A 144,179-nucleotide genomic window follows, 5' to 3' on the forward strand; every position below is an offset into this window, starting at 1 on the left:
AGGTAAAAATTTTAAGAGTTGTCCAACCAGTTTTCAATAATCTCTTCTAAAATCTGGCATCTTGTGCTGACACACCTCTTTAGAAAATCACAGCTCTGAATATGGGTGACTCAGTTGAAACTTCTGATTTAATCATCTGTTAAATTTATTCATGACCAATCATTTGCCATTGAAATTGCCATTGTCATTTAAAAGCTGAAAATTGAATCATTTCCCCATGAATCTGTCAACTAAATCTTCTGTTAGGGTTTCTTTAATATAAATATTTTTTCATTTAGCTCTGCAATTTTAACTAGACTTTTTTTCTTTTGGCATGTGCTATAAGATGTGGGTTAAATTTTAGCACAGTTACATAATTATCAAAATATTATATTCATCACTTACAATGTTTATCCTTTTATTCTGAAAAACTTATTTTCATATATTGTTTTCTCATACATCATTTTCTCATACATCAGACCAATTTTTGGCCTCCTTTTTGAAAGAAAAATAAATCAACATTTATTATTTTTGCATAAAATTATGTTTATTACATAGTAAGGTTGGTACTGTCTTGCTGCTTTTCTTTTTGAGATTACTGCACATTGAATTCTGAATTATCATCACTGGATTGAGGTTTTGATTGGAGTTACTATTAATTATAGTAAACCATAATTAATGATGAGTAATTATAATAGGAATGGCAAATTAAAACAAACATTAGGGTTAGAGGTGTAACTCAGTGGTAGAATGATTGTCTAGCATGCACAAAACCTTGAGTTTAATCCTCAACACCACAAAACAAAGCAAAAAATGAATAGCACTTACAATAGACCCAAAATTGTTCTATGTGCTTTTCAAATATGAACACATGTAATTCTCAAAATAGTTACGGTAGATTCAATTATCAGCCCCAATTCTTCACCCCTTCCAATACTTACAGCTTTGATATGGCCCCATTCTTGTATTTCCTATTCCTTGACTTTGGGCTTGGTCATATGATGTGGATTAGCCAATCAAATGTCCTGGTATGTAGTACTTCCTTGGTTGGGTTTTCTTTTTTGTGCTTCAGTGTTGCCATTCCATGTATCTATTTCACTGATCCCAGGAGGACATGGGAAATATTTGGAGCAGATCTGACCCATTGCTCAGATTTATAAGAATAAATTATTGTTCTTTAAGCTGTCAAGTTTTAGGGTAATTTGTTAAACACTGCTAGTTGTCTATCACAAAGAAGGGGATATTATTATTTCTGTTTTGCAGACTGAAAATTGAGGAAAAGAGAGTTAAACGACTTACTAGCTAGCAAATCTGTGGTGTGGTTCCCAAATTTATGCCTTTATCCCTCTTAACAATATTTATTCCTTTGTTTTGAAAAAAACATGTTTATTTAAATACATCTATTTAATTGTTTCCATCTCCCACTATAAACACATTCTTTTAAAATAAAGACTCTACACATGTCTCATCTAACTTATTCTACCCTTTACATCATTTGGTGATCATCAACTGTTTTTCTTTTCAAGCCACTTGAAAAGAAATTCAATATTTCAATATTTCAACAAATATTTAATATTCAATATTTCAACACTTTAGAAGCTCTACCATTCTGAATTCACAGATAAGAAAAGAAAGCATTAGTAAGTCCCAGATAATTTACCCCTATAAACTGATACCTGCTCTGTGCTTTAAGGTGTTGGTCCTCATTGCAATCCTGGCTCTGTCAACCTCCCCCATCTCCTGGTGTTCTGCTTTTTTTGTTGTTGTTCTTGTACTGTATATCTGCTATCCTAATCTCTTATGATGCTTCTTTCTTGTTTGCTTCTCATCCCTTTGTACAGCCAACCTTTATTTCTCATGTACTTACTTGCATAGGGTAGTTGTGAAGATTTCTGAGATAATTCATATAAAACTCATTTAGCATAGTACTGGCACCATACGACTATTGAGTAATGCTCAATAAATGTTGCTTTCTTTGCAGCTATATTTCTCTCATTATTTCTTTTCTTTTTTTTTTTTTTTGGTACCAGGAATTGAACTTGGAACCTTGAGCTTGCAAGGCAGGCAGTGGAACCACTGAGCTAAATCCCCAATCCTCTCATTATTTCTTCTTACTCTCCTTGTAGTCCCCATTTCACCATCCTTATCCTTAAAGAGTTCTGTCTTGGACCTCTTCCTCATTCCTCATTCTCCACCTCACCCTGGAGAGTTCTACACAGCCCATCTAGATGCTGGTAAAATTTCTTATCCTTTTCCTGAGGTCCAGACTCACATATCTACCTCCTTACTGCAATTTCCTATTTGGGCCCAACTTCAACAGCAACAAACTAATTTTTTCCATCTATTCTCCAAACCTTCTAGTCTTTTCACAACTTCTACCATTATAAATGAAACTACTATACATTCAGTGGCCCAACCAGACACTAGATATAGTCATTTATTCCTTTCTCATTCTTATTCTCCAATTACCAATTCCTGTTGATTTTACAATTGAATCCCTTAAATATTCATATACCTTTTCACTACTTCCTGGAAGCCACATCTGTCACTTACTGATTATCCTTGACCCTAGATTCCACATCTGTTTAACCCCATTGAGACTAAACTCTAGCCTCCTTCAATCTCAAGAAGTCAGTATCTTCTGGCACTGTCCCATGCCTCTTGCAGAATACCAGGAATACTTGCCCAAAAAAAAATCACTATGGAGAAGCTAGATGCAGAAGTTGTTCTGCTGTTCTTTTCTTTGTATGTATCTGAACTTAGCAACTCCTGTACAGGCTGTTGCTTTTGACCCTCACCCACATAGGCCTTTAAGCCTCTCTTTTCTCTCTTGGACATGGTGACATGCTCATATTTTGACTTTACAAATATCTGAGGGGAACAGTGTGACAGTCACAATGTCTCACTAAGCCTGCCTTTAACAAACTCTCGACTTATTCATTTGTTTTCCAGCTATGTTTATCATATTGTATATAGTGAATGGCATCAACCCTATCCTTTAAGCAGTCCCACTGAATGTTTATTGATGCTTTAGATTTTAAAGCAATCACTTTTAAACTTCAATACATACAGAATCATCTGGAGAGTTTTTTGTAATATAAATATTCCTGGACTATGGATGTTTTGTGTGAGATCTTGAGTGGAGCTGGGACTTTCCTTAAAATAAAAATCCCTAAGGAATTCTGATGGGCAGTCAGGTTTAGAAATTGATTTTTCTAAACTGAAAGGTATAGAATTTTATTCACAGTTTAAGCAATGGAAACAGATTATATAGATTGTTAGATTTTCTCACTCTGTTTTTTGTTTAAAAGTTAGCTTTCAGATAAAGATGTTTGCTGAATGAAAGAAAGGTATTTTCTTTGACAGTTCAAATTTTCTGTTTCTAATGTCAAAAACTTACATTTTAGGTAACTCTATACATGAGTGAAAATGTAGTGTCACCTATATTATGCTTTTCTTTACAAATCATTACTGTTTGTACCCAAGAAACTTCCCCCAAAAGAGGAAGTTACTGAAACCTAACAGCTAAAACAAATCATCCTACTTGGTTTGATCCAGAAAGGTCATGTTGCTTACAATTATTTAATGGCCCAAGGTAGCAGAATATTTCCATGGCCTAGTAAAGGGTTTATTACATGAGATCCATGTCATAATGACCATAACAGAGCAAACATCCATTTTAGATGTGCATTAATTGAAACTTGGTAACATTTTTTTCATTTTTAAGTATTTAATGTACTTATAAACCAAGCAGTAATTAAGTGTAAAATCTTTTTAGTATCTGTAAATCCCTGAAAGGTTTTCTCATTTTCTCAAACCTACATTTATAAATCTGCTCTCTTTTTTAAACATCTAAGTACCTGTTTAGTTAAAAATAAATGCCAAGAGAAAAAAAAAGGGAACAGTATACCAGACAATATGTCTTACTAGTTAGTCTCCCTTAAAAATACTTTCAGGTATATAGTTTTTAAGATAAGGCAATTCTGTCCATGGGTACTGGAAAGCTATGAGAAATGTCATTTTTATAGTAAGATTTAACATAGATGTTTCAAAGAAATATGGTTGAACTATGCACTTTACTACTTGTCTATGATTTTCTCAGCTTTTCTATTTTCTGGTGGGGTCCTCATACACACTTTTTCATTCTACTCTCCACCACTAGGCAACCCTAGATTTGACCCTGGGGAAGGCTCAGTGTACCATGTGTTAATTTTTTTAGATCTTTGTTTTCTGATGGTAACCACTTGCCAAAATTACTCTATTCTTTCCTTTTCCATTATCCAACCAAACAAGGCTGCTTTGAATCCCTTATTCTTTTGGTCTTTCTCTTTCTCCTAATTAATTAATTGTTTTTAAGCTTTTCATGTATGCCCTCTGCAATCAGATAAAATAATAACACATAGTCCTTTTACCTCAAAGAATATATTGCTGTACAAATTTCAGACATAGGGAATTGTGTGATTCTAGGCTTTACACCCCCAACCCTCTCCTTAAAAATGCCCTGGGATTTCTTATTCTATATTTTCATTAGGTCTTGTTTTAATCAAAATACTTCCTTAGATTCAGTCCTCTCTGAGTAAAGTAACAACTCTTCAAACTTGGATGGACTGAAGCAGCCCATGTGTGGCATCTATCCCTATAAATCTATCTCAGAAATGACCTCACTGAAATATGGCATATTACGTCCCACTCATAGGGCTTCATCACTTCTAATGTCCCCAGAATCAAGTTTCAGATCTTTCTGCTTTTTCAAATTTCTTCCATATCTGATTTTACCCAAACTTCCTAACATTTTCCCCATACTCCTCCAATCCAAACATGTCTTCAGCCAGTCTTATTTTCTTTTGCCTGAAATGCCGATCTCTAACTTCTTCCCAAATGGTAATTATATTTTAAGGAGTAAACTTTACTCACCTCCCAATTAAGCCTCACTACAGTCCATGCCAATTTCATCTCTAGACAATTCTATTTTCCTTTTCTTTTTTTCCCTGAATCAAATATTTCCTTTAATTTTTATATAACCAAAAGAGAAGAACTTGTTTGTAATGTGAGTGATCTAAGCTCAAAGAAACCTAGGACAAGATTCTACAGAAGTAGCTGATACCTGCACACCAAAATGCTGATTTGTGTACTTCTAAATTAGAGGCACTTTAACTGAGACTTCACAAAGAGAGTAAAACTCTTGCCTAGTGTGCCTGAACTCCAATGCTATAATGAAAAATGCTAAAAGTGGCTCGATTGATCAGAATGTGTGTTTTCTACTCAAGCACCTCACTGGGCCCAAGCCTGACACCCTACCTCTCAGTACTCTTCAATTCCCAAATGCTCAGTGCTCTCATTATATATTTAGAAGTTTAAACTGACAAAATCTACAAACACTTCTTTTTTTTTGTATTAAATTCTTTTATTGGTACATTGCAGGTATACAACACAATTACATTTCTCATTGGGAATTGTACCTTTATATAATGCATCTTGGTTCTTATTTTTTCGCCATTCCTAGCCCTCCCTTCACGCCCTCCACCCTTCCCTACTTACAAAGACTTTATTTCCATTTTTTCCATTTCTCAGCATTTTTCCTTTCCCTTCTTTCCTTTCCCCTGCCCCTCCCACTACCCCTACCCCTTTGGACCTTTCTTTCCTATTTGACATTATTGATTATTCATTCTAATCATTGGTACATTTTAGGTATACAATATAATGACATTCATCATTGGAAATTTGCACCTTTACATAGTCTCTCCTGGTTCTTATTTTTCACCCTTGCCCAGCCCTCCCTTCAACCCCTCCAGTCGTCCCTATTTACAAAGATTTTGTTCCTATTTTTCCATTTTCTCATATTAATCCCATTCCCTTCTATCCTTTCCCTTAGCCCTCCCACTTCCTTCCCCTTTGCCCCTTTTCTTCCTATTTCACATTACCTATTATATATTTAGTCCTTATTTACACTTTCAGTTTCTCACAACAGAGAAACTATTTGGTATTTACACATCTGTGTCCTATTTATTTCACTTAAGAGTATCACCTCAATGTGCATCCACTTAACTATAAATGTCTCTAATTTCTCATTTTTTATGGTTGAGTAGTACTCCATTTTATAAAAAAAAAAATTTCTTTATCCAGTCTCCAGTTGATGGGCATTTGGGCTGTTTCCAAGTTTTACCTATTACAAACTGTGCTGCTGTGAACATGGGTGCACATATATCACTCTGGTATGATTCTTTTAATTCTTTGGGGGGAAATACCCAGCAGTGGAATAGTGGGGTCAAATGGGACTTCCAATCCTAGTTCTTTGAGGCATCTCCATACTGATTTCCACAGTGGTTGCACCAGTCTACACTACCACCAGCAGTGGAGCAGGGTTCCTCTTTCCCCACAGCCCTGCCAGCATTTGTTATTGGTTGATTTCATGATAGCAGCCATTCTTTCTGGAGTGAAGTGGAATCTCAGCATTGTTTTCATTTGCATCTCTCCAGTGACCAGTGATGTTGAACATTTTTTCATGTATTTATTTGCTATTTCTACTTCTTTGTCTGAGAAATGTCTGTTCATTTCAGATGCCCATTTTTGGACTGGGTCTTTAAATTTGGGAGGTCTGATCTTTTTAAGTTCTTTATAGATTTGAGATAGTAGACCTTTGTCTGAGGAAGAGCAGGTGAAGATTTTTTCCCACATTGTGGGTTGTCTCTTCACACTGCTGGTGGTTTCTCTTGCTGTGCAGAAGCCTTTTAATAAGAAGAGATCTGATTTGTTGATGGTTTGTGCTAGTTCACCGGCAACTGAGGTTTTGTTCATAAAATCTTTTCCTACACCAATGTCTTCAAGGGTTCTAACTAACCTCTGTTCCAACTGGTTCAGAGTTTCTATTTTAATATTTAGATCTTTAATCCATTTTGATTTGAGTTTAGTGCATGGTGAGAGATATAGGTCTAGTTTTAATCTTCGGCAACTTGAAGCCCAATCTTTTCAGAAGCATTTATTAAAGAGGCTATCTTTCCTCCAGTGAGGGTGTTTGGCTCCTTTGTCAAAGATGAGATGGCTGAGTGTGTCTGGCATTGTTTCTGCATCTTCTAATCTGTTCCACTGATCCTTAAGTCTGTTTCTTTGCCAGTACCATGCTGTTTTTATCACAGTAGCTTTGTAGTAGAGTTGCAGGTTGGGGATTGTGATACCCCCTGACATGTCTCTGTTACCTAGAATTGCTTTTGCTATTCTGAGTCCTTTCTTGGTCCAAATGAATTTTTGGATTGTCTTCTCGAGGTCTATGAAGTATGCTGCTGGGATCTCAATTGGAATTGCATTCAATCTATATAGCAGTTTTGGAAGTATGACCATTTTCACTCTATTGATCCTTCCTACCCAGGAGTAGGGGATGTCTGTCCATTTTCTGATATCATCTTCAATCTCTCTTTTCAGAGTGCCATAGTTTTCAGAGAAAAGGTCTTTGATTTCTTTCATTAGGATGATTACTAGGTATTTCAGTTTTGTGGATGCTATTGTGAAAGGAATTATTTGCCCTATTTCTCTCTCAGTGAGTCTATCATTCATGTAGAGGAAAGCTATTGATTTTTGTGTGTTGACCTTGTAACCAGCTGCTTGACTGAATTTGGTTATTAAGTCTAGAAGACTTTTGGTGGAGTTCTTGGGGTCTTCTATATAGAGTATCATGTCATCTGCAAATAATGACAATTTGACTTCATTTCCTATCTTTATTCTTTTTATTTCTTTCTCTTGTCTAATTGGCATGGCTAATGTTTCCAGAACTATATTGAACAAGAGTGGTGTTAGTGGATATCCTTGTCTTGTTCCTGATTTGAGTGTGAAGGATTTCAGTTTTTGACCATTTAGTATGATATTGGCTGTTGGTTTTTCATAGATGGTTTCTATCAGTTGGAGGTAGAAACCATTTAGTCCAATTTTTTGTAGGGTTTTTATCATAAATGCATGTTGGATTTTGTCAAATGCTTTTTCTGCATCTATGGAGATAATCATATGATTTTTGTCCTTGGCTCTATTGGTATAGTGTATTACATTGATTGATTTTCATATATTGAACCATCCCTGCATCCTTGGGATGAATCCCACTTGATCAGGGTGTATGGTCTTCTTGATGATCTTCTGCATTCTGTTTGCCAGTATCTTATTAAGGATTTTTGCATCTGTGTTCATTAGTGAGATTGGCCTATAGTTCTCTTTTTCAGTTGGGTCTTTCTCTGCTTTAGGGATCAAGGTGATGCTTGCTTCCAGGAATGAATTTGGGAGTATTGCTTCCCTTTCAATTTCATTGAAGAGTTTAAACAGTAGTGGCAGCAGTTCCTCTCTAAATGTCTTATAGAATTCAGCAGTGAAGCCATCAGGGCCTGGGCTTTTCTCAGTTGATAAGGTCTTAATTACATTTTCACTTTCACTGGTTGATATTGGGTTGTTCAGAATTTTTAGGTCTTCTTCATTCAACTTTGGTGATTCATATGTATCTAGGAATCTGTCCATTTCTTCTGTGTAGTCCATCTTATTGGCATATAGGTTCTGGAAGTAGGTATTGATGATCCTCTGGATTTCTGCTGGGTCTGTTGTCATTTCACCCTTTTCATTCCTAATTGCATGGATTTGGGCCTTTTCTTTCCTTTTTCTGACAAGGTTGGCTAAGGGTTTGTCAATTTTGTTTATTCTTTCAAAGAACCGACTCTTGGCTTCATAGATTTTTTGTATCATTCTCTTAGTCTCCATTTGCATTGATTTCTCCTCTGATTTTTATAATTTCCTCCCTTGTGTGAGCTTTGGGGTTGTCCTGCTCTTCTTTTTCTAGAAGCTTGAGGTTCAGCATCAGGTTGTTGAATTGGGCTCATTTTGTTTTCCTAACATGCGTATTCACTGCTATGAATTTCCCTCATAAGACTGCTTTCATTGTGTCCCATAGATTCCAATATGTTGTATTGTCATTGTCATTTAATTGAAGGAACTGTCTGATTTCTTCTTTAATTTCCTCTGTGACCCATTGGTTATTCAGAAGTGTGTTGTTCAATTTCCACGTGTTTATGAAATTTTTGGAGTTTCTTTTGCTATGGATCTCCAATTTCATCCCACTATGGTCTGATAATATAGAGGGGATAACTTCAATTCCTTTGCACTTACTTAAACATGTTCTATGTGTGAGTATGTGGTCTATTTTGGAGAATGACCCATGTGCAGCTGAGAAGAATGTGTATTCTGATTTTGTGGGGTGGAATACTCTGTAAACATCTGTTAAGTTCATTTGTTCAAGAGTTTGATTGAGTTCTAGCATTTCATTACTTATTTTTAGTCTAACTGATCTATCTATTTGTGACAGTGGGGTGTTGAGGTCCCCCACTACAATTGTATTAGTGCATATATGGCTTTTCATGTCCATTAGTATTTGTTTTATACAGTTGGGTGCACTAGTGTTTGGTGCATAGATATTTATGATTGTCATCTCTTCCTCTTGGATTCTTCCCTTTACAAGGATGTAGTGTCCTTCTTCCTCTCTCTTAATCAGTGCTGGTTTGAAATCTACTTGATCTGCAAAGAGGATAGCTACTCCTGCTTTTTTTCGGGTTCCTGTCACATGGAGTATTGTTTTCCACCCTTTAACTTTCAGTCTATGAGTTTCCTTTTGAATTAAGTGTGTTTCTTGTATGCAGCATATTGTTGGATTTTGCTTCTTGACCCATTCTGTCAGTCTATTTCTTTTGATTGGTGAATTGAGACCATTAACGTTGATGGTTATAACTGAAATGTATTGACTTGTCATTGCCATGACTTTTTCTTTTGGTTGGGTTCTACCCCTTTACATTTAATTTCTTGTCATGCCAGATGGGTTCATTCTGCTTTGCTTCCTGGGGTTGTGATGCTCAATGTCTGTTCCTAGGATATTGTGTAAAATTCTTTGGAGTGCTGGTTTGGTATTCACGAAGTTCCTAAGGTGCTCTTTGTCATGAAAGTATCTTATTTCTCCATCACTTTTGAAAGATAGTTTTGCAAGGTACATGAATCTTGGTTGGAGGGTGTTTTCTTCTAGGGGTTGGAATATGTCACTCCAAGCTCTTCTTGCCTTGATGGTTTGTGTTGAGAAGTCTGCTGTGATTCTGATGGGCTTTCCTTTGTATGTGATTTGTTTCTTTTCTCTGACTGCTTATAGAACTTTGTTCTTCTGTTGAGTTTCTGGAATCTTAACAATTATATGCCTATGTGTACATTTTTTTTGATCAAGGCTATTTGGAGTCCTATATGCCTCACTTATCTGTATGTCAATTTCTTTTCCCCTGCTTGGGAAGTTTTCTGCCATTATTTCTGTGAAGAGATTTTTTATGTCATCTGCACTCTCTCCTGTTTCTTCATTGAGCCCAATCAGTCTTATGTTATTCTTTTTTGCATCACCTAGCAGCTGCTGGATTGATTTCTCATGTTCCCTTATAATTTTGAAGCATTTTTTCTTTTCCTGGTCACTAATTGCAATCTTATCTTCTACATCTGAAATTCTGTCCTCACATTGGCTCATTCTGCTGTGTAGACTTTCAGTGGAGTTTTTCATGTCCTGGAAATCTATTTGCATCTGTTTTATGGATTCCATTTGTTTCTTATGTTGGGATTCCATCATGTTCCTGAGCTCCTCTCTAGATTTATTAATCATGTCTTGCACTAGGGGCACAATTTCTCCTGTTATCTGAGCAATTATTTCTGATTTCATTTTTTCCAGATCCCCTTTTGTTGCCAGTTCAGTGGGTCCAGGTGGTTGAGTATCCGAGTGTTCCATCTCATTTCCCTTTGGGGTTGCTGTAGGTGATCTGGAAGTCTGGTTTTGAGACTTATTTATGTGTTTTCTCATTTCAACTGGGGCAGGGGGCTGTTAGCACCTGCACAGATTACCTCCTCTGAGCTGGGAGAGGTGGGACAGGGGCCGGGAGCAGCAGTAGAGATGGTGACCCAAAAGCCCTTTCCTGCAGTCTCGGAGCAGCCGGAGGGATGGTGGCTGGGAAGCCCCTTCCTCTGTACCAGGAGCAGTGGGATGGTGGCTCAGAAGCCCCTCCCTCTGGGCCGGGAATGGTGGGAGAGATGGTGGTCTGGAAGCCCCTTCCTCTGGGCCAGGAGCAGAGGGACAGAAGGTGGGCCAAAGGCCCTTTCCTCTGGGCTGGGAGCAGCGGGAGGGATGGTGACCGGGAAGCCCCTTCCTCTGGACCAGGAGCAGTGGGACGATGGCTCAGAAGCCCCTACCTCTGGGCCGGGAGCAGCGGGACTCAGTACCTTGGTCTGGTGGTCTGGTGTCCTCTGGGTCTTTGTAGTGTGGAATCAGGTGGCTGCCTGTCTGCAGCAGGGTGATTCGGTGTCTTCCGAGTGACTCAGGACCTAGGTAGGGCATGCACAGACCTGCCTGTTTTCAGCAGGCTAATTCGGCGTGTGTTCCGCGCGACTGGGGACCTCGGTATGGTGTGGGCAGACCTGCCTGTCTGCAGCGGGGTGATGTGGCCTCCTCCACACTACTCACTACCTCGGTAGGGCGTGCACAGACCTGCCTCTCTGCAGCGGGCTGCTTAGGGGTCTTCCTCGCGACTCAGGACCTTGGTAGGGCGTGCACAGACCTGCCTGTCTGCAGCGGGCTGATTCCTACAAACATTTCTAAGTATGTCTAAAACTTACCAGGTCTCCCCCTATCAACCAGAATACTTAAAGGAAAGTCAGAGAACAGAATGGTTACATGTGTTAGCAATAGAAATCCTTCAGAGCACCATCATGTTTTCCAAAGTAAAGCTTCCAGTGCACAAAGTTTGCCTAGAAACTCAACAGGCACTTTAGCAACAAGAGAGAATTAAAAATAATGGTTCAATGATACCTTGATTTATTCAAGCCATTGAAAGAGTCTCAGATGTTACATGGCAGCTCATGGTAGGTGTTTGATAAATAACTTGAAAAATTTGAGAAGAATAGCATGTCTCAGTGAATCTGTAGAATTCTAGTAAAAACAGCCAGATTTTTCTCAATAAGCATCTCAAAAAGCATCTTTCAGATGCTTATATTAGATGGGGGGGAGAAGAGAGGAGTAAGGGAAGGAGGGAAAAGAAAGGAGGAAGGGAGGGAAAAAAATCAAAGGAGGGAGAAAAGAGAAAGGAGAGGGAGAGAGGAGAGAGAAAGAGAGAGAGAGAGAGAGGGGAGAGAGAGAGAGAGGAGAAAGAGGAGAAATGCAAGAAAGCAGGAAGGCAAGAAAGAAGACAAAAGACGAGGTTCTCCAAATTACTGGCTAGGAAGCTGCTGGGTTTTTTACTGCAGGAACGCAGGCCCACTCAGAGGTTCTTGAGGGCCAAGTGTGACTCTTCTCTTCGAGTTCTTGTCTTGGAGACTCCTTTGGGTAAGTTTGGAGAGAGGAAAGCAGGAGCGGGGGGGGGGTGTTAATACCTTCCCTTAGGAAGAAGCTAATGAGTTAGGCTGTAAAGGTCAGGTATTGGGAGAAGTGATTCAATTTTTAAAAAGTTGTGAGTGTTAAAAAAAATAGAGGGGTAGAAAAACAGGAAAAGGGAAGCCGGGCAGAAGAGGAAGAAGGTCAGAGTATACTGTGCAATTTCTCAATGCCCCTGCTCTTCCTCTCTCATTACCCTCATGAAGTGAGCAAAAGTTTCGGAATGGGCAAGAGGAAGACAGTTCGTCCCCAGACCCGAGACGACCCCGGGAGGGGGTTGGCGCCGCGTGGTCCCCCCTCAGTGTGGCGGCCCTCTGGCATCGCGTGGCCCACTGAGCGGTAGCGCTTCCCTCCCCGTCCAGTCTCCTCCCGGAAAAGCTAGGGGACGCTCTGATTCCTGAACCTGCCCCGAGCCCTGCCCTCTTCCTAGGCGGAAAGCACTGCGCTGTGATTCACGGGCGAGCACAGCGGGAGGAGGCGAAAAGCGCGGGAGTCGAGCTAAGTTAGCAGCAGACTCGCAGCTCCTGGGCGGGGCGCACGGACCCAAGAGCTCGGACCGACGACACCGGCCGGGCTGGGGATGCTGTGTCCCCAAGCGCTCCAGCTGCCTGGACTAGGAATCACCGCCGGGTTCAGCAGAAAAGGAGTGCTTAGCAGGGAGGGAGAGATTAGGAAGCACTTTTTGCTCACTTGGCCGCCTGAAGAGTATACGGGAGTTGGCGAACTTCTGGAAGACCCGGACACCGAGAGAGCCCTGGAAACGGAGGAGGTGATCCTACCGAGCACAACCCGCCGGCTCCAGCACTGAGCGCGCTGGGCCATCAAAGCTCCCCGCCCCCTGAGACTATAGATCCGTACTTTTGAGTGGAGCGACTAACTTTTTTGTGGGTGTCTAGAGTGGCTCTGGGGAGCGAGAAGGGCAAGTGAAATCAGACAGAGAGCCGCCTCTCTTAGTTTCCTGGTGGCCAGCTGTTAAAGCGTCACGTCTAGAAGGTGGCGGTCCTGGGACTTGGTGACGGCCCGGCCAGCTAGGCTTGCTTTCCCGGCAGCTCAGATCTTACTCCGGAGCCACTTCTCCGCGTGCATGTGCGCGCCGGCCTCGGCGCGGGGTGCGGGGCTCTGCGCTCCTGGCCTCAGCGGGGATCCGAGTGGATGGCCGCCTGGGGCTGCGCGGGGCCACCGCCTCCGCTGCCTGCGCAGGCCCGGGGCTGGCCTGGAAGAGTGGTAGCTATGGCTGCCCTGGCAGGATTCTGGGTCCTGAGCCTCATCGCCTATGGTTACCTGTCCTTCGGCCAGCGCTTAGAGAAGGAGGAGGGGTCTTGGCGAGCTCTAGCTTCGGAAAGACTGGAGCCCTCGCAGCCTCATCTCATCTTCATCCTAGCTGATGATCAGGGATTTAGAGACGTGGGCTACCACGGTTCTGAAATAAGGACGCCTACTCTGGACAAGCTCGCTGCCGAAGGAGTTAAACTGGAGAACTACTACGTCCAGCCCATTTGCACACCATCCAGGAGTCAGTTTATTACTGGAAAGTAAGTGTTGCTGCTTCTTAAATTTATGCCTTGAAGAAAACTTTTAATTTCAACCCAGCTTCTGTTTTAAGGGAGAAAAAAAATATGGGGAATGAATGAATGATGTATAGTGCTGGGTTATTAAAATGGAATCCCCTATTAATGACAATGTAGTCTCTACTCATCTCGTTTTGCTTTATACTCAGAGCCAACTGTTAGCTTCTGAATGAGGTCAGGCACTCATTCACCATCCGGAGAGCTCCAGAAGTCTCCTATTCCAAATCTATTCTGACTCCTGAACATATTCAGATTTGGTTTCAGTGGTTGCTTTTCTGCAACTCTTAGGTTGTTCTTAACTCTAGAATTGGATGATCAAAGCCCCGGTTCATCTCAAAGAGAAAGGAGCCACGAATACAGATGGAAAGTAATGTAAAATGTAAGCATTGTATGTAGGACACTGCTTGGGTCTTCGATGGGTAATTTTTTCTTACGGTATCATGGATGAGGGCAGACTTAATTAATGAGACAGTTTTCAAAATGCAGGAAAATTCAGTGGTAATGCTGGACAGACGTTAAGTCTTCATCTGAAGTTTACTGCTCCTCTCCTGTCTGGAAATGTTCTGAGCAACTGGCAAAACTCAGGTTATCTGGATGCTTAAGGGAAATTTTTTTTTAGTAGCGGGGATCGAACTTGGGTCCTTGTGCTTGCAAGGCAGGCTGCGGAACCACTGAGCTAAATCCCCGGCCCAAGGGAAATGTTTTTAATATTATCACCATTTTGCTAAGTAGTGGAATCTTCTAAGTTATTCACACATGTTCCTATTTTTGCACTATCCTATCAGAATATAGGCACTGTAACTGACCTTCAATGTCCAAATTTAGCCACTATTGGAGATAAAGCGGGAAAGCTGAAGTCAGGTTACTCCTAGACAGAGATAGAAGAGAAGTTTCAATCTGTGTGTTTTGTGATTTCAGTTGCAGTACAGGGAACTTTTGCTTCAGTGAAGTTGTTCTTGGATTTGGATCTCATGAGAGTAGCCAGTATCCTTTGGAAAAATAAAGACTACAGTATTTTGTAGGAATCTCTGTCTTGCTGAGACTTTTGCTTACAGCATAATTTCCACTGCTAGCAAACTGAAAATTTAGAGTCACTGCCAAAAAAGAAAAGAAAAAAAATCCCTTCCAGAAAGATCGGAAGAAGAGAGAGGTCTCACTATACCTGATCTTGAAGGTTAATTGTGGCACCTTAAAGTCAAGGGCATTTGATTATAAAAGAGCAAATTGTTGGCTGAAAAATCAAAAGCCCATCTGGTGGTCTGGAGGTCAAGTTCTTCATGCCTAATCTCAACCATGCTTTTTTTTTTTTTGGTACCGGGGATCGAACTCAAGTCCTTGAGTTTGCAAGGCAGGCAGCGTAACCACTGAGCTAAATCCCTGGCCCCAACCATGCTTATATTTGGCACATAAAACAAGTGTGTCATAAAGTCTCACTAGACCTCTTCAATTAATTTATAGAAATAAGATTTACATAGATAGCCAACTGTAGTTGAAAATTTGTAACTAAATTATATGAATTTATTTTTCACAGTACAATGTTCAAACAAATGTATTCACCAAACAGGAAAATTTAGTTCTTAAACATCTTGCACTGTTGAAATATCTAGGTTTTATCTTTTAATCTTTATGTTACTTAGTAAGATGAAACAAAACTAAGCTGGAAACAATTCCTAAGTTTTATCTTTGGTCAGAGGTTGATACTTCTGTACTTTCGATGCGATCAAACATTTAATGAGATTTCTTTTCATATTAAAATTTTCTACTCAGCGCAGCAAGTTGGATAACTGGGGGTTTTTTTGTTTTGTTTTTGTTTTTGGTACCAAGGATCCAACTTGGGACCTTGGTGCTTGCAAGGTAGACTGCGAAATCCCTGAGCTAAATCCCCAGCCCTGCATAACCGTTTCAGAGCCAAAAACTTCAACTAGCTACTGTGATTTGATTTAAATTTCTATTTGAATTAAACAGATGAAGGCATTTCACTTTTAGGCAAATTGGTAGAACTTTCCTTAAAATGAATACAGATGTAAGAAAGAAAGTGGTTATTGAAACCTAGTTCCAGGCTTAATATTAATTCTGTGGGGCCTGAAGAATATGGTTACTTATCCTCTCTCTGAGCACATGTCTAGGCTTTCTGGTTCCTCTAAAGTAAAAAAAGAAGCAATAAAATCCCAAATAGACTGAATTATTTTAAGTGGGAAAATAGGTTTCGTGAAGTAGATTATGTGAGAGGATTGAAATATCTTCACCCGACAAAATAAGAGTTTAGATGATTGAAGTTGAATTTACTTTTCATACTACTAACAAAACAATACTACCTTCATACTTTGCTGGAGTCAGATGTAAAAATTTATCTTTATTTTCTGCTACACAAATCTGTAGCACATCCCAGACTCCTTTAATCATTTAGTCTGGCACTATAGCATATTAGTCAGCCAGTCAATCAGCACTTGTGTGCAGACCCCTGTATGTACACTGAGGAGCAAATCAGGAGACAGCCCTATACCCAGATAGTAGTTCTGGGTATGCAAAAAGAATCACCAAAAATGCTAGTTAACATGCAGAGTTCTGTACCCAGCCAACTGATTCAGCTTCAGAACATCTGGGGTTGAGTCCAGAAATCACTAGTGATTTAATGAGCATGTTAGGTTATTTCGATGATAGTGCTACTAATAATAAATTAAGAGCATTAATACACATGCTGGCATCTGCTGAGCAGCCGCTGTGTTCTTGAATTATGTATTAGCATATATTATCTCATTGAATCCTTAGTTCAATTCTATGAGTTAATTGGTGGTGTTTCCCCTATTATATATTTTATATATATATAGATAGCGATGATTCTAAAAGGAGTAGTGATGCAGTGTTCCAGTCACTAGATTTTGAGAAACAGCACCCTTAGGTGTTCGGAGTTGACCTGGAGAGATAAAAAGGTTGATAGGGAAAGTACATGGTGTGATTGACAAATACAGTGAATGTTTAAATTTTTTAAAAATTAGTAGAATAAAAGACACATGGCCATTGGTCTCCCTCAAAATGCTCCTCCTCACTTCTAACACACTTATCCCACAATTTTCATCACTTTCTGAAGCAGTTCATGAAGTCTTTTTTTTTTTTTTTTTTTTTTTTTTTTTTTTGTGGTACCGGGCATCAAACTCAGGACCTTGCATTTTTGAGCCTGATGGCTGAACCACTGAGCTAAATACCCAGCCCTGATAATCTTCTTTCTTAAGTGTCTTTCTTTGTGCTCTCATGGCTGCCCTGATGTCCTGAATCCATTCAAAATGTTTACTTTTCATTGTCATTTTGACTTTGGGGAAGACATAGAAATCACATGGTACCCTGTGAATAAGGTGGATGAAGGCAAATTGTAATGTTCTTACTAGACTATTTTTCCATTGGATGGCAATGTGCAGTCCATTCACAATATATTTTTTAATTACACCTTGTAAAGACACTCAGGAAAGAGGCCTTCTAGAACTGCTTCAGAAAGTGGCAAGAACAATGAGATAAGTGTTTGAAGCAAAGGAAAATATTTTGAGGGGAATCAACAGCAATGTGTCTTTCACTGTAATCAGTTTTTAAAAATTTAAACACACACCTTATTTTGTGATCAGCCTTTAATTTATCTCAAGGTAATATTCTTACCTTTTTAAGTGTCCCAATAATGACATATATAAATGACAGCATTGAATTAAGAGGGCTTCAGAAAGAATGATAAGTTTTGCAAAATTTAAACATGCATTTATTGAAGACTTTAGGAAATATTGACAACCAGAACTGAATGGATATCTTTGACAATAACCTTGTGTTTTAACTATTCTGTTGTTCATTTATTCCACTTGGAAACCATGATGATCATCTTAATAAGTGCAAAGGTAACTTGCATAATGCATCTCTGTAATAAGATATTTGAGAAATTCATTTCACCTAAAACACCACCTAACTGCTCTCCCTTGCCAAGGATAAACTCTCCTGATTTCTAACACCTTAAATTAATTTTGCCTATTTTTGAACTTCATATGAATGAAATTACACTGAAGTTACTCTTTTATGTCTGTCTTCTTCCAACATTGTGTTTGTAAATTTTTCAATGTTGCTATTTGCAGATATAATTTGTTCGTTCTCATTATTGGATACTGTTTCTTTGTATAAATATACTATAATTTATTTATTCATTGCACTGTTGATGGACATTTGGGTAGTTCCCAATGTTGGGGTATTAGGAATAGTGCTGGCATAAACAGACTTGTCTGTGTTCCGGATGAATATGTGTATGCATTTCTCTTGACTATCCAGAAGGAAATAGAATTGAGGGATGGTAGGGATGTCTATGTTCAGTTTTTGCAGACACTACCCAACAATTCCCAGAGTGATTCTACCAGTTTATACTGTCACTAGCAATTGTGTGGAAAGTTCCATTTGCTGCACATCTTTGCCAACATTTGGTATTGTCTTTTTTTTTACTTTTCAGTGTTTATGATCATTATACACAGGCTTTACATTTCTCTGATAACTAATGAAGTTTAGTGTCTTCATATTTCTATTCACCATTTCAATATTCCCTCTTAAGCAGTAGTTATTCAGATCTTTTTCCTGTTTTCTCTTTAAATGATTGTTTTCTCTGTATGGACTTATGGTAATTATTTCAATACTCTACTCCTTTGCCAGATACTTGTATTCCAAATATCTTCTAATTTGTGATTGCTTTTTTATTTTTAATAGTGGTTATTTTGTTTTGTTTTTGGTGAATAGATTTTCATTTTATTATAATTCAATTTTCATTTTTTTCATTTTATGTCCTATTTAAGACATCTTTGTATAACTCAAGATCATGACAATATGATCTTTTCTCCCCAAAATTTTTATTATTTTCTTTTTTGCATTTAGATCTTCAATTTATCTGGAATTAATTTTTTAGTATAAATCAGAGTTTGATTTTTTTCCATTTGGCTTTTACTGTTCATTAAGAAAGCATTGCTGCACTACAGTGTCACTGTCTGAAGAATCTGATGAACATCTGTCCAGGTGTGATCTGTTTCTTGGGTCTATCCTGTTCCATTGTTTATCCATGAGTCAAGAGTACAGTCTCGTAGCTACTACACAGCTTTGTGACAAACATTGATATCTAGAATGGATATCCTCTTCCTTGTTCTTCAAAATTACTATGGCTGTTCTTTCCCAATTCATTCATTTTAATAGGAAAAAGAGAGAGGACAGATGTGCAGATGCAAATAGTTTAGAAGATCTGGTTTACAGGCTATGAAAAGTAGTTTTCTAAATTATCCTATTTTCCTAAATACTATAAGTAAAGTCATCTGCAGAGAATGAAGAGAGAGATAGATACAAAATATTATTCTAGGAGAGTGAGAAAGTGAATTGAGTAGAAAAATATGGTAAATGTACTGGACAGTAGTGAAAGTCCACTTGAGACTTGTGGTCTTAAATTCTAATGGAGACCAGTCATCTCTTTGCTTTGCTCCTGCCAAGCACAGTTGCTAGTGAGCAGGTGAAGCATAGCTCAAGAGATGGACCTAGTTGGGTTTGAGGGACTTCCCAAATGAATTGAGGGGTGGAGTATAGACTCTGAATGTAGCAAGGAAAAGAGGAAGACTATGGGGGGGTGTCAAAAAGGACTGGGGGGTTCAATGGATTGACTGTGTGGATTGGAGTAATGTGAGAAATTTTCTGTAAATTTGGAAAGCTGAAAACATGGATAATAATGATTGCAAAGTAAGTATATGCTTGCAAACAAAACATTGTAAGTAGAACAGTTTTGAAAATGAGAGAGGAATGAGCGTCAAGGTGAGATGGAGGAAATTATCTTTGGAAGCGAGGAAGGCAAGGTATTAGAAGGACATGGTGTTGGATGATCATTCACACAGATATCTAATTTTGAGAATTCTAAGAAAGTAGTTGTAAAGAGGATAGTGACCCAGTACTGGGATCAGCTATGAATGAGTGGTCAGGGAGGGGCATGGCATTGGTTAGAAGACTGTAACTGGAAAGCTAGTAAGTGTGTAGACTGTTGCCTCACTTATCAAAGGAGGTGAGCTTTTGAAAGGAGATAGGAGCCAAATTATCTATAAGTCCAGTGCCATCCCAGCTCCAGGGTCTGGTAATCAGAGTGTGGTTAAAAGAGCCCCTCCAAATTGAGAGTATGATAGGAACAACAAGCAATCAGCTAGAGCAAAAGATAGAAGGAAGGATGTCCAGGAAAGAGAGAAGGTGAACGGGAGACCTCAGTGTAACAGACTTCCAATAACAGGGATTACGGGAAAGGCTCAGGGTCTGAAGTTAGGACAGGGAGGAATTTAATAAGAATAGAGATTAGAATCACAGTGAGTGCCCATATAGATTGGAGTTACGGTAATGAATTTTAAAAAATAGGGCTAAAAGACATGTTGATTTTTTTTTTTTTACCAGAGACTCTTAGGAAACATTAAAATTTAGTTTTATATATAACCTCTTTCTGGAGGTTAACTGACCTAGTCCTCCTGACTGTCGATCACCAGCTACTGCACCAACACTGTGTATAGTTAGGCACACAGAAGCTTGAGCAGGGGCCTGATTTTGGCCCAAGAAGATGGCACCCAGGTAGGCCTTTTTGTGGCCTGCAGAGAGCTGCAAGGAAAGGGAACATGTCTTCTAGGAGTTTACTAAATATTGTTTTTGGATATAAATTTCTCAACTTATAATTTTGCCTGTGTTGGGCACCCTGAAAAAGTAACGTTTTCTTTCAGCCCCTCTCACAAGAAAAAGTCAGGTGAAGGTTAGGGGAAGAGGGTTTAGAGAGTTCATTTTGTAGGTGTGTAAGCACACACACACACACACACACAGATTTTCCCTCAGCTCATATTATAAAGTCAAAGTCAAGCATGCTTCTCCTTCCACACACTTCTTTTTTTTTTTTTTTGGTACCATGGATCAAACTCATGACCTTGCGCCTGCGAGACAGGTGCGGTGCCACTGACCTAAATCCCCGGCCCTCCATACACTTCTTTTATTCTAAGTTTAGTTTTAAGTAGCATTCTACACCCAGAAAGTACTCAGTATCAGTTGCTGAGTTCACTCATTACCTTCATAAATAAGTAATACTTAAACATTTAGAAAAATAAATGTGCAGAAGAAGTAGGAGTTTCCTTCAAACCTTACTTCAACTTTGGAAAATTAACATAACAAATGGACATGGTAGCTTTAAAAGCATGTACTGTGTTTCATAAAGAATGACTCAGTGGTCAATACTGCTCAATAGACATCTGCTTGTTCCTATTTGACCCTCTGGGTTTTCTGATAGTAGAATCATAGTCAAGTAAGCTATTAGCACACCCTGGTGATCAAAGTCCCCAATGTTAAATGAGTCTTTTTAAAAAGGGACCCTTTGAAGTGAAGCTCTGTTCAGGTAATACTGTAGAGTTTCCTGAATAGCTGTCCTCCAAAGTGGAAATGTATCCAGGTGCAGAGGGCTGAGAACATCTGGTTTTATCCAGTGACCTTTCTCAAATGGGTTTAGAGCTTTTAATGTGAGCTCAGGATGAAAGCTACTTTTATTTTAGTTTAGTTTCATTCCATTTTTTTTCCTATGGCAGTATTCTAGAATTAATCTTGATGTAATCTTTCCTCATTTTTACTTTAATGTAATTAGAGTTGTTAACATATTCTTTTATCACACTAGATATTAAATGTTCCCAACAGTGGCACCTTATTGGTGCATCTATTTCTCCTTTGTGCTCCCTTGCAAAAAGACTTTCTGCCTTTATTCTTTTACTCCCTCTCTTTCAATTCATCCAATACATTTGCATTATTGAAGCATGATTCTCATTATTTCACCACCCTTGGAAAACACCCTCCATTCTTCCCCATTGACTACAAAAGAATGGAAAAAGAAATTAGTTTTTACTGAGGACCTTCATATGCTACTTGCTTTTCAGACATCCTGTCATTTGATCTTCACATCCACCCTGAAGGTAAGACATTTTTTATTATTTTGAAAAATATTAACGAAATATTAACAAATGCCATCATTTTATGTATAGTGTATAAAAATTTTAGCAAGATTATATAAATTGGTAAAGATCACACAGCTTCTGTCCTGCAGCGTGGATCTTTGAACCTAAATTTCTGTAACTTCAACAAAGCCCTTACTGTTTTCATCAAAATCCATTATGTCTCCTATAAAGATTGTAAGCATCTTTATCTTGTCTTCAAACAAAGTTTACCCTCTTCCCTGCACAGTCTGTGCTGCAGAAACTCGAACAGTTCACAGTTTCGGCAGCATATCTCGACTCCTGCTTCTTTTCTCACAGTGTCCCCCCACTCCTTGGAATTCACACCTTTTCTCTCCTTGCCTAAATGCCAGCCACTCATAAGACGTAGCTAAAATACCACAGTCTCCATACAGCTTTCTCTGATTCTTTAACCAGAAGTAATTTATCTCAATGATGACCTTTCATAATTCTTTCTCTAACTACCTTATTAGGCATGATTTCTCACTTGTTCACAGCTCTCACTGAACTGTCTACCTCCTTCCCTGGTCCCCTGAGAAGTGAGACTCAGATTTATGATCACCATAAATCTTACAGCTTTCTACTAATCCAGTGCTTTCTACTAATAGGAACTAAATAAATGTGTGAAGAATGAATGGATGAATAAACGAATAATTGGTTATTTATTTCCTCAAGCAGGCAAGGTGATAGAGCAGAAGTGGCTTAGAATTTATAGTGAGGAAATATTAGTTACAGGGCTGATTTAACAAACAGATGAATGAGTGTGACCTTGAATAAGCCATTTAATCTTTCTGAGACATTGTTTTCATCTGTAGAATAAGAATAATGCTATTATTTACCTTTCCAATCTCAAAAGTTATCTCACTAATAGTTGAGATAACATGTGAAAATACTTAGAAAACTTTTACGTATTATAGAATTTTATTTTATTTTATTTTATTTTTTATTTATTTTATTTTTTATTTATTTTATTTTTTGGCACCGGGGATGGAACTTGGGACCTTGCTCTTGCGAGGCAGGCAGCAGCACCACTGAGCTAAATCCCCGGCCCTATATAATTTTAAATAAAAATCATTTTATGTTACAGCTATATCTCCATAATTTTTAATTAATAAAAATCTTAAAAGAATTATTTATTCTCTTGAAAAGCTTTTGGTGAGTTTAGTCATATCTTTTTTTTAAAGTCAGCATCAACAAAAAGGGTTAAAACTAAATCCTGTATGTTTTCATTTTAGTGTTTTTTATCTGCCAAGATGTCCCAAATGATTCTGTTAGTTCTAAGATGTCCAGGAAGATGATTAGAGGCAGTGATTTTTGGGTTTTGTACTTGCAGATTGGTCTAGTTATCTTTGGTTGTCATGCTTGGCAGAACCTGTTGGAACCCTGCAGAGCCTGGGACAAGTGAAATATTTAAACAGTGATATTCAAAGTATAATGCTAAATGAAAAGAATGGCAAACAAGGCAATGGGAAAGCCAGTGATTTTTTTCAAATTCTTCCAATCAATAATTTTAAAACCTTTTATTGAATAACATCAACATATCTCATTGCACTCTGGATGACAGCTCACCCCAGGTACACAAAAAATTTAGTTTTGAATTCATGCATTGCTCCAGACTTCATAAGAATAAGACTTTACATGCTGTATGATCACTATTTCAGTGACTTCTAAATGAAGATACAGTAGTGCCTACACCTGCATTCACACTGTCCGATGGGGCCTGAGTCAGATTTCGGCAACACAGTCCACATTTTGCCACTCCCTTGCTTATATTTTTTAGCAACTCCCATTTTCTACAGACCAAGGATTAACTCCTAAGGAGACCATAAGGTCCTGCAAACTCCCGTCTCTGATAAGCATCCCGTCAATCTTTCACACTTCCCCATTTACACTTTCTTAGATTATCACTGCTGAAGAATGTGTACTTTCCCACAGGGCTCAGTCCCTTTTCTGAAATGCCTTTCATTCTCTTCTTGGAAAACACTACTGCATCCTTTCACACCCTCCACCACTGTCATCCACTCTCCTATCCTTTTCAACTCCTTTTCTCACCCCATACCTGGCAGAATTAAGTGCATTTTGTGGTAGTGGTGTTCCCACAGCCTCTTCTGCACACCTCTTCCAATTTGCATAATATATTGTAATCATTTGCATACCACTTTACTTCTAATCCACAAATGTACAACAATACACAAAGTATAAACAGAGAGATAGTAGTCATTAAAAGCAAGGACCTTATATGATGTCAGCCATATAATTCTATGCTTTCAGGTTTGTCATGGGAAAATGGGGATGATAATTCTAGTACCTACCTTGTGCCATTTATTAAGAGGATTAAGTGGGATTGGGTACCAAAAGCACTTAAGACAGAATCTGCCATATAGAAACTCATGTAACCTAGATAATATTGGTTATCTAAAAAGGGTCAAATTTATACCATCCCACACATATAATGAATGTTTGTTGATGAGCAGATTCCTAAGAAATATTTATTCAGTCACCATGTTTAATCAAGCCAAAAACTCTGAATGACAAAATATTTAAAATATGGTAAGTGGTTTTTGATTGACATACATTCATTTAAAGGAATATTTTGATTTAAAAATTGTCAACTTTCATATCCCATTGCCTCTCAATTGAGATGTACTACCATATTTGATAGAATTAGGTAGACATAGATATTCATATTGGTGACAACCGTAATAAAAGTTCAAGTGTAACTTGAAGCTACCATATTCAGAGAAAGCAGTCCTGTTAAGTGGAGGTCATTTGAAAAACAGTGGGTATTGTACTGAATACCCTGGTGTAAACACCATTTCCCCACTCACAGTGAACCTTCTTTTATTTAGAGCCTGTGAGCTCCCTCACCCAATGAGAGAATGAGAATTTAATGGTATGCTACTTTCTGGTATGGTCCTCTCATTAAATGAGACTAGATTGGCAAAAATCAATGGAACATTGTTAAGCATGGAACAGATGAGCAATAGATTCAAGTTTTAGGTTTAACTGAATTCTTTGGGGATTTACTTTGAATAGAAAAGGAAAAATCCAAAGTTTCAGCTACTTCTATAATTTTTTCCAAAATAGGTATATGTAGTCTCCTTATCAGAAACTATGGTAACACTGACAAGCCTTTGGGCTTACCTTATATAGCTAGGCATTCCACACCTTTTCTTCACGTACAGTCCATGACAGCCAACATAAATGAGAATTACAGCCTGAAGAGATGATGCTTATCATTTTTTTCCCAATCCCTTAATTTTATAGCAACAATTGGGAGCCTTCTTTCACTAACAGAATCAATAATAAAATGTCTCTATCATATCCCAATACAAAATCTTTGAAAAACCTTGGCCTGGTGGCGAAACAAGCTAGAAAATAATCCCCAGGTCATTGTCCCCTTGCTGAGGAGATACACCGATATGCTTTCTCAATACTTGATTGTCCTCAAGTCTGGTGGAGAAGGTAAAGGAACTGGAAAGAGACTGGAAACTAACTGGTTCCTGTGTGTGTTGGGGGAGGGAGGACTGCCATTATCCCATGCACAGGGCCAAACAGGCTTGGTTGGCTTTGGTTTGGCAATCTTCAGTACCCAAGAAGGTCCATCCAGCAGGTGGATACAGTCGTAAAAACTTGAGTGGCAACTAGTACTTGAAATTATATTCATGACCACAAATCTAAAATAGGCACTCAGAAATGCTCAACAATATTTTTACCTCCTTTTATTACATGTTACATTCTTTAGAAGTATTTTCATTTTTTTCTCAACTCTTCAGACGCCAGTATCCTCTCATCAGCTCATCTTACTTCAGAATTCCATTGAAAGATCAAAAAACTTATCTCTTGGCTTTACCAACCTACCAGCTGTGTTTCTTCCTTCCTTCTCCTGGAAGGCATTGAAGTACGTGCATTAATGAAAGACCCAGCCTCCCTAAGCTCCTTCTTCTGTCTTCTCGGAAATGATTTTCACAATTTTTTACTTTCTCTCTCCTTTGTTATTGATTTCTGGTCTCTACTAAATAATTTCTGGGAGCATATAAGTGATTTTAAATTTCTTCTATCTAAAAACAAGCCAAAAGAAAATGAGCACCATAGTTGACCCAGTTTCTCTGCTCTCCTACCTAGCAAAAGTTCTAAAGTTATCTGTACTTGCTAACTCCATTCTAATTATTAATGTATACCATAGTAATCTTTACTGTAAACTTGATAGTATACCTCTATACTATATTAATCAATTTCTACAATAAGTAAATCTAAACAGTGGTTTTAATAAATCTAGAATTTATTGGTTGTATATTAGAAGATAATGCCATAATCCTGAATCAGAAGGAATCAAGAATTTTTAAATTGTTTATTCAGTCTTTAAAAATTATCTTCAGAGTTAAACATTTATTCTAGTCTTTGAACACAGTAGGTTTTTACAAAGGGTAAGGCCATATTAAATGTATTTGAATTGAACAACTCAGACTCATCAAATTAAATTGTAATTTGGTATAGATATTTTAACAAATTTGAAAATATAAACTGAAACCCTTGAAATAGATATTTTACTTTGATGGCTGTGTGGTTGTCTTTGTAACTCTATAAAACCTAATTTAATTGTACATTTTTCTAGCTAAAGGGTGTAAAGATAGTACTTAAGTGCAAAGAAATATATTTTATGTGTATTACTTTGTAACATATATCCTCCATTGAACATATCTATATCTGAATCTCTATGTAGTTCTAAGCCTTGGAAGTCTGGAGTCATTCTTATTATCCATATTTTATACATGAAGAAATCAAACCTAGAGAAATCTGGTATGTTGGCCAATGCACCATAGTAAGCCATGAAGCTAGGATTCCAATTTCAACATTTATTTTCCACTACATTACTGAAATAGTTGACAGGATGGGTTTGGTAAAGCCGAACAACTTACTTTTAGAGTAGAAATCAATATAAATGTTATTCAAGCAAACAATGGGTATAGTTATTCTAGAAAACCAGATATTCATTTTCAAACTGGCTTTACTATACAATTTTGGGAAGTTGAAATAAGTTCTTGTTCTTTTATGTACAAATTAATTATGACAATAATAGTGTACCTTTCAGAATTGCTGAGATTTTTAAACCATTAATCAAAATACACTTTCTCAGAGTGAAAAACTAAATGCCTTGTTATTATCATAATGTCTTAAATATGCAATGAATATTGGTTTTATAAAATATTTAAATGAGAATTTAAATTCTATCTTGGTGACTATATTTTTAAGTAACAGTTATCAATTTCTTATAAAATATTTATTCTGACATTGAAAAATTTCAATTTTTTTCCATATATATTACTGATATTAATAACTTTTTAAGTATTAACAATTAGACATTTAGAACTATAATCAGGACATAATAATCACAGAGAACTCATTAAAATATTGTTGTTCCCACCCTAGAACTTTTATTGCAGAAGGTCTGTGAGGCCTTAGATTCTGCATTTGTAGTAGGTTCCATGGTGATGCTGGAGCTGCTGATCTGAGGCTCACACTGCCTAACTCTGAACTAGAGATCTGGTCTCCGATGTCCATTGCTGTTTATTACGATGTTTGTTTAACACCTATGATATGCACATACTTGTTTAAGTACTGTCCAAGTAGCAAGTCAATGGCTCATGTGTTTCCCTCAAATACTGCCATTTAAAGCTTGTTTCAGGTCTCATAGATGCATCTCTCAGAAGGGACCTGGTCTCCATTAAAGTGCTTCTGCTCTCTCATAATAAGAATGATAAAAAGAGTCCAATTTTAAAAAGAGTCCAGTTGGTTCAAGGACAAAGAACAATGGAAGTTTTGAGAACTAAATCATAAAATTAAAGGAACTTGGGATGTAAACATTTGGCATATTTCTCCTTTGAGCCTTTCTATCACAATGCCAACTTGAGTTAAAGAGTCTTGTTTGAATCCGGAAGCTATGACTTTGATCTAGTTTTCAATTTTGGGTTACATACATTTGTATAATAATTTTATTAAGTGCTATCACCATCTAAGTTAGCTCAGGAGTTCCTGGCCATCAATTGGGTCAATTGGATCAATGTTCTAAGATTTGCTAAAATTGTTCAATGATTTGTTTTCAAGAATAGAACATTTTGGATCTCTTTTCTTCTCTGACATAATTCTGAATGATTCCAGATGTCAAAAGAACAAACAAAAACATATGTAATTAAGAATAGAATTTTTGAGGGCAATATTAATATTATGACATTTAATCCTTACCACAGTGTCACCTATGACACTGGTGAATATTATTATTTCTCAGTTTTATAAAGGAGATTCCCAAGATTAAATGTTTATCCTTACAAATTTTATAAGAAAACTATACAATGACTAATTCTAAGTCTTCATGAAATTTTCCATTTTCAGTTAATGGTGTCTGAAATTATGGCTCTTGATTTAATTGATCTTGAGTTTATTTCCCTAAAATTCATTCATTCATTCATTCATTCAATATTGAGCACCTTCTCTTACCAGGTACTAACTTAGGTACTAGGGAACATATTAGTTGACAAACCCTACAGAAATTCCTGTTCTGCTATTTATATTCCAGTGCAAAGAGACATAAATAAGTGAAATATATGCTCCATGAAGGATATTAAGGCAGGAGAGGAAATTGAGAGTCACGGGTGGAGAGGGCAATAGTATGGAGGTTAGGAAAGGCTCACCAATAAATGAAGAGAGAGGTGAAACAGTAAATCCATAGCCTTGTGACAGGAGCACCTCTGGTTTATTCTGGCACCATGAAGAGGGCAGCCCTTCTAGGCTGGACCAGAGAGAAGGCAAGGAGAGTAAGAGGAAGTGGAGTCAAAGTAGTTACAGAAGCCAGATCTGTTGTGTGATCCTGTCCACAGCAAGGACTTTTCTTCTCAATGAGATGTGACCCACTGGGGGGCTTATCTCACAGAGGTGATGTGAGCTAACTTAAGTTGTAACATAATTACTGTAGTAGCTATGTCAAGGATGATCATAGAGGTAAAGGGTTGCAGCAGGAAGACTTATTAAAGAGACCCTTGTGAGAGACAGCAGGATATGCAGAGAGGGATGGAAGGGGCGAATTCTGAATGCATGCCACAGATACACCCCACAAGAGTGTGTGATGGACTCTCAATGAGATGGGAAGAAAAAGTGACATGGAGGACATTTCAATGTCATCCATTCAACTATTAGCAAAAAAAAAAAAGTAATTGCTCAAGCATTATGACTGGTCACAAGTTTGATGATTACAATTTGTACTTCGAAGCTCACCAATAAATAATAGCCTTTGGTCTTCCCTCTCCTTAACCTGACTCTCTTGTTTTATAGTTTAAGGGATTGTAGTTATAGCTATATTTTTTTCTTTAGCATAGTAAATGGGCTGCAGTAGTTTAGTCTATGTTTGATTTCTGACTCAGCCGCTTACTAAAAATTCAAAAGAAGACACTGGGAGAGTGGGCACAAGATGCTTGTCTGGTCCCAAGGCTGTTCCAGGGTCCCATTAACTGGGTGACTTTGCCATTCTCATCGCTTTTCCACTTGAAGTTCACAGTCACAAAAGCTGGCACATTATTAGCACATCTCAGATGTGCATCATCCACCACATGCTCAGATGGTTGGGAAGAAAAGGAAACCAATGAAGAGATCTGATGTACCTACAGGAAATTCCAATTCCATTAAAATGCAAATGCTGCTACTTCAGACTGTTGACTGTATTAAATGTCAAAATGTTCACATACACACACACAAACAATTTCTGCTTTTGTCATGGATTCAGAATCCACATGGTAGTTACTGGTTGGCTATGTATCTGAATGATGATTCAGAACTATGATTTTTAGAGATTTACATCTGGTGTGGTGTTTTAAAATGAGGCATACCCTTTTGTTTCTCATTTGAAAATGGCTAAAATGTATTATTTGCTTTATTTTTAGAAAATAGTCTCTCTCTTTTTAAACTTTTCCACATGGTGATCTCTCCTTGGTTCAGCTGATGAACGCCCTCCACCCCCAGTAAGTTGTATTACTCCCATCTTCGGGTGTGGTTTTTTGGGCCACAGAGTTAACAGCTGAGCAGACACTGAGAAAATTTTCATTGAGATAAGTATTTGCTGCAATTTGCACTTTAGTTACCACAGGCAGTTTGGAAATCAAGATGCCCAACCTTGCCTGGTATGCCATGTTATCCGAAATATTCTCTTTCTTAGATTTTAAGGACAAACACTGTAAAAAGTTTCACTTCAATGCCAAAGAACATTTTCCATTACCCCACCACCACCACCACCACCACCAGGGATTGAACTTGGGACCTTGTCCTTGTGAGACAGGCATGGTGCCACTGAACTAAAATCTCCAGTCCTTCCATTACTTTCTTAAAGAATGCTGAGTCTAAGCAATCTTACACATTTCAAATCCCTCTATTTATTTGTTTGTTTGTGTTAGTGGGGATTGAACTCTGAGCCTTTGCACTGAGTTACAATCCCAGCCCATTTTTAAATTTTGAGACAAGGCCTCACTAAATTACTAAATTGCCTGGGCTGGGCTTGAACTGGTGCCCCTCTGGCCTCCCAGAGTCCTGGAGTTAAAGGCATGCACACCATACCTGGCTTTCTCTCTGTGAAATTTTAAAAATTTAGCTTTTGTAGACAGGATTTACTAATCTTAAATTCCTTGACTTCAAATAGTTGTGTGAAACTTTGTGCAAACTTGACATAGAAATGTTATTTCACTTCCCTGGGCTGGAGCCTTCTCCATGCCTGAGCAGCCCTGTGTCAGGCTCCCTGCAGCCTACACAGAGCCACACAGGGGTCCCCCCCACCGCCCACCCCACGGTATTTATTTTTTACCTACAGGAGCTGGCAGGTTCACGCATGTTTGCCTGCCATTGGTAAACAGTCTTATTTCCTTGTTGGACTTGAAACTTCTTCTATGATTTACAAATTCATTTTCACTGTGGAACTTTTCTCTCAACAGACTTCTTTCACAGAAAAGCGTGGTACATAACACAGATGAAACCAGAGCCACTGGAAAAAGTTCCCAGTTCCACCCACTTCCTTCCAGGAGGCACAGGGCACCTCTGCCCAAGCTCCTGGGCTGCTGCCTCATCATCTGAAATGCTCAGGCTTTAATCCATTCTGAGGATTCTTACCCGCCCATCAAGGAAGATAAGTTGCTGACTTAATGTCGCAAATGAGTGCCATGTTGATAATGTCATTGTGCTCAAAAAATAAGCATCATCTCAAAAAATGTAACATAGTGACTCAGCAACCACAGGAGGAAAAAAAACTCCCACTCTTAAACACATCTTTCAGAAGAAAATGCCTTGACTATTCTTTTACAAAGCATGGATTTCATTCCAGTCCATATACTTGAATCAAGTACAGCTATTAAGATGGTGCAGTTCAGTAATAATTTTAGGACATTATTATACCATCATGGAGGCGAAACATCCAAACCAAGGTACAGGGAGGTATGTGGGAAATAATAGTGAACCAGCAATTTCTGAAAGGTACAGAAGATTTTGCAGATAATGTCAGACTTTCAAGTATTTCTCTTGTCATCAAATACCATTTCAGTAACCCAATAAAGAGAAAAGAGTCCAAGGAAACTATTATTCAATAGTTAAGTATATATAATACATAAGGATATTACAGAACAGATGTAAAGAACTACCATTAAAATTTGTTCTCCATTCATGTATATTTTGTGAAATGCTTACAGCAATTCATTCTCAATGCCTCACTTTTTACTATTCCATTATTGCTTCATTATTATGTTATAATTGTCTCATCATTTCTCTAACTCTACAACACAGAAATTAGCATGAAGTGATTGGATTTGAGAAGAAACAAAAAATACTGATAAAAATAAGAATGGAAAAGAGACAAAAATTGAAGAGACAAGAATAGAAGGAACATGACTTACTGTCCCCATGAACATAGGCTTCAAATAGAGGAGAAACTAGGAAACTTAAAGAAAAAATCCTGTTTGTCTGGCTGGTAGATCACAGTAACATTAATCAAAATGGGCACTAACCAAAATACAAGGTAGGAAATATTCTGACTTTCACCCATGCATATTTTCATGCCATCTTTCACAAGCCAAATGCCTGTGATGGTATCCCATGGTGCAAACATTTTGACAAAACAAGTAATCATCCCATGTTCACTCTAATTGTCAACTGTCTTTAAAAATCATACTAAATTAACATAAAATAAAACTACCTGTGAAATTTTTGTTTAAATGCTACACATGATCATTGTAATATCTTTATATTAAAAAATCTTGGAATTGAGGCTCTCCTAATAACTGTAAATTAAAAAATAAACTCATGAAAACCATGAAGTACTATTTCTCTCTTCCCCCCACCCCTCCTAACAGCTAAAAATTCTGTTCCTTGCCAGTGGAAAATTGTTCACAGGTCTACATAGGTCCCTGAGGTTCAAATAGGGAAGTGCTCAAAGTCCTTTATTAGTTTATTATGACTCATGTTTGGCCAGATGACTCAATATTAGGGAATTTGAGTCCCTAAGTTGTAATGAGTCTGTGCATTTGAAACATTAAACAGAAGATTTTTGAAAGGAAATGTCATGCATATTTAGAGGCAGAGCTGCTAATGAGGCAGAACACTAGTCCAAGAGGAACACAATTTTTTTCCCTTCACATGAGGTTTATGTTCTGTGTGAGCCATTCAGGAAAGTATCCACAGCAACAAGAGGCACACTATCTAATTTCACAACACTGGGCAAAAAAGAAATGTTCTCTTTAGATAGTTCTAGTTATTGAAATTTTTTATTGTGTTTTAAATTTCAATTTAAGGAGAAAGATCATTTTGATCACCCTACTCATAAAACACAAGTAGCTTTGATTCTAGAGAATTACAGAAAGGGCTGTGGTACATCCTTATAATGCCAGTACTGTGGGAGGCTGTAGAAGAGGATTACAAATTCAAACCACCCCAGGCAATTTAGCAACTTGGTGAGATTATGTCTCAAAATTATTATATGTCTCAAAATTTTATATAAATAAAGGGCTGAAGAGGCTGTAGCTCAGTAGGAAGGGAGGGAGGGTGGGAGGAATGAAGGAAGGGAGAGGAAGAGGGAAGAAGAAAAAGAAGCAAGGAAAATGGGAAGAAAGTTCAGTGGTGGAATAAAAATGGTGAGAAGAGGTGTACTTTGTAGGAGGGGTTTGATCTTGAAACAAAAGAGAAATTCTGTAGTAAATTAGAAAGCAGTCCATTCAAAGACAGGGTATTTTTAAGATAGACATGCTTGAAGGTATGGATGAAGGCAAGGTAGAACATGTAAAGTAAATACTGGAAAATAAAAGATGAAAGAATTGAAAAAACCCTCTTCTCAGCCTAGTTGAAATATATGTATTCTTGAAGCGCCAGATCGATACTATGTCCTACTCCAGATCCTTGTGCCTTAAACACTGTTATACACACATTTGTATATAGGTAACCGCTAAGGACAAAATATGAAAGCTACTATCCATAGAGAAAAAAAGTAGGCAATCCATGATGTAAGAACCTGGTTCTTATCAAGGCTAAGGGTTTAAAGATCTTCTGTGATTATAACATATGTATGATATGAGGAACGCAATACAAATAAAAAATAGGGGCCTGGAGACTTAGCTCAGTGGGAAAGTCCTTGCCTAGCATCCTTGAGGCCCTGGGCTCAATCCCCAGCACTAAAAAACAAAATTGAAAAATAATGTAGTCCTTAATTTTTGTACAAGCAGGTAAACATTAGACCACATCCTGTCTTTAGTCATGACATTGATGACAGTGTGCTGCTGGTATTGCACATAATCTCTTAATCCTAATTTTTTTATACCTCATTCATCAAATAGGCTTGATTTTCATAATGCAACACTTTATGAACAAGAACATTAATAAGGTGGCTGATCCTTCTTTTTTATCGTTAGTTTTACTCAATTCAAGTTGCACCAGCAGGACTGGTCTTCAGCTTTCTTTTCCATTGTATGTTTGGAAAGAAGCAATCAGAAGAAATAGTCTCTGTCCAGGCAGTAGCAACAGCTGGATTGCATCTCTAATTAGATTCCAGGCAAATTTGGGCTGCATTTATAATTTTCCATATGCTAGCTTACAGTTTCTTTTTAAAAAGTTCCCCAAAACACCATGCAAATTTAAAAAGATTTGCCACACTTGTATGTGTCATTCAATATGAAATTTTTTTTTCTTGAGCATCTCAGCATGGAACATAGAACAGTAATCACAAAGACTTAGAAGATGTCATCCAGCCAGGATGTCCTAAGTCTGTGTGCTCATCCTTTTTGTCACTTATTCATAAAAGTTTCAAGACTGCATTATATCATTAAGTTAAGAGAGGTATTCAGCCTTATAGGTGAAATTCTAGCTCACTTTCAGGTTTTTTTCTCATATAAGCAATTTGTAGTCTTTGTTGCAAGTTAGTTACTTTTTTAAAAAACAAAACACAAAAGAAGCAAATCACTGTGCTTAACATACAAATGAATCAGTCCCTTGGAATCTGAAAGCACACATTGCACACTTGTGGTTGTGCTCTTGTGCTCATAGACCTGGAGTTGGTGAATTGTGTTCTTCAGTGTTCCATCTTAAATTGGTTGGTTTAAGGTTTCCCTACTCAGTGAAACTAAAGTCTGCATACATTGAAGAAGAACAACTCTAAAGACCCATTGAGATTTTCAAGTATACGCTTATTCTACAATTTGTACATTTTATTTTCCAATAAAACTTATTGTTTATTAGCTTCTCAAATAGGAAGAAATTGCTTGTTTTGTTCATTTTTTTCAAGGAAGTTTTCTGAAATTAACTTTTTAAAAAGGAATATCCCCTAATGTTTAAGGCTGTTAATAGACATAGTTAAATAAAATAGTGACAATATCTTTAGAAGTGTTGAATATACAGGAACTCACCATCCCAAGGCATCCAACATCACAGTGAAAACCTTGCTTGATTGGTTTTAATTTGCCATGTAATGCATCCCCTTACCCAAACCTAGCCTCCTGAAGACATTTCATGTTATCAATCCTCAAAGTTATTAAAGATAACTATTCTAAAGTACAATCCATCCTCCAATTTATAACAGCACATATAATTCTGTAGGTTCATCCTGCCACTATAGTTGTGAAATGGCCCATCGCTACCAATCTCTTCTTTCCACCATGTTTCTCCATTAAGTCACTGGGATTTTCTTTCCAACTTATATATCCTATCTGTTGGAGCCAACAGAGTTACAACATCTTGTCTTGGCATAAAAGACCCTTTAAACCAGCATCTTGCTGTCTTTACATAGTCCTTTTGATATAAGGGGAAGAGATGTAACTCCCAAACCTACTAGATATCTGAAACATGAGTTTGTGTTTTCCAAAATCAAAGAATGAATTCTAGGAACAACGGAGGTTAAGAGTAGGAAAAATTTACTGAGAGAAAGAAAGCTTCTGCCTGAGAAAGATAGAAGGAGGACCGGAAAGTGGGTTCCCCACCCACCCCACTTTTCAAAGATGTTTCATACAGCAAAGCCATGTGGTGAGGCGGTTACAAAGTGGGACAAAACTGTAAGACCCAATGGAAATTTATGAGGTGGGACAAAACGATGACCAACCAATAAGATTACAATTACTGTCACCCAGGTAATAATGATTAAATGGGGGTCAAATGGGAAAACAGATCACATACAAGGAATTTCCCATTTAGAATATCAGTCACTGCTATCTATCCCCAGGGGAAGTCACGACACCTCTTTTTATAATGCTAACCAGTGAATGAGGCTCAATTTTTCTCCATGTTGGCTCCTGGAGGGCTGGTGCCTTAAGGGAGGCCCTAACTGCCAACAAGATATCTAATTAACTTACCTATCTACCACACTTTCCCATCACTCTATCAACTGCCCCATAATCTACTTGCAGTGACAATACTATCATTTCAGAAAGTTATCACTTTCTTATATGCCTCTATGCCTCTGCAGGCTGTTACTGTTCAAGTGCAACTTACTCATTTCCCCTCATCCCAGATTTGTCCTTCACAATTCACATCAAATGTTATTTCCTCACTTTTTCCTGCAGACCAATTTCTTCTTTTCAATTTACACATTTTATTACATGCCAGTACAGTAACACTTAATACTATATTCTCCACTGAGCTTGGAGATCTTCCATGGTCCTTATAAACTTAAATTTATACTAGGATCTGGCTCTATATGGTATAAAGAAAGAAGTCAGTAAATGTTAATTAAGTTAGTGTGTGGTCCTACTTATGTTTTCAATATTTCTTTGTATTTTTTCTTTTAATGTCTTAGACTCCTGTCTTTCTGTCAAATTATTAATAATAAACTCTTTATGTCCTAAGAAAACTGTACTTTAAATACACTCTGTAAAACAAGCTGTGTTATGTACATGTACCTACTCCCCAAGACGAATGTAAATTTCATGTACTGCAAACATATACTAATAAAATAAAAAAATTTTAAAAATACTTTGTAAAAAGGGGAGGCTTCTTTATTTTTATGACTTATTTGAATCCTAATCTGTTTTAAGTGTATGTTTTCATAAGGTAGTTTTTAATGTCACTTGCTTTCAGAATCACTGAAACTATTCTCCCCGGTATTTCATATTTTTAGACAAAGAAACTACAGAAGATATTTTAATGCTTTTCAGTTTGGGCCTATAACTCAATATGTGTTCAACTCCAGTGCTTGTTTGAAAAATTACTATATTTCAATATGTCTATTAAATTGTCCCATCTGCTACTCATCCAAAGCTGGGTTGTAGGTATAGTTTAAATTGTATCTTTTTTCAGCTAATTAAAGAGTAATCTAAATCAAGCCATTTGAAAATATAATGATAAAAAGAGAGAGAAAAAGAGAAATTACCATCAGATTGGAAGCCCAGCAACTACCATTTGAGTATAGTTGGCATGGAAACATAAACATACACTGTGATGTTTTCCACGTTTTATACCCACTTGCACTTAAACATTAATACAGTCTCATGGAAAAAACAGTTATGTTTCTGTCTTCAATCAAATCTTTTCATGTCATCAAAACATTTTGTCCTTAGTGAATAAGGCACATTAATTTTATTTATTATAAATGAAAAGAATTTTTATTTTCCATATTTCTTTAACATTAGTTTTCTGATTAAAATTAGAGTACAGTGAGCAGAGATTGAATTTTCTTCTTATAAGTAAGTTGGTATGTTGTTATCCTAGAACAATTAAGGAATGAGTTTTATTTCCTTCTGCCGCTTGTTGATGTTCAGCTGGAGTTAGATGAGAGCTAGATGATCCTCAATAGGTAATTTTCATCTTAAAAAAATAATTAAAAGACAGTTCCAGAGCATATGCAATTTAAATTATTCTAAACCACATAACCAGGAAATTTTTCCTTCATGACCAACTTTAAGTTCCAGTCAAGTTGCTTCTGCCCCGCCTCCTGCTCAATGGGATTAGTCCTTACCATAAACTGTCTTTTTCATACCTCAACTCATTCTTCAGCCTTTATTTCCTTCACCTTTTGTTTTGTTGACCTTTTTTTTCTTTTTTATCATGATTGGATTATAAGTAAGAGCTCCTAAGGGAAATAAATATCATTAAAGCACTATAGTTTCATAAGCTGTACTACAGGTTAGAGTTATAATTTATACATAACAAATACATTTTTTTTTTTTGGTACCGGGGATCAAACTTGGGAACTTGCATTTTCGAGGCAGACGCCGGAACCACTGAGCTAAATCCCCAGCCCAACACAACAAATACATTTTTGTTACGCAAAAAGGAAGATCATGACAACAGCTAATTCTCTAACTTGTAAAATAAATACAATGAAATAATAGATAAAATAGGATAGAATAGGCCAACCTCTTTCATTTTCCCTTAGAGAAATGGTTTTACAAGAAATTTTTTCACTTTAAGAAAAATATACATCAATGAAGATAAATAGATGGTTATCATTTCAATTCCTGATATTTGGACCTTTGTAAGCTATAAAATGTATCTTTTATCTAAGTTTTTGTATCTAAGTTTTATATAGAGAGAGAAATATTTTTTTTTTGGAACCAGGGATTGAACTCGGGTCCTTGTGCTTGGGGGGCAGGCGGTGGCACCACTGAGCTAAATGCCTGGCCCCTCTAAGTTTTGTATTAATTAAAATATGTTACAATGTCAAGAGGTAGTAATATGAAGAAAAATAAAGCAACTTAAGGAACAAAGGACTGCAAGGAATTGCTGTTTTCTAAAGATCCCTTGAGGAAAGTATCTATGAGGAGGAAGACTGGAGGCCTGAATGAAGTGAAGAATGCAGTAGGCCAAAATGAGTCCAGGCTGACACAGCACTGGAGCAAAGGTCCTGGGATTGGAGCTGGCTTGGCATATTTGGGAAATGGCCCTGTGGAGGGAATGGGCAGAGTGCGGCAGAAAAGGAGAACGGAGAGGCCAAACACAGCTAGTCTGCAAGCCCCGATAAGGTCTTTGAAACTCCTCGCTGCAAAGGGATGAGATGCCACTGAAGAGTTTGTGGTAGAACAAATTTATGTTCTGAAATGGTTTTTCTACATCTTAGTACTTCAGTCAAATTTTATGAGGCAGAGGGTTACGGTCTCATAGAGCAAAGAAAAATGTGTCTTCCCAGATAAAGGAGAATTTTCTTTCTTTACACATGGCCACTTAATATGAGGACTGAAGAGAAGAGTCATTTTATTTTTACTGCTGGGCAATATCACAATCTACAAAAATGATACTTGCTAATTGTATTCTTTTTTTCTATTAAAAACAATCTAAGTTGTCATTCTGCAATGCTTGAAAAATAAAACTCTTAATTTAGATATTCAAAACTTTATAAACTATTCCCATTTAACTAAATATTTCTATGTTTTTCCCAGAGCAAAAGTGAACATACTTTCTTTAAATTTTGAAATAATTGCCTTTAACATTTTTTGGAATATTTTCACTATAGAAAGATTTCAGACCTTTAAAAAAATAGTGTGAGCCCAAGTGTGTTCAACGTAAGAACATGTTAACTATCTTAGAGATTGCCTTGTCTAAGACAAAGACACTAGTTTTCCCTCATTTTAATGAATATGCATTCTTTTTCTTTAGTTCAGAAACACTGAGCACTGGGTCAGCACCTTTGGGAAAGGTGCCCAAGGTGAGTGTGATTTGAAAGGGTTTTTTTAATACATTATATTGTTTGTATCTCAATTGCCCATTTGTGTAGGGCACAAGTCAGTAACCATGGGGTTCTGGGGGAGGGAGGTCTCTTTCTTCTGATAGCCACAGTCTACCCAAACTATAAGCTTCTGCACATGGGAAAAAAAGAATATATTTTTGATCACAAGTAGAACCAAACAAAAGTGTTTGAATGGATTTCAATAGCATATTCAAGGGTTCGGTATCCATAGTAGAAATGACTTAGAAATATTATCTTCATAAAATATTAGATCATAACTCCTGTTGCTGGAAGATACCAAAGAGCAAAATTTTCTACAAATTACACTAAAAGATAAAATCATAACAATATTGTTTCTACAATGTAGACTGTGTTTAAACATTTTTGAACAGTTAGCACAATGTAATAGAAATAACACTAGATTGGGAATTAGAAAACCTCATTTGGAGTTGAAATGTATGGCTTAAAACATTGTTTTTTGCTAGGTGATCTTCACTAAAGCCCTTTACTTTCCTAAGCCTCAGTTTCCTGAGCTATAAATGAGGATTGCAATAGCTATGAAGGCTAAACAAAGCAACATGTAGACCGGAAAGCACTTTACAGATGTTAGTCATTAAAATTTGCATGGTATTTACTGAGTTCTACTCTTGTGAATTTGGTTCCTGGAAATACCAGGCTGACTGTATCTTAGCAGTTTCTTTTTGTGATAAAAGTCACAGCTCAGTCTTGCAGGGTGACATAAAACCTGGGCTTCTGATTCTTTTTCCCTCTAATATGCTATTTAATTAGACAGTCATTTAGATTACCAGGAATATATGTAGATTTAGGACCTAAACAAAGTTGATTAATTGACTTAGAGCTTAATATATAAGTAACAACCAGGCTGGCCATTTCTTCTGACAGCTTTTACTTAAAGCTTGGGGGAGGGGAAGTTAAGTGTTCCAAACCTTCAGTAACTGCTCGGGGAATTTCTCAAACTAAATTTATTCACTGCTCTTGGGCCTGGTGAAACTCTGAGAAGTGACTTTGCTTTATTCCTGACAATGAGTGTCTGACTTTTAAATCTATCCTCCCATTATCTCCTACCTATAGTAAAAGTACCTTGATCCCCTTTTCCTCAGGTTTTTTCGATAATTAATTTTATCCATCTGGCATGGGTTTGGAAACAGATGCCATACACTCACAGATGCTAAAGAAAACATTCAAAGAAATGAGAAGGAAAGAAAAAGAACATAGGTCTGTTTACAAGAAGAAAGGTTAGACTAATATAACACAAGACAGCTAAGTGCATAGACAGCAAAAAGAAAAGCATTTTTCTATTAGAAAAAATTGAAAACAATTTCTGAGCTGTTCCAGACCTCCAGCTGCCAGGGATATAAATGCTGGGTGTCCATGAACATTTTAGGAAGAGCCCCACATTAAGAAAGTATGGCTATATTTTCATCATTAGGATCTTGGTGGACAGTATGAGCTGGATTCATCCATCCTGTTGCTATGAGAAAAATTCCTACCTTGGGTAATACTTGTAACAACTGTGGAAATCTTTATCCCTAGGACAATGGGTGCAGTGAGAATTAAGGGAGATAGACATGGGCTTTTCAAGTACATTTCTATGTTTAATCTAGAATGCAATAAAGGAAGAAATTTTAGTTTTTTAAAACACCTAGATATTTTGTTTGAGGTAAAATTTGAAACAATTTATCTTTTTACAACTATTTAAAAATCCTTGTCATCATAAAAATGAAAACATAAGTAAATAATGTGAATTATATGTTTCATAAGCCTGAAATTTTTTCTTTCTTACTTCCTGAAAATGATGTGGTTTTGGGGATGACAGAAAGCTGTTAAGGAAATAGTACCTATTAATTTCAAGGAAAAACTTGTATTAATTGCAAGGAATCTTTTATTTATATACACTGGGAAGCAGACAACCAAATAAGAGGGGAACTATCTTTAATATATAATGAGATGTCAGTGATTAGGATACCAGACGAAGTCCCTTCAGAAAACTTAAAATAGATTTTGGTGGGAATATATTATTGTAATTTCCTCTTTGCTGAGAAAGATATTAGAAAGCTAGAACAATAAAACAATAAAGAACCATACTCATTATATAGTCCCATAGCTTGTTCTAAAATGCTTCCAGTCTCATTAAAAATATTATTGTTTTGAATCTGAATTCTGAAATAATTTTATTTAAACATATGTTGGGCATCTTTTACATCAATGATCTTATAGTAGCTTGAGCTACTTTTCAATTTATCCTCTTTTATTCCGAGTACTTCATGTTCACTTGTAAGTTATTTAAGATTCAGCATTATTTAAATCTTTTTATTAGACTGCCACTGATCAGTTCATCCTGAAATTTAGCTTTACAGATACTGAAATTGAAAACCTTTTTTGTACACCTTTAAGCATTTCCTCCCTTAACTACTATGTATGTATACATTTCCACTAGGTCAATATAGTGCCACATTTATGTCTGCAATATTTGGGCCAAGAGGTGCAGGTTCTATTTGAAAGTCAAATTGTTACTGAGAATTTTCAATATGCTGTTTGTATTAAATTCATAGCACTAAAAAATGGCATATATTATGTTTTCAAAGTATATATTTACCCCAAGACTAAAGAAAATAGAACATAGAGTATTTGCATCATCCATAAAAACAGAATCAACTTCAAACTGTGAAAGACTGAAGAAACATCTGAGTGGCATAAAGAAGCCTAAACTAGGTAGGAAGATGTATCTACCCTCCAGAGCTCCTAAGGAAGGAGGCCAGGTCTTTGGAGCACATTGCCACAAGCCTCTTACCATGCTCCCTTCTTGGAGTTCTGTTTATTGAATTAGGATACTCTGCTGCTTTTCAGTGGGGAGAATACATACTTTGCGGCTAAACTGACCTCTTCCTAGATCCTGCTTCTTAAATTCCTTAGACCTTGTAGATGGTATACAGCTTCCTGTTTGTGACAGGGGAAGTGTCACTTTACAAAGGCTGTTCCAAAAATGGGAGATATTGTTGCTTCATTGCTTGACACGTGGTAGACAATACATTATAGCTATTACTGTGGATTTTTATTATTATAAACTTATCTTTGAATACAGACTTCAACCAAGACTCCAGATCTAAGTCCGTTGTCTGGCACTGATATCAAATTTCCTAAAACTATTCTGTCCTTGCTGTCACTCAACTGAGTGTTGATTCACTGATCATCCCCCAGTTTTATCCTGGTGTTTTTTGGTGGTACCAGGGATCCCACTCAGGACCTTAGACTTGTGAGGCAGGTCCAGCACCACTGAGCTAAATCCCCTACTCCTATCCCGGTTCTTATGTGAAATGTACTGAACGTGGAATTTGGAGGTAAGCATAAGAGATTTACCTTTCTTACTCAGGGTGGCACTCTCTAGCCCATAGAGAATGGTCCTACTGGCCCTTCCAACCAGGTTGCTCAGTCCTGAACCTATTTCTTAGCCCTCTGTTCCTCTGTTGCCCTCTAGTGACTGTTTTCAGCACCATGTCTCCCAGGGTTTGTCCTTGTACAGAAGCCTTGGTTACGTGGGTTCAGATTGTGAGAACTGTTAGTTGAATTGAGAATCCAGGGTGAATTCAATCACATATTGTATTTTAATAGTAATACATGTGTGAAAATATTTAAAGTGGTCATTCAAAACTCATGAAAAACAAGGATATCAGAATACTGAAAATAATGTAGTATCTCAATGACAAAAAAAAGTCAGGATGTAGCTCAGTAGTAGAGCACTTGCCAAGTATATACAAGGCCCTGAGTTTGATTTCTGGAATCACAGAAGAAAAAGGTCTGGATTTTAGAAAGAAAATCAATCAATAGATTGATTATGGGGCCTTCATTTTAAAAATTCTATCACTAGTCAATTTATATTATTGAGTAAGTTGCTACAGGAATGAGTGCTCATTAGATTCTGCCTTGGATTATTTGAGAAGAAATCAAGTCAGAAAAATATCATTTAAATTTGTTCTAGCATACTGACATCAGAAAAAGTTAAGCATATAATCTATCTCAGTTTCAACAAGGCTTATAGAAATCCTTTAAATTTAAAATAGTAGACTGAATGGTACATTAGAAGTTGAATGTGCCATTCAATGTGAGCTGAGTATTAAGTGAAGGTTAAGTTAAGGGCAGATATCCAGTAATGATTTAGATGGCTTCGCTCTGCTCCTTCAAATTCTTTAACTCCTGATTTAGATACTTACCAAAATTAATAGGGGAGTAATAGCTACAGGTTGTATGAGGAAAGCAGGTATCTTCTAAAACTTTAAATAGTAGGAGGAGAGAACACATCAAGAAGTGGGAAATTCTTTTTATAGGTTCATCAAATAACTGTTCTTCTATAAGATGCAGGAAACCTGGCTTAAGAACAGCTTAGATGGAGAGAAAGATATTGAGGTTTTATCTGTCTTCAAGCTCACCATATGCTGTGCTCCCAAATGAGCTAATACAGGTCTTAATGAAGTGTGAGCTTCACATCAGGGAAGGCAACAGTCCCTCTTAACTTTGCACCATGGAGACCACATCTGGAGTATATGTTCAGTTCAAAGTACCAGAGTTTAAGAGGACACTGATAAAGTCTGTACCAAGGAGGAAATCTGGCAATTTCCCAGCATGAGGATTGGCTGAACTCATATGCACAGTGATTGTCTTCACGTATTTGAAGAAAACTGTAATATGGAAGTGATTCTGCATATATTAAAATTCCAGATGAGTCCAGCCCAGGTGAATCCAAATAAGAATCTTTCATTAGTAAATACTTCAGAAATCAAATGAGCTGTCTGGGTGAGCTGCCACATTCCCACTCTGGAAGCATTCTAGAACAGGCTGTAGGAGTAAAAAAGAGCAGTAACTCTTTGTCACTTTACTGCTCTGGGTTTCTAATGTTTTTCTCACAAATCTGTAACTCTTAATGATTCCGGTTCCTTTCCTTCTTTTACATTTCTTTTTCAAGTATGAAGAAGAAAACATCAATTACTTTTCCTCCCAATCTTAATTTTAATTTTGTTCAAATTTGGCCTTGTTTAATGCCATGAGAACTGCAAGATACCACGGCCACACCAGGATGCCAGTGCTTCACTGGATGCAGATATATTTGCAAATAGGATAGTGTTTCAGAGCAGGCTCCAGAGAAAATCCCCTCTTTCCTCTCCTGATTATGGTCTAATCAGGGAAGTGTAGCCTCTTGATGTGCAAGCCTTCATCACTGGTGCCTAGAAAAATGAAGAGAACAGTCACTTTAGCATAAGCATAAAAAATCGATGTGAAATATTTTGATGTTCATATTACAAAACCAAATAGAATTTACATATCTTGAGAATTTGCATGTCTTTTGAGCAAAATTAGTATCTTCCTTCTTTCCCCTTCTACATTCCCTGTTCCTTGTGGTCCCCCCATTCCAAACGGGTCTCTCTTTCTCTCCTAGCCACTGGATAATATTTCTCAGAGGAGTGACTCCCTGGGTTTCTCTGGAGCTGTTTCCTTATTACCAAACCAAACTGACTGCCAGTTCTGATTGCTGGCTTCCTCTTCCTGCATCTGCTGTACTAGGAGAGATATTTCCCTTCCACAGATGGCCATAAAGCTGTGGTGAGGGTGCAGAGGGAGGTAGGTATCTGGGAAGAAACATGAAAGGAATTGGGGAGGGGAAAGAGAAATTTCCTTTCTTCTCTGGGACAGATCTCCTTCAGGGCAGCACCCAACATCTGAAATCACTTCAAAGGCAGGGAAACTGATCTTTTAGGGACAACTTTCTCCTTTCAGACAGCTCAATATTATTAGTGCTAGGTAATAACTACATTCTATTCAAACTTTCTTCTATTTCCTGAAAACCATCTAGTTTGTACCTGGGTAGCATACATGTCTGTGGTCTCTTAAAGAGTCTGGCCTTCCAACTCTTTTCAGATTAGAAGTAGGGGAAGTCTAGAGGAATGAAAATTTCCATTCCTTTCATATTTCCCCCTCTAAAGAATTTCTTTTAAAAATAAAGTGAAAGAGATGCTAGGGACCATAGCAAAAACCTACTTCGCAGAAGTGAGGTATAAAGAGCTAATAAAATGTAATTTCAAAGGAAACTTATCAGGAATGAGATCATCAGTTCTGTTTCTTTATGTTATTTCTTCATATTTAAAATGATGCTAATATGTCTAGCCCATGGTGAAATTATGAGAGGAAAAGAAGATGGAAGTCAAGACCTCAGCACAGAAAATCCCTCATAACATTCTGCTATTAATGTGATTCCTGTTTAAGTTGGAACTTGAGGGAGCCATCAGTAAATTCCCATGGAATGACAGAAGCCCACGAAATACCAGACTCAGTTCAAGGTGTGCAGCCACGGCAGGCTCTTGTGTGTGTCACCTCACATTTTAACCATATGCCTTTTTTTGTTCTTTAATGAAAATCAAACATAATCAAAGGAATTGTTCTCTAATATTCACCATATCTCCAACTGTAGCCAAAACAAACAAACAAACTAGAGAAGAGGTAGCAAATTCTTACAAGTGGGCTTTAAGAAATAATTTAAGCACTTATTGCAATGAAGACATACAGGAAGCTCTAAGAACAAAACCAGATACTATCCAAGAAACCCAGAAGAACAGCACCCAACTTCTGCAGGGCACAAAGCTGCATGATACTCTTCAAGAGCCTGGAGAAATGTAATTGTTAAGTTCTCCAATATGCAGTTTGGGGGTATAAAATATGATTGCCTGGACATATATTAGTAAAATAGGCATAATAAGTAATTCTAAACTATAAGGCTAGCATTTACAATATATTTGGAAAAAAAATCCTAGCATACAACATTCTTACAACTATTATCCAGGCATAATAAAATATAGGTATTTTTAAAATAAAACCACCCAGATATTTTTTAATGTGACATTTAATATAAATTTAGGATTACAAAGAATGGCCAATCTTTGTTAATACTGAGGAAACTTTGGAAGGAAGGAATAATTCTAAAGTTTATACTGGCTCAAATTTCTTGGTGATATCAGTTAGCCATCTTATTAAGTGACTTATAAGATATAGTCCATATACTTTATTTATTAAAGCAACTTATTCTCTACCAAATAAAGAAAAAAATCCATTTTTCAATTTTCAACCACTATTAGTTACTATCACTGTTTAAAAATATTTGAAGAGTGGGGGATGGTGGCCCATGCCTATGATCCTAGCACTCTAGAGGCTGAGGCAGGAGGATCATTCTCAGTTTGAGGCCAGCTTGGGCTACATAGTGATTTCAAGGCTAACCTGAACTACATAGCAAAACTTCATCTCAAACAACAACAAATATATATGTCAATATTATATAAGATATTTTACAGACAAAAATTAAAATCTTGTGCTTTTCATCTAGGTCATAGAATTGGTAGGAAGTGGCTTTCATAGATTTTTTAGTGAATCATCAGGTATTGGATACCACTCCATTTTATTGATACCTCATGTCTAAAGGATGAAGGTTTCAAAAAATTTACTTTGACTTATTGTTACAATATCCTTAGCATTTTCATAATTTAAAAAGTAGGATGTATTTAGGAAGTAAAAGAAAGAACCTAGAACCCACTGTATGTACAGGAAAATAAAGCAACTATAATTCAAATAACCAAAATAAGTTTAATATAGCATTTGTTTCTTCATAGGCTATCTACTGAGCTGAACTATAATATTGTGTGTGAAAATAAATTGTATGATTTATGCAAATACAAAATATTATAGATGCATTATCATTACTAATATTGAGGTCAAGGAGAAGTGTAGTTTTATGTAAAGTAGAATAGAATTTGGAGAGTTTAGTATATTAAATGTATAAATCATGTTTACTCACATGTGTATAAGTATACTGCATATATATATATAATATCACCTTTCAAAATTTATTTTTATTCTAACATTCAAAAGTAATCATGTGGGAAATTTGGGACACTGATCCACTATAAAACATGTATTTTAATTATCTTTAATATCTTAACATTCTTTTCTTTCAAGTAGAATTGATTATGCTCTCAAAATATGCACTGGATGTACAGAAGAGTTTTCTTCTTGTGACATTTCTATGTGTGCCTGTGTCATTGTGTTAACACAAAGTGATTTGCAAGTGACTTCAATTCGGAAGAGCATGCTCAGTCGCCATTGTTTCCAATTCAAGGAAAGCATAAAAGAGACAGATAGTAAAGTGGAGAGAAAGGCCCCCAGGAAAGGGGGGAGAAATAAACTTTGATTTACTTTATACTTTCTTTCACCAAACTAGGGAAATACAGTTAAAGTGACTTACACCTCCTTTATTTTAAGTTAGTCATTCCAATAACCAAAAAGCAAATTATCTTTATGCCAAAGAGTAAAAGTGATTCTTAGGGGGGGAAAAGTTTAAAAAGTAGAAGGAAAGTATTTTATGAGAAATTGCTTTCTTAAATCACTTTATTGGCAACTATAAACAGATTGATATTTTTAAGCCCCTAAGGATCCTGTGGACAAACAAGATTAATGGTTCAAATCAGAAAAAGAAGCTGTGTGGAAATTATTTGAGAGAATTATTTTTCTTTTCATCGCAAAGTAAAGTAAGAAGAAATCAAAGGACAAACAAAATGCAAGTATATAGGATTCTTTCAAATGATGGTAATTTTATCTATTTATAGAAACAGATACACATAAAAATAGACTGCACTAAAGATTTTAATATATAAACAGCAGTTAGATTTATGATGGTGATTAAACTAATTTTATCATAGTTATGTATGATGGCTTTTTGAAAAATTGACATCCTCTCCCCCCAAATTATATATACTGTGAATGACTTGCAATTCTACATGTACTGAATCACATGAATGATACTACTAATAATTTTTCTGTTCAATTATGAGCCTATTAAAAGTTCACTTATTTCTATTCTCTTTTGTCATATTGTCAGAAAAGAGAATCTGAAGAGAACAGCAAAGAACTAATTACAACATATGTGTTTCTATGGCCTTCAAAGATGTTCCTCTATTTTTAACATGCTATTGTTATTTATATTAACATGTAATTTTAAAACCTAAAAATATTATTCTAATTCACACATAGAATAAAAACATATTTGAGATTTTATTAAAGTCATTAATTAAGAAGAGAATGGTTAGAATACAATATTATTTCAAATGAGAATTTGAAAGATACATATGCAATGAGAAATGTTGAAATGAATTTATTAATGACCATAAAATAAGTTAATATTCATAGTCTATAAAATACAAATTTTGGAGTAATATTTTCTTTTTTCATTTTTTTTTTTTTTTTTTTTTTTGGTACCGGGGATTGAACTTGGGTCCTTGCACTTGCACAGCAGGTGGCGAAACCACGGAGCTAAATCCCCAGCCCTTGGAGTAATATTTTCTATAGGGAAGAAATCAGTTGTATCTCCACTGAACAAAATTCATTTACATAGTATATCCAAAAATAATTTGTATTTTTCTACCTGTCAGAAGTTTCTTTTTTTGTTTGTTTTAGTTCTCTCATTGGTACATTTTAGGCATATAAATCATTTACATTTATCATTGGGTGTTTGTACCTGTACATGATATATCTTGGTTCTTATTTTTTCCCCATTACCTGTGCCCCCTTCCCTATTTACACAGATTTCATTTCCATTTTTTTTCTTTTCTCATAGTTTTTCCTTTCCCTCTTTTCCTTTCCCTCCCGTCACTCCTTCATCTTTGGACCTTTTTGGCTATCTCAAATTATCAATTATTCATTTTAATTATTTTAACCCTTGTTTGCACTATCAGCTTCTCACACTAGAGAAACTATTCAGTATTTACACATGTGTGTCCTATTTATTTCACTTAAGAATATGGCCTCGATATGCATCCATTTAGCTATAAATGACTCTAGTTTTTCATTCTTTATGGCTGAGTACTACACCATTTTATTAAAAAACCACATTTTCTTTATCCAGTTTCCAGTTAATGGGCACTGGGGCTGGTTCCAAGCTTTAGCTATTGCAAACTGTGCCACTATGAACATGTATGCACATATATCACTGCGGTATGACTCTTTTCATTCTTTTGGGAAGATACCCAGCAGGGGAATAGCTGGGTCAAATGGGGCCTCTAGTCCTAGTTCTTTGAGGTATCTCCATACTGACTTCCACAGTGGTTGCACCAGTCTGTACTCCCACCAACAATGGAGAAGGGTTCCTTTCTCCCCACAACCTCGTCAGCATTTGCTATTGGTTGATTTCTTGATAGCAGCCATTCTTTCTGGGGTGAGGTGAAATCTCAGTGTTGTTTTCATCTGCATCTCTTGAATGACAAGTGATGATGAACATTTTTTCATATATTTATTTGCTGCTTTTACTTCTTTGTCTGATAAATGTCTGTTCATTTCAGATGCCCATTTTTGAATTGAGTCTTTGAATTTGGGGGGTCTGATTTTTTTCAATTCTTTATATATTCTAGATAGTAGTCCTTTGTCTGAGGTACAGCTGCTAAAGATTTTTTCCCATATTGTAGGTTGTCTGTTAGCTCTGTTGGTGGTTTCTCTTGCAGTGCAGAAGCTTTTTAATAAGATGAGATCCCAGTTGTTGATTCTTTCTGCTAGTTCCCGTGCTACTGAGGTTTTGTTCATGAAGTCTTTTCCTATGCCAATGTCTTCAAGAGTTCTACCTAACTTATCTTCCAGCAAGTTTAATGTTTCTGTCTTAATATTTATATCTTTAATCCACTTTGATCTTAGTTTAGTGCATTCTGATAGGTATGGGTCTAGTTTTAATCTTTGGCAAGTTGAAATCCAGTATTTCCAACACCATTTATTAAAGAGGCTATCTTTCCTCCAATGATGGTGGTTGGCTCCTTTGTCAAAGATGAGGTGGCTGAGCATGTCTGGAGTTGTTTCTGCATCTTCTAATCTATTCCACTGATCCTCAGGTCTGTTCCTTTGCCAGTACCGTGCTGATTTTATCACAGTAGCTTTGTAGTATAGTTTCAAATTGGGGATTGTGATACCCCCAGCCGTGTCTCTGTTGCTTAGAATTGCTTTAGCTATTCTAGGTCTCCTAAGGTTCCAAATGAATTTTTGGATTGTTTTCTCTAGTTCTGTGAAGTATATTGTTGGAATTTCAATTGGCATTGCATTGAATCTATATGGTAGTTTTGGAAGTATGGCCATTTTCACTACATTGGTTCTTCCTATCCAGGAGCAAGGGATGTCTTTCCATTTTCTTGTATCCTCTTTGATCTCTTTTCTCAGAGTGTTGTAGTTTTCAGTGTAGAGGTCTTTTGCTTCATTTGTTAGATTGATTCCTAGATATTTCATATTTTTGGATGCAATTGTAAAATGAATTATTTCCTGAATTTCTCTCTCAGTGAGTCTGTTATTTGTGTACAAGAAGGTTATTGTTTTTTGAGTGTTGACCTTGTATCCAGCTACTCTACTGAATCTGTCAACTAAGTCTAGAAGTGTTCTGGTGGAGTTTTTTGGGTCTTCTATGTAAAGTATCATATCATCAGCAAATAATGACAGTTTCACTTCTTCTTTTCCTATCTTTATTCCTTTTATTTCTTTCTCTTTTCTAATCGTTGTGGCTAATGTTTCCAGAACTATATTGAACAGGAGTGGTGATAGTGGGCATCCTTGTCTTATTCCTGATTTCAGTGAGAAAGTTTTCAGTTTTTAACCATTTAGTATGATGTTGGCTGTTGGTTTTTCATAGATAGCCTTAATCAGGTTAAGATAAAGACTTTCTAATCCAATTTTCTGTAGGGTTTTTACCATGAATCAGTGCTAGATTTTGTCAAATGCTTTTTCTGCATCTATTGAGATGATCATATGGTTTTTGTCCTTGACTCTGTTAATATGGTGTATTACATTTATTGATTTATGAATGTTGAGCCAGCCTTGCATCCCTGGGATAAATCTGACTTGGTCAGGGTGTATGATCTTCTTGATGACCCCTTGTATTGTTTGCCAGTATCTTGTTGAGGATTTTTGCATCTATGTTCATTAGGGAGATTGGCCTGTAGTTCTCTTTTTGGGTTGGGTCTTTCCCTGGTTTTGGAATCAAAGTAACACTTGCTTCCAGGAATGAATTTGGAAGCATTGCTTCCTTTTCAATTTCCTTGAAGAGTTTAAAGAACAATGGCATTACTTCTTCTTTAAATGTCTTGTAAATTTCAGCAATGAAGCCATCCAGACCTCAGCTTTTCTTTGTTGGTAAATATTTTATTACATTTTCAATTTCACTCATTGCAATTGGGGTGTTTAGAATTTCTATATCTTCTTCATTTAACTTTGGCAATTCATATGTATCTAGGAATCTGCCCATTTCTTCTGTGTTTTCCATTTTATTGGAGTGGAGGTTCTCGAGTAGGTATTGATGATCCTCTGGATTTCTGTTGGATCTGTTGTGACTTCACCTTTTTCATTCTTAAGTGCATGTATTTGTGCCTTTTCTTTCCTTTTTTTGATAAGGTTGGCTAAAGGTTTATCGATTTTATTTATTCTTTCAAAAAACCAACTCTTTGATTCATTGATTTTTTTGTATTGTTCTCTTAGTCTCCATTGCATTGATTTCTGCCCTAATCTTTATAATTTCCTCTCTTGTATGAGCTTTGGATTTGTTATGCCCTTCTTTTTCTAGGAGCTTGAGGTTCTGCATTAGGCTATTTGAGTTTTCTCTTTTTTCCTAATATGGGCATTCACTGCTATGAATTTCCCCATAGAACTGCTTTCATTTTGTCCCATAGATTCCTGTATGTTGTACTGGCATTTTCATTTACTTGTAGAAACTGTTTAATTTCTTCTTTAATTACTTCTGTGACCCATTGGTTGTTCAAGAGGGTGTTATTCAGTTTCCATGTGTTTGTTGGGGGTTTGCAGTTCCTTATGTTATTGATTTCCAATTTTGTTGCACTATGGTCTGATAATATACAGGGGGTAACTTCAATTCTTTTACATTTACTTAGACCTGTCCTGTGAGCTAGCATGTGGTCTATTCTGGAGAATGACCCATGTGCAGCCAAAAAGAATGTGTATTCCGATTTTGTGGGGGTGGAACACTCTGTAAACATCTATTAAGTCCATTTGTTCAATAGCTTGGCTCAGTTCTAGAATTTCCTTGTTAACTTTTTGTCGAGATGATCTGTCTATTTGTGATAGTCGGGTATTGAGGTCCCCCACTACAATTTTGTTAGTGTTTATTTGATTTTTCATGTCTATTAATATTTGTTTTGTATAGTTGGGGGCATTCATATTTGGTGCATATATATTTAGGATTGTCATCTCTTCATGTTGGATTGTTCCCTTCACAAGGATGTAGTGACCATCTTTGTCTCTCTTAATTAGTTTTGGTTTGAAATCTACTTTGTCTGCAAATAAGATTGCTACCCCTGCTTTCTTCTTGGTTTCTGTGGCTTGGAGAACTTATTTCCATCCTTTTACTTTCAGTCTATGAGTTTCTTTTTGAGTTAGGTGTGTTTCTTGTATACAGCATATTGTTGCATTTTCCTTTTTAATCCTTTCTTCCAGTCTATTTCTTTTGATTGGTGAATTGAGACCATTAATGTTCATGGTTATAATTGATAGATATTGATTTATCCTTGTCATGATGTTTTACTTTTGTCGGCCCTTTTATTTCTTATTTTTCCCCCTTTCCCTTTAGTGTCTTACCTTGCCTGGTGGCTTCCTCCTGTTGGGCCTCATGGAGTTGTGACCTTCATTGCTTTTTTCTAGGATATTGTTTAGAATTGCTTGTAGTGCTGATTTGGTGTTCATGAAATTTCTCAGGTTTTCTTTGTCGTGGAAGTATCTAATTTCCCCATTGATTTTGAAAGATAATTTTGCAGGATACAACAGTCTAGGTTGGAAGTTATTTTCTTTTAGGGCTTGAAATACTTCACTCCAGGCTCTCCTTGATTTGAGGGTTTGTGTTGAGAAGTCTGCTGTGATTCTGATGGGCTTTCCTTTGTAGGTGATTTGTTTCTTTTCTCTAACTGCTTGAAGGATTTTGTTTTTCTGTTGGATTTCTGGGATCTTGACTATTATATGTCTAGATGCAGATTTTTTTTTATCATGGCTAGTTGGAATTCTAGATGCCTCACTTATCTGTATGTCCAATTCTCTACCTCTGTCTGGGAAGTTTTCCACTATTACTTCTGTGAACAGTTTTTTTATGTCAATTGTGCTTTCTCCTGTTTTTTCATGGACTCCTGTCAGTCTTATTTTATTCTTCTTTGCATCGTCTAGCAGTTGTTAGATTGATTTCTCGTGGTCCCTTACTATTTTTAAGAAATCTCTATTTTCATGGTGTCTAACCATGATCCTGTCTTCTATATCTGATGTTCTATCTTCAGATTCCCTTAATCTGCTTTGGATACTTTCAATGGAGTTTTTGATCTCTTGAATATCTCTTTGAATCTGTTTCATGGATTCCATTTCTTTCTTATGTTAGGCGATCATGGTTTCCATTTCTTTCTTATGCTGGATATTCATGGTTTCCAGCATGTTTCTGAGCTCATCTATTTTTTTTATCTGTTTCTGTTCTAGATCTTCTAATCATGTCTTTCACTCTGCTCACCATCTCTGTGGATATCTGGGAGATTATTTCTGCTTTGAATTTTTCTAGAGCCTCATTCATCTGTTTTGTTACTTCCTGTGCTATCAGTTCAGGGTATCCAGGTGGTTGGTTATGGGACTTTTCCATCTCATTTTCCCCAGGATTTACCCTGGTGGGGTGGAAGTCTGAGTTTGTGCCTTGCTTAAATGTCTTCTCATTTTTGTTTTTGGTACTGTCCTTGGTTTAACTCCTGGTTTGATAGTTTGAAATTGCTTATTGCAGGTATCTTTGTTGCTTGTAATTAGAACCCTTATGGAATGATTGCTTCTCAGAGGTGTCTTCCAGATATAGCTGGTCTTTAAGTTTTGACTCTCTAATGCCTCTAAGGCTATCTCATTTTCCTTATACTAGGAAGGTTCATTGACTAGATCAATAACAACACCTTAGCCCAAGTGATACAATCAGCAACACCATTGCATGAAGTACATCTTCGAAAATGACATCTTGTGGTAGTTATTAATCTATCACCTTTAACTGTGTGAATTAAATCAAGATCGAGGACCAACCCAACATATAGTGAATAGACTCTTCAATATAACAACTTTACCCTTTGGTATGGGGAGTTAGAAGGGGTTGGGGAGGGAGGGTTAGATAGGTAGAAGGATAGGGGAAGGTTAGCAGTGAGGCCAGAGGACACAGAAGAGAAGGAAAAAGAGAATAATAGGAAAATAAAGAACTCTGTATGAGGGCCAGAACAGGGACAAAAAGGGAAGATGAATAATGTGGGAGAGCAAGAGCGTGAGTGTAAGAGAGAAAGGAAAGAGAAAAGAAAGAAGAAAAGAAAAGAAAAAAGGAAAGAAAAACAAATATTTGCAAAGAGTAGGAAAAAACTTAAAGATAAGAGGAGCAAAAGAAAAGAAAAGAGAAAAAAAACAAAGTAATAAAACTAATTTTGGGAATAAAAAATAACCATGAAGATGAAGGGCCTCTTTCAGGGTATGTCTCTGCTGTCACAATAGACAATGTGGGTTGCAATGTGCAGACATAAGTCAATGAGTCTCAGCAAGCTAGTCGCAGACCCATGAGATTCAGACAGATTTCTGGCTGCAAGTCCCAAGTTGAGCTCCCTGTCCTCCCATAGGGTTGAACTCTGCAGAGTTGTATTGCAGGTTCCAGCTGCCCTTCCCCTGAAGATAGTCCTGGTCCTGATGGGAGGTGAAGATGACTCCAACTTACCCAGTACAGTGGTCTGGTGGTCCAGTATCCTCTGCGTCTTTGTAGTGTGGAACTAGGTGGCTATACAGAGAAGAGGCCAGAGGAGTGATGCAGGGCGGGGCGGGGGGGGGGGGGCGGTGTCCAGTGGATTGCTACCCAGCAGCCTGCCTGTCTGCATGGGGCTGATTTGGCGTGTTCCGCGCAACTCACGACCTTGGTACAGCGTCTGCAGACTTACCTGTCTGCAGCTGGCTGATTCCTGTCAGAAATTTCACATTACTACTATGTGAAATTGAGGGTCCTTGGAAGATCTGCTAGAACACTGTACCTCCCAGAATTCCCCTAAAAGAATACCTTGTAATCTCTTTTGTCTCCTTCCAGGTCCTGGGTGATATCTTGTTGCCACTATACATAATTTTGTTGTACATGTTAACTTTAACTTTCTTTTTAGTTAAAAGATCTCTTTTGGTACCTAGATGATGCTAAAATTACAAGACCAGTCTTGTGAAAACATTTGATGCCTGTTTACCTTATAAGGATCCAGGTGATAAATATAATAATTGAAATTTTTAAGACAAAACTATTGATTTTAAAAATTTTCCCCTATCTTTGGTAGCTGTCCTTAAATTCTCATCCTAGACATCTTCCTAACTCCTATTAATGCATCTTCCTCTCCCTAAAACACATACACATACACACATGCATTCCTTGTCCAGCCCTGTCAGATCTACCTGCCTATTATTTCCTAAATGTCACATTTTAGAGTATCCTGGTTGCAAGCCTTATTTCCCAAGCCATCTGCATCATTTCCTGGACTGTTGCAGCAGCACTCATATTGTTTCCTCTTTGCCACCCAAAATGCATTCTCCAAAAGTCAGCCAGACCTTGCCCCACTTAACACTTTCCAATGGCTTTGCCATTTTAATTACAAGAGGAGCCAAATTTCATGGCATGGTTGGAGGGGCACTGTGTTCTGACTTCTACAAATCTCCCTGGTCTTATTTCCTATCCTTGTCCTTAGAAGATGTCTGTGGCTTTCTCTATTCATGGGCATACCTGTCTGATTCCCAGTTCAGGGCCTTCACTGTGGCTGCTGCTGGGGTGACTTACCTCCCTATTTTGGCTTTCACTGGCTTCATCTTGTCCTTCATGTGTCAGATGTTGGCTCTTCTCTCTTTAAAGGTATCTGAGCCACTTTGAGTCCATGGTGATGGGTCCAAAAGGAAGTTCGTGGCCTCCAGTTTAATCTCAACACTGCTTGGGTTCGAGTTGCATCAGGATCCATTAAAGAGATTCAAATTCTACCTCTATGAATGAATATCATGTCATTCCTAGTGAAAGGATGCTCTGCACTCTTAGTTATTATTTTTTAATATCTAGATGAATTTCTGACTCATTTAGGAAGATGGTTTCTTTACATATATCCATTAGATGCCCCAAAGAGATGAGTTATTCCAGGAGATGATGGAACACATATTTTGGGTGCTGCTTAATAATTTAATGTGGTAAATTTTCATAGTTTATAACTTTCATTTTTTAAAAAAAGCTCTGAAATTCTAGAAGCACATTTGTTATACATATGCAAAATGAAAATATGAAAAGATCTCTAATTTCTACTACTTGCTAAGATGAAAAAACATTCCCTAGTTGTTGTTGATGGCCTTCTACGTTGTCCTTAAGGGAAAAGGGAAAATCTGTGACAGAGATATCGTTTGAAATGGGTCTTTCTATAAACATGGCTTTGGAACAAAGACACATTTTGAGTAAAGTCACGGGAGTAATGTTTTTGGGGGTTTCTTTGGAAGAGTGAGGAAAGGAGACTTTGTGACTTGAAATTGTTAAAGTTAGCTGCCATAATTTCAAAGACCTAGTATTTATTACAAGATGTCTATACTTTGTGTGTATAGTACTTTGTAGGTAACTGTGTTTTTAGCCACAGGATTATATATATCATTAGGTTTACTCACACAATATTGATCTGGAAGCTGTTTGATAAATTAGTTTGAGCAGAAAGACATGGGAAGTCAGAAGGAGAAATGGCAACATGAATTCAGAAGCTATTACTGTAATTGACATGTTCAAGTCTTCCTTTCATCTGACCTTTACTTGCCTTTCTAACTTTTCCTTGTTATGTTACCCTTAAACTAGGCTGCTTTTGCGCTCTGGTTTTCATCAGGTTTTTCACATTTACCTGAGGAGAGCGTCCAACTGGACCCCATCTTCCTCCTTCTGTGTCTCTCCAGTGTAATCCACAGCTCAGGCAAGTCTTGGTCCTCTCTCTAACCTGCTCCTCCCTTTCACCCTGTAGCTCTGCTCTTCGGAAACATGGTCTTTCACACAGTTATTTCTCTAAACTCCCCTCATTTTGAGTCTGTTATAACTAAAATATCTACTTCAGATTTATGCTAAGGTACATAATGAATGAAAAGATTTTTCATCATTATTATTTTAAATTGTTTTAGGTGTTTTAGTTTTAACTTGATAATGTTAATTTAACACTATCTCATTGATGGTAATAGTCATACATGAATTATTGCTTCATCTAGATAATTTAATTAAAAGCTGAAATTGTGTATTTGTTTTTATTTCCAGCACAGAGTTTGGTGTGATGCCCTACACATTCAACATTTAATTCATGTTTTTAATTTCAATTAAATTTTATTGAATGGCATTTTATACTTTTTAACAGCATACTTGTCTTGAATTGCTAATTGGTGGCTTCCTGGAAGCACTCCAGTACCAGATGAAAGTCATTTGAAGGCATATGGGCCATACTTTCTCATCTTTACACTATCCCATTAAACTCCTAGAATATTTTCTTTCATATGGTAGGAACCAAACAAACATTTTCTAAACCAAATCATGAATTTAAAAAAAAAGAGTAAATCCTATATCCTCTGAAATTCTTTGTTGTGCCAAAGAACTACACTTTGGCTTGAACATTTATATAATTGAGACGTGTTTGTTTTGTTTACAACTTGGAACATCCTTAGAAACTCTGGCCAGCCCCTCTTATTTTCAATATATGGGATATTTTCTCATGTTGCTCCATATATCACACTTACATCTAGGACGAATATATTCATTCTTTCTAGAAATATTTATAGCCCTTACAATGTTCCTGGTTCCTTGAGACACACAGAAGTTCAGATGTAGAATGCAATGGAAAGATGTATTTGCTCTCTGTTGATAAAGCTGTGTAGACTACTCAGCTAGCAAACTGTCTCCTTTTGCCTTGGAATCTGGAGATTTACTTTAGGGAAGTTATTGTAGAAACTGAAAGAGAACAAGATCAATTGTGTAAAAGACTCATAAGAACCTTACCTTAAGAATAACTTGCTTTAAAATATACACTCAAATTCAAGGAGCATGCAGTGCTGCTTAGAAAAACACTTGAATTTAACATGAAAAACTATTTTTCTTTCATTTAAAATTTTTAACCCATTTTGTATTTACTCTTTAAGGTAACTCATTTTTTGAGCCAGCCCTAGGCAGAAATTTAAAGCAGATGGGCCAGGGATTTAGCTCAGTGGTTCTACTGCCTGCCTCGCAAGCACAAGGTCCTGAGTTCAGTCCTCAGTACCAGAAAAAAAAAGCAGGTGACATTGGTCCTTGATAATTCCACCTCCTCTAGGTCTTTTGCTTTGTCCACACTTTCTAAGTATTCAGGGCCTTTTGCTACTGGCACTTGGCAGGACCTTATTTTTGCTAAGGTTTTAGTGTCACATTGTGTATCACTAGAAATATTAACATGATAACATGATTTGAATGATTACAAACAGGTGGAAAAGATACCAGCTAAAGAATGACCAGGTGAATGTTCAGATAGGCCTTACCATGTTCCTGGCTCTATGAGATTCACAGAAGTTGAGATGTAGAACTCAATGGAAAGATGTATTTCCTTAGAGCAGGTATTGGAGGAAATGGACCTATTCAGAACCACTAAAATCATGCTAGAATATATTGATAAACAGGGAATATTATATATTGACTGAATATACTTATTTATTGGTCAGTGATGCCACATACATTTTTTATGTTGTTTAATTTTCTTTGAAAATCATTTTGTGTGTCTGTTGAGCTTTTCAAGATTGTGTACTCTTGGATGTGCAGTGATATTCTTGTATTCACAGACTTAAATGCAATAAAACTGAAAGTAGAGATATCAACATATGAACAGAAGATGCTAAAAACATTAATTTTTCATCTGAAATAACTAGATGATTGTTATATTCTTAGAGGTAATTTCTTAAACATTTTGCCTCATTGTTATTCTGCTTGCATTTGCTGCAACATAAACGTGGTTTGGTATTCACCTATAATAAAATATCTTCACATCTATGATTAATGACAGTGTGTTTCCAATTATTTTTATATTAAGTAAAGGCTACTATAAATCTGGTTCTGATTCAAAAAGAATGCATGCTATGTTTTTAAAATGTTTAATAACTTATTTTGTGTTTATATTATTTCAGTGAGATATAAACAGTAGAAAGAAAATTAGTTTTTAGAAAATGAGTCCAATGTTTTTAATTCTAGCTATTAAAAATTTGTCTTCAAAAAAGAAAAATTGCAACATTGTCTAATCACTTCAAAATGTTTAATACAAATTGTTTTTCTGTGCTGATGCATTATAGGGGGGAAGATCATATTTTTTTCATTTTGTGATTGAGGGTTAAAAACAAAACCCATATCTTGTTGTATTTCTAAATCAGTCTTTAATGGCTAGATACCAAATAGCATCCTGCCCATTGCTATATTTTGAGCAGTGAATATTCGGTGTTGAATTCTAATGTTACTGGTGAGCCCACTTTTAAGGCAACATTTCTCATTTATAATAGACAACTTCATTATCTTCTCTATTTTGCCACACCTATACATTAAAAAAATCATCTGGGCATGGTAGTGCACTCCTGTAATCCCAGCATTCTGGGATGCTGAAGCAGGAGGATCAAAAGTTTGAGCCCAGCCTAAGCAACTTAGCAAAAACCCTGTCCCAAAATTTTAAAAAAGCAGAGTGTGGGGCTCTATGAAAAGGCCCTGGGATCAATCTCCAGTATATATGTATATAATGTTGCACTATTCTTGTCAGATCCTATATCTGGCACTGTGGCACCGACACTACAATGATGAAAAAGTGAGAAAAAGCCCTTGTCTCTGTAGAATTTACATTCTAGTGAGTAGTGAACAAGGAACAAATAGCAACCCAGTGAATGATATTACTTCAGTTTGTGTTAACCAAGAAATAAACATGGGGCTGGGGATTTAGCTCGGTGGATTCTCCGCCTGCTGCGCAAGCGTAAGGACCCGAGTTTGATCTCCGGTACCAAAAAAAAAAAAGAAAGAAACAAGTTGATTTGATAGAGACTAGTAGTTAATGTTCTACATTCACTGGTGCATGGGTTAATCCAATTTGTTTATTTGTTAAGTAGCTGTCATGTATTCCAGAAATTACAAACTTCAAGTGCCTGTATCCAAAGTGTGTGAAGCAGCTCCCCCATTCGAGTCATACATATTATTTTCCAATGTTCTTCACTGCTTCTTTAGCTGGCCAAGTCAGATTGCCCTATGGATTATGTGTGACCCACTGCTGTATACTATTATGTGCAAATGTTTTCCTTTTTAAGGTAGCAGATATATTATTTTTTCTTTTGAAAAATCAGTCTGACCCATGGGCATACATACACACCCAATACATTCACTTCATGTATTCATTCATTCAATAACTTCTAAAATGACACTTGTATTTCAGAATACTTGTGCAAAGTGGAAAATTAGAATGATGAGTCAGACTTAACTCCAGCAAATTATAAACCATGTGACATCTTTCTATTTCATTCATCCTTTAACTTTCTGTCCAGACAACCAGAATTAATTTCCTTCTCTTCAGAACACTTGAGGAATTTCCTGTTTGCAAACATTCTATACAAATGCTGTCCTACTCACATAGCTCTTTATTTATTATATATCCTGGCATCCCACATAACATCAAAAACTGTATCTAACCTGCAGAAGTTGCTCAATACAAGTGCATTACATGAATGAAGAAAAGACCAAACTAACTCAGCAGTGTTGCTTATATGATCACATTGTTTTTTTATACATGGTAGCATTATATTTTGTATTTATTTGCATTGGAAATTATGTCAAGGATACAATAGCCAGCACCTTCCTAATAATGTAGTTTTATTTGACATTTAACTCTCTCAATTGTTATCTTTGACTAATTATTTAAGTTTAAAGGAATATTTAAAATATATTTTAAATTTTTATAGAGACTGACTTTCAGTAAGAAAGTAATATGAAATCAGACCACTATAAATTTTTATTTTAGAGAAAGTTTGAGAATAATGGTGTACACTCATACTTAGGATGAATTACAAGATAGAGGAACAGTTGGCCAAGCATCAAATGAGGGCATTAACTTCTATTTTATTTTTTGGTACCGGGGATCACACTCGGGTCCTTGCGCTTGCGCAGCAGGCGGAGAAACCACTGAGCTAAATCCCCGGCCCCTATTAACTTCTTATCAGATATGATTTGCAAATATTTTCTCCCATTCTGTGCATTGTTTCTTCGCTGCACTGATTGCTTTCTTTGTTGCATAGATTAGTTTGATACAATCTCATATGTCTATTTTTGCTTTTGTTGCCTATGTTTTTGAGGTCTTATCCAAAAATATCTTGCCCAGACCAACGTCATGAGTTCCTGTAGGTTTTCTTCCAGAAGTTTTTTAGTTTGGTCTTACATGTAAGTCTTTAGTAATTCTTATATGGTAAGAAAACAGGGTCTGCTTTCATTTTTCTGCATGTGAATACTCAGTTTTCTCAACACCATTAGCTGAAGAGACTGTCCTTTTCCCAATGTATGTTCTTGTAACCTTTATCCAAAACCAGCTGGCTGAAAATGAATGATTTCTCAGGCCTAGTAGGATAAATACACAATGGAATAGTATTTAGTCATAAAAACAGAATGAAATCTTGCATTTGTGATGACAGAGATGAACTGGGAGAGCTTTGTGCTAAATGAAATAAGACAGGCACAAAAAGACAAATGCCACATGACTTCACTTACATGTGGAATCTAAGAAAGCTTGTCTCACAGAAGGAGAGTAGGATAGTGATTAGCAGAGGCTGGAGAGGGGAGAGGAGAGGGGAGATAGGGAATTACAGCTTAAAGGATATAGGTTTACATTTAATAGAAAAAAACAATTTTGCAGCAAAATGATGGTAGTTAATAACAAAATAATGAATTCTTGAAAAATATAGGAGTGGCTGTTACATGTTATCACCACAAAAATGACTTTATAATAAATTTATTAAGTAGTTATCTTTTACCATTCCACAGTGCATAGCATATATACATCATAATATCAAGTTGTACAAAGTAAATTGTGTGATCTTGTAATAAAATAACAAATTAAATAAATTTTAAAAGGAAATATATAATTCCTAATTCAAGTTTGCACTAGAAAATTTGTCGTATTTTCTCTTAATTCCTGGACCAATTAATATTCCAGCATAGTAAAAGATGAATATCAAGATTTAAAATGCACAATTTAAAATTATTTATTATTTATAACATATTTTTCAAGGAAGAAGATAGTTTGGTTTTGTACTTAGTAAGCATATGGGATGTTAAAGTGGCCCTGTCATGTAAGCAATTACGTACAAGAAACTGGTGTTTAGAAGAGAGAATACATCTTAAGATATAGAGAAAAGATATTAGAAGCCAGGAGACTGTATTGGATCCTAAGATGAACACTGACTTCTCCAGAGTTAAGAGGCTTAGTGCATGAGGGGGAACAAAAAGGATGCTCTATAGAAGCACACAGTAAGCTTGGGGGATAAACCAGGGGCATGTCCAAAGCAAAAATAAAAAGGCATATAAAGGAGAGGCAAGGGCAACTTGGCAAAAGCTTCTCAGGGATGAAGTGAGAGGAAAACTACTAACCAATGGATTTGATAACATGGAGGCCATTGGCAGTCTATTAGTGGAGTAGTGGATATAAAAACCTATTAGGACATGACCAACAGAGAATGGGAGGGAGAGGGTGGAGACAAGTGTCGAAACATATTTAAAGGAGATTTGCTATAGAAGTTAAGAGAAAAACAGGGCAGTATGTGAAAAGGGAAGTAGTCAAGGGGAGGTGGTTTACAAGATGGAATAAATGGCAGCATGTGTATAAATCACTGGAAATTGTTCAGTGGAGAGGAAAAATTTGCTGACATTGAAGAGGAAGTGGCAGTACTGCTGGAGTGATGCTCTTAAGTAGGGATCTAGTACACATGTGAAGGTTGGCTTGCCCATAAGGATAAGAAGGGAAAATGGATATGCACAGAGGCAGAGAAGTATGTAGTAAGTTTGAATGAGTCTTTACAGAAATTAGCATAGGAGCTCAGTAATTCTGTTTCCTTTGCACAACAGGAAGCAAGTTCAACAGCTAAAAGTGAAAATGAGACAGGAATTGTTAGAGATCTGAGGGGAAAAGTATGGTGTGATATGTTTATCCAGGAAAGTGAGTGAAGCTACAAACAAGGGAAATCAAGTAGGATTGGTGGCTAACCCAAAAAGCCTGCATGATATTAGTGCTCATGACCTTAATGTGAAACCAAAATATTAGTCCATTGTTTTGTTCCAACAAAACACCTTAGACTGAGTAATTTATAAATAATAAAAAGTTATTTCCTACAGTTCTAGTGGATGGGAAGTTCAAGATCAAGGTGCCAGAAATGTAATATTTGGAGAGGGTTTACTCTCTGCACCAAATATGGCACCTTTTTGCTAAATCTTTTTTTTTTTTTTTGGTACCAGGGATCGAACTTGGGTCCTTGCGCTTGCGCAGCAGGCGGTGAAACCACTGAGCTAAATTCCCAGCCCTTTTTGCTAAATCTTAACATGGCCGAAATGGGGGAAGGGCTTGGACACACTCCCTCCAACCTCTTATATAAGCACACTAACCCACTTCTAGAGTGCTCCACCCCATTAATCATCTTCTGAAGGCCCCAGTCTCAAAACTATCACATTGGGGATTGAATTTCAACATATAAATTTTGAGGGAACACCATAGCAACTAATAAGCATCATTTTAGGTTTTTCTCTAGGAATACTTAACAGAGAGTTGCACTTAGAATTAAAGTTTTACTAAATGAATGTGATAAAGTGAGAGGGAATGACATAGAATTTTAAAGTGAGAGGGATTGACACGTGCAAGGAATAATTACCATGATGGACATGGAATTTAAACTTGACAAGGAGATGCAGGGTATAGGGACCTTGAAAAGGCAATAAATTAGTAGTCTCAGTAGGTTCGTATTTTACAAGGAAAAAAAGAGTTAGTGATTAGGGATAAGGTGCTCAATTATGATTTATGCCTTTCCATAAGTGGTGAAGATTGGGTCTTCTATGGTATGAGTATAGTAGTTGGTAGCTGGAAATGCAAGCTCATAGGAAGAGGAAATTAAAAAAACCAAGAGTCCAAGAACATTGGAAGAATTTTTCATGTCACAGTTGAGGTCACAGTTGAATAGTATGTGACAGTAAACCAAAAGCCAAATAAGAGCAGAAGATTCCATAGTCTGACAGCATGGGAATCAAAGTTAGAGTTTATAAAGAAGAGAAACAGAATTGTTTCAAAGCAATAATAAAATGCAATTGGGTATCTACCCCACCTCTATGCTCAGTGGTGTGAAAGGTGTTGAGCAGAGCCACAGGGCATGCAGGATCTTCAGAGATCCAGTTTGCAGTGGTACCACAAAGAAAAAGGTCATTTTCAAGAAGAGACTGAGATAAAAGGGACTTTGCTTCTGATTAGCTGAGAGTTTCAGTGGTCTAAGCTGACCCTTAATTTATGAGAGAAAAACTTGTGTAGGAAATGATTTTATGGGTTCTGTCAGATCATGACTGATGCTGTGGTTCTAGGAATTCATATATGTTTGGTCATCAACTTACTAATCAAATCATGTAATTGAGTTTGAATTTTACGTAATAGAATTTGTGGATAACTTTCTGTCTCCCTTATTTCCCTTCTGTTTCCTAGAGTGTACACTTACTAATAATATGCAGCTTTATCATGGTTATGATATGGGCTTAGTATTCTTAGTGAAGCAATTATCTGTCCCATGCATTAGTTTAGTTATTTAAAAATACATTTATATTCACATTGTATGCTTAGAAACATTTTAATGAATGAAAATTAGATAATCGTAGTGGTGAAATTGAGGAACTGGTAGAGGAACACTCAGAGCAATTGTCTACAGAAGAACTTCAGCAACTTCTGGCTGAACAACAGAAAATGGCAGCTGAGGAGCTTTGCGAAGAGGAGGTGGAGTATCAATAATCAGTACAGCAAAGTTCTTCCTCTGAAATAAAAGAAATCCTGAAAAAACGGACAGAGCTACAAACGTGTAAAGAAGACCCACCCAGACAGAAAAAAAGCCAATTAATCAATTGTTGCATTCTCTTGTTTAATGACAATGTCATGTCATACTACAGAATAGTGTTAAAGAAAACAGAAAGTGACAACCTTGGACCAGTTTTTACTTGTGAAAAGACTGAGACCTAGTGAGCTAGACCTATGTCCTAGTGGGCTACAGAGAAGGAGAGAAAGGACACCAGAGAGCCAGATTTCTGATGTTCTTATGGAAGGGGTCTCCTTCCAAACAATAACCACCTTCCATTTCATCCTCCCTTCCTGCAAGCCAAAGATGCCAACTTGAATAGTGTGTACAGTATGAAATTTTTGTTTCTGATAAACTAGGCACATTTTATAACTTTTTGGTGAATACCCTAGGAAATTATTGGTGTTTATGGTAAATTATACATATTATACAACCCTTTCTTGTTATGAAAATGTTAGTTAAGGAGTTCTTTGGGAGGTTCTAAATGCAGTATAGGTACTTCCACTATTTTTTATGAGAAAAATAGTAGTGACTTACAACCAACTTGAGTTACAGTCAGCCCTCATGAACAAATTGAGTTCATAATTTATGGATCCAGGATTAGGTTGTAAAGTTTCACATATAACTGTAATATTTTTGGATCCAGGATTAGGTTGTAAAGTTTCACATATAACTAATATTTTTGGATCCAGGATTAGGTTGTAAAGTTTCACATATAACTATAATATTTTTGACTATTTGTAGTACTCTGGGAAACTATACAGAAAAAAACTGACTAGAGTTATTCTGTGTCAGTCATGGAAGTTGCTGCTCAAGATGGCTGCCATCATGTCAAGCTGACTCCATACAGCCATTTTTGAGGCAGTGGTGTTGAGTTCCACTCTTAGTTGTTGATCCATTATGAATGTTCATCATTCTTTCCTCATTAGGTCAATATTTTTATTTCTCTTATTTCACATTTCAGTTTGATTCACAATTTAAATTATATTTTAATGTATACTCAATCAAGGCATTTCTATTTCAATTTTATTTAAATTTTATGTATTTTTTTGTCCTTGCAATTATTGATTATTTTCTTACAAATATTCTGAGCCCTTGACATGGATTATTACTGGCATGTACAATTCCTCAGAAGAGAAAAATATTTAACCTTTCACCATCACAGAATAATCTAAAATATATTTTTAATTATGACCAGGTAAAGCTCACTTCTTAAAGGCATTTTTTTAAAAAGTCTTGGTTACATAATTGGGGTCTGGAGTATGGGAGAACACATCTGTTCTTATTTGAAGGGGCTTTGCTATCTTCTAAGCAGATGGAAACAATAGATACTCTTTTCATCACCTTACTCTATTGGTCTTCCTCTCTTCTACCTTTTCTTTCTTTGGTTATTTCACTCATTTCTTTCCCTTCTTTTTTTTGCTTCACCTTGGATCATGATAGGCTCAGGCAGAGAGTAAAGTTGTTAAGAAAGAGGGAAAGTACATTAATATTACTTTTGTTCTTGTTTAAAATTCTGAATTTGGACCAAAGTAAAGGAGGCTGAGCCATTGGTGCCCTTTATTGTTACACATATTTACCTATACTTTTATTGGCTGGATATTTTCTTGCACTTAGTAGAATCACAAACCTGTGTGACCTATATTGAAAAGTAACATTAAAAAGCAGTACTTAATGTTGATACCTAATTGAGTAATATTTTTCTTTTATGTTTCCATGGTTCAGAGTCTGGTATTTTGGTTTTTAGGCAGTGCACTGAAAATAGATCCTTTCCCTAGAAACAAATTCTTAATAGCCCAAGATGCACGGAACACACCGAATCAGGCCACTGCAGGCAGGCAGGTCTGCACACACCCTACCAAGGTCCCCAGTCCCTCGGAACATACCGAATCAACCTGTGCCCCAGCAACAATCCACTGGACAGCCCCCCGTCGCCCCACCTCGGTACAGCCACCTGGTTCCACACTACAAAGACACAGAGGACACCGGACCACCAGACCATGGTACTGAGTCCCACTGCTCCCAGCTCAGAGGTAGGAGCTTCTGAGCTGCCATCCAACTGCTCCTGGTCCAGAGGAAGGGGCTTCCCGGTCACCATTCCTCCCGCTGCTCCCAGACCACAGGAAAGGGCTTTTGGGCCACCTTCTGTCACACTGCTCCTGGCCCAGAGGAAGGGGCTTCTGGGCCACCATCCCTCCCACTGCTCCTGGCCCAGAGGTAGGGGCTTCTGAGCTGCCATCCAACTGTTCCTGGTCCAGAGGAAGGGGCTTCACGGGCAGCATCCCTCCCACTGTTCCTGGACCACAGGAAAGGGCTTTTGGGCCACCATCCCTACCACTGCTTCCAGGCTGTGTCCCACCTCTCCCACCTCAGAGGAGGTGATCCGTGCAGGCGCCAACAGCCCCCCCGCCCCAGTTGAAATGAGAAAACACATAAATAAGTCTCAAAACCAGACTTTCAGATCACCTACAGCAACCCCAAAGGGAAATGAGATGGAACACTCTGATACTCAACCACCTGGACCCACTGAATTGGCAACAAAAGGGGATCTGGAAAAAATGAAATCAGAAATAATTGCTCAGATAACAGGAGAAATTGTGCCCCTAGTGCAAGACATGATTAATAAATCTAGAGAGGAGCTCAGGAATATAATGGAATTCCAACATAGGAAACAAATGGAATCCATAAAACAGATGCCAATAGATTTCCAGGACATGGAAAACTCCATTGAAAGTCTACACAGCAGAATGAGCCAATGTGAGGACAGAATTTCAGATATAGAAGATAAGATTGCAATTAGTGACCAGGAAAAGAAAAATTGCTTCAAAATTATAAGGGAACATGAGAAATCAATCCAGTAGCTGCTAGATGATGCAAAGAAGAATAACATAAGACTGATTGGGCTCAATGAAGAAACAGGAGAGAGTGCAGATGACATAAAAAATCTCTTCACAGAAATAATGGCAGAAAACTTCCCAAGCATGGGAAAAGAGCTTGACATACAGATAAGTGAGGCATATAGGACTCCAAATAGCCTTGATCAAAAAACATCTACACATAGACATATAATTGTTAAGATTCCAGAAACTCAACAGAAGAACAAAGTTCTATAAGCAGTCAGAGAAAAGAAACAAATCACATACAAAGGAAAGCCCATCAGAATCACAGCAGACTTCTCAACACAAACCATCAAGGCAAGAAGAGCTTGGAGTGACATATTCCAACCCCTAGAAGAAAACACCCTCCAACCAAGATTCATGTACCTTGCAAAACTATCTTTCAAAAGTGATGGAGAAATAAGATACTTTCATGACAAAGAGCACCTTAGGAACTTCGTGAATACCAAACCAGCACTCCAAAGAATTTTACACAATATCCTAGGAACAGACATTGAGCATCACAACCCCAGGAAGCAAAGCAGAATGAACCCATCTGGCATGACAAGAAATTAAATGTAAAGGGGTAGAACCCAGCCAAAAGAAAAAGTCATGGCAATGACAAGTCAATACATTTCAGTTATAACCATCAACGTTAATGGTCTCAATTCACCAATCAAAAGAAATAGACTGACAGAATGGGTCAAGAAGCAAAATCCAACAATATGCTGCATACAAGAAACACACTTAATTCAAAAGGAAACTCATAGACTGAAAGTTAAAGGGTGGAAAACAATACTCCATGTGACAGGAACCCGAAAAAAAGCAGGAGTAGCTATCCTCTTTGCAGATCAAGTAGATTTCAAACCAACACTGATTAAGAGAGAGGAAGAAGGACACTACATCCTTGTAAAGGGAAGAATCCAAGAGGAAGAGATGACAATCATAAATATCTATGCACCAAACACTAGTGCACCCAACTGTATAAAACAAATACTAATGGACATGAAAAGCCATATATGCACTAATACAATTGTAGTGGGGGACCTCAACACCCCACTGTCACAAATAGATAGATCAGTTAGACTAAAAATAAGTAATGAAATGCTAGAACTCAATCAAACTCTTGAACAAATGAACTTAACAGATGTTTACAGAGTGTTCCACCCCACAAAATCAGAATACACATTCTTCTCAGCTGCACATGGGTCATTCTCCAAAATAGACCACATACTCACACATAGAACATGTTTAAGTAAGTGCAAAGGAATTGAAGTTATCCCCTCTATATTATCAGACCATAGTGGGATGAAATTGGAGATCCATAGCAAAAGAAACTCCAAAAATTTCATAAACACGTGGAAATTGAACAACACACTTCTGAATAACCAATGGGTCACAGAGGAAATTAAAGAAGAAATCAGACAGTTCCTTCAATTAAATGACAATGACAATACAACATATTGGAATCTATGGGACACAATGAAAGCAGTCTTATGAGGGAAATTCATAGCAGTGAATACGCATGTTAGGAAAACAAAATGAGCCCAATTCAACAACCTGATGCTGAACCTCAAGCTTCTAGAAAAAGAAGAGCAGGACAACCCCAAAGCTCACACAAGGGAGGAAATTATAAAAATCAGAGGAGAAATCAATGCAAATGGAGACTAAGAGAACGATACAAAAAATCTATGAAGCCAAGAGTCGGTTCTTTGAAAGAATAAACAAAATTAACAAACCCTTAGCCAACCTTGTCAGAAAAAGGAAAGAAAAGGCCCAAATCCATGCAATTAGGAATGAAAAGGGTGAAATGACAACAGACCCAGCAGAAATCCAGAGGATCATCAATACCTACTTCCAGAACCTATATGCCAATAAGATGGACTACACAGAAGAAATGGACAGATTCCTAGATACATATGAATCACCAAAGTTGAATGAAGAAGACCTAAAAATTCTGAACAACCCAATATCAACCAGTGAAAGTGAAAATGTAATTAAGACCTTATCAACTGAGAAAAGCCCAGGCCCTGATGGCTTCACTGCTGAATTCTATAAGACATTTAGAGAGGAACTGCTGCCACTACTGTTTAAACTCTTCAAGGAAATTGAAAGGGAAGCAATACTCCCAAATTCATTCCTGGAAGCAAGCATCACCTTGATCCCCAAAGCAGAGAAAGACCCAACTGAAAAAGAGAACTATAGGTCAATCTCACTAATGAACATAGATGCAAAAATCCTTAATAAGATAATGGCAAACAGAATGCAGAAGATCATCAAGAAGATCATACACCCTGATCAAGTGGGATTCATCCCAGGGATTCAGGGATGGTTCAATATATGCAAATCAATCAATATAATACACTATATCAATAGAGCCAAGGACCAAAACCATATGATTATCTCCATAGATGCAGAAAAAGCATTTGACAAAATCCAACATGCACTTATGATAAAAACCCTACAAAAAATTGAAATAGATGGTCTCTACCTCCAACTGATAGAAGCCATCTATGAAAAACCAACAGCCAATATCATACTAAATGGTCAAAAACTGAAATCTTTCACACTAAAATTCGGAACAAGACAAGGATGTCCACTATCACCATTCCTGTTCAATATAGTTCTGGAAACATTAGCCATGGCAATTAGACAAGAGAAAGAAATAAAAGGAATAAAGATAGGTAATGAAGAAGTCAAATTGTCATTATTTGCAGATGACATGATACTCTATATAGAAGATCCCAAGAACTCCACCAAAAGTCTTCTAGACTTAATAACCAAATTCAGTCAAGCAGCTGGTTACAAGGTCAACACACAAAAATCAATAGCTTTCCTCTACACGAATGATAGACTCACTGAGAGAGAAATAGGGCAAATAATTCCTTTCACAATAGCATCCAAAAAACTGAAATACCTAGGAATCATCCTAAGGAAAGAAATGAAAGACCTCTTCTCTGAAAACTATGGCACTCTGAATAGAGAGATTGAAGATGATATCAGAAAATGGACAGACATCCCCTACTCCTGGGTAGGAAGGATTAATATAGTGAAAATGGCCATACTTCCAAAACTGCTATATAGATTGAATGCAATTCCAATTGAGGTCCCAGCAGCATACTTCGCAGACCTTAAGAAAACAATCCAAAAATTTATTTGGAGGAAGAAGAGACCCAGAATAGCAAAAGCAATTTTAGGAAGCAGAGACATGGCAGGGGGTATCACAATCCCCAACCTGCAACTCTACTACAAAGCTACTGTGATAAAAACAGCATGGTACTGGCAAAGAAACAGACCTGAGGACCAGTGGAACAGATTAGAAGATGCAGAAACAATGCCAGACACACTCAGCCATCTCATCTTCTATAAAGGTGCCAAACACCCTCACTGGAGGAAAGATAGCCTTTTTAATAAATGGTGCTGGAAAAATTGGGTTTCACCTTGCCAAAGATTAAAACTAGACCTATATCTCTCACCATGCACTAAACTCAAATCAAAATGGATTAAAGATCTAAATATTAAAATAGAAACTCTGAACCAGTTGGAACAGAGGTTAGGTAGAACCCTTGAAGACATTGGTGTAGGAAAAGATTTTATGAACAAAACCTCAGTTGCCCATGAACTAGAACAAACAATCAACAAGTGAGATCTCTTCTTATTAAAAGGCTTCTGCACAGCAAGAGAAACCACCAGCAGTGTGAAGAGACAACACACAATGTGGGAAAAAATCTTCACCTGTTCTCCCTCAGACAAAGGTCTACTATCTCGAATCTATAAAGAACTTAAAAAGATCAGACCTCCTAAATTTAAAGACCCAATCCAAAAATGGGCATCTGAAATGAACAGACATTTCTCAGACAAAGAAGTAGAAATAGCAAATAAATACATGAAAAAATGTTCAACATCACTGGTCATTCGAGAGATGCAAATGAAAACAACACTGAGATTCCACTTCACTCCAGAAAGAATGGCTGCTATCATGAAATCAACCAATAACAAATGCTGGCAGGGCTGTGGGGAGAGAGGAACCCTGCTCCACTGCTGGTGGGAGTGTAGACTGGTGCAAGCACTGTGGAAATCAGTATGGAGATATCTCAAAGAACTAGGACTGGAATTTCCATTTGACCCTGCTATTCCACTGCTGGGGATCTTCCCCAAAGAATTAAAAGAATCATACCACAGTGATATATGTGCACCCATGTTCATAGGAGCACAATTTGTAAGAGCTAAAACCTGGAACAGCCCAAATGCCCATGTACTGGAGACTGGATAAAGAAAATGTGTTTTTTTATAAAATGGAGTCCTACTCAGCCATCAAAAATGAGAAATTAGCGACATTTATAGCTAAGTGGATGCACATTGAGGCAATACTCTTAAGTGAAATAAATAGGATACACATGAATAAATACTGAATAGTTTCTTGGGTGTGAGAAACTGAAAGTGTAAATAAAGACTAAATGTATAATAGGCAATGTGAAATAGGAAGAAAAGGGGCAAAGGTTAAGGAAGTGGGAGGGCTAGGGGAAAGGATAGAAAGGGAATGGGATTAATATGAGAAAATGGAAAAATAGGAACAAAATCATTGTAAATAGGGAGGAATGGAGGGGTTGAAGGGAGGGCTGGGCAAGGGTGAAAAATAAGAACCAAGAGAGAATATGTAAAGGTGCAAATTTCCAATGATGAATGTCATTATATTGTATACCTAAAATGTACCAATGATTAGAATGAATAATCAATAATGTAAAATAGGAAGAAAAGGTCCAAAGGGGTAGGGGTAGTGGGAGGGGCAGGGGAAAGGAAAGAAGGGAAAAGAAAAATGCTGAGAAATGGAAATAAAGTCTTTGTAAATAGGGAAGGGTGGAGGGGGTGAAGGGAGGTCTAGGAGTGGGGAAAAATCAGAACCAAGAGGCATTATATAATGGTACAATTCCCAATGAGAAATGTAATTTTGTTGTATACCTACAGTGTACCAATAAAAGAATTTAATAAAGAAAAAATTCTTAATAGTCATAATTGTAACATAAATATGTACCTACCAAATTACTTATCTCTCAATCTAAAATAAACATTGTATGGTGTAGAAATTCTATTGTGTGAACATATCCACTGTATTCATTCCCTGCTTATATGGCAGTCAAATTATAAGTCTGGTAAGTGAATTCAGACTACTATAGATGCTTATGATTGAAATATTTTGTTTTTTCCATTTTTTTTTTTTTACTGCAAGCATCTTTGGATTAAAAATTAGCAAGTGCCCCTAATATATATGTGTATAATTGTGTAATCTGCTATTACATATAAAAATAATATTCAGTATGCAATATAAGAAATAATACTCCTCAAAAGAGAAACTTTAAAGGAATATTTAAATACATATGAACAATTTCTAATCTTTTTCTCTCCATTGCACCTACTGAGGTACATACAACTTGAGAATCACTAGCCAAATATTTGATGTAGAAAATGTCCAAACGAAGAGACCAACAATGACAACTGAACTACAGAGAAGCTTGAGAGGCACAAAGACAAACAATGCCCCTGCTGGCTTCCTTCTCTGAGAACTTGCCAATCATTAGTCCTCACTCTTTTTACATATTCCTTTTTAGATAGGTGCTAATGTTATTGGTAGCTAACAGTAGATCTTTCCACCCGACACTGACATATACTAAATTCTTCCCTCACATGGTTATACTTAAAGTTTCATTCTCTCAGGGCAAATGTGTTCTCTTCATTTTGAGTTTATGAGGCTGCTGCTCTCACTGAACTCCTCACAGCAACCCCCAACACTGTCCATAGCAAAGCCTGTATTCTATTGTGACATTTCCTCTGAATGACCAGACCCTGTCAAAGAGAGGTAAACAAAACTGGCTTCTAGCTCTGGGCCCTGCTGTGTTGGACACTCATGGGAGACAAGCTCTAGGCTTGTCTCTGTATACCCCATTTTTGGGAACATTGTGGGTTCCTTTTACCTAGTATGTGTACTCTCTTCCTGCTGTTTCCTAAAAGGAAGAACAAAGTGAAAATTATAATTTAATTATAGCAAATCAGCAGACACCCCAGTTAGCCAGTTCTACCCAGTCTGTTACCTTCACATCTCTTCCTCCACATCCCAATCCCTGGCTCTTTACTGTATATTTAAACTACTTAAAATTCTGGCATTGTGCCTGTTTACATCATTTAGCTTATGCTTGGAAGGTTCTTTCTCATCATTGTTAACCTTTCTATTCTACATTGAGTTCTAAGCTTAAATATTTGTTTGAACTTCCTTGACCAAACATCTGAGTCCTCATATGACTCCAGCATCAGTTAAGCGCTTAACACACTGAATTAAGTTACCTGGACACTTGCTATATCCTTTATTATTTGGTTGTAAGCTCTTTGAGATAAAGCACTGTGTCTTGTTCAGCTATGTTTTAGCAGTACATTGTTGGGAGAGAACAAAGGAAGGAAGAATGGAAAAGAAGGAAGGAGGGAAAGAGAGAAGGAGAGGAGAAAAGAGGAAGAGAAGATGGGAGGGGAGAGGGGAAACTTGTCAGAAAACTAAAGAAAGCTAGTGATGGGTCTTTGCTTCAACCCTTAAATAAACAAAAGTAAATGATGAAAAGTCTGAATAATATGAAGGATAGGGATGTAAGTTTGAGCTTTTATAGTATAGACCTACAATAAAGACAAACTATCTTTGTTCCAAACTCTTCATCTCAATGTTCCTGCTTACTTGCCTTCTTATGGTGCTTTAAAAATTTTATATCACTTTGATATGTAAATTTGAAGCATATGAATTGCTCTAGGAATATAGTATTTCATATTTGACTTATTGTGAGATGCCATTAATAGCAGAGAATTCAAAACATTAAACAACCCCACATTAACTATTACCTAATTGTTAAATACTTCACAACTTTTAATAAAGTTATTTAAAAATGTCCAATTTAAAATTGTGGACTATGGTAATATTCCTAACAGTAAGGGCTAATGATTATTAAATGCTTACAAAATGCCAAGTAGGTTACATGCATTATAATATTTAATTATAAAAACACTCCAAGGTAGTAAATCCTACCATTAGTATATTACATATGAGGAAATGAAAGCATAGAGGTCAAGTTCACTGTGATAATGAGCCCTAGAACTAAAATTTGAATCTATATAGTCCCATGCTAAAGAAATATAGTTTGTTAGAATTTTATTTACCAATTGAAGTGTTCTATATCTGCAGTATCCAGTATGGTAGCCTTTAGCCACAAGTGGCTAATGAATAATTGAAATATGACTAATGCAATTAAGAAACTGAATTTCAATTTTATTTAATTCAATTACCTTTAACCTAAATAACTGCTTATAGCTAGCAGCTATGTTGAAGAGTTTAACTCTTAGGTGTCTTTCTAAAGACCTGTATTCTATTTCTTCTACTTTTAAAAATGCTGACAGCAGCCATACAAATAGGCTGTTGGAAAGTCACATAAACTTCACAATGTGTTAGCTCTACAGCTCCTTAAATCTAGATATTTTTTCTGTCTATTAAGAAAATTCAAGAGAGCTTACAAACAAAAACTTTCCTATTTATCCTTTTCTTGAGCAATAGAGGGAACCTAATGCTAACTCGAGAAATTCGTATACAACTTTTACTCTGAATTATTCTTTTGCCTTTGTCTTAATTTTTATTTTAATATTATATTTTAGAAAATAAATAAAATTCACTTTACTCTGATCTGCATAATGCTAAAAATTTAAGAGTTATTTTCTTCAAAATCTAGCTCCTGTATTTTTTTTTATCCCCTAGAAGTTCAAGAAATATCCATGTCATTCAAGAGTGATATACTCCTAAGATACTTTTAAAAGTGTCTTTTGTTATTCCAAGCAGCAATTTGTATCATCCAGCATTAACCTAGAGTAACAGAACTAACAACATGGATGGATGGATGGATGGTAGATAGATAGATGGATGGATAGATAGATAGATGGATAGGTGGTCCAAAAATCTTATGGAACAGGGTAGGTTGACTGAAGACCCTTGAAAGGAAGAGTTGATACTATAGTATCACTGGCAGAATTTCTTCTTCTTTAGGAAAGATTACTCATTGTCTATGAAGTCCCTCAATTGATTCAATGAGACCCGCTGACACTGTGGACAATAATCAACTTTACTCATAATCAACTGACGTCAATATTTATCTCATCTAAACCTATTTTCAAAGAAGCATCAAGAATAAAGTTTGCCATGCCCTAGTCAAGCTGACATAAAATTAACCATCAAGTGGTGCATTCAGCTTTTTCTATGTACAGAAAATTGTACTATTCCACGGAGTACACAGGAGAGGAATTTGACTGTTACTGAAACACATTCCTTTCATGTTATCAGACAAAAACTGGTGTGTTTAATGATTAACTCTCTTATGTTATAAAAGTATTTTCTTGTTTTCTATAATGAGTAAAAGTATGAAAAGCTAGATATTGTTTTTCCATAATGAGTCTATAATAATGTTAATCAGAGTTGAATCTACCATTACTTCCATCAAATAATTGCATAAAATATCTACTATATTTGAACAACAACAAATATAAGCAAAGCAATAGACTGCATGGGATGATATTATGTTATACATGCCATAATTAAGCATAGAACAATAGTTAATCATAAAATAATAAGTAAAAAATTTATTAATAACCCTCTTATTTACATTTCACATATGAACATTAAATGTTTAATTACATTTCTCACTGATTACAAACTTTTACCAATTAAAACTATTTAAAATTGTTAGGCCGGGGATTTAGCTCAGTGGTTCTGCTGCCTGCCTCCCAAGCGCAAAGTCCCAAGTTCAATCACCGACACCAAAAAAAAAATTGAGTAACAATATTTTGTTGGGGCTGGTTTATAATTTTACACCAAGCATTTCAGCTGAGTACTTTTCTAACATAACATCTTTAACAAAGGTATGAGGTTTTACTTCATCAGGGATTAACCTTTGGAAAGAGAATTGAAGACAGAGCTATTTCCTGGATTTTTGTGTGTGTGTGCTGGGGATCAAACTCAGGACCTTATGCTTGCAAGGCAGGCGGCAGAACCACTGAGCTAAATCCCCAGCTATTTCCTGGATTTTTAAAGTACCCTCTCATGCAGTCAACTTTCCTTTCCTTTCAAGCTGGGTAATGGGGACTATAGTTCACAAGGGAAAAAACAAGTGTCTTGTGTCTTTTCCCAAGTGTGTCAGCTGTTATTTGAATTGTTCCTATGATGAATTAAATGCCTTGGCATTTGCCTCTTTGTCTAGACACATTGTCCTGTGGATGTTTTCACCACCATTCAGTGGTTGTTGTACACCAGATCATCTGCATGTGACTATTGTGAAAGATGAAATTTTATGTTGTATTTGGATTAGAAACTACTGGGTACACTCTTTATTTCCATAGTTTTCAAAAGAAAAAAGGGAACTCAAAGTGCCTGTAGCTTTGAAAGTAAGAAGAAAAGCTCTGCTATGTGATCAGTTTAATTAACACAGGACTGGGAAAATTCCAAGAGTGATGGGCTAATATTCACTAAGCTGTTCAGTTCATTTACAGTCCAGATGAACAAAATTCCCCATAACAAAGCCTGTCTAATCAGCTGTACAGTGTCTGGAGCCCTGAGCCTCTTGGTTAAAGGTTATATCCCTGGTTGATTAAACAAATTTTGCCATTTCAGGTGAATAACTCAGAAAGCTCCTTTCCCCTTCTCAGTAAGCATTAAACAGAGGACCAACCATCCAAGATAGTAAGAAAAAGAGCAGGTATAAGTTAAAAGAATCTTGGGCCGGGGATTTAGCTCAGTTTCCACCTGCCTCGGAAGCTCAAGGTCCCGAGTTCGATCCCCAGTACAAAAAAAAAGAATCTTAAAGAAACCACCCCCCCCTCCAGACTTCACTTTGAGCCTTACAGCTCTGATCTTTCTAATCTTCTCTGCACTAGTGAACTAAGTCATATTCAGCATGGTTTATGGAGCTTGCAAAGCACTTCCATGAACAAGATTCCTCTCAAGATTTGTCATCAAAGACCTTTGTATCCTGTAGCTTTTCTTTTTTTAACTTTTAACCAAAGCTGTCTCAAAGTTTGAAGTTTGAAGTCTCAAAGTTTGAAGTTTGAAGTTTCAAAGTTTGAAGGTTATTTATTATGAACTTTGCTACTGCCACTAGTTTTCTGTTTTTTAACTAGTGCAAGTCGATTACAGAGTAATGGGTTTTACTGTGGTTTTTTCACACATGTACAGAACGCACTAAGATTGCAGCTGGCCCCCCATAACCCTTCCTTATCCTCCCTCCCACCTCTATCTGATCCCTTCCTCTCCTCTAATATTCTCTCATCTATCTCATGACATCTTTTTTCCCTAAAGTCTACATAGGAAAGAAAACATGTGATACTTGTCTTTCTGAGTCTGGCTTACTTCGCATAACATGATTATCTTTATCTAATTCCATCCATTTTCCTGCCAATGACATACTATTTTCTTTTTGATGTCCCAATAATGCTCCATTGTGTATATATAGCACATTTTCTTCATCCAGCTATCTATTAACAGGCACCAGACTGATTCCACACCTTGGTTACTGTGATTTGTATCACAATAAACACGGCTTTGCAGGTGTCTCTAGAATATGGTGAATTTAATTTTGTTGAGTATTTAATGAGAAGTGGTATGTCTACATCATACAGTAGTTTTAATTTTAGTTTTTGAGGAGCCTCCATACTGATTTCTGTCACATAGTGGCTGTACTAATTTATATTCCCTCTAGCAGTGTAGAGAGTTCCTTTCCCTGTGTACCTTCACCAGCATCTATTGCTTCTTGTATTCTTGATGATGGCCATTAATTTTCATTTCTATTTTCCAATAGTTTCACAGTTATGTTTTCATGGTTGCAGTCATTTCATAATGTGTGTATGTGTTTCAGAGAATTTTAAATGATATTATGCCCTGTCTCCTTGTGTGATGAATCTACATGTGTGTAGTATACACAGCCCAGCCATCTAATGTCATAAGTGCCATTGCTCCTTGTTTAATGCTTTCTAAAGCTTATCAGATTAAATTGTTCAGAATATGAATGTGACATTTTTGGTTTTCCGGGCTACATGCCTATTTTAAAAATTCTAAAATTTCATTCTCACTCTAAAATGTGATGCTTTTGCACAAATATTTACCAGTTTGAGTTTCTCATTGTAGGCACTCCAAACAAACAGTGCTCACAACTCACAATCTCGTTTAACCCAGACTTTGGTACTGGTGCCACACCTCTTCAGACAGCCTCCAAAGAGACAGGCAGGCCTCTAGATTCTTTATGTTTTTCTTTTTAAACAAAGTTGTCATTTTAGGAGAATTCAGTTCAACTTTTAATTGCTAATGAAAGTTACTGGTTTATAATATGTTAGAACAAAAAGGCCCTAGAGTTTCCTCAATTCCAGACTCTATAAAAGAAATTTTGTTAATTTTTTGAAAATTTTTCCTGATATCAACTAGTATATTTCTTTAGGTATATCACTGGTAGCTATTCAGGCCTGTTTCCACAAATATATGATGAGTCCCTAGTGTGCAGGAATGTTGTAAAGTAATCCCAGATAATTTTTATGTTTCCTACTATTTTATGGATGTATACTTGTAAGCATTTTCATCTAGATCTAATGGCTACTGAATGATTTTCCTGGAGAAGATTTCATGATATTTAAACATTTGTGCCAAGATGGATTTTCTGTGAAAACCTTTCCATCCTCACTGAAACTATCTTTTTTTTAAAAAACACCTAAAGTATAATGATGATTATTGGCAGAATGGTGGTTTTAATTTTTTTACTTTTAAAAAGTAGCTGTTAGCTATAATGTTCTACTCTAACAAATATGCAAAGGAATATCAAACTACCCATATGAAGAAATATCAAGCTGTTCTCCCTTTCAATAACATTTGAAATGATATGGCGCACTGTGTACAATACACAAAAGGAAATGCTTCCTTTCTATACGAGCAGCTTGTTTCTAGTTCTTACTAGAAATCTTCAGTTAACTTGATCATACTCTACCAAGCATAATTCCAGTTAGATATGAAACTATTTGGACACTCAGGATTTCCTTTCCTTTCTCAGACTGCACTTCTATATCTCTGCAGCTTTCCTTCCCTCTGCTCTTCTTTTTCCACAAAATTCTTAGTGCTCCTTTGAGATATTGTTAACCTTTCTAAAAACATGAAGTGATGTTACATGACAATGGGTTTCTGTCACCTGTCTGACACCCCAACACACACACTACCCTTTCCCAAATCCCACATACATCATACATATCCATTCATCCTACCTCATACAAATGGGATAATTAGATTTTCAATGAGTAGGTACAGGAGGCAAATGATGGAGCATGGCCTAAAAACCATGTGCTGTGGCTACAGATACAGGCTTCCTTTGGTTACTTTAATAATATCAGTAGTAGCCATTGGTTTAGCACATTACAGTGTAGACAGACATTTCCTTTACATCAACCCATGTCACTCCTAAATAACCCTGTTATGTAAATATTCTTGCCCTATTTTGCAGAAGCAGATATGGCAGAAGCAAAATATGAGTAGTAAGAAAGGATGTAGTTAGAGCTGTGCTGTAACTGTGCTGTCATTTTGGTTTACCCTTTTTTTAAACATTTAATTTGCATAAAATTTATTCTAGTTTATTCCTAGTAGTTCAGTAGCTCTTGAGGACTTCCGTTTATATTAGGGGCTCACTGTCTCATGATCACTTCTTTCTATAGCTGAACCCTTAATCTCAGCTGAATCTCAATCTTCTAGCCTAGGGCTATATTTCTCTCAGCTTCAGTGCAACCCAGATATAAAAAATGGTGTTTTTAATTTATTTTTTACTTTTCATAAAAAACTAAAGCAGCTACTCTAGAACCTGAAGGAAGCGATTTAGGAAAATTTCTTCACTGGCATTAATTATGGCGAGATCCAAAATCCTCATTCTAGCTTAGATTTAAAAATTTTTTTTGCATCCTGCTACAAAGTTAGTAATTGATTCAGTGTTGGAATTTTTTTCTCCAAATCCCATTATTTACTCCAGTATCTTCTTTCATAAAACTATATTTTGTTTAGGTTTGATAATGTGAAATTTTTGAAATTTAAAAGAAGAATGTTTGGCTTATTTCCATTGGCTGGTATATCAATTCAGAGAATTTTAACCATATAATAATTTAGAGCAATTTCAGACATCAGTATCTCAAACTTTTGACTTCAGAACTCTTATACTCTTAGAAATCAGTAACAATCCCAAAGGGTATTTGCTTATATCGTTTACAGCTGTTGGTTCATACTATACTAAATATTAAAACATAGAAATTTTAATATTTATTTATTTACAAATAACTGATTATACGTTAACATAAATGTTTTATGAACATTAATATATTCTGCAAAAATGAAAAATGAGTAGTAAGAAGAATAGCACATTTTCCCTAGTCACTTCCTCATCTACACTGGTTAAAGGAAACTGAATTTCTCATTACTGTCTTTGTTTCTGTTGAGGCATAGGAAGAAACTGTAGCTTCACAGAGATGTGTAGTTGGAGGGGAGGTTTATTTGAGTTGTATTTTCAGATAATTTTAGATCTTCTTTGCTACTGTACCTAAAGTTGACATGCAGTAGTTTCTGAGAGGATATTGCTTACTACTATTAGGTAAGATCAGACAACAACCACTAGGCTAGAAAATATGTCAAGTCTGGCCAATTTTTCATAACTCTCCTGACTGTGTTTGTGTTTCCATGTGCTAGGCTCAGTTCTAACCACTTCACAAATATTAACTCTTCTAATCCTCATGGCAACCCAATGAGAATGGTGCTGTTATTAACCCCATTTTATGCAAATGAGAAAACAAAAGCATAGAAGCTTTTGGAAATAAATTTGCCATTTTAGTCCTCTGCTACAGTTTTCCAGGAGAGTAATTTCAAAGTAAAATAAACCTAATGAAAAGGATGTATAATCAGATTGCAGAGTTACTGGTAAGCTTATGTCCTTTTGAAAGCTTTAATGATATACTGGTATATTATACAAGGAATAACATAATTATCCTTTAGGAGATCAAATAACATTTTCCTTTAGTGTTCCTAGGACTACATTGTAATGAGTGATCTATTTTTCATACATGCGTTGCTAATATAATTTTCTCTGAATAGGATATATAAGAACCACACTAATATAGCTTTTGGATGTAAGTTTTAGCTGATTATTGTGCTTGTTGCATACATAATCACTTATTTTATTATGAAATGTCATTAAACTAATTTTGAGAATTTGTGTTTTAGACCCTGAGAGTAAGACAGCACTTATTTTTCATGGTTGTAAAAGTTCAAGAACAAGGGGGTGACAGTTTTGGATAACACAAATTTTGGGAGAAGGGACCAGACAAGGCACTGTGGGACACATGATTCTCCTTGTTGGTATGGGAAAAAAGTAATGGGCACTAGATGCAGCTCATTAAAGCACAACATTTACCACAAGGAATCTTAATGGCACTTAGAGCTCCCCAGGATAAAGTGCTCTGAGAAACCTATGGTCAGTAATAGGTCATAGATGCAGTATCTATAATACTTTGAAAGTCTCTCCATTATGAGTAAATAAGAAAAAAATAAATAGAAAATCTCAGCTCAGGTTTATCTGTCAAATCGTCTGATGGATAAAATAAATATTACTGAACAGTATTAAAGTAATCCAAAGAAAATTTGGGGAAACAAACTTATCTCCACCCAGAACTATATCAAAATGCATACATTAAACTAATAATGGAAAGTGTAGTTCAGACAACCAATGGATCATTCAGATTTTGTTTATAGAGAATTAGAAATCAACATGCCATAAGTATTCCTATAGATTTAACACCTTTCCTTTTGACAACTTGTGTCTCCATTCAGAATATTTATTATTTTGTAAAAATAAACTGAGTAATTGGAAAGTAACTTGGATCTCCTGGTAGGGTTACAGCAATGTGAATTATTTCTTTGCATTTCTCCATAGACATTTAAAGTAATTGACATATTAGGCAAGTAAAAGGGAGTGGGAGGGGGAAGAAAACAACTCTGTGGCTAAATATTCCTTGAAAATTCCAATCTAATTATGAAAAGAAAGTAAATGGACAAGATACTATTTCACTAGTCCCAAGTTATAGTATCATGTTTGTCTTTGATTTGGTTTTAGTTTCTTCATTTGTACACAATGGAACAGGAAGAAGAGGAAGTTAAAAGAGATGATGAACAAAGAGGGCAAAAGAAGAGAGAAGATGTAGTAACATTTATAACTAGTATTTGAATAAACTTGTACAATTTATAGTGTATTCTATATCATTACCTATACCTCCCCTTCAAAACAAACCCTGTGGTGTTAACGCTGCCTGCTATTAATAGCTCCTTTACAAGTGGAAATTGAGGTTGAGATTACGTGGCTTGCTCAAGTTTACAGAGCTTGTAAAGAGCAGGATTCAAATCCAGGCATTTTAGTTTCTAATATTGTGAGCTTTTCTCAATATCACTAGGAATGCTGGATTGTTCTGCAGTATGTGCTGCAGCAACTCCTCTGATGTCAAACCATGAAGCAGAATATCCAGAGGTAAAGTATGGGCTTTATCAACCCCTCTACCAACCTGACTTCTAACTGATACACTCATTTTCCCATATGCCACCCTGGAAACTGATGACTGCCCTTCACCTAGATGTTGGGCTGTAGATCCAACCCTGAACATTGAGGTCAAACATTTTGAAGAACACAGAGTAGCCAGATAGAATATTGGAGCTATCTAGGTCATGGTCTTTTCAATCCATAAGCAATGAACTCTCCACTGTGGGAAATAATCTGCCTATACAATAATTACTTTTTGGTTTACTAGGAATTTGGGGATATCATTCCTTGGTGGGAGAAAATACCTGATCTCTATTGTCACAGAGAGGGCTGACTATCTACTTTTAATAATCAAGAATGGCAGCTCAAGAATGAAACTTTTTGTTGGGCTATTTCTAGCAAAGACACCTGGTGAATATAAATGTCAAACTTCATAATTTTTCTTTCATATGAGTCAGAACTATAAAAAAAATGGTGGTTTTTTTTGTATTAAATTCTTTTATTGGTACATTGTAGGTATACAACACAATTACATTTCTCATTGGGAATTGTACCATTATATAATGCATCTCAGTTCTTATTTTTTCCCCATTCCTAGCCCGCCCTTCAGGCCCTCCACCCTTCCCTATTTACAGAGACTTTATTTCCATTTTTTCCATTTCTCAGCATTTTTCCTTTCCCTTCTTTCCTTTCCCCTGCCCCTCCCACTACACCTACCCCTTTGGACCTCTCTTTCCTATTTGACATTATTGATTATTCATTCTAATCATTGGTACATTTTAGGTACACAACATAGTGACATTCATCGTTGGAAATTTGCACCTTTACATAGTCTCTCTTGGTTCTTATTTTTCACCCTTGCCCAGCCCTCCCTTCAACCCCTCCATTCCTCCTTATTTACAATGATTTTGTTCCTATTTTTCCATTTTCTCATATTAATCCCATTCCCTTCTATCCTTTCCCCTAGCCCTCCCACTTTCTTAACCTTTGCCCCTTTTCTTCCTATTTCACATTATCTATTATACATTTAGTCCTTATTTACACTTTCAGTTTCTTACACCAGAGAAACAATTCGGTATTTACACATGTGTGTCCTATTTATTTCACTTAAGAGTATTGCCTCAATGTGCATCCACTTAGCTATAAATGTCGCTAATTTCTCATTTTTGATGGCTCAGTAGTACTCCGTTTTATTAAAAAAAACACATTTTCTTTATCCAGTCTCCAGTACATGGGCATTTGGGCTGTTTCCAAGATTTAGCTATTACAAACTGTGCTGCTATGAACATGGGCGCACACATATCACTGTGGTATGATTCTTTTAATTCTTTGGGGAAGATCCCCAGCAGTGGAATAGTGGGGTCAAATGGGACTTCCAGTCCTAGTTCTTTGAGGTATCTCCATACTGATTTCCACAGTGGTTGCACCAGTCTACACTCCCACCAGCAGTGGAGCAGGGTTCCTCTCTTCTCACAGCCCTGCCAGCATTTGTTATTGGTTGATTTCATGATAGCAGCCATTCTTTCTGGAGTGAAGTGAAATCTCAGCGTTGTTTTCATTTGCATCTCTCGAATGACCAGTGATGTTGAACATTTTTTCATGTATTTATTTGCTATTTCTACTTCTTTGTCTGAGAAATGTCTCTTCATTTCAGCTGCCCATTTTTGGATTGGGTCTTTAAATTTGGGAGGTCTGATCTTTTTAAGTTCTTTATAGATTTGAGATAGTAGACCTTTGTCTGAGGAAGAGCAGGTGAAGATTTTTTTCCCACATTGTGTGTTGTCTCTTCACACTGCTGGTGGTTTCCCTTGCTGTGCAGAAGCCTTTTAATAAGAAGAGATCTGATTTGTTGATGGTTTGTGCTAGTTCACCGGCAACTGAGGTTTTGTTCATAAAATCTTTTCCTACACCAATGTCTTCAAGGGTTCTACCTAACCTCTGTTCCAACTGGTTCAGAGTTTCTATTTTAATATTTAGATCTTTAATCCATTTTGATTTGAGTTTAGTGCATGGTGAGAGATATAGGTCTAGTTTTAATCTTTGGCAAGTTGAAGCCCAATTTTACCAGCACCATTTATTAAAGAGGCTATCTTTCCTCCAGTGAGGGTGTTTGGCTCCTTTGTCAAAGATGAGATGGCTGAGTGTGTCTGGTGTTGTTTCTGCATCTTCTAATCTGTTCCACTGGTCCTCAGGTCTGTTTCTTTGCCAGTACCATGCCGTTTTTATCACAGTAGCTTTGTAGTAGAGTTGCAGGTTGGGGATTGTGATACCCCCTGCCATGTCTCTGTTACCTAGAATTGCTTTTGTTATTCTGGGTCTCTTCTTGCTCCAAATGAATTTTTGGATTGTTTTCTCAAGGTTCATGAAGTATGCTGCTGGGATCTCAATTGGAATTGCATTCAATCTATATAGCAGTTTTGGAAGTATGGCCATTTTCACTATATTAATCCTTCCTACCCAGGAGTAGGGGATGTCTGTCCATTTTCTGATATCATCTTCAATCTCTCTTTTCAGAGTGCCATAGTTTTCAGAGAAGAGGTCTTTCATCTCTTTCGTTAGGATGATTCCTAGGTATTTCAGTTTTTTGGATGCTATTGTGAAAGGAATTATTTGCCCTATTTCTCTCTCAGTGAGTCTATCATTCGTGTAGAGGAAAGCTATTGATTTTTGTGTGTTGACCTTGTAACCAGCTGCTTGACTGAATTTGGTTATTAAGTCTAGAAGACTTTTGGTGGAGTTCTTGGGGTCTTCTATATAGAGTATCATGTCATCTGCAAATAATGACAATTTGACTTCTTCATTTCTTATCTTTATTCCTTTTATTTCTTTCTCTTGTCTAATTGCCATGGCTAATGTTTCCAGAACTATATTGAACAAGAGTGGTGATAGTAGACATCCTTGTCTTGTTCCGAATTTTAGTGTGAAGGATTTCAGTTTTTGACCATTTAGTATGATATTGACTGTTGGTTTTTCATAGATGGCTTCTATCAGTTGGAGGTAGAGACCATCTATTCCAATTTTTTGTAGGGTTTTTATCATAAATGCATGTTGGATTTTGTCAAATGCTTTTTCTGCATCTATGGAGATAATCATATGGTTTTGGTCCTTGGCTCTATTGATATATTGTATTACATTGATTGATTTGCATATATTGAACCATCCCTGCATCCCTGGGATGAATCTCACTTGATCAGGGTGTATGATCTTCTTGATGATCTTCTGCATTCTGTTTGCCATTATCTTATTAAGGATTTTTGCATCTATGTTCATTAGTGAGATTGACCTATAATTCTCTTTTTCAGTTGGGTCTTTCTCTGCTTTGGGGATCAAGGTGATGCTTGCTTCCAGGAATGAATTTGGGAGTATTGCTTCCCTTTCAATTTCCTTGAAGAGTTTAAACAGTAGTGGCAGCAGTTCCTCTCTAAATGTCTTGTAGAATTCAGCAGTGAAGCCTTCAGGGCCCGAGCTTTTCTTAGTTGATAAGTTTTTAATTACATTTTCACTCTCATTGGTTGATATTGGGTTGTTCAGAAGTTTTAGGTCTTCTTCATTCAACTTTGGTAATTCATATGTATCTAGCAATCTGTCCATTTCTTCTGTGTTGTCCATCTTATTGGCATATATATTCTGGAAGTAGGTATTGAAGATCCTCTGGATTTCTGCTGGGTCTGTTTTAATTTCACCCTTTTCATTCCTAATTGCATGGATTTGGGCCTTTTCTTTCCTTTTTCTGACAAGGTTGGCTAAAGGTTTGTCAATTTTGTTGATTCTTTTGAAGAACCAACTCTTGACTTCATAGATTTTTTGTATCATTCTCTTAGTCTCCATTTGCATTGATTTCTCCTCTGATTTTTATAATTTCCTCCCTTGTATGAGCTTTGGGGTTGTCCTGCTCTTCTTTTTCTAGAAGGTTGAGGTTCAGCATCAGGTTGTTTAATTGGGCTCGTTCTGTTTTCCTAATATGCATATTCACTGCTATGAATTTCCCTCATAAGACTGCTTTCATTGTGTCCCATAGTACCAACTGGTTCAGAGTTTCTATTTTAATATTTAGACTATATCTTACTTTGAAAATACCAACTATTGCCCCTTGGATTTCAGTTAAGAACATTTTCCTTAATGCAACCTGTTTCTAGGGCAAAGGTGATAGCATCAGGCATGGCTTAATATTTAAGCTATTTACTGTAAGTGTGTTTTCTGTTTGGAATAAAGGAGACCGAAGCATGTACATTTTTTTAAAAAGTGACTTTAAAGTATTCTGCAGTTATATTGAAAATAAAAGAAAAATATTTGTTGGCAATGTAGATATACTTTTTAATATATATATAATATGATATATATACATATAATGTAATACATACATAATATGATACATATATCATATTATATATATAATATATATCATATAATGTATATATACATGTATTTCTTTGAAATAGCTTTAAATTAAGTGATTTTTAAATGCACCCACAAAGTTTCTTTAATTTTATTCTTTTTTACAAATGAATCCATTAATTATACAGTTAATTAATTTTAATAAAATTTTGGTAGTTTGTAGTTCATATATTAAGTCATGTTCTTTAAAGTATGCATCTTCAAAGGAATAGTTTCAAAAAGAAGGAGGAGGAGAAGGAAAAGGGAAAGAATAAGAGGAGAGGGAAGGGGAATGGAAAAGAGAAAAGGAAGAGAAAGAAGCAGCGAACAGAAGGAGGAGCAAAAGAAAGGAAACATGGAAAAAAAGAGCCAAAGTAAAGACCCTTCAGTGGAGAAGAAACACATTTTGGATGGAAACTATTTCCAGAAAGAAATCATTTAAAATGTGATTTGCATCCATGTTTCCATAGAGACCAGAAAAAACATAAGTAGTGTAGAGAAAGTTTTGATGTCATAAATGTTAATATATTGTGGATGGGGAAGGCATTTCCAAGAACAAACAGCAGGTTCTGCTGACCAGGTAAAATTATCTAAAGACAGGAATTTGAAAGTTACTTGCTTGTTTAGCATTTTCTCCTGCCATTGAGAGGATGTTCAGTCCATCCCTTTCTTCTTGTCTGAAGTTATTCTCCTCAGTAGATGCATCTACGTGAAAGAACACAATAACATTATTTTGGCAAGTAAATTTAATCTTTTCATTTTAAATTAATTTGTTGCCTTGATAGCATTAGTCCCTTATTAGTCTGAATCAAATAAGGTAGAGTTTTTGAAATCTAATAATTAAATTATATACATAAATACATATATATATATAATTTATATAACACAATAAAATTTTCTCTTTCTACAATTATTTTATCCCTGGAAATAACCATGTGAAAGATTTGAATTTACATTCTTATATTATTTTCCTTCTCTCTCTGTGAACATGCACAGTCTAATTCATTCAACAAATATTTATTGATGTCCTGTCATGAGCGAAGTATTTTTCTAGGTGATGTGGACATAGCAGTGAACAAAGTTCCAGCCTCCATGGGAATCACATGTTTTACTACACAAATTTAATAGTAATACCTTTGGTTCATGAACACTTTTGTTCTCCAACAATTTGGTTCATGAACAAAATCATTTGGCAAAATTTTGCATCAGTTCACAAACTCCTCATCAGAAGATGAGCACAGCCACAGCCATCTTCCCCTGAATTGTGGAACAAATTAAGTTCATGAGCCAAGGTAGCACTGTAATAAAATAGGCACTCTGCCTACCAGATGTTCTTTCAGCAATAGGTCATAAACACTTCTCCATATCAGCACTTGTAGTGCCAACACTGAAAGAGTCTGTGCTCACCATCTGTACTTGTTCATTTCCATTCATATCTCAACTCATTGAATTCTAGATTACTTCCCACACCACTCTATTAAAGTATATTTGTAGGGTGATACATACCTATTATCAAAACTCGGTTGATACTTTTTAATTCTTACTTTTCCTGGCTTCTTTATGGTATGTGATGTAGTCTAATCTCTAAAATTCTCCTCTATTACCCTGTTTCACATAGTACTTGTTTCATCTCAGACTTTTGCTAGTACTTTTCTTTTTTTTTTTTTGGTACTGGAGATCAAACTCGGGACCTTGCATTTGCAAGGTAGGCGCCAGAACCACTGAGCTAAATCCCCAACCCTTTTTTTTTCTAACTGATTTTGGGTTTTTTTGCTCCACATTTGGCCTGTAGACTCTATATGTCTTTATAGAGTCTCATGAATTCACCCAAGACTAAGAAGCTAATGAGTTTCAATTTTTAAATTTTACTTCGTCCTTTTCATCACCAGCTGGATAGATCTGACAGATACCTCTAGCTAAACAAAGCAGGTCTTGTTGTCTTTCCCTTATTCTTGATCCTCTTCCTGGATTTTATAATTCAGTTAAAGAAATCTTTAACCAGGTGTGGTGAAGCACATCTGCAATCCTAGCACTCTGGAAGGCTGAGGCACTTGAGAGGTTCATAAGTTCAAGTCTAGCATGGGCAACTTAGTTACTTAATGAGAGCCTGTCTCAAAGTAAAAAGTAATAAAAGGGCTAGAAAGGCTGCTGAGTTCCAAGGTCTTCTCCAGTGTTTCCTACACACAGTTCATAACTCTACCAAAAAAATGTCTCTCCTGTTAACCACTAATCTTTCCCTTATTTCATATTCATGGTCACTAATCCCAGTTTTAACTATCATCATGTACTGGGGACCCCTGACTCATTACCAGAAATCTCTGCAGTAGGCTCTAGTTTCCTGCTCAGTGTCCGACACAGGCCTGAGAAATCAAACTAAAAGACAGAACTAAGAGAGACAGAAAGCAGGAGCCAGGACAACCAATGCAGGTACAGCCAACAAAGGCACTTGCCAGTTTAAACCACTGATTTTTATTGATAATCAATTGGGGTAAAGGCAAGCTACGTGCAAGGGCAGGACTATGTGAGAAACTGCAGTTGTTGAGTTTTTATGGAAATTAATGGAGGCAAGCCTTGCAGAGGAAAAAGACAAAGCATTCTCAAATTAGGAACAGAATAAACAAAATATATGGTTTTAATTAGAACATTGTCCTTCTAGTTAAGAAGGCTTTAGTTCTGGGAATGGAATTTGGGTGTGACTTACTCTGCCTTGGCACATAGGCTTTGGCCAGACTCACTTCTATAAACAAGCCAATTGTGATGTTAACTCTTCACAGCCTGCATTGCTTACAGCCTGCTTTGGGCATAATTAATATTGCAATTCCCCTGAAATCCTGTATTTCCTAGGTTATGGTATGTCTAATTCTTCATACTCCATTCTTCATACTAAAATCAGAGTTATTTTTCTAATGCAAGGCCTTTGTATTTAATTATCTTCTCAAAAGTTCTCCTGTGCCATCCTGTGACCTTTACATTAAGTATTAAAACCTTAGTAGAGTTCTGTACAGCAGTGCAGCTCCCTGTCATTTAGCATCTACTTGCTATGTAGACTACACTTCCATCAAGATACTTCTGAATCTCTGCTCTCATATTCTGAATGGTCAATGCACAGAGAGCCACTCTCTTGAGTTTTTGGATTTGAACATTCTGCTCCTTTACTGAGACACACTCTTCACCTTCTCTTCAGTTCTTTACCTACATGGCTCCTCCTCCTCTCACAAGAATTATTTTTTTTATTCTTTATTTTTTATTAGTCCATGTTTGCAGTACATAATGATTATATTCCTCATGGGAAATTGGTCCATGTACATAACACATCTTAAGTCTTTTTCTTTCATCCTCTTCCCCTCCCCCTCCCTTCATTCTTGGCCCACTTTCCTTTTGCAAAAGACCTATCTCCCTTTATCCTATTAACTATCTTTTATTTTGCTCTTTATTTATATTTTGGGTTTCTCATAAAAGAGAAACCATGTGATACTTAAGTTTGTGTGTCTGATTTATTTCACTTAACATTATGGTCTCAAGGTGGATCCATTTTCCTACAAATAATTCAAATTTATCTTTCTTTTTGGTAAGGTAGTACTTCATTGTGTGTAAATGCTACATTTTCTTTAGCCATTCATTTGTTGATGGACATACAGGACATTTCCAAGATTTAGCTATTATGAATTGTCCAGTTATAAATATGGTATGCATGGATCACTGTAATATGATGTCTTTAACTCTTTTGGGAAGATACCTACAAGGGAACTAGCTGGGTGGAATGGAATTTCTAGTTTTAGTTTTTTGAGTAATTTCCATACTGATTCTCATAATGGTTATACTAATTTACATTGCCACCAACACTACAATGTTCCTTTCTCCTCTGCAGTCTCTCTAGGATTTGTTATTATTTGATTTCTTTATCGCCATTCAATCTAGAATCAGGTGGAATCTCAGTGTTGTTTTAACTACCATTTAAACATTTTTTTTCACACATTTATTAGCCATTTGTACTTCTGAGAAATGTTTATTCATTTCACGTGCCCATTTTTTGGTTAGTTATTTTATTTTGGGGTGTCTTAATTTTGGGGGGGGCGCCTTAATTTTTTGAGTTCTTTATATATTCTAAATATTCGTCCTCTTTCTGAGGAATAACTGGCAAAAACTTTTTCCTGTTCTGTAGGTTGTCATCTACTCTTGGTTGTTTCTTTTGCTGTGCAAAAACTTTTAATTTGATATGATGCCATTTGTTGATTCTTGGTACTACTTCTTGTGCAACTGATGTTCCATTGCCTATACCTATGACTTCAAGACTTTTACTTATTTTATCTTCCAGCAGGTTAAGTGTTTCTGTGTTAACATTTAGATCTTCAACCTATTTTGATTTTAGTTTAGTACATGATAGGAGATATGGGTCTAGATTCAATCTTTTGTATGTAGATGATAGCCTGTTTTCCTAGCACCATTTTCTTAAAAAGCTATCTTGCCTCCAGTGTATGTTTTTGGCCCCTTTGTCAAGATTCATATTCTCTTGCTTTCATCCATGTTTTTTCAGCTGCTAGCAATACCTGCTGTGACAGTGAATCTAGATCAGTGAGGGTTAACCTCTTAGAGCTTTCAGTGATACAATCATCCCACTGCAGCATGAGTGGCATAAGTTTGCTACCACTAATCTAGATTGTCAACTTGATTGACTTTAGAGTCAGCCTAGGAGATTAGTAAAGCACATTTCTAGGTGTACCTGATAGTGTTATTGGTGTGTGAACTTGAGGATTGTATCATGTTTCCTTAGGAGAGGTTTCCTGGACCTGCTATGGGCTCCAATAAAAGTTTACAGTTGTCTACTGGTACCACTTCTTGCTGTCACAATAATTCTCTAATGGCTTATCTCTCCCACTAGACTGAGTTCCACAAGAACGGGCATCATCTTAGTCATCTTTGTGACCACCAAAGTTAGCACAGTGTCTGGCACACAGTAAGTGGGTGTCAGGGGACTAATTCAGTCATCATTTGTGAGATGAAAATGTAGGCAGTCTTTTTGTGACACCCCTCCTGGAGCTGCATCTGCCTCCAGAACATATAATCTACTAAAAGATGAAATTAAGAACTATATATAGAATTCATCTTTGAGATAAGAGTCTCTTAGGGAGGAAGTGAATAAATGAACACCTTTCAGAATATGTAAAATTAGTTACATTTTTCTGGCTTATGAATATCTTACTGATACTTGATTTGTAAACTGCAAACGTTTATTCCTGTTTCTTTTCCTTAAAAAAAAAAATACTCCATTTATGTAGTCTCTAACCATTCTAGATTTTAGAATCTGCATAGAACTATTAGAATTCATAGTTCACTTCTCCTAGAAAAGTACACTAAATATGTAATTAGATTAAAACAATAATATTGTACATAATTTTCTTAAAAAAATGAGAATTCATAAACTCTAACATCCAGTATCTAGTGATACAAATGGATACAAAAAAGAAAATCATATGGGCTGGGGATTTAGCTCAGTGGTTCTGGCACCTGCCTCACAAGTGCAAGGTCCTGAGTTTGATCCCAGGAACCAAAAATAAAACAAAAAGCAAAAAAGAAGATCATAAACATCTTCATATATTCTTCATATTCATAAACATCTTCATATATTCTTATCCTAAACTGAAAAACCCAGTTAGCATTTTTCTTTAAAATTGTCAAGAAAGAAAAAGTGATGCTTATTGCTTTTAGCAGGCTTGATTTCAACATTGGGTTCACTAACTTTTCCATGAAATTTTCTTTACGGAGAGCCAGACGGTTACAAAAGAATCTACTACATTTCAAAATTATTTACTTTATATTTTAGCCAAGGTGACACAAACATTTAGAGTGTATTATGCAAAAAAAAATTTAAAAATGGATTTTGCGTTATGCAAAAAAGAAGTTAAAATATATATTGATGTATTATAAAAACTCCTCTATCAAATAAATGTAAATCGTGTTACAAAACTGGTTTTGTAAAGCTATTCTGAGGTTTTATGGAAGCCTTCTTGAAACACTGAGTGTATTGTCTGTGGCCCATGGATTCTCATGGTCAGAAGGAACCTTAGTGGTCAGCTGGAACTTCTTTTCCAGCTCAGAGATCTGTTTTTTTGTTTTTGTGTGTGTGTTTGTTTGTTTACAGAACCTTTGACAAATGATCATCTAGCCTGTTTTACTGTTTCTTGTTTATTTTTTCAAAAATTGATTTGGGGAATTGAGTTAGAATAGGTCTCCTTGAAATATTACCCATTAGCCCTAATTCTATATTCTGGAATAAAGCAAGAGATAATTTGGACTGTTCACCAAGTTAATAAAAGCTCCAAATCTGGAAATCATTCTTAATCTTTTCTTTTCCTTCTCATTCCTTCTATTTGTCTCTCACTGGTTTAGCTGTACCAGTTTTATATTCAAAGGATACATGTGATTGACCCACTTCTTTCCATTTTTACTACCACTAGATGGTAGTAAAAGCCATTATCATCTGTTGACCTAGGCTACTGTAAGGGCCTTCTAAACAGTCTCTGTGTTTCAGGTCTCATCTCTGTACAATCCAATAATGTCCAGTGTGAAGTACCTTCACCTTGGGGCAAAACAAGTTGATTCATTAGGATGCCAGGAGAATTGCCATAGATGCTATTCATATTTAATGTTTAACTCATCCTTTTTAATTTCTATGTTGTGTGTTTTATAATGCTCATAAATTAATTTAGAACACATGAGTGTAACTTATAAACAAATATATATAAACTGGGGCATAGATATTGAATATTATTTTCCAGATATGTTCGCATTAGCATAGAGTGGGATTATTCTCAGAATTTGCACACTGCCTATATAATGTGTTATCTAATTAATATTTTAGTTCTCATTTTTCGCTTTTGTCTTTTATTAAATTCATGGTCTGAGACCAACTTCTCAGGTCTATGTATACACTCTTATAGAACTAATTGGTTAAACAATTGATACTTTAAAAACTAAAATATCTTGCATTTATATTAGTTAATTTTATAAATTTTTTGTAAATTTTGAAACAATCTCATGTTTATAGAAAAACTGCAATTTCAGCAAACTAACAATTTTTCCTGAATCATTTTGATAGTTAATTGTGAACATGAAGATCCACAGCCCTCAATACTGTTTATTTCCTACAAACCAAGATATTCTCCTGAGTCACAAAACTGCCATCAAAATAAGGCAATTAAAATTACTATTTTCATTTAATCCTGAGACTCCATTTAACTTCTCCCAGTTCCCCAAGTGTGTCCAATTCAGAGTCACACATTGCATTTAATTTCATACTGGAAGTGTTTCTCAGTCCTTTGAAGAACAAAATCTTAGGATTAAATTTGGGTCACATTTTTGGCTGGAACATCATAGAAACTATATTGCCCTATTTTCAGTTTTGTGTCCTGCACAGTTTTGGATTGTCTCACTCTCACTACTGATAATATTAGCTTGTTAACTTGAGTAAACTGATGTTTATGAGGCTCCTCCTTGCACAGTTTCTCTTTTTCTCTATATAATCAATAAGTGTTTTATGAGGAGGCAATTTAAGGCTATATAGATATCCTATTTCATGCCAAACTTGATTTATTGGTTAGTTATATAAGTATGGTCTCAAAATTTCCTACTTTACTTGTGAATATAACTTTTTACTATAACTATTTATTCTGATGCCAAACTGTCTTGGATTTGACCCTAAGAGGCTTTTCATTCAGGCTTCTGCATCCCTTTGACATATTCCCTTCAAGACATTTCTCGTTTTCTATATTTAATCTGTTTCAACATTTCAGGTCATTTAGATTACTGTGGCTCTTGATTCTGCCACTAATATTAGCTATTCCTTCAGATAACAAGCATCTCTTCTATTGCCATACTCAGGACATAGGTAACATTGATCAATGAGTTGAAGACAAAGAAAAGGTCCTGATGTGCTGTTCCAGAAATTGCCTTTCAGATCATGATCCTCAACCAATTAATAGAATTTGGTAGCATATTTTGAATAATTGTCTGATTGGTCTTCAAGTTATTTGCTGCTGTCAAGTATCATCATTCTTAAGCTAAATATACCAGCAAACTTTTCTCTAGATATCAACCATCTTCTTCCTGAAATAAAATGAGCATTTTTGGCATTCTTATGGTGATAAAGGACAAACAGAACCAGTGGTTCTACTCTGCACATGATCCCAGGGCTCAGAGAAGTTGTGCCTTGGAGACACCCCTATGGCTCCTGGAATCTTTCTTACAGCTCACTTGATGATGTCAAAGCTTTGGATAGGGAGGACCTGCTACTCACTATGCATGTAGTAATACTGAGCAAATTAATAAATACCTAAGATTAATACAAATTGATCCAAAAATTTAAATAGGTCTAGCTGTTTAGCCATTTGTGTAACATGAAAGAATTTGCAAAGCTAGAAATCTAGATCCAGAATAGACACAAGCTTTAAAACTTGAGCAAGCCACTATATTATTTTGAGGGGTTTTATACTATTTTAGTTTGGTTTGGTTTGTGTCTCAGTTACTTTCTCATTGTTGAGACACAATACCTGACACCCACAAAGGAGGAATGGTTTATTTTTCTCACAGTTTGTAAAGGTTTCAGTCCAATGCTGGCTGGTTCCAAGGCTAGGAGGAAAGGCAGAGGGGTAAAGCAGCTCATGGCATCGTAGACAGGAAGCAGAGTGTGAAGGAGAGAGGAAGAAGGCTGCACCAACAGTGACCCATGCTCTCTGACTAGGCTTCATCTGTGAACATCACATTTAGCTTTAAAGTCATCAGTGGGCTAATCCACTGATGAGTATCAGGCCCTTTGATCCAGTCACTCCCAAAAGCCCCACCCATGAGCACATGAGGCTTTGGGGGACATCTAGATATAAACCATAACAGTTTGGATTTATTGAACATACCTGCTTCACAGAATTGCAGAGGGCACAGAAAAGCATGTAAATGAAAAATTTTCTGTGTTACATCAAGAGGCATTAAAATGTAAGGTTAACATTCTTATCTCCAATACAGTTGATTTTCCATTATTTTATAAAATAAGAATCATGGGCAGATTTTTCACATCCTACCTCATTCCTAAGCTATTTACCTAATGCTGATCCTTTTTCCCCACACACAAATTTCTTATTTATTTTAATATATAAATTATATATAATATATTAATTAATAATTTTAAATTATTGTTAATTTTCTCCAAGTTTTCCTTGATAGATGCCACAAACTTGTATAAGATTAGTGATTTCACAAGTGATTGTTTGTGATCTTGAGCTGGATTAAAAATTACCAAAGATAGTAGCAATGCCTTCTGAATTTGGTGCTTAATGATGTATGTGCAATCTATTTTTTTGTAAATTTATTACATTTTAAATTCCAAAACTGTAATTCTTATGAAAGCATGACTGCTATTGATCAGTGGCGTGGACAGGGAACATACAAATGTAGCCTTGCAATAGTAACCAGCTATCATGATGGTTCCCACAAAGCCACCAGACTGTCTCCACCACGGACACTCCTAAAGAACTCACATTTGCACTGCATTGTCATTTAAACATTGAAAAATAAATTAAGCCATTGACCCAAAGTATGTATAACGTGTTGGCCTTTCAAGTTAAGTCTCTGGAAAAAGGTTTTGATTTTTGACTTCAATATTACTTTGACTCCCAGAATATCTTCCTCTTTACCCTAACAATTTTCTATAACATTCTTTGTGTTTTACAATTTTTATATATTTTATTTCAAATCTTTTTTAAATTAAATTAACTCTAGTCAGTAACTTTTAAAATGTCATAAACAGGTACATACAGACCCAACTAAAAATTCATACATTCATGTGATAGTAACCAACTTCTGAGAAAAAAACAAAACCCTTGGAAAAATATGTTTGGAAAAAATAATGCTAAAAATTAACATTCCCTCAACATGTAAAACAGTTACCATGCTTTCTTAAAATATAAAGAATTGTAACAAAAATAAGGGATAGAGGGGACACTGTGGAAAACATACTTAAGGACTCATTCTCTGCTATTAATGGGAAAATGTAATTTCCTAGCACAAACTACATCTACTCTAAAATAGCTTTTCAACATAAATATTCTGTAGCCAGAAACCTTTTGTCTCTTCTCAGAGATATAAAATTTTAGGCACTAAGTATGAAATATTGTTTAATGATCAACCAGGAGATTTTTGTATAATTTTGCATGTGTTTTTAATACTTAAGAATTAGTTGAAATAAATGATCTCACAAAATGATTTAGGAACTAACGTGAGGTCCTTAAATTGAAAAAAATGGTAATAATTCTCCAATTCTGTATATCCTTTCTCTAATTTTGTTAGTTGGGGTCATATAATTAAGACATTAAAATTTACTTGAATACATTCCATTATAAAGACTTTAAAAATACTTTGAAATAAATAGGAAAACCTCAGTTCCAAAAATGTTCATTTAGATTCAAATGAATTTCAAATATTAAATTTAAGCTAAAATACAATTTTTGAATCAGAGGGAAAATACTGGTAGGTATACATAATTTGGGGTAAAGTTTATCTTTAAAAAAACATTTAATTTAGGAATCATTGTTTTATGCGCAATATCTCTTTGACGCTGTCCTGACAATGTTTTTATTCTTTTCTCAAGGTATCAGATACACACAGGTCTTCAACATTCTATCATAAGACCTACCCAACCCAACTGTTTACCTCTGGACAATGCAACCCTACCTCAGAAACTGAAGGAAGTTGGATATTCAACGCATATGGTGGGAAAATGGCACTTGGGATTTTATAGGAAAGAATGCATGCCCACCAAGAGAGGGTTTGATACCTTTTTTGGTTCCCTTTTGGGAAGTGGTGATTACTACACACACTACAAATGTGACAGTCCTGGCATGTGTGGCTATGACTTGTATGAGAACGACAATGCTGCTTGGGACCACGACAATGGCATATACTCCACACAGATGTACACTCAGAGAGTGCAGCAAATCCTAGCTTCCCATAACCCCACAAAACCTATATTTTTATATATTGCCTACCAAGCTGTCCACTCACCACTGCAAGCCCCGGGCAAGTACTTTGAACACTACCGATCCATTATCAACATAAACCGTCGCAGATACGCCGCCATGCTTTCCTGCTTGGACGAAGCAATTCACAATGTGACCTTGGCCCTGAAGGCATATGGTTTCTATAACAACAGCATTATCATTTACTCTTCAGATAATGGTGGCCAGCCGACCGCAGGAGGAAGTAATTGGCCTCTCAGAGGTAGCAAAGGAACATATTGGGAAGGGGGGATCCGGGCTGTTGGCTTTGTGCACAGCCCACTTCTGAAAAACAAGGGAACTGTATGTAAGGAACTTGTGCACATCACCGACTGGTATCCCACTTTGATTTCACTGGCTGAAGGACAGATTGATGAAGACACTCAACTCGATGGTTATGATGTCTGGGAGACCATCAGTGAAGGCCTTCGTTCACCCCGAGTTGATATTTTGCACAACATTGACCCCATTTACACCAAGGCAAAAAATGGATCTTGGGCAGCGGGCTATGGGATCTGGAACACAGCCATCCAGTCAGCCATCAGGGTGCAGCACTGGAAGCTTCTCACTGGAAACCCTGGCTACAGTGACTGGGTTCCCCCTCAGTCTTTCAGCAACCTGGGGCCAAACAGGTGGCACAATGAACGGATTACCTTGTCGACTGGCAAGAGCATATGGCTTTTTAACATCACAGCTGACCCGTACGAGAGGGTAGATCTCTCTAGCAGATATCCAGGCATCGTGAAAAAGCTCCTGAAGAGGCTTTCCCAGTTTAACAAGACTGCAGTGCCTGTTAGATACCCACCCAAAGACCCCAGGAGTAACCCTCGGCTCAATGGAGGAGTCTGGGGACCATGGTACAAAGAGGAAAACAAGAAAAGGAAAGCAAACAAAAATAAAGCTGAGAAAAAGAAAAAGAAAAGTAAGAACAAGAAGAAGAAACAGCCAAAAGCACGCTCATCCCCAAATTGCCATTCATGTATTATTCATGGTTAAGTACGAATGTTTTTCTATTTAGTTAAATAGTTTAGCATAGAAACCCAGTCTTACACCTATTTGCTAAGTAAACCAGCAAATTTGGCTCAGAAATATCACTGCCATAAGGATTGGGCTTGTGTTCATGCTGTGCCACGCCACAGACTTCCGCCACCTGGCTGCCACATGGAAACAGTGCTGTGTAGTGCCAAAGGTGCTGCTTCCGGAAGTCACACTCAGAGGAGACTGGATGTGTTGAGTTGTCTTGGTCCTTTATAAAAGGTGGTCAGTCATGGGATCCACTGCTATGCTTCTGTCAACTGACCCAACACTACACTCTAAATTATGAAAGGGGACTTAGCCTGCCAGTGATGAGCATGCTCATTTGATAGACATTACAGGGCCCTATGATTAAAAACTACTTTTGATATAGTCAAAGGTTGTGTCACCTGAATGGCCTTGGAAAATATTTTTTCTCAGTGAACTTTTGTATCTCTATATTACACTTGGGTTTTTTAATTAATTCTATTTCATGTATAATTTCCTTTCCTTGAAAATAAGCTGTTTTTCTCACATATGAGCAGCTTGCACCTCATTTTATCATGCATGAGGGAAAGGCAAATAAGAATGCTTGAGCACACTGCCAAAAATGAATGTAACTTTCTAAACACTTTAATAAAGTAACATTTCAATATAAAATATATAATTTATTTTTATGGAAAAAATACTTCGTTTTCATAATGTTAGCCAAATGACTTTAATTATTTAATTTTTATTTTCTACATACAATTACAAGAATTTTAATTCATTTCTTTAAGATTACCAAGCACAGTAATATAATAAATTACTATAATATTGCATAAATTCATATAATTTAAAAAGAAAATTGTTCCAAAAAATGATAATCATTGTTCAACTATTATTTTAAATGTGATACAATGAGTATATTCATTACAAATTACTTGGAAATTCAGTGTTTGTGTAGAGTTGATACAACTTTATTGTTTCTACCATAAACTATTTATATATATTAATTATTAAAATGCTCTATTTTATAGCACCAGCAAATATAATGTGGCTTTTCTGATCTAACTTCTAGACTTCTAGACAAAGTTATATTATCTATTCCAGCAAGTAAAAATCTTGACAAATAGGCAATTAAAGCTATGGTTTGCCGACACTGTAATATAATATGGATTTTTAGAAATAGGAGATGTTTCTACCTGGCTACTGAATCAAGGATAAGTCTTATAACATTTATAATGGCCCTGCTTTTATACATAGTAGACAGAGTGAGGAGACAGAGAAATGGAAGATACAGATCCTGTCTGGAGTAGTTAAAATCTAGTCTGGAACTCACACGTGAAAATATTAGGAGAAATGAAAGGATGATCTATAATAGTTTATCATGGGCCATTGATGAGCATAAAAGAGCAAGTTCAGGCCCTGGGCTTTTCTTCAATTTTCCCACTGAATGCAGAATATTCTCAAACACACTTGAAGAGTCAAAGACAGCAAGAACTGTGGTCTGTGAAGATAGAACTGTGATAAGAAAATGTATGTGGCTGTGTGGCAGCGAACCATTACATGTATACATATATTAGATCTTAAAGGACTGCTCATCATAGTTGCTGGAAAATTAAAAGGAACCTCTAAACTTTACTGAAATTATTACCTAAAATGGGCAAAATAATTTATTTTTAAAATTTTCATATTTCTAGAATATATAACTCCATTTTATCACATAATATTAAATAGCATTTCCTGAAGTTTAGTCTTAAAGGAATGCTGTCACTGTTTTCCTTTCTTGGTGGCATATAAAATAATGCTATGACTTGCAATAAATGATATATATAAGATAGACTTACCATTACACTAAAAAAGAATTCTGAAGGAAAATCAGTTTAAGAAATTGTCTAAGCAAAGTTTAAGGTATCACTTTTTTTTTTTTTTAGTTCTTTTATTGGTACATTTTAGGTATACAATTTGTTTACATTTATCATTGGGTGTTTGTACTTGTACATGATATATCTTTGTTCTTATTTTTTCCCCCATTACCTGTGTGCCCTTCACCCCCTCTGCCCTTCTCTATTTACATAGATTTCATTTCCATTTTTTTTCTTTTCTCATAGTTTTTCCTTTCCCTCTTTTCCTTTCCCTCCCTTCACTCCTTCGTCTTTGGACCTTTTTTCCTATTTCAAATTATCAATTATTCATTTTAATCATTTTAACCCTTGTTTACACTATCAGTTTCTCACACTAGAGAAACTATTTGATATTTACACATGTGTGTCCTATTTATTTCACTTAAGAGTATGGCCTCGATATGCATCCATTTAGCTATAAATGACTCTAGTTTTTCATTCTTTATGGCTGAATAGTACTCCATTTTATTAAAAAACCACATTTTCTTTATCCAGTTTCCAGTTGATGGGCACTTGGGCTGCTTCCAAGCTTCAGCTATTACAAACTGTGCTGCTATGAACATGGGTGCACATATATCACTGTGGTATGATTCTTTTAATTCTTTTGGGAAGATACCCAGCAAGGGAATAGCTGGGTCAAATGGGACCTCTAGTCCTAGTTCTTTGAGGTATCTCCATTACTGACTTCCACAGTGGTTGCACCAGTCTGCACTCCCACCAACAATGGAGAAGGGTTCCTTTCTCCCCACAACCCCGTCAGCATTTGTTATTTGTTGATTTCTTGATAGCAGCCATTCTTTCTGGGGTGAGGTGGAGTCTCAGTGTTGTTTTCATTTGCATCTCTTGTATGACGAGTGATGATGAACATTTTTTCATATATTTGTTTGCTGCTTTTACTTCTTTGTCTGAGAAATGTCTGTTCATTTCAGATGCCCATTTTAGAACTGGGTCTTTGAATTTGGGGGGTCTGATTTTTTTCAATTCTTTATATATTCTAGATAGTAGTCCTTTGTCTGAGGTACAGCTGCTAAAGATTTTTTCCCATATTGTAGGTTGTCTGTTAGCTCTGTTGGTGGTTTCTCTTGCAGTGCAGAAGCTTTTTAATAAGATGAGATCCCAGTTGTTGATTCTTTCTGCTAGTTCCCATGCTGCTGAGGTTTTGTTCATGAAGTCTTTTCCTATGCCAATGTCTTCAAGAGTTCTACCTAACTTATCTTCCAGCAAGTTTAGTGTTTCTGTCTTAATATTTATATCTTTAATCCACTTCAATCTTAGTTTAGTGCATGATGATAGATATGGGTCTAGTTTTAATCTTTGGCAGGTTGAAATCCAGTTTTTCCAACACCATTTATTAAATAGGCTATCTTTCCTCCAATGATGGTGGTTGGCACCTTTGTCAAAGATGAGGTGGCTGAGCATGTCTGGAGTTGTTTCTGCATCTTCTAATCTATTCCTCTTATCCTCAGGTCTGTTCCTTTGCCAGTACCATGCTTTGAAGGTATCATTTTAATGCCAACTTTCTTAGATTTTTCAGATCCTTGTTATCATTACAACTTTCTGACAGAAGGGAAACACTATACACTATATTCTCATTTATTTCATCGTAAAACTCTTTCTGTGGCTCATTGCATTGGACTAGGATTCTATGGAATATACTGAAAATTGCTAGTGTAAATGTATAATATCACAAGACCCCAAAACAGATGGGCAAATTAAGTTTATGAAAATTAATTCTAATTCATATCAGAATCCAGTAGGTTTTACCTATTGTAATGGGATTTTTAGGTTCTCTATAAAGGACCATAACTTTCTCAATGGAAATAAATTAGCATACTGCTTTCTACTTGGAAATTTCTTTAGGAATACTGATCACAGTTTTAAAAGCGTAGCTTCCACCTGCACACAGCTCTGGGTGGGTTGTGATTTAAGTCTCATTGCCTTGCTCTTACAAAACTAAAATCTAATAAAATAGCCATGCACAAATAATGAACAAAAATGTTTCCAAAATGCTGTCAGCAAATCACTATTTCAAGATGGTCCAGAAGGAAAATACTATGAACTTGATTTTTATACCCTAATGAACAATGACTTTACTATTAGACATTTATTCTCTGATTTCCTTCTGCTAAACTGCATTTTTACAATGTTTGTATCAGTGGCTCTCTCAAGTATAAACTATACCTTTTTAGAGTTCTGACCCTTTTCTTAGGATAACAAAAGAAATTCCCACCATGTTTATCAGAAAACAATGGTGGATGTGTCTGGGATGAGAAAGGACAAGAATATTTTCTTCAAATAAAAACAAACAAAAATCACATTTTTGGTGCCTTTCAACCAGTGAATACCTCTACCCTTGGTCTGTCAAGTCTATTTAAATAAATTATTTCATCTATGTTTATTCATTCTTTCCTAGTTTTTCCAAAAAATGATGAATATTGTAGTTTTCTTGGCCAGAACCAATCTAAAAAAGAAAGGGGAAGTTGAGTCATTGGTAGTTAATAGTGATACAGTTAATATACTTTTAATATCTGATTTTCCAAAGTATCAGAATTTGGCATCCAGATTAGTTTCCTAAGTGTTTATTTATGGCATTCTTAAGCACACAAATTGTGAATTTTTTAGTAACAGTCAGAATGTGTGTTGTTGGCAGAAAAAATAAAGTCGACTTACTGAAAGCAGTAAATAGGGGCCGGGATTTAGCTCAGTGGTTCCACCACCTGCCTTGCAAGCAAAAGGATCTGAGTTCGATCCCCGGTACCAAAAAAAATTTAAAAATTTAAAAAATAAAGGCAGTAAATAAAATTTGTATCATACAGTTCATTCCTTCATTCAGCAACTATTTACTAAATCTTACTATCTTTAGGAATCGGTGTTCTAGGTGTGTGAGTGAACAAAACATAAAAATGCTCAGCCTGGTGCAGTTTACTTTCTAGCTGGATGAGGTAAATGATCACCAGCCAACTGAGTAAAAAGTAAGTTACAGGGCCAGGGATTTAGCTCAGTGGTTCTGCCACCTGCCTCACAAGCTCAAGGACTGATCCTCGTACCAAAAAAGGGAAATTACATTCTATATAAAGCATTATGAGAAAAGAAAGAGTGCCTCAGGTTAAAGGAGAGCTTTTCTTGACACCAAGTTCATCCATCCACTGGTTCAGCATTTGTTAAGCGCCGCTTGAAAGGATACACGGGGGTTTAACGGTGTAATGACAAGCAGTGTCAGGCAGGATAGGTCCTCCTGGAAAATTAGTCCATGCATCAAACAGCAAAACACCTTGGCGCCGTAATCTGCCACCATTACTACATTTCCTCCTGCTTGATCTTTCTCCATAGCACCTCCACCATGTACTATATTTCATATTTTACTAACATGTTTTTACTGCCTCCTCCCAACAAAGTGTAAGTGATTAATATCTGTTGTATATAAAATAATATCCTGCTCATGGCTTTCTCTTACACTTTCTTCCCCACCCCCACCCCGGCCATGTATATAAATTTAATGAATAAATAAAATATCTATCCATATGTTCAGCTACATACATTTGCTTAAGTTTTATCCATTTCTTGTGTAAGGATTTCAGTGTTGACAATAGAACTAATTGTTTGTTTGTTGTTTATTGTTTTTGGTTTTTTTGATACCAGTGATCAAACTCGGGTCCTTGCACTTGTGGGTCATGCAGCAGAACCACTGAGCTGAATCCCTGGCTCTAGGACTAATTGTTTTTAATACTGCTCTTCGTAATATCAGCAATGTGTGAAATGCACACTATTCTAGTACTATAAGCTAACTCTAAAAGTATATAGGACCACCATGTTACAGCAAAAGTGAAGCAAAAATCCCACAAATTGAGAGCATATTTTAATCTATATAATTTTTTATCTAACAGTGTCTTTGCATATCTCAGAATACATTGGCTTAATGAGAGTTTCCAGAAAGGAAAGTTAGAGCTTTAAATTGTGATTAATTTCTTTGTACCATGTTTTGAAAGGAAAAAATATAATTAGCAAATAAACCTTCATGTATTCATAGAATTGTGAAGCCAAATGGACTGTGCTTTGCCTATTTGCATTTTATTACAAACCTCTCCAATTCTGAAGACCAGGAATTCTACTTTCTAAAAATATATTTCTTCTGGGCCGAGGATTTAGCACAGTGGTTCTGCCGCCTGCCTCGAAAGCGCAAGGTCCGAATTCTACCCCTTGTACCAAATATATATATTACAAAAAATATATATAAATATATGTATATATATTTCTTCTTAAGCATTTTATTGATTATAGCATGAAGGTGATTCATTCGTTGGTCATGGTACTATAGAAAGCACAACATCAAAATGTTGTCTTTTGGATTTAGGCAAAATTGAACCTACTTACCTAACTCTCGTAGCATCCTTTGGCAGTTGACATATCTAATTTTTGAGAAAATCGATCTCGGTACTTGGAAAGAAACAAGGAAATAACCCAGGCTTATTAGAAACACCTGCCTATTCACTATCTGCAGAAATCTTTCAGCTGGTAATTATGAGTTGGGAACATCCAATCTCACAAATTGAATACAAAAAAATTTGTCTTTCAGAACAAAAAATTTTTTAAAAACCAATTTTTCAGTGTGCCTTATATTATTCTTTCCATAATCAATGCTTTAAGAATTAAACTCCCTTCAGCCTTGAGAACTGTGAATGAATAATATCTTCAAATAATCTATTGAGCATTTTTTTATAGTCATGTGTAGGGACAAAAGGAAAGGCTTCCCTTCTTCCTGTGAAGGTTTGCTGGAATGAGATGGCAATAGGTTAGATAGGAAGAAAGATACACATAAATAGGAGGAAAGATATTTTGTGCATGTGTTACATGCACAAAAACAATCAAAGTATCACTACTCACTCAGAAGCTTATATAGCACTTTTCTATCTGGGATGGAAAGAAGGAGCTTGGTTTTAAGGGAAAGAGTAAATGATGCTTAGGGGAATGCAATGGAGTTGGAAAACATCCAATGGCCACGAACAAGTCTTATGAGTCCACAGAACAATGGATTGCATAGGATTCTCTTTGGAAAACTGGGACCAAAATAAGAGGTAATAGTGTATGACAAAAGTCTATCCCGGTGTGTTGACACACTTGGATCTTTATTTCTGCAATACAAGTTGAGTTCGGAAATCTCTCTTTATATTTAGTGTTTATATTCAGGGCCTGACACAGATGAGTGGTTATCGGTGAATAAAGGTTAGAGCATGGATTGATACAAACATATATAAGGAAACCTTTTGTGATAAAAGAAATATTTCATAATTGAACCATGGGAATGATTGCACAACTCTAAAATATAGTAAAAATCACAAAAATGCACATTTATAAAAGGTAAATTGTATGGTATCTTGGTAAAGCTATTAAATGCAAGCTGCCAAATAAAAATATTATTTATAACTTAACAAAAAATCAGTTTCCAGAACACATAAAAAACTACAAATCAATAAGAGAAAACAACATAAGAGACCCTCAGAAAAGATGATACATAGAAGGACAATAAATGTTTATGTCTAAAACATTCCCCAAAAGGCTCATGTGTTCAGAGGTGGGGCTTTTGGAAGGTGGTTGGATCATAAGAGCTCTAACTTCATCAGCGAATTAATCCATTGCAGGATTCCTAATTCGATTGCATTATTGGGAAGAGATGGGATTTAGGGGATTGGGTCTAGTTGAAGGAAGTGGGCCATGGTGGCATGACTTTGGGGGCTGTATATTGTCCTCAGCCTGCCTCTATTTCTCTCCCTCTGTCCCCACCACCACCCTCTCTGCCTCTCTTTTATGGCCATTGTTGGTGAGCAGCTTTCCCCACCACTTTCTTCCACCATAATGTTCTTCCTTACCATAGGCTGTATCAAGGGAACCAGCTGAACCTCTAAAACCACCTGAACCTCTCAAACCATGAGCCAAAATAAATCTTTCCTCCTTCAAATTGATTTTCTCAGGTATTTTGTCACAGTGTTGGAAAACTAATACAATAAATATATGTGAAAATGTGCTCAGAATCATTGGGAATTGGAGAAATATAAATTAAAATCCTAATGCTGTGTCATTGCACAGATGTTAGAAAAACTAGAAGGAAAAAAGACACTAGCAAGTGTTGATGAATATGGGAAAGAGCTGAGTGAGAAGTTTAGTGAGAGTTAATTAATACAACTACTTAATTAGAAACTTTTTGGTTGGATCAATTAAAATTGAATATGACCCAGAAATTTTACTCCTAGGTATCAACAGGAATATATACATTCCAAAAAAATGTAGACACACTTCAGCAGTTCTCTGTACTAATACATGTCTGGACGCTAACAGCCACCTCTTGGAGCACCTCTTATAATTATAGAAGCCAGAGGCAACTTGTAATAATCTCATGATATCTCAATAAATTTAGTATTTAAATATTTATGTAAGTTTTTCTTTTTCTAATGTATACATTTTTGGCAGGCTCTACATGTACATATATAAATGTATATGTTCATCAAAGTCATATAAAGGTAATTCATAGCAGCACTTTTATAGTATGTAAACACTGGAATAGCCATCAACAAGAAAATTAATAAATTGTGAAGCAATATGAATAATTATATCAATGATCAGTATAATAAAATCTGCATGAGCATTTAATTCATAATTGAGTAATGTCCAATAATCACAGTCTAAACACTATTCCTATCAAAACTACTAATAAATATATTTTAAAATAAAAAATCATAGGCCTTGCATATACGACTTTCTGATCATATGATATCCTACTGAGAAGTGTGATTCCCTTTGAATTTCTCTCTATTCTTTTCTTTTTGATGACCAACAGTGTATTTCTCTGCAATACCATCTACCTTACCACCATCTCCTCTGTCTATTTATCTATACTTACTCTGGCTCCTTTTCTTGTCCCAATTCTACCTTCCTCCTCTTCAGTAGCTGTAATTTGTTTAATATCTCTAAAAGCTAACCCAACGTGTTCATTTAAATACAACGTATTAGGGTCTCTGCACCAATTACAAGAAGTGTTTGAGCAGTGTGGGGATGGTGAAAAAGAAGTGACAGACTCTGATCTGTATATGCTGTAAGCTAGTAAATCAAAGCACACTTCTGAATGTGTCTGGGAGTTTCCAGAGAAAATCAGTGTGTGTGTCAGAGTACTTCAGTAGGCTGGAGGCCTGGAAGAACAAAAACTGGAAGAAAGCAATTTACACATTGGGCTTTATTAGTGGGTGTGTTTTTTGCTTCTACCATTGTTCACCCATCTTAGGCTCCAAATTCTTCAGGCTTTGACTGTGGACTTGCACGGTGACTGAGGAAGGCTACAGCCTTGTGCCTCCAGTGGGGCTGCATTATTGGTCCCTCTGATTCTGAGGCTTCCAGCTTCTTGGTAGGAGCAGCTCCCAGTTTCCCTGGTTCTTCATCCTGCAGACAGCCATTGTGAGACTATCCTGACTCTGATCCTGCAAACCAATTTAACAAATCTACCTTTATAATTTTATATGCATGCTACTGGTGTTCCTCTTTTACTGACATATCTTTTTCATTAGTCCATGTGTGCAATACATAATGGCTACTTTCATTGTTGGTATTAGGTACATCTACATGACACAACTTAATTCTTTTTTGCATCACCTGCCCTTCCTCCTTCACTCTTCCTTCCGTCTCTTGCTTCCCTTCCCATTTGTGAAAGGTCTATATCCCTGTTTCCTTTTATCTATCTTTTATTTTTCTCATCTTCAAGCAAACCTTCATAGTAGGGTGTATTTATTTTTACTTATAGTCAAAGACATTGATCATATTTTGATACTTTAATACAAAACTTAATTTTCATTACCAGAAAGATTCACAATTATCTTTGTGTATTTATTCATATGCATGTGTAATTATAATTACACTTTTATAAATTACAATTTTGAGAAATAATTACACTTGTTAGTGGCTAATTAAACAAGAAATTGTGTTTATAGCTCAAAATTTTGCCATTTTATATTTCCTAATAGAAAAATATATATGATAATAGGATGTTAATTAATTTTAAGTGAATTTATGTTACTGCCACACATAATAAAACAATAAGCAAGGCTCTGCTTTGCAGTGTGTTGTTAATATTTCTGAATATTATTTTGTGTTTGCTTGAATTATCCCCATTTTGATATACATAATCATTTTTATAAGTAAAATTGTTATAAAATTTAAATACTTGCAGTGTTTCCACTAAACAATCTTAAACTTTTAAAGTAAGTAGTTTCCTAAATGATATTCTATTAACTTTAAAACATTTATGTGTTTGTTACATTACCTAATTTGCATTGCATTGTGGAAGAATTCTTATGCCACATAGTTTGAATTATTCTTAAGTAAATCAACTAAGCTGAAGAAACAGTAGCTATTTTATGAGTTATCTAATTTCACTTCCAAATTTCATCTAATCATTTCTATTAAAAACATAATTTCAATCAACTTCAGTTATTAATGTCCTATAAACTTCTTTGTATCTCTAAGCACCTTTTGACCAGATTTTTCTACCATGAATTATTGCTTTCTTTACAATTAATAAAAAAATTTGGTTTTTGTCAGTGTAAAAATGTTCTAATTTCCTTATAACTTGTTATTAATGCAAATTTGCTGCATGCTTTACTTGCTCTTTAAAGTGTCGTTCTTTTTTGACATTATCTTTCATAAGCATCTAGTTATTGAATTGAAGCATTTCATTAGCTGATTTGAATGCTGCGCATACTCAGGCATTACTGCCAAGTAAATCCTTAAGCTTTTTCCCTGTAGTTGCTCTTCTCTAAAATGTGTCATATATATGATTTATTTGAAAAATATACATTTCTGAAATCTGACTTTTACAATCTACCTCAGGTTTTTGGAGTAGGAGAATTTGAACACACAGATTTCAACTATTCCTCAAAGGTCTAACATGCCTTTGTTGTACAAAATGTACTATTAATAATGATGCTTTGCTATGCAACATTTCTTTTGAGCACTTTGAAGTATCCTACAAAGTATGAGTCTACTATAGTTCTTATAAATAATGAGTAATGTGGTCAAATTTGCCATGTCAAAAGCATTCACCCTGTTTTCATCCCACATTCACAACATATGCTATCTGTAAAATCCTGTAGTCAGAAATTAAGCCAGGATCACTGAACAGATTTCATATAATTGTGCATGAGAAGAGAGAGAATGTCCATTCCCTAAAAACATCAATAACTTTAGGTACATTTGTTTTGCTCCCTTTCTCTAGGTCAGACAACCATTGTTGATATATAATAGGAAGGAAAAAAGGTAGCTAGCGGCTTTATGTTGCTAGTATGTATACACTACAGAGAAAAAGCAAACATACAAAAGTTTTATAGGTTAAATCAGGGTGGGGTTTTTTGCTTTTTCATTTTTTTAAGATGAGAAAAATGAGAACTTTATAGGAAAGCTGTGTGTTCTTCAATTGGCCATTTGTACAGGGGCTCAGTTTTCTACAAAGTGAAAACTTTGGACTAAGTTGAAGCAAGACTACAAAAGACAAAATTGATTTTTCACAAGGTATGATGTTGAAAAATACATGTCACTAATCTCCTGGTGCTTGACACATCCCTCATGAGTCTCCCCTGAATTTTACCTCATCCTCTGGGTATAGGTGGTTAACAGGCCAGCAGACAACACACAGCCTGAAATCAATCAAATGATGAGCCTAACTGTGCCTCATTCAGTAGCTCATACTTAGACTCCAGGCCAGAGAGACTCATAGCTAAAAAGAGTAGCTGTACCTATTTGTTTATAAAAATATAAATTGATAAGTACATAATTATAAATAATAATAGAATATTATTATTGCTAATAATGCAGATAGAGTCATGCAAAATGTGTCATAAGGCAATTTTGTCATCATAAGAACATCATAATGTGCTTGAACAAACTAAATGGCTATACCATCAACAGGCATATGCTCTGATAGGAACACTAATTACATAGGGTCCAGTGTTGACTGAAACATTGTTGTGTGGCCTATGATATATATTGTTATTATTATTTTTCATGACTAATAATTAAAGTGCAATTATTAAAAGGCATGTTTTAACATATATCACTCTTAAACACATTTTAAAAGGCATTAGCTTAAAGTCATAAGAGCTAATGAATAGATTAAAATGTTTTTAAAACTGCCATAGGTGAATCTAAAGTAAATCTAGAATTTATCCATTGAAATTATTGGAAGACAAATTTAGCTCAATAGAAGCCAAAATGTTCTAGCAATTAGTCCTTTCAGTGGAACAAGGCAGCCTCTAAAGATATCATATTGCTTGTTATTGAAAGGAATCTTGTACGTGCACACTCAGACCATATATAGAGTCTATGAGTTAAGAAAAAAAGGACAGCTGCTCAGCTCAAAGTGCTGTAAAAATGTATGAGTCAGGTTTGCGTTACTGTGATGAAATCCCCAAATAAATAACTTAATAAAGAAGTTTTAAAAGTTTACTTTGGCTTGAGATTTCAGATTTCAGTTCACTGTCCTTTGGCCCCATAACTTTGGGTTTTGTGCTAAGTTTTAACACCACGAGGAGGAGTGTGTGATGGAGCAGAGCCATTCACCTCATGATGGTCAGGAAGCCAAGAGAGAAAGAGAACAGGAGCTAGGGTCTCAATATCCTTTTCAAGGGCCCCCAGTATTCCAATTTCCTTCAAATAGACCCCATTTCTAAAATTTTGGGGCCTCTCCCAATAACACCATCAGCTGAGTACCAAGCCTTCAGCACATGAGCTTTTGGAGGGCCTGTAAGATCTAAGCCATCACAAATGGCTTACACTGGCAACCAGCAAAACAAGCTCTCAGTTTCCCAGTCCAAAGTTCCTTCTCAGAAGTGATTCTAGTTATGTTACAATATGAAACCTATGTAAATAATAAGTTTATTTTCCCTAATGTCAATTGAAATCAGAAAAAACAAATTTCTGTCGTAGTTGGAATCTTGTAAGAATGAGGCCCACTTAAGTATTCTAAATATAACTAAAATTATCTCTCATGACTTAATTTTTATGGCTGTCATAAACATGTCCTAAAATTTTTTCCAACCCTATAGACAAGGGAATTCGGGACATTCTAATTATGATTTGCTTTATTTTTATGTGCTTTTACTAATTATAGGATGTCATAGACATATCCTAAAATCTTTTTCAACCCTATAGACAAGGGAATCAGGGCCATTCTAATTATGATTTGCTTTATTTTTATGTGCTTTTACTAATTATAATGTGTTAGCATAAAGAGATAGTCATGTTGCCAGGGAAACATAAATGCACAATTTATTTCCTTCAAAACTAAAGAAATGTCTTGAAGAATTTAGATTGATCAATATATTGCATTTTAATATAAATAACAGAAAGTTGCATGAGCACTCCAACTACCTTTTAATTAGAACCTTTTTCGTTTCATAATGAAATCATGTCTGCTTCAACATAGTTCTTCAAATTGAATGTAATCATTTTTATTGTCCGTTGTATGCTAAAATTGCCATACTAGACCCCTGGAAGCCCTTTTGTAAACCAGTTTCTGTGTTTTTTTTCATACTTTCTCAGATATTTCTGAAAGCATGTTCGTTTTCTATAACATCATGGTCTTTCAAGGTCATGGTTATTTTGTTGATCTTCAGACATGGTGTCAACTAAATGCAAAGAGCCTCATTAACTTTAGGATTAAAGAATATGAAAAGCTATGCCACTGACATGAAATCATACATTAAATTGTTTCATATGACACAGGAGCCAGGAGAGTAACATTAGGGGACCAAGAAATGTCTGCTTGGGTTATGAAACATGTTGAGCACTGGGATTGAAAAGTGCATTCACAAGTAACATAATGTGCAGTATATTAGCTTTTTCAAGATATAGAAAATGTTAAAAGGGTAAATTTGGTTTCCAAAAGTGAAATTTTGTAAAAGCAATTTTTCTTAAAATATTGAATCTAATCATATGCTGCCACTAGAGTTTTCTGAAAAAGAGAAAATCAGTTGACAGTAGTACTTGTCAATGAAGAATCCTTTTATATGAAAGGATATCTTCAAACCTAAAGAATACAACAGGGGAACTTTATTTGGAGCTTGTTATTTTATGTGAGTATAAGATTTTTGTGATTTTTAAATAGGTTTGGGGAAAGGTCAGAAGTTTATTTATTTATTTATTTATTATTTATGTGGTACTGGGGATTGAATCCAGGGCCTCTGCACTGAGCTACATCCCCATCCTTTTCTATTTATTTTTTTATTTTTGAGACTGTCTTGTTAAGTCACTAAGTTGACTAGGCTGGGCTTGAACTTGCAATCTCCCTCCCTCAGTGCTGGTATTGCAGGTATCCACCATCATGCCTAGCTAGATGATCTATTCTTTCTTATGGATTTTAATCAGTTAATTACTTTGGAAACAAAAAAATTAATAAATAAGGGAACCAAGATCACTACTGACAATCTAACACTAGGTGGCTACAATTCATATCTTACAACAAGGATAAAAACTTGTGTTTTTGTTACCCACTTATTGTTAAAATTTAAGCTTTCACAAATCAATTACTACATCTAGCTAAATATCCAGTAGAGTAAAAAGTCAAAGTAATTTCAAATGATTGACATGATGTATGTTTGACTCTGAATAAAATATAATGTAATAGGTATTTTCAAAAGAAACTTCTGGGAATGTATCTTGAAGACATATCTCTTCCATAAAACAAAGCTTTGAAAAAACTTCTTTCCAGATTTAAGAAAAAAATTGCCCTTGATTCAACTTCACATAGAAACTTCAGAGACTGCTATGGTTTCTTATCTAGATGTCCCACCCAAATCCTCATGACCTCATAGTTGGAGTTTTCTGGAGGTAACTGGATCACTGAGGATGTGATATTCATCACTGGATTAGTCCACTGATGGGTTTATAGCTAGGAACAGTGTTGGGAGGAAAAGCCTGTTTGGAGGAAGTGGGTCACTGGGGGCATGGCCTGGAAAGATCTATCTCCTTCTCTCCTCCTTTGGTCTCTCTCTCCACTTCCTACTTCCATGCCATGAGCTGTTTCTTCATACCCTACTGCTATTCCACTCTGCCTTAGAGTCAGCTGACTATGAACTGTACAAACCTGTACAAACCATGAACCAAAATAAACCTCTCCTCCTTTAAACTGTAGGAGTCAGCCATTGTGTGTAAGTGACAAGAAAGTAACTAAGACAGAGACAGATCCATTGTTACCAATCCAACTGTCATCCATTCATATGATATAGATGTTTGTAATTCACTCTCCCCAGAGATCTTGCATCAGCCTAGAGTCATTCATAAACCTTAGCTTTGTTTTCAAGAACTATCATTCCTCCTAATTACATCAACTGCACATTTGCTAAATTCATTTGTAGATATAATATATGGTGAGTGTTGTATAAAAATCAATCTTCATTCCTTTATAACTATCCTTGGCTTTTGAATTATTGAGAAGTTTGTCAATTAATAAGACTTGTCATCATTTAAAATTAAGATTTCTTAAACATTTTGTTGTCTAAAGAAACATGATGATTTTGAAAGATGCTAAACATGGCAAGAATTTGAGTAGTTCATCAATTTGTCAATCTTGAAGAAGAAAAGCCTGAGACTAACTATCGGTGTGAAGTGGATAAAAATTCATGAATAAATAAACATTAAATATAAACAAATCTTACTAGACCTTGGCCACCAGATGACAAAGGAAGGACTTGAATTGAAATTTCACTTAATTATACTTTGGGTTCAATATTTTATGTGGGAACAACTTGTCACTTTTTTTTTTTTTTTTTTTTTGGTACCAGGGATCCAACTCAGGTCCTTGCACTTGTACAGCAGGCAGCGAAATCACTGAGCTAAATCCCCGGTGACTTTCTTATACTAGTATGTGGAAAGATGCTGCTTTACATAGTCACCCAAAATTTATGTTATTATTATACTAATTCAGTTAAAGAAAAGAGACAATAGAAATGAAAAAAATAAATTTTCCTTCCAGGTCTAATGTAGCTTATGATAAGATACATCTCAGAAGTATGAAATTGAATTTAAAAGGAAATCAACACCATAGACATTCTCAAGTTGTGTGCCTCTATTTACTATTCATTCAGAATACTTCAGGATGCCCTCCTACCCAAGTTTAAATGTACCTGCTTTACTTTCATGCTTCATTTCTAATTTCTCTATTTTGATGGGACCAACAAAAATAAGTCTTCTGCATTTTAAAATTTGGATTGTTCCATTGCAAACATTTTTAATAGAACTCAGAGAATTTTATGGTGTTAGTTATATGCTAACATTTATGCAAAGGTCAATTTTTGTCTTTGATGATAAATTACATCACTATAGCATGATATTGTGGAGTATCAGTGGAAAACTTTCTCATTGTTCCAGACTGAATGCCCAGAATCCACAGTCTAATGTCAAATAATATCAAATTCTATAATCAAACACCTACCAACTACAGGGTCAACAAATTTCAAGAGAAGCTTACTGAAAGGTTCTATTTCAGCACAGATGGAATCATCTGTGGTCCCAATCTTCCACTTCCCCTCTTCCTCTGGACTATTGAAGGGTGGGCTGTGAGTGGTGGTGCAGGTCTATAGTCCCCAAATGCCAGGAGCCTGGGGAAGATGGATCACAAATTCAAGCCCAGCCTGAACAAGTTAGCAGATTAGTGAGACCCTGTATCAAAATTTAAAATATTAAAACAGGATCAGTGTGAAGGTCCTGGGTTCAAGTCCCAGTACCACAAATCAGGTGTTAAAAGTCATTATCAAAGGGAATGAGAGTTTGTGAAACAGAGTCTCATACTCCTCCCATAAGTAAGAAGGTATGTTTGATATATTCTCTCCAATCCTGTATCACTGAAGACACCAGAATCATTATACTTTCCACTAAGCTGTAAGTGCTGATCATCCTTTGCTTAAAATTTTCTAAACTACTGAGCCAGTGGGCATATGGTGCCCTAAACTTGAAGCTCCTGATGAGAGAAGAGAGGGGCAAGAAAGATGATATGTACCTGCAATACAGATAACCCATATGCCTACTTTAGGTGAGGCAGAGATATATATCTCATGACTCCTACAATCACCGTGGGTGTTGGTTAGAAGTAAATTGTCTTGCTAGGACTTCCAAAGAGAGCTACTAAGATAGGAATCTGAAGAACAGACAACTCAATGCATCTTCCATAGCAGAAATGAAGAGTAGTAAGTGGATTGGCCCAAACCTGTTAACTCTAAAAGAAAAGAATCCCTTAGGACCCTTCATAGAACCACAAACATCTTCCCTTAGAAATCTTGTCTTTGAATGCCTACCATAAATTAATAGCTGCAAGGAATAGAAGGGAAGAGTAATCTACCTTAGAGAAAGAGAAGAACTGTTTCAACCAACAAATAAATATCAGCCAGGTAACTATGGACTGATGCATGTAGAAATACCTTTTGACTTCTTCCCTGCTCCAACACCAAAACATGGGCTTCTCAAAAAAAAAAAACTAGGTGGTAGAGAGTTTTCTAGACTCCCAGAGGAAATGTTAATGTCTTTCAGGATTTAGATTCTAGAATAAACAGGACTGCATGCTAATAACCAGTGACATGTATGTTTTCTCTTATGTAAAATGTTTATTCACATCTCATGTTTGAAAGAAAGTTCTGCTTAATTTGAAAGTTTTCTAACAATGATTTCCTCTCAGTACTTGGAATATGTTACGTTACTGGTTTGGGGCTTCAGTTGTTCAGTTACTGTTCCGTTGCTGTTGAGAGATCAACTATTAATCTAATTGCCCTTCCTTTGAGATTAATCTGTTTATTCTTTCATGTTTTCAATATTTGTTTTTTCTTTCATGTCTTATTTCTACTATGTTTAAGTGTATATTTATTTTCATTTATCACCTTGGAATTTATTGAGTTTCCTGATTTTTGCACATTCATAAAACCTGAAATGGCAATTAGCTCTTCAAGCATTTGCCTTTCACATGTCTTCTATTTCATTATTTTTGAACTATCATTAGGTATATATGAATTCTTCCCTCTGTCCTTGCTTTGATATTTTCATTTCCTTTTCTCTTCTGATCACCTCCTGGGAAATTTCTTAGAATCCATCTCCCATCTGATAACTCTAACTTCAACTGTAAAAAAATGCTATTTTCATCTATCGATCAGGCTTTTAAATTTAATTTCATATTTTAATTATTAGAACCACTGTTCAGTTCTTTATGGATAATATCTTGGCCTTTATGTTTTTGAATCACTCTTCTACAAAAGATTTCAAAACTACACATTTATTCTGATTATTACAATATCTGTAAGCTTTGCAGGTGCAGTTCATAGGGTTTTATTGCTGCTAACCTTGTTTGTGACATTTCTTCATGCTTTAATGATATTTTATTGTGATATATTTGTTGGAACTCTGAAAATTGTCTGGAAAAAATTTAAGTTCTTTCCCCCATAGCAGATTCAGATTTCTTGTTATCAGACTCTTGGGGCCACCACCAGATGAAAATCACTTCCTCTTAATTATTGGCTTGGGTATTTGAAGACACACAATAATGAGATTCTTGCCTTACATTCATGTATATGATTCTTCTTCTTAGAAATCCTTAAAGGACTTTTGTTGTTGTATTTGTTTTTAATTTTGTATTCTGTTCTACCTAGTGGCAAGATGTTTTAGTACATGACTAGGATTTGTTATAATAAGGTATGGTAAGATGCTGGAAATGGAGACAAATACCTGGAGAGAAGAGTTTGTTACTCACAGTTCCAGGGACAGTACACTGCAGAGGTACACAAAGAAGCATCAGAACCAGTCAGGAGGCAGAAGGAGAACTCAAGAACCAGCCCTTTTGTATGGCTTTTGCAGAAAGTGAAGAGAGAGGAAAGGCTGGCAGGCAGAGCATAGTTAGGATTGGATAGTTTTAAAACTACTGGCAAGCTCTCAGCTATAAGGGTGGCACCTAGTTATTGATACCTGCCTCTGAGGTGGTTTAGAACAGAGAGAACATTGGTATGATGTGTGAATTAAAGGAGGTGGTTGTGAGTGTCCACTCAGGATTATTTGGCTTGGATATAAATAAATGTGTGTTCCTAGGCAAGATGTTTGCTATTGTACGAATTTGCTACCTCTGAAGGTCCATCTTTCCCAAATCAGAAAGCCATCACAATGTCAAAGCATTTTAAAACATTTTAACAGCATAATTAATATGCAAGACCAGATAGGCAACTATTCTCAACATCTTCCTCTGCAACAGGGATTCCTTTCAAGTTCAGTCTCTGGAGACCGAATTGCCCTCTGGAAGGAGCCTTGAGTTACTGCCATCCTTGAACCATGTCTGGTGGAACTGAGGCCCCTGCTTCTCCTCCAGACTACTGGGTTGCATATTAAAACATTACAATTAAACATTATACAACATTAAAATTCAACCTCAAGGCTCTCAAAGTGTGGCAGACACTGTCTAGGCAGCAGTACTCCAGCCTGATTCCCAGCTAGTCTTCTGAATTTAGGTTTTCTTGTCAATTCTCACTTCTGGAAACCTTGTCATGTTTGGATTTTAATTTATTACCACATTAGCCATGATTTTAAAAGTGACTTCTACATTTCATTGAGTTTTCAGACATTTAATGCTGGGAGCTGTTACTTTGATCAGCCAGTCAATCATTCTGCCCAACACAAAAGTCTTAGAATTACACATTTAATGTCTCTTTGCTTGTTGAAAAATTCTTGAGCCTACTACCACTCCCAGCACAGAGGAGGCTTCTGGGTCAGTGTGCCACAGCTCTCAGTGCAGAGTAGGAGGCTTCCAGGCCAACCCACCACCACTCCAAGCACAGAGGAGATGAGCCACAAGGGTATCAGAAGTACCCCCCTGCCCCCATTGAAATGAGAAGACATGTAAACATGCCTCAGAACCAGACTTTAAGATCAGCTACAGCAACCCCAAAGGGAAACAAGATGAAACACTCTGATACTCAACCACCTGGACTCCCTGAATGAGCAACAAAAGGGGACCTGGAAAAAATGAAATCAGAAATAATTTCTCACATAACAGCAGAGATTGTGCCCATAGTGCAAGACTTGATTAATAAATCTAGAGGACACAGATAAAAAAATAAAGGAGCTGAGGAACATGATGGAATCCCAACATAGGAAACAAATGGAATCCATAAAACAGATGCAAACAGATTTCCAGGAGATTAAAAACTCCACTGAAAGCCTATGCAGCAGAATGTGCCAATGTGAGGATAGAATTTCAGATATAGAAGATAAGATTGCAATTAGTGAACAGGAAAAGAAAAATTTCTTTAAACTGGTAAGGGACCACAAGAAAGCAATCCAGCAGCTGCTAGATGATGCGAAGAAGATAACATAAGACTGATTGGAGTCAATAGAGAAACAGGAGAGAGTGCAGATGACATAAAAAAACTGTTCACAGAAGTGATGGCAGAAAACTTCCCAAGCAGGGAAAAAGAACTTGGCATACAGATAAACAAGGTATATAGGACTCCAAAGAGCCATGATCAAAAAAAAATATACGCATAGGCATATAATTGTTAAGATTCCAGAAACTCAACAGAAGAACAAAATTCTACAAGCAGTTAGGGAAAGGAAACAAATCACATACAAAGGAAAGCCCACCAGAATCACAGCAGACTTCTCAAAACAAACCCTCTAGGCAAGAAAAACTTGGAGTGCTGTATTTCAATCCCTAAAGGAAAACAACCTCCAATCCAGATTGATGTACCCTGCAAAACTATCTTTCAAAATTGATGGTGAAATAAGGTACCTTCATGACAAAGAGAGCACCTTTGAAACTTCATGAATACCAAACCATCACTCCAAAAAATTTTAGAAAAAACCCTAGGAAAAGACAATGAGGATTACAACCCCAGGAAGCACAGCAGAATGAATCCACCAGGCATGACAAGAAATTAAATGCAAAGGGGGAGAACCAAACAAAAAGAAAAAGTCATGACAATGATAACTCAATATGTATCAGTTAGAACCATCAATGTTAATGGTCTCAATTCACCAATCAAAAGAAATAGACTGGCAGAATGGGTCAAGAAGCAAAATCCAACAATATGCTGCATACAAGAAATACACTTAATTCAAAACGAAACTCATAGACTTAAAGTTAAAGGGTGGAAAACATTGCTCCAGGCAACGGGAACCCCAAAAAAAGTAGAAGTAGCTATTCTCTTTGCAGACCAAGTGGATTTCAAACCCACACTGATTAAGAAAGACGAAGAAGGACACTATATCCTTGTAAAAGGAACAATCCAAGAGGAAGAGATGACAATCATAAATATCTATGCACCAAACACTAGTGCATGCAACTATATAAAACAAATACTAACGGACATGAAAAATCATATAAGCACTAATACAATAGTAGTGGGGGACCTCAATACCCCATTGTCACATATAGATAGATAAACTAGACAAAAACAAGCAGTGAAATATTAGAACTCAATAAACCTCTCTTACAAATGAACTTAACAGATGTTTACAGAGTGTTTCACCCCACAAAATCAGAATACACATTCTTTTCAGCTGCATATGGGTCATTGACCAAAATAGGCCACATACTTGCTCATAGAACATATTTAGGTAAGTGCAAAGGAATTGAAGTTATCCCCTGTACATTATCAGACCATAGTGTGACGAAATTTGAGATCCATAGCAAAAGAAACAACAAGAATTTCATAAACACATGGAAATTGAACAACACACTTCTGAATAACCAATGGGTCACAGAGGAAAGTAAAGAAGAAATCAGACAGTTCCTTCAATTAAATGACAATGACAATACAACATATCAGAATCTATGGGACACAATGAAAGCAGTCTTATGAGGGAAATTCATAGCAGTGAATACTCATATTAGGAAAACAGAGTGAGCCCAATTAAACAACCTGATGCTGAACCTCAAGCTTCTAGAAAAAGAAGAGCAGGACAAACACAAAGCCCATAGAAAGGAGGAAATTATAAAGATCAGGGCAGAAATCAATGCAATGGAGAATAAGAGAATGATACAAAAAAATCAATGAAGCCAAGAGTTGGTTCTTCGAAAGAATCAACAAAATTGACAAACCCTTAGCCAACCTTATCAGAAAATGGAAAGAAAAGGCCCAAATCCATGCAATTAGGAATGAAAAGGATGAAATTACAACAGGCCCAGCAGAAATCCAGAGAATCATCAATACCTACTTCAAGAACCTAGATGCCAATAAGATGGAAAACACAGAAGAAATGGACAGATTCCTAGACATGTATGAATTACCAAACTTGAATGAAGAAGATCTAAAAATTCTAAACAACCCAATATCAACCAAGAAAATCAAAAACATAATTAAAAACTTACCAACCAAGAGAAGCTAAGGTCCTGATGGCTTCACCACTGAATTCTACAAAACATTTAGAGAGAAACTACTGCCACTACATCGTAAACTCTTCAACAAAATTGAAAGGGAAGCAATACTCCCAAATTCATTCCTGGAAGCAAGCATCACCCTGATCCCCAAAGCAGAGAAAGACCCAACCGAAAAAGAGAACTATAGGCCAATCTCACTAATGAACATAGATGCAAAAATCCTTAATATGATACTGACAAACAGAATGCAGAAGATGATCAAGAAGATCATACACCCTAAACAAGTGGGATTCATCCCAGGGATGCAGGGATGGTTCAACATACGTAAATTAATCAATGTAATACACTGTATAAATAGCGCCAAAGACAAAAACCATATGATCATCTCAATAGATGCAGAAAAAGCATTTGACAAAATCCAACATGCATTTATGATAAAAAAAAAAAAACCCTACAAAAATTGGAGTAGACGGTGTCTACCTCAATCTGATAAAGGCCATCTATGTAAAACCAACAGCCAATATCATACTAAATGGTCAAAAACTGAAATCCTTCACACTCAAATCAGGAACAAGACAAGGATGTCCACTATCACCACTCTTGTTCAATATAGTTTTGGAAATATTAGCCACAACAACTAGACAAGGCAAAGAAATGAAAGGAAAAAAGATAGGAAATGAAGAGCTCAAATTGTCATTATTTGCAGACTACATGAAGATCCCAAGAACTCCACCAAAAGTCTTCTAGACTTAATAACCAAATTCAGTCAAGTAGCTAGATACAAAGTCAACACACAAAAATCAATAGCTATCCTCTACATGAACAACAGACTCACTGAGAGAGAAATAGGACAAACAATTCCTTTCACAGTATTATCAAAAAAACTGAAGTACCTAGAAATTAACCTAACAAAAGAAATCAAAGACCACTTCTGTGAAAACTATAGCACTGTGAAAAGAGAGATTGAAGATGATATCAGAAAATCGGAAGACATCCCTTGGTCCTGGGTAGGAAGTATCAACATAGTGAAAATGGCCATATTTCCAAAACTGCTATATAGATTCAATACAATCCCAATTGAAATCCCAGCAGCATAATTCGTGAACCTTGACAAAAGAATACATAAATACATTTGGAACAAGAAGAGACCCAGAATAGCAAAAGCAATTCTAGGTAACTGAGACATGACAGAGGGTATTACAACCCCCAACTTGAAACTATACTACAAAGCTACTGTGATAAAAACAGCATGGTACTGGCAAAGAAACAGACCTGAGGACCACTGAAACATTTTAGAAGATGCAGAAACAACTCCAGACACACTCAGCCACCTCGTCTTTGACAAAGAAGCCAAACACCCTCACTGGAGGAAAGATAGCCTCTTTAATAAGTGGTACCAGCAACATTGCGTTTCAACTTGCCAAAGACTACAACTAGACGTATATCTCTCACCATGCATTAAAGTAAAATCAAAATGGATTTAAGATCTAAATATTAAAACAAAAACAATAAACCAGCTGGAAGAGAGTTTATGAAGAACTCTTGAAGACACTGGGGTAGGAAAAGATTTTATGAACAAAACCTCAGGTGCCCGTGAACTAGCACAAATAATCAACAAGTGGGATCTCTTCTTACTAAAAAGCTTCTGCACAGCAAGAGAAACCACCTACAGTGTGAAGAGACAACCCAGAATGTGCGAAAAAAATTTTACCAGCTGTCCCTCAGACAAAGGTGTATTATCTAGAATCTATAAAGAAGTAAAAAAAAAATCAGACCTTCCAAATTTAAATGCTCAATCCAAAAATGGGCATCTGAAATGAGTAGACATTTCTCAGACAAAGAAGTAGAAATGGCAAATAAACATATGAAAAAATGTTCAGCATCACTGGTCATTCAAGAGATGCAAATGAAAACAACACTGAGATTCCACTTCACTCCAGAAAGAATGGCTGCTATCATGAAATCAATCAATAACAAATGCTGGCGGGGCTGTGGGGAAAGAGGAACCCTGCTCCACTGCTGGTGGGAGTGTAGACTGGTGCAAGCACTGTGGAAATCAGTATGGAGATACCTCAAAGTTCCATTTGACCCAGTTATTCCCCTGCTGCGTATCTTGCCCAAAGAATTAAAAGAATCATACCACAGTGATATATGTGGACCCATGTTCATAGCAGCACAGTTTGTGATAGCTAAAACTTGGAAACAGCCCCATTGCCCATCAACTGGAGACTGGATAAAGAAAATATGGGGCTTTTTAATAAAATGGAGTACTACTCAGCCATAAAAAGGAGAAATTAGAGACATTCAGAGCTAAGTGAATGCACACTGAGGCGATACACTTAAGTAAAATAAATAGGACACACATGTAAATATGAATAGTTTCTCTAGTGTGAGAAACTGAAAGTGTAAATAAGGACTAAATGGTATAATAGATAATGTGAAATAGGAAGAAAAGGGGCAAACCAGAAGAGGAAGTGGGAGGGGTTGGGGAAAAGAAAGAAGGGAATTAATATGAGAATTAATATGAGAAAATGAAAAAATGGAAAATAAAAGAAAAATTCTTTTTTAACTCAATTAAATGTATGCCCCCCCCAATCCTAAAATACTACCTAATAAAATGTCAATCTTGGGTTTTCTACAGCTTTTAAACTGTTTTGTTCATTTTGAATAGTTGCCATTAAAGTGTAAGTCACTTAAGATTTTTGGCTATATGTTGTGTAACTTTTTAATGTCCTCTATGAAACTGTAAATCTTTTCTATATTTTATGCTGCAATCTGAAATATAATTTTATAAGAAACCATTTGAAAAGCTATCCAAAGAAGACTTGGTATGCATTAGGAAAAAATATAAATGTATAGTTCATAAATTGTATTAAGAAATAAAATTTTTAACCAGGGATTTGGCTCAATGGTTTCAGCACCTGCCTCGCAAGTGCAAGGTCCTGAGTTCTATCCCCAGTAACAACAACAAAAAAAAGAAATAAAGCTTTAACTGCATATTGTATCATATACAATTTTCAGAAAGTTCAGAGAGTCACCTCAGCATGTTTTATGTCACTAAGTAATGTTGCAAATTTAAACTGTCATCATTAAATTGATCATTATTTCCATTTTCTTAGGAATCAATCCAGGTTTGAAAACTATTAAGCAGGAAACTTTGGAAAGATCTGCTTAACAGAAAAGCACTGAATAAACACATCCTGATTAATGACTACACCACAGTCATTTGCCAATTAGTTTATGTACCTTGTGAGAATTATAGTATTCTAGACTGTTTATATCAAGATTAGCAGACAGAGGAAAAAAGAAAGAGTTCTGAATAAACAAACATTCCTTTAGTGAGAAGTGGTTCAATCTCACCAGCAATCAAAGAAGCACAATTTAAGACAAGATATTTTCTGACTGTCTGTAGCAAGGAAAACAGAATGTTAAGATCCAGATTAGATGAGTGAGAAGTGAAAAGGACCGTTTCATGTACTGTTCTTTAAACATATATTGGTGCAAGGACAAGTTGACATTACATATCATCAAAGAGGTTTCAAAACCATGTATATACTCTAGCCAACTAAAATTTCTAAAAAGCATGTAGAAAGATGTACAAACATAGGATTTATCACAATTTTGTTTATAATGATGAATAAAGTTAACAACAGGCAGTCCCTGAGACAGGAACTTAGGTCATGGCAAAGCTGGGGAAGAGGGTGGGGGGTGATAAGCTCCACATGTGAAATACAAAATCTCAGAATACATGCGCAGAACAGTTTCCGAAGACCCCGTGTGGACTTCTGGGGAGAACCCACCATGTGAGGAATAAATAAAAAAGAGCCAAGAGCCAAGAGGAACTTGCTAAATTGCCACCCCACATTAGCCTGAGGTATGTTCTCTAGGGTGTACTCTTTTTTTCTATTTCTTTTTTTATTTTTATTTTACTTGGCCCAAACTCAGTCTCCAGAACCAGTTTCTCCCTTAACCTTCACTTTTAATTTCACCTACCTCTTTAATTTTTCCTACTTCAACTAAATGTGAAACTTTGCCATCATTTTTGCTTGTTTTGTTCAATTTTTGATCAGGACAGAAAGAACCTAGAAAACACATCCAGAAGGAGGTTCCAGTATCTCCAAAACTCAGCAACAGTCCTTTTCTGAAAATGGGCTGAGGAATTTGCATGGCTCTGCCCTGTAAGGAAGGACATGCCCCAAGGCCACTATTAGGAAAATCTTCCTCACTAAGACCTCCTAATTGCCTGCCAGCAGTGCCACTCTGTCCTTTGCCTTTCCTACAAACTGATTTCTACTGTCCATCACCTCAATATTGACTTAAAATTTATTATTAATTTGTAGGATATATGCTCTTAATTTTTACTCTAATTTCATTATTTAATCTTATATTTTAGGTTTCCTATCTCCTTATTTTCTTTTAACATAAGCACTTATTCTTACACTTCAGTAACAATAATTTAACTTTATTTGAATATTCTGAAAAACTACTTTCAGTCTTAACCTCCTTCATTACTTTTTACATTTTAGATATAGTGTCTTTTCTTGCACTTATTTTTAAGTTTAGTTTTTAAAAATTAATTGTTTTTCCATATTTTAAAATTAATATTCTAGCTTTGGGGTAAATTCTCTATGTAAAAATTGTATTGTATTTCTATTTGTTTAGACTCATTTATCTAAATGTCTGTCTCCCACTTATTATTTTGCTTTAGTTTTTTAGTGTTTGCTTTGGTTTAGGTCTATTGAAAAACCTAACTCCTGTCTCTGTCCACAGGTGACACCTTGGCCCATCTGCATGAAGAGATATGGCAGCTTTATCTTCTGACACTTTCTGAAAACCTCTTAACCCATTATAATTATAATCCAGTTGCTAACAAAAATTCATGAGAAAGAATTGTAATTGATTATGGGCTACCTAAAAGATATTTAACCCTTCCAAGTCTCTCTAGGAACTTCACTTTGAGTCTCTGGATTAAGGCAGATCATCAGAAAGCTTGTACTTAAATATATAGTGGGCTGGTCCCATTTATAATAATTATACAAAATTTTATGCTTTAGTATTCTCTCATTGGTCTATTTTTTGGACCTTTTTATAAGAATTTCTCTAGGAAGTGCTCACAGATCCCAGCAAGAAGCCCAACATAGACCACAGACTCTGAGGTACCCAGGACCCTGCTGGGGTCCTGGCCAGATACCAGCAGCTTGGGCCCAGGCCCCAGACAAAGGCCTACCTAGAAAACACCTGCACAAACAAGAAGGCAATACAGAGAGGCCCACCCAGATACCATCTGTAAATGCACGCAAATCCAGCAAGAGGCCCACATGAACCAGAGAAGAGAGGCTGGGGTGCATGGATCCCAGCCAGGGCCCTGCCCAGATACCAGTGGCTTGGGCCCAGGCTGCAGCCAAAGGCCTACCTGGAAAAGAGCTGTGCAGGCACACAGGCAACAGCCAGAGGCCTCCCCAGATACCATCAGCAACTGTACCCAGACACCAGCTAGAAGCCCAGTCAGACACCAGTGACTGGTATGCACAGCTCCCAGCCAAAGGCCTTCCCAGACAACAGCTACACAGGTGGGCAGGCCTCAGCCAGAGGCACAAACAGGTACCATCACAAGTCTACCCAGGAACCAGCCACAACCCTGCCTGGACAACAGAACAGCAAAGGTATCCAGAAGGCCACCATTCTGAACCCAGGAATTGACAAAGTGGTGAGCAGCAGAGAGAAGGCCTTTTTGAGGTTTGCTGAGAATTGAAACCCACTGGGTGAGCAAAAAGTCACCTCAACAAAGGCACAGCAGGCTACATCTGTTGAAATGATAAGACACATAAACAAGACTCAAAACCAAACTTCCAGATGACCTAAGGCAACCACAGGAGGAAATAAGAACAATCTGATACTCAACAACCTGGACTCCTTCAGCTGGCAACAAAAGATCTGGAAAAAATGAAATCAGGAATAATTTCTCAGATAACAACAGAGATTGTGTCCATAGTGAAAGATATGATTAATAACTCTAGAACAGATACAGATTAAAAAAATATTGGAGCTAAGGAACATGATGGAATCCCAGCAAAGTAAACAAATGGAATCCATAAAACAGATGCAAACAGATATCTAGGAGATTAAAAACTCCATTAAAAGTTTACACAGCAGAATGAGCCAATGTGAGAACAGAATACTAGATATAGAAGACAGGATTGCAATTAGTGACCAGGCAAACAAAAATTTCTTAAAAATAGTAAGGGACCATCCCCGGTACCCCCTGCTCCCAAAAACAGTAAGGGACCATAAAAAATCAAGCCAGCTGTTGCTAGATGATGCAAAGAAGAATAACATAAGACCATTGAAGTCAATGAAGAAACAGAAGAGAGTGTAAATGACATTTAAAAAATCTTCACAAAAGTAATAGCAAAAAATTACCCAAGCAGGGGAAAAGAACTTGACATAGATATAAGTAAAGCACATAGGACTCCAACTAGCTGTGATCAAAAAAAAAAACTACACCTATATATATAATAGTTAAGATTCCAGAAACCCAACGGAAGAACAAAATCCTGCGAGCAGTTAGAGAAAAGAAACAAATCACATACAAAGGAAAGCCCATCAGAATCACAGCAGACTTCTCAACACAAACCCTCAAGGCAAGAAAAGCCACAACCTCCAAACCAGACTGATGTACCTTGCAAATATATCTTTCAAAATTGATGGAGAAATAAGATTTTCGTGACAAAGAGCACCTGGAGAACTTCATGAATAACAATCCAACACTCTATAAAATTTTAAACAATGTCCTAGGAAAAGACAATGAGGATCACAATCCCTGGAAGCTCATCACAATGAATTCATCAGGTTCAACAAGAAAATAAACACAAAGGTCATAACAAGGATAAGTGAATACATACTAGTTATAACCATCAATGTTAATGATCTCAATTCACCAATTAAAAGAAATAGACTGGCTGAATGCATCAAGAACCAAGATCCAATAATATGTTGCATACAAGAAACACACTTAAGTCAAAAAGAAACTCATAGTCTGAAAGTTGAAGGGTAGAAAACAATACTCCATGCAACAGGAACCTGAAAAAAAGCAAGAGTAACTATCCTCTTTGCAGATCAAATGGATTTCAAACCAACACTAATTAAAAGAGACAAAGAAGGACACTACATCCCTGTAAAGGGAACAATCCAAGAGGAAGAGATGATAATCATAAATATATATGCAACAAATATGAGTGCACCCAACTATATAAAACAAATACTAATGGACATGAAAAATCAAATAAATTCTAATACAATAGGAGTGGAGAACTCAATACTGTCACAAATAGATATATCAGCTAGATGAAAACTAAACAATGAAATACTAGAACTAATCAAACTCTTGAACAAATGGATTTAACAGATGTTTATAGAGTGTTTCACCCCACAAAATCAGGATACACATTCTTTTCAGCTGCCCATGGGTCATTCTCCAAAATAGACTGCATACTCACTCATAGAACATGTTTAAGTAAGTGCAAAGGAACTGAAGTTATCCCCTGTATATTACCAGACCAAAGCGTGATGGAATTGGAGATCAATAGCAAAAGAAACTGCAAGAATTTCATAAACTCTTAGAAATTGAACAACATGCTACTGAATAACCAATGAGTCACAGAGGAAATTAAAGAAGAAATCAGACAGTTTCTACAATTAAATGACAATTCCAATACAACATATTGGAATCTATGAGACACAAGGAAAGCAGTCTTATGAGGGAAATCCATAGCAGTGAATACTCATATTTGTAAAACAGAGCAAGCTCAAATAAACAACCTGATGCTGAACCTAAAGCTTCTAGAAAAAGAAGAGCAGGACAAACCTAAAGCTCATACAAGGGAGGAAATTAAATCAGAGCAGAAATCAATACAATGGACAATAAGAGAAAGATACAAAAAATCAATGAAGCAAAGGGTTGGTTCTTCAAAAGAATAAAGAAAATTGACAAACCCTTAGCCAACCTTGTCAAAAAATGTAAGAAAAGACCCAATCCATGCAATTAGGAATGAAAAGGGTAAAATTACAACAGACCCAGCAGAAATCCAGAGGATCATCAATACCTACTTCCAGAACCTTATATGCCAATAAAATGGAAAACATAGAAGGAATGGACAGATTTCCAGATACATATGAATTACCAAAGTTGAACGAAGAAGACCTAAAAATTCTAAACAACACAACATCAATCAGTGAAATTGAAAACATATTAAAAAGTTTACCAATGAAGAAAAGCCCAGGTTCTGATGTCTTCACTTCTGGTTGTTTTGTGTGTGTGTGTGTGTGTGTGTGTGTTGTAGTATCAGGGATCAAACTCAGTACCTTGAGCTTGCAAGGCAGACACAGCACCACTGAGCCAAATCCCTGGCCCTTCACTACTGAATTCTACAAGACATTTAAAGAAGAACTATTGCCACTACTTTTTAAACTCTTCAATGAAATTGAAAGGGAAGCAATTCTTTCAAATTCATTCTTGGAAGCAAGCATCACCTTGATCCCCAAAGCAGAGAAAGACCCAACTGAAAAAAACAACTATAGGATAATCTCACTAATGAACAAAGTTGCAAAAATCCTGAAGAAGATACAAACAGAATGCAGAAGATCATCAAGAAGATCACACACCCTGACCAAGTGGAATTCATCCCAGGGATGCAGGGATGGTTCAACATATGCGAATCAATAAATTTAATACATTATATTAATAGAGCAAAGGACAAAAAACATACGATCATCTCAATAGATGCACAAAATATGTTCAATAAAATCCAACATGCATTCTGATAAAAACCCTATAGAGGGCCTGGAATTTAACTCAGTGGTTCCTCCACTGGCCTCGCAAGTGCAAGGTCCTGAGTTTGGTCCCTGGTATAAAAAAAAAAACCTATAGAAGGCTGGGGATTTATCACAGTGGCACTGCACCTGCCTCACAAGCACAAGGTCCTGAGTTTGATCCCCAGTACCACAAAAAAAAACCTATGGAAAATTGAAATAGAAGGCCTCTACCTCAACCTGATAAAAGTCTTCTATAAAAAACAACAGACAATATCACACTAAATGGTCAAAAGCTGAAATTCTTCACAGTAAAATCAGGACTAGGACAAGGATGTCCACTATCACCAATCCTGTTCAACCTAGTTTTGGAAATATTAGCCACAACAATTAGACAAGAGAAAGAAATTTTAAAAAGTAAAGATAGGAAACAAAGAAGTTAAATTATCATTATTTGCAGACGACATGATACTCTATACAGAAGACCCCAAGAACTCCACCAAAAGTCTTCCAGACTTAATAACCAAATTCAGTCAAGTAGCTGGATACAAGGTCAACACACAAAAATGAATAGCTTTCCTCTACATGAAAAACAGACTCACTGAGAGAGACATAGGGCAAACAATTCTTTTCACAATATCATCCAAAAAACTGAAGTATCTCGAAATCAACCTAACAAAAGAAATCAAAGACTACTACTCTGAAAACTATAGCACTCTGAAAAAAGAGATCGAAGAGGATATCAGAAAATGGAGAGCCATCCCTTGGTCCTGGGTAGGAGGAACAAATATAGTGACAATGGTCATACTTCCAAAACTGCTATATAGATTCAATACAATCCCAATTGAAATCCCAGCAGCATAATTCATGGACCTTGAAGAAAGAATACATAAATACATTTGGAACAAGAAGAGACCCAGAATAACAAAAGCAATTCTAGGTAACAGAGACAGGGCAGGGGGCATTACAACCCCCAACTTGAAACTATACTACAAAGCTACTGTGATAAAAACAGCATGGTACCGGCAAAGAAACAGACCTGAGGACCACTGAAACAGATTAGAAGATGCAGAAACAACTCCAGACACACTCAGCCACCTCATCTTTGACAAAGGAGCCAAACACCCTCACTGGAGGAAAGATAGCCTCTTTAATAAATGGTGCCAGAAAAATTGGGTTTCAACTTGCCACAGATTAAAACTAGACCTATATCTCTCACCATGCACTAAACTAAAATCAAAGTGGATTTAAGATCTAAATACTGAAGCAGAAACACTAAACTGGCTGGAAGAGAAGTTAGTTAGAACTCTTGAAGACATTAGCATAGGAAGAGATTTTATGAACAAAACCTCAGTCACAAAGGAAGTAGCACAAAGAATCAACAACTGGGATCTCATCTTATTAAAAACTTCTGCACAGTAAGAGAAACCACTAACAGTGTGAAGAGATGACCCATAATGTGGGGAAACATTTTTACCAGCTGTTCCTCAGACCAAGGTCTACTATCTAGGATATATAAAGAACTTTATAAAATCAGACCTCCAAAATTTAAAGACCCAATCCAAAAATGGGCATCTGAAATAAAAAGACATTTCTCAGACAAAGAAGTAGAAATAGCAAATAGACATATGAAAAAGTGTTCAACATCACTGGTCATTCAAGAGATGCAAATGAAAACAACACTGAGATTCCACCAGAAAAAATGGCTGCTATCATGAAATCAACCAATAACAAATGGTGGTGGGGCTGTGGGGAAAAAGGAACCCTTCTCACTGCTGGTGGGAGTGTAGACTGGTGCAACCACTGTGGAAATCAATATGGAGATACCTCAAGAAACTAGCCTTAGATGTCCCATTTGACCCAGATATTCCCATGCTGGTTATCTTCCCAAAAGAATTAAAAGAATCATACCACAGCAATATATGTGCTCCCATGTTTATAGTAGCACAGTTTGTTATAGCTAAAACTTGGAAACAGCCCAATTGCCCATCAATTGAAGACTGGTTAAAGAAAATGTGGGTTTTTTATAAAATGGAATACTACTCAGCCACAAAGGATGAGAAATTAGAGATATTTGTACTTAATGGATGCAAATTGAGGTGACACTGTTAAGTGAAATAAATACCGAGTTATTTATTTCACACAAGTGTAAATACTGAAGAGTTTCTCTGGTGTGAGAAACTGAAAGTATAAATAAGGACCAAAACATATAATAGATAATGTAAAATAGGAAGAAAGGGTGCATAGGGGAAGGGGAAGTGGGAGGTGTAGGGGAAAGGAAAGAAGGGAATGGAATTAATATGAGAAAATGGAAAAATGGAAACAAAGTCTTTGTAAATAGAGAGGTGTGGAGGGGTTGAAGACAGGGCAGGGAATGGGGAAAAAATAAGAATCAAGTTATATTATGTAAAGGTATAAATCTCCAATTATGAAAGTCAACATATTGTATACCTAAAATGTACCAATAAAATTAATTTTTAAAAAAGAAATAAAATGTGGTATTTTTGTAAAATGGAGTACTACTCAGTCATAAAGAATGAGAAACTAGAGATATTTATAGCTAAACTGAGTCCATACTCTTAATTGAAATAAACAGGACACATGTGTAAATACTGAACAGTTTCTCTGGTGTGAGAAACTGAAAGTGTAAATAAGGATTAAAATGAATAATTGATAATGGGAAATAGGAAGACAAGGTCCAAAGGGGAAGGGGAATTAGGAGGGGTAGGGGAAAGGAAAGAAGGGACATAAATAAATATGAGGAAAGGAAAAAAATGGAAACCAAGTCTCTGTAAATAGGGAGGGGTGGAGGGGTTTTTAAGGAGGGCAGGGGAATGGGGAAAAAGAATAACCAAGATATATTATGTAGAGGTACAAACTCCCAATAATGAATGTCAGCATATTGTATACCTAAAATGTACCAATAAAATTAATGAAAAAAATGAAATTTCTCTAGGAAACATATTAACATTTACTGTTGAAAAATTAATCAGAACATAGGTTCTCTGGAAAAATTGCTTGGTTTTTGTTTTGTGCCTACTGAGATGGTCAGTTTTATTTTATTGACCATCTGAATTGTGTAAGCATTTTCTTATCTTTTTTGTTAGCTGCTAGGTAACACAGTCAAAATCCTGGCCCATATTCAACAAACACACAGGATCTCTTGGCAGACAACTTACTGCTCACTCAGTTTTATTTTTCTCATTTCAATATATCTTTGCATTTTTTCTTATTTGCACATATTTTTCCCTAGGCATGTTATTTACATTGTTACACTCTACATGAATAAATTTTGAAACAAAATACTCTGAAACAGAAAGAAAGAAAAGGTCAGTTTTATAATCCCATTTTGCACTTAAGCAAACTGGGACAGCATGATAATAATAGGCAGCCAGACAGTAGCAGACCTGAAACTGGAACACCCATCTTTCAGTTAGGAAATGACTTAAAATGCAAGACACCGGGGCCAGGGATTTAGCTCAGTGGTTCTGCCACCTGCCTTGCAAGCACAAGGACCCAAGTTCAATCCACGGTACCAAAAAGAAAAGAAAAGAAAAAAAAAAGCAAGACACCAATGATATTAGGGTGTGTGCTGCTATGTTATAATTGCCAGGTTTCCATGAACACGGGGATCAATCACCAGTTAGAAATAATCAAATTGCTTGTGCTGTTTTCTCTGTTTTATTTTGAATAATATTAAAGTTCCAGAAATATCAGCACAAGCAAAATCAGTGAGGATAAGTAAGGGAAAGTGTCATCTCCCACCTCTTTTCCATATGCTCAGAAATATCTTAGGCAACTTCAGCTTGATGTTTTGTAAATACACACCTAGAAACCGTGCAGCCTTTACTGGGTGGTACATTATGACAATTTCAAAGCAAGCAGGTTTACTCAGGAACATGTAGATTAACAAATGTAAAGATTCATTTTATTATTAGGATCCACCTACGCTACATAATCTTAATTAAAAATTTTAAATGATAATGACATCTGGGTGTGGCGCCACATGCCTGTAATCTCAGCACTCAATAGGCTGAGGCAGGAGGATCACCACAAGTTCAAGGCCAGCCTGGGCTTCATAGTGACTTCAAGGCCAGTCTGAACTACAGGGTGAGACCCTGTCTCAAAAATAAAAAAGTAGAAAGAATAATAATAATGACAATTCAGGTGAAGGTTAATATTAGTCTAATAGACACTATTTCTAAGCTATTTTTTAAAATGTGAAACTCAAACTCTACTCCATAGCATTTTACATTTCTTTTGGAGCTTGATATTGTGTTAGTATCATGCAAAGACTTTTCTACAAGACTCTTCTTGCTTTCTTTTGTTTTCTGAATATAAAAGTAGCTATTCATATTGTGGAAAAATGAAGGATTAAAAGGTATAGAAAAGAAAATGAAAAGCAGAGATTTGATATTCACAGAAATAATTATAGCTAGTATTTATTAAAGATTTACTTAGTGTTAACATAAGTCTAGGCATCTTACATACATCTTCTCTATTTCCCTGCAACTCTACAACTACTTACTCTTATTTTATACTACTTACCCTTATTTTCTAGCTGAAGAAAACAAGGCTCAGTGCTGCTGATTACGTGATTAAGTGAATGGATCACTAAGCATAGAAGTTGTAAGTTGTATTTGATATGTTACATTCCAATTATTTATTCACTTGTGATAGATTTCAAGGAGATGTAAAGATAGAGATACTTTTCTTTGTGTTAATATCATTCTCTTTGAAACCTAGATTTGCTCTATACAATGATATCATAAATTTTTAAAAATATTCTCCTAGTTTTGCTCTAATAAAAATATAATGTTTTTTAAAATATCTTTAAATTTTAACAAAAATTTAAAAGCCAGTTAGGTCAGTTTAAATTATATTCACCTAGAAGAGGGAACAACCCCATAGATAAGTTTAACATGTAAATGTATAAGCGCTTATTCAAGTGTGAGAATTCTGGGAACAGGCAGATGAAAGCAAGCATAGTAGTTCAAGGATGGCACCAACAACCTTTTGATTTTTCTTCCCTGCTATCCTTAACATATAAGGTATTGCTTTGCTTGTCACCTCAAGGTCATAAGATGTCCATTGCATCTTTAGCTATCATGTTTTAGGAAGGAGAAAAACAAAGGGCAAAATATAAAAAGGTGTGGATGGGGGACATGCCCATGAGCTCTATACCTAGGAAACTCCTGTCATTATTGGGCAGGTGTGGTTCACACAGTACTTCTGTTACCTACTACTGCATAACAAACCACCCCAATAATGGCTTAAAAGAACAAAATGGTGGACAATTGCACTGTCTCCAAAAAGACAAGTCTCTGCCTCAGGATGTCAGCTGGAGCAGCTTACCTGTGGCTAAAGGATCCAAGATGGCCTGACCCACACATCTGACACATAGCTGGTAAGGTTGGACTGCCTGGGGATTGGCTGGGATTCTCTCTTTCCTTTTATAATTTCTCATCCTGTGGGGTTCTTCTTTCTCTCCCCTGGGCCATTTTTCTAGCCAGGTAGTTTAAATTCTTTACATGATGGCTGATTTCCAAAACAATGACAAATGGAAACTTCAAAGTCTCTTAAAACTTTAGTCCCAGAAGCCAATCAACATCACTTTGTCAAAGTCAAGCCAAAAATATACACACAAATCTCTAATAAAAGAACTTCATGAAGAACGGAACTGTAATCCAGGTCACACATACACAGACCAGATGTCCTCTGCTGTATACAGAGAACAAAGACTGGGAGGTTATACAGAGAACAAAGACTGGGAGGTTTATTGGGACAGAGAGTTCTACCCAAATTGTTTGAGGAAGCTGACCAGCTCTGACTGCCTACCACAACAGTTACTGTGTAAAGCTGATCTACTAGACATTTCCTGCCACAATTGCTGAGAAAATTTTAATCTTAAAGGAAAGGCAAACTCTTGCCAAATTGGCCTAGTGAGGAAGGACCTAGAACTCAAAAGACCAGGCCAAATTCAGAGGTAAAGGAAGACAGACTTCACCTCTTCATAGGAGAGGGGCAAACATAGGACATTTTTCAATTTCAGAATCCCAAATTTATTTAAAGTGCTGGCCCTAGTTTTATAATTTTGTTTCCTATGCCAGTATATTGAAAATATCTGGGGCCGGGGATTTAGCTCAGTGGTACAGTGTGTGTGTGTGTGTGTGTGTGTGTGTGTGTGTGTGTGTGTGTTGTTTTATTTGTAATCAACATCAGATGCTCAGTAGATGCAGTAGATGTGTGGTCATGGAGGAATGCACGAGGCAATGTTTAGTCAGAAACTTGTCTATGGAGCACAAACTAGTACTTTTGTTTAGTACAAATGTATAGTAGTGCCTTCCACCAAGCTTCACCAATGTCTACTCAAAGATCTGTCATTTTGGAAAACAAAATATTATGAGCAGTACCGCTGAAGCAAAGAGATCACCATGCAGCAAATGACCTGTGCAGTGAAAAGCAGCAGGAATCGGAGAAGTTTTGTCAAGTAATCTTAGTTTTAGACTGTTTGCAATCAGGATGTTCCCACCTCTCTTATCACTGAAATTCTAAGAACAAGCTTACAGCAACATCTCCTTCACGTTTGGGTATTCAGTTAAATCTAGGAATTGCTGAAAGGCCAAGTAACTACTCAAGTAAAACTAAAGATTTCAATGCTGAATTGTAGGCCAAGTTCAAATTGGACAAAGGTAATTGTTCAGATGGAGAATAACAGGTAGAAAATATAATTTTGAGGGGTCAAATTACAACTAGAGTTGTGTATATGAACTCATCATTTAAGATCTTAATTCCAAAATGTAGTTTAAAGAGTTAAGGATCTATATGGTAATTCACTGTTCTCAACATAACTAGTTTTCAATTTGTATACAAAATCTAACAACTCCAGTTATCTATTCTTATGTAAAGTGATGTAGGAGACAAAAACAAATGGATTCTCTGGCCTAGACCATGGATTAAAAAAAAAAAGGAGGGCTTAAATAAACAAACCTCTAAAGATTTTGTGGAAACTACTGCTCTAGACTAATATTATATTTAGAAATTTCATTTTCTTTGAGCAATAATTCTTGACTTTGTTCTTTTTCCATAGCTCACTCAATTCAACCTGTGAACTACAATATGTTGGCAGTCTTAAGAATACTTTGGAAGGTTGGTAAAGGTGGGCCAGGAAGAAAACACTGATTTCTAAAAACAGAGAAGCTTACCCTTGAAATTATGGAATGTTGAGTAAATATACTCTGGATAACTTAAAAGCTCTGATCCAATATTTCTTTTAATCTGATTAATTCAAAATTTTAAAAATGTGTCAAATGAAAAGACCAGGACATTCTTTCATGGGTAGAATCACTTAATAAATGTATAATTGCAATACAATGTATAATTGTATTCCTTTTATGCTCAAAAATAATGAGATGATAAAAATCAAACTAATTGTATTATTTTGTTCTTTAAAATAGAACAAATATATCCTAAGTATTTATGAAGAGAGATTCAGGCACATCTATGCATTAAATTGTCTCACAAGCATAGAAAGAAATCTTGTTATTTTTTATTTCATTGTAGGTAATGAATACATAGTCACTTCATTGTACTACCATTAATTTAGCTTTCAGAATTTGGGATGGAGGAATTCTACCTTGAGATGGTACTAGTTAATAAATGGATCATGAAAGGTCATATTATTCAGGGGCAAGATGTTAAATTAGCCAAGTATGTATGTGTCAAGCCTGAATTAGAGAGGGAAAATAAATGAATAATTTTCTAAATAATATTACCCACCAGAGGGAGCCTAGACAGCTAAGAAGAATACAAATAATAACTAACGTTGACCCGGAAACTAAATAGCTTATTCTCTGGGTTTCAGTATTTAAAAATACACACATAACATTTTCTAAATGACACCAGCTTTGTTTCATAGGAACAAATTTCATAAGAAATCAAATAGCATTTATGAACAATGACTCTGGAGCTATATTGGTTTTTTGAATGAGTCCTTTCATCATAACAGATTATAAATAAAATATGAAACTTTTGCTTCACACATCACTAGCCAACACATATACAATTTATGTTTATCACTGTACAAATTGAATCCAGGCTTGATAAGAGAAGTATTTACTATTTTAAAACTCTATAGCCTGGTTTAATCTCAGCATATGTGAAGAGAGGGAAATAGTTCTACAAGATGGCAGTTCACCAACCGAGGAAATTTTGAAGCATCTCTCAGAGAGCAAGGCCAAAGAGTCCATCAGCTCACGCTTATCCTCTACTAAGTGATTCCAGTGGCTACAGAGCTGACTTCACAGAGCACTGAGAAGAAATGTAAACAGCACTGTGCTTTCCGAGGCTGATACTGAAAGTGCTGCCATGCCAAATTTCAATGTTAGGTTTTCCTAATGTGCTATCACTAAAGTACTGTGCTAATTTCTTTGTTCCCATCACTCTGAACCCATTGATAGATAAGCCTTTAGTACTGACCATTTTACATCTAAATATATATATATATATATACTTTACACATATATAATACTATGTTCCAGGCTCCCTTTTAGATAGTTTATATATATAAACTAATTTTTCAACAACCCTGTGTAATAGATATTATTATTACCCCGTTTTACTAAAGGGAAAACTGAGAGACAGAGAGGTTAAGTAAGTGGGCCAATGTCACACGCATTGAAAGTGGTAGGATGAGGATTTAAACCCAAGCAGTCCAGTGTCAACATCCATAGTCCTACCTCCTACCTCCTTACATAGGATATTTAAAGAGGCTATGGTCTTCTTGGAAAATATATGACGGACTTTCATGAATAAGCAATGTCCTGCTGGCAAATAAAAAGTGGCGAACCAGAGGGATTCTTTGCTCTTGAGGGTCTGAGCAGAGGATGACATTGTGTGTATGTTCACATATGTGCTTGTAGTCTTTTGTTAGTTGCATGTGAGAAGTATTTAAAGTCATGCTAACCAGAACTTATTAGAGAAAGGCTAATTATTGTTTGAGGAATGTGTGCTGTTTATCGACTTGTTTAGAATTGCATAACATTTTTTTCCAGTTCCTAATGGGAGTTAACAGACCTGAAGTCACTTCTCTCTACCTGGACATTCTTTATCTATATAAACGTCCATGTTTCAAGATTCAATGCTGCTCCTCCCACACACACTACCAGTTGTTCCCTGTCCTTCATAGCCTGAATCTATTTCCTCTCTGCATTAGTTACTTTTCTTCCATTGGTGAGACAAAATACCTGATACCCAAAGTTAGAGGGGAAGGAGTTTATTGGGCTTAAAGTTTGTAGAGGTTTCAGACCATAATCGGTTGGCTCCAAGCCAAGGTGGTAGAGGGGCAACAGTTCACAGCAGCAGAAGCAACAAAAGCAACAGGAAGGCAGAAAGGCCATCAGAGAGGAGAAACAGTTCATGGTGCCCACAAGGTAACAAAAGCAACAAAGGACCTTAACAGTGTCTTTCTGCTCCTTTTATTTTATTCAGACTACTTAGGGCGAGCAGCACTTACACCCTTAATCCTAGCACCCTTGGGCCTAACCCAATCATAAATCAATCACATACTCTATGAAAAAGAATGAGGCTTTGAGGGACATCTAATCACAAACCATAACACCTTCTTACTTAGTTTCTGTAGAACATACTCTACGCACCATTCACTGACACTTAAGTATCTCACTCCCTGTGACATTTTCTATTTCTGCCTCATTTTCAAATTTTGTTATAGTTTGCGTTGCCTCTGTAGCTGCATTGAAAACTCATTTGGAGACTAATACTTCTTTCCATAACCAATAGTCCTGTAAAATATTTTGCCTATAGAATAAATATTTATTATGATTGTCATTAAATGACCCTTGCCAAGGCTTTCACTTAACAAATGCCTGCCCTCATGTCACAGGGAGATTAGTGAATAATCTATGGTTACAGTAATATTTATTAAGTTGATCAAACAACTTGTGAGACATTATCTTGTACCACTTCTGTATTTGGAAAATAACTATCAATAACCCGGTCTTTTTCTCACTCTATACTCCCAAAGAATAAAAAGTATATTATAAATGTCATTAATACAGATTGAATGAAAATAATAATGTTTGAATTAGCACAGAAATCTTATGAAAGCTAGAAATGCCACATTCATATCACTCTCTCATGGAACCAGAATAAACATTTCTTCCTCTTCTTTTTCTAGGGTTGTTTTAATAACCATTCATGACAGTGGGCAACCAACCACCACATAATGTTCTCCTGCATTACGGTAAAATTCTTAAATGGGAAAGCCATGTCTACTTCATTCTCTAGAGTATGAGAATCCATTACCTAACAGAAAAATATTTAATAAATATTTATCAAGTGCAAAATGAATGACTAAACAAGGGCTGTTTTTATTGAGAACATCTTCATGTATTATGTTTGGTCCTCACAAAAATTACCTGAGATAGTTTTTCCAAAAGAGGAAAATGGGCAGAGGGAAATTAACTAGGCTGCCCTTGGTCACACAGGTACTAGAGTTAATGCCTTCTGTCCCTATGCTGGTTTAAGGGTGTAACTTCTAACAGCTGTAAGCAGTCTTCTTAGTTTTCCCACTTCATATCTGAGTCCCTTTGTGACAAATAACTATTTGCTCTTTAAACTTCACAAAGGTCAAGAGTTCACATTCTGCTTATTCTAAATAGTTATGAATGGATATGTTTTTGTTGAAACAATGTTCCTGAACTTATAAATATTAAGGAAATATTTGTAATGCAAAAAGCCCTGCTCTGAGTGTACAATCCTATCTGATACTGTTAGTGTTTACTTTAGCTGTAAGTAGACTTTTATGTTGATAACCATGAAAAGAGAACTATGATTGTGTACTCTTATAAAGAGCTAAAAGATATTTATTAAATATTTGACAGGGGAATGAATTAAAACATTATATTAAGGTTATATTTGGCAGGTGAATGAATTAATGCATTATGTCAAGGAAATAACCTTGAAACTATTTCAGAGTATTACTAGGTCAATAATTAGGGAACTCATCAGCCCGCTGCAGACAGGCAGGTCTGCGGACTCCGTAGCAACATCGCGAGTCTCGCAGAATGCGCCGAATCAGCCCGCGCCCCAGCAGCAAACCACTGGACACTGCCCCCCACCCCCCAACCCACTCCTCTGTACAGCCACCTGGTTCCACACTACAAAGGCGCAGAGGACACTGGACCACCAGACCACTGTACTGGGTAAGTTGGAGTCATCTTCACCTCCCATCAGGACCAGGACTACCTTCAAGGGAAGGGCAGCTGGAACCTGCAATACAACTCTGCAGAGTTCAACCCTATGGGAGGACAGGGAGCTCAACTTGGGACTTGCAGCCAGAAATCTGTCTGAATCTCATGGGTCTGCGACTAGCTTGCTGAGACTCATTGACTTAGATCTGCACATTGCAACCCACGTTGTCTATTGTGACAGCAGAGACATACCCTGAAAGAGGCCCTTCATCTTCATGGTTATTTTTTATTCCCAAAATTAGTTTTATTACTTTCGTTTTTTTTCTCTTTTCTATCCTTTTCCTCATCTTATCTTAATTTTTTCCCTACTCTTTGCAAATATTTGTTTTTCTCTCCTTTTTTTTCTTTTCTTTTCTTCTTTCTTTTCTCTTTCCTTTCTCTCTCTCTCACACTCACTCTCTTGCTCTCCCACATTGTTCATCCTCCCTTTTTGTCCCTGTTCTGGTCCTCATTCAGAGTTCTTTATTTTCCTATTATTCTCTTTTTCCTTCTCACCTGTATCCAGTGACCACACTGCTAACCTTCCCCTATCCTTCTTCCCATCTATCCCTCCCTCCCCAACCCCTTCTAACTCCCCATCCCAAAGGATAAAGTTGTTATACTGAAGAGTTTATTCACTATATGTTGGGTAGGTCCTCAATCTTGATTTAAGTCACGCAGTTAAAGGTGATAGATTAATAACTACCACAAATTGTCATTCTTTAAGAGGTATTTGATGCTATGGTGTGGCTGATTGTATGAGACTCAAAACCTAAAGACCAGCTACATCTGGAAGACACCTCTGAGAAGCAATCATTCCATAAGGGTTTTAAATAGATCAACAAAGATACTTAAATAAACAACTTCAAAATATCAACCCAGGAACTAAGCCAGGGACAGTACCAAAAACAAAAATGAGAAGGCATTTAAGTAAGTCACAAACCCAGACTTCCATCCCACAAAAGGCAATTTCTGGGGGAAATGAGCTGCAAAAGTCTGATAATCAACCACCTGGACACCCTGAACTGACAGCACAGGAAGTAGCAAAACAGATGAATGAGGCACTAGAAAAATTCAAAGCAGAAATAATCTCCCAGATATCCGCAGAGATGGTGAGCAGAGTGAAAGACATGATTAGAGGATCTAGAACAGAAACAGATAAAAAAAATAGATGAGCTCAGAAACATGCTGGAAGCCACGAATACCCAGCATAAGAAAGAAATGGAAACCATGATCACCTAACATAAGAAAGAAATGGAACCCATGAAATGGATTCAAAGAGATAGTCAAGAGATCAAAAACTCCATTGAAAGTATCCAAAGCAGATTAAGGGAATCTGAAGATAGAATATCAGATATAGAAGACAGGATCGTGGTTACAGACCATGAAAATAGAGATTTCTTAAAAATAGTAAGGGACCATGAGAAATAAATCCAACAACTGCTAGATGATGCAAACAAGAATAACATAAGACTGATAGGAGTCCATGAAAAAACAGGAGAAAGCACAATTGACTTAAAAAAAAAAAACTGTTCACAGAAGTAGTAGTGGAAAACTTCCCAGACAGAGGTAGAGAATTGGACATACAGATAAGTGAGGCATCTAGAACTCCAAATAGCCATGATCAAAAAAAAATCTACGTCTGGACATATAATAGTCAAGATC

General features: G+C 36.3%; 1 protein-coding gene across 1 annotated transcript; it reads left to right on the plus strand.

Moving 5' to 3' along the window:
* Positions 1-12,748: 12,748 nt before the first annotated feature.
* On the plus strand, positions 12,749-100,993 carry Arsj (arylsulfatase family member J). Its single transcript, XM_004870033.3, has 2 exons — positions 12,749-13,917; positions 98,775-100,993. The coding sequence occupies exons 1-2, from the start codon at positions 13,538-13,540 to the stop codon at positions 100,174-100,176; spliced, it is 1,782 nt and encodes a 593-aa protein (XP_004870090.1). The 5' UTR covers positions 12,749-13,537; the 3' UTR covers positions 100,177-100,993.
* The last annotated feature ends 43,186 nt before the right edge of the window (positions 100,994-144,179 follow it).

Source organism: Heterocephalus glaber, unplaced genomic scaffold (assembly GCF_053883595.1).
Source record: "Heterocephalus glaber isolate CG9 unplaced genomic scaffold, H.glaber_assembly_v1.0 deba00001690, whole genome shotgun sequence".
Classification (NCBI taxonomy): domain Eukaryota; kingdom Metazoa; phylum Chordata; class Mammalia; order Rodentia; family Bathyergidae; genus Heterocephalus; species Heterocephalus glaber.

Bases quoted from the DNA above. Each gene is read 5' to 3' on its own strand.
- Arsj (XM_004870033.3), top strand. From the start codon at position 13,538: ATGGCCGCCTGGGGCTGCGCGGGGCCACCGCCTCCGCTGCCTGCGCAG. The intron at 13,918-98,774 runs GTAAGTGTTGCT...TCTTTTCTCAAG, and splicing joins AGTCAGTTTATTACTGGAAA to GTATCAGATACACACAGGTC.